We start from the raw sequence: 143,372 nt of genomic DNA, 5'->3' as shown, positions 1-143,372 counted from the left end.
TGGGTTAGTGACCCCGAAGGGCCGAAAGGATTCCCGAATGTTCATTTATGCCGCAATCCACTGTGTTAACTTTATGAATAAAATATGACTCATATGTGACTCAAAATATGATTCTGCATCCATACAATTTTCAAACCTCTAAAATTGAAACTCAAGCAATGTAACCAGTCTTGAGAAAGACTGGACCCAGGTCGAAACGTCGACGAAGAATAAATGAAGTGTTAAGCATCTTCGCTATATATATATATATATATATATATATATATATATATATATATATATATATATATATATATATATATATATATATATATATAAATTGTGCCCAGGTATATATATTGTAAGCACTGTGTGGCGCTTCATCTTCTACACGGCTGAATGTGCTGCTTCATCTTCATCCTGCTCCCTCTTGTAGATACCCATCGTCATCAGTGCACGTTAAAGAACCCCAGGTGGTCGAAATTTCCGGAGTCCTCCACTACGGCATCTCTCATAGCCTGAGTTACTTTGGGACGTTAAACCCCACAAACCAAACCAACCAAACCATCGTCATCGCGGAGTGTGTTTGGCTGCAGTGCGCGACCAAGGCTTCAGGTCTGCAATAAAGCCTGATCCCCCAAGTCCGACCTTCGCGTTGCCTTACACGTGGTGGAGGTGCGCCTTGATTTCCCCGCTGCTTCGTCACCTGCATCCACCTGGAGCTTCGTTCTGGCCGCCGTTTGACCCCAACCACCATTGTCAAGACTCAAGGGGGCCAATCCGCTATTTCGGCTTCTACCAACTCGACTCCAGCTCCCCTTGCCACTTGGAGTGTCAGTAGCCGTCAGCTCGACCCGCAGATGTTCGCCGGTCTCCGCCTCGACGACGCTGATGACTGGCTCGACAGCTACGACCGGGTCAGTGCTTTCAACCGGTGGGACGATTCTCTGAAACTAATTAATGTGTCCTTTTATTTGACGGATGTGGTCAAAACGTGGTTCCTAAATCATGAATCGACGATTCCGGACTGGGCTACCTTTAAACAAAAGTTACGCCAGATTTTCTGCGCTCCTACTGTTCGCACGGAGTCCGCCAAGAAGAAGCTAGAAGCCCGACTTCAGCGGTCCAATGAGACCTATACCTCTTATATAAAAGATGTTCTTGCACTTTGTCGGCGCATAAATGACACCATGCCTGAGGCCGAGCGGGTTCGGCACGTCCTTAAAGGTATTGGGCCACACGCCTATAACGCCCCGCCCTGGCCGTGCAGAACCCTACCACAATCGACGCCATCATATCGACTTGTCAACGCCTTGACGAACTACAGTCAATACGCCTGCAGCCTGATCCCACTTCATTTGGTTTCACTTCCGACGCTGACCTCCGTGCGCTTATTCGCGGATTAATTCGTGAAGAGCTCTCGGCTCAAGGTAATTTGTGCCGCCCTGCATCTGAGCCACATCCTTCAAGTGCCGGCCTGCGTAGCATTATCAAAGAAGAGCTGGCCTCAATGACCTATTCCCCCCAACATCGGTCGCTCCTACCATCTGTCAGGTGCCAACGTACGCCCAGGTCACGTCCTTGCCTCCTGCAGTAGGAGCGCCTACGCCACCGGCGCCTACCGCTGCTCATGTCGCTGCATTGGCACCACCTGCCGCGGCGCCGACATACTACCCCAATTGGCGCCCAGCCCGCCCTGTTTGTTATTACTGCGGGTACCGAGGCCATATTTCCCGCTTCTGTCGTCGCAGGCTCCAGAGTGAACGCCGCGGCTACGACTCATTTGAAGCAGACTACCCTCCTCACTTTTCCGGCTCTAACCACCGTTCATTCCCTGATTACCCCCGACGTTCATCACCCCCGCCAGAAAGCCCCGCTCCGTCTGCTGGTTACAGGCCTTCAAGACGCCGTTCTCCTTCGCCTTTTCGCCGCTCAACCTCGCCTCTCCGTCAAGCTTCACTAACGACCCCCCGCCAATCGGAAAACTGACCACTGCAGTTTTAGGAGGGAAAACTGCACTCTTCGGCCATCCCAAAAATCCTCCGGAACGTCCCTGGAATATTATTTTAGTGTGGGTTGAAGGTTTATCTGTTGAGGCTTTGGTTGACACGGGCGCCGCTGTTTCTGTGATACACACTGACTTGTGCTCCCGCTTGCGAAAAGTGAAAATGCCTTATGATGGACCTGAACTACGTGGAGCTAATGGTGCAATAATTTGGCCTTTTGCTAAGTATACTGTGCGAGTTTTTGTTGATGGTGTCCGCCACCATGTACAATTTGCCGTGATGTCACCGTGCGCTCACCCAATTATTTTAGGCTGGGATTTTCTGTCTGCCGCATCAGCCAGCATTTCGTGTCGCGACAGGGTCATTTACATGAACGAGAGCGATCCGTCTTCTGAACTTCCCGAGCCCCATCATCGCCTGCTTGCCGCTCCTCGCTGGTGGGCACTCCTACTCGCCGCTGCCTCTGACCGTCTCCTCTTGGGGTCCCTAGGTCCTTGCACGCGGCGAAGCTCTTCCACCTTGAACGGCCGGAAGACTTCGGTGAGCGCCGATAACGTTGCGACGGCTCGAGTAACGGGCTGGGCTTGCGGAGTTCTGCAGTTGCCGAATCGTACTGTCGGCTGCGCCAGTAAAAATCACATGAGGTTCTTCTTCTCCTTCTTCTTTAAATCTTCCGCACCTCTCCAAGCTAGGTGCTCCTCGATTCGGCGGGCGACGTGCAGTTCACACGCGAACACACTGAGACGAAGACCAACGAACTTGTAGTAACAAAACGAACATTAACTTTATATAACAAGAACACGAAGCACAGGGTACAGAAAACTTATTCACACGAGACAGAGAGGCGACACACTTTACAAAAGAGACTGAGTTAAACACTAACAGCAAAACGAGCGCATCGCTCTTTTTAACGACTTCTCAGTCGGGGCCTGCCTGCTACGCTACCTCCATCAACGACTAGCCTGACTAGCCTTAGCACAAGAGCCAGAACCGTCAGTAACTGCGCGGCGCGCTCATAAATAGCCAGCGCCGAGCCTTCTAGAAGCGGGGGAGGAACGGAAAAACAGCTTAGCGCTGCCAAAGTTATGCCTTCCCCCCTTGGCCTTCTGGAGAAGCCTCGAACATTCTCGAACGTGGTCAACACGGGCGGCCCTCCCGCGAGAAGCGAGGAGGAGGGCCGGGACCGTGCGGGGGGATGCACGCTTGACTCCGCGCATGGCGACGAGGGCGAGGAGGCGCAGCACGGTGGCCGAGATGACGCAATCGGTCGCGTCGATTTCTCGTAGCTTGGGGAAGCTTCCATCGCCGTTTTCTGCGGCGCGCGCGCCGAAACATTAAAAAAAGGGCCACCGCGGCCTTACACGCCCCACCACAAGAGGATTGCTGGGCTTTTTTGCCCAGCCAAACCGAATACACACTAAAGGCCGCGGTCCTTCGTCCGCTGACACACGGTCTACATGCACAGTTCCCTTTGCTCACAGTCTCAGGGTGGCACGAATGACATTCAAAGTTGGCCGCAGTTCCTGGCGCAGAAAGCTCACAAGCACAAAGTTCAAAAGCACTTCTCTCGCGCACAGACACTGCACAGCATGCAAAATGTTCACAGCAAGTCCCAGATCCTGGAGGTCCACACACATTATATGTGGTCGAGTCCGGCAAGTGTTCTTCGCGCGCTTCGCTTGTCACTCCGTGCTCGCGAGCGCACACACTTTCATGCACAGGCGAGCAGGACCGCTCACGCCCGCCGGCGCTACGCTGCTCAGGCACAAGTGGAGAATTTATTCCATCTCGACACTCGTTAGAGCTAGGGAGGGGCGCGGCATCATGCGGCTCGTGTAGATCTGCATCAATGCAGCATGCTAGACACTCGCCTTCAAATGGGAGACTCGTCGCTTTACTGAGCGTCCCGGGTTCACGAGTGCTAGTGGCGGCCAATTCCGCGACCGTTGCGGTGCTGACTTCGATGTTTGCGACGGCTGCTAAGACTTCTGCTGTGGTCAACGTATGATCGCGGATCTCGACGAACGCATCGCACGTGACCGCTGTCACTGAATCAACCGCGCCCTGTTCTTGGTAAGCGCTCGCGCCCGGTGTCGCTGCTTCACCCGCATTTGCTGCATTTAACGTGTCAGGATCGGTTTGTAAACACGCGACAGCTTTACGCTCTTCGAATAACTCGTGTACAGCGAGTTTCAGTCCGGTCTCCTGTTGCCGCGCGCCTTCCGGCGCACCTGGCTGACCGTTGACGCCTTCGCTAATTTGATCACACGCGAGCACTTCTATTGGGAAGACTTCAGCCGATGTTTTGGCGTTGTTTACTTCGCTGGGCGGCAACGCGCCATTAATGCCGACTGAATTGCTCTCTTCGGCGCAGGTCGTCTGCGGTAGTGTCTAACGCTGAAGCTGCAGCGTAACCTGACACACCCTCTGCAAGCTCTGCAAACGCTGTTCGGGGCCGCTCTTTCGAGGGGTTCTTTTTAGTTCCTTCTGCTTGAATACCTGTTTCGATTTGGCGTCCGAGGGGCATTTGTCTTATTTCTAATAACTGGACCTCTGCTGGTACTTTTCGAGCTTCAGTTATCGCTTTTTGAGTTTCCAGTTCGTACTTTCTCAATTCTGCCTCCATCTTAGCGATTTCCAACTTAGCTGCTATTTTTCTCCTTTCCACCTCGGCTTCCATCTCCATCTTTCTAATTTCTAATTCAGTCTCTGCTTTCGCCTCTGCCTCTCGACGCTTCGCTAGGTCCTTACTTTTCGTCATTGTTACGCAATTCTTCCGTCTCAGTGCAGCTACGGGGACTCTTACGGACACTGGTCCATCCGGAAAACAATGACTTTCTGGTGTTCATGTTTACTAACCGAAGTAACTACACGTCGACACCGCGCACCTCCCGCTCCTAATGCCTGAGCCACGCACACCAACGGGCGCAAAAAATCCCGCTCACCTGAGCAACGGTTGCGCCCTTCTCGCCGCGTCGCTCCTCGCTGTGGGGCACTTCCGATCGTCGCTGCCTCTGACCGTCACCGCTGGGGGTCCCTGGGTCCTTGCACGCGTCGACGAAGCTCCTACCCCGAACGACCGGGAGATCTTGGCACCTCAGCAACGGTTGCTCCTAGTTGCTCCCTCCTTGCCGCGCCGCTCCTCGCTGGTGGGCACTCCTACTCGCCGCTGCTTCTGACCGTCTCCTCTTGGGGTCCCTAGGTCCTTGCACGCAGCGAAGCTCTTCCACCTTGAACGGCCGGCAGACTTCGGTGAGCGCCGATAACGTTGCGACGGCTCGAGTAACGGGCTGGGCTTGCGGAGTGCTGCAGTTGCCGAATCGTACTGTCGGCTGCGCCAGTAAAAATCACATGAGGTTCTTCCTCTCCTTCTTCTTTAAATCTTCCGCACCTCTCCAAGCTAGGTGCTCCTCGATTCGGCGGGCGACGTGCAGTTCACACGCGAACACACTGAGACGAAGACCAACGAACTTGTAGTAACAAAACGAACATTAACTTTATATAACAAGAACACGAAGCACAGGGTACAGAAAACTTATTCACACGAGACAGAGAGGCGACACACTTTAGAAAAGAGACTGAGCTAAACACTACAGCAAAACGAGCGCATCGCTCTTTTTAACGACTTCTTAGTCGGGGCCTGCCTGCTACGCTATCTCCATCAACGACTAGCCTTAGCACAAGAGCCAGAACCGTCAGTAACTGCGCGGCGCGCCTTCTAGAAGCGGGGGAGGAACGGAAAAACAGCTTAGCGCTGCCAAAGCTATGCCTTCCCCCCTTGACCTTCTGGAGAAGCCTCGATCATTCTCGAACGTGGTCAACACGGGCGGCCCTCCCGCGAGAAGCGAGGAGGAGGGCCGGGACCGTGCGGGGGGATGCACGCTTGACTCCGCGCATGGCGACGAGGGCGAGGAGGCGCAGCACGGTGGTCGAGATGACGCAATCGGTCGCGTCGATTTCTTGTAGCTTGGGGAAGCTTCCATCGCCGTTTTCTGCGGCGCGCGCGCCGAAACATTAAAAAAAGGGCCACCGCGGCCTTACATCAGTGTTGCCCCCTGGATGCGAACAACTTGTCGCGCTTACTTCTACTGACATTGATAACGGAGATGTGCTAATCGTGCCTTCTGATCGCCATCTGACCCGTAAAATCGCGCTACCACCAAGTCTTGTTCGGTTTGAGCATGGCACAGCACTTGTCGCTGCTTCGAACAATTCCCCAGAGCCCATTGTGCTGACTAAAGGGACATGTTTTCCTTGTGCCCTGGACATTCACCCGGTGTCCCTCACCACCCTTACCGCCCCCTCTTCCTCACCAGCAGCTTCTTCCAATGCTTCTCTCTGTGTTCTCTTTGGCACCATCAATCCTGACCTTCCTACGACTCACCGCCAAGCTTTGCAGGAATTACTTCGAAAACACCAAGCCTCCTTTGATGTCACTTCTCCGACCTTGGGCCGAACGTCTTCTGCACAGCACCGCATTATTACAGAAGGTACTTCTATTGTTAGCCGCTGCCCTTGACGTAGAACGTAAAATCATAGAAGATAATGTGAATGATATGCTCCGGCGAGACATTATTCGGCCCTCAGCTAGCCCCTGGTCATCTCCGGTCGTCTTGGTCAAAAAAAAAGGATGGGTCCGTGCGTTTTGCGTTGATTACCGCGCACTTAACAAAGTCACTCGAAAAGATGTTTACCCGATGCCACGAATTGACGATTCCCTCGACTGTCTTCAGGGCGCCGAATATTTCTCCACTTTGGATTTGCGTTCCGGTTACTGGCAGATACCGATGCACGAAGCCGACAAAGAAAAAACCGCATTCGCTACTCCCGATGGGCTTTACAAATTCAATGTCATGCCTTTTGGACTTTGTAATGCCCCCGCTACGTTTGAGCGCATCATTGACACTGTTCTTAGAGGACTTAAGTGGAAAACATGCTTGTGCTACCTGGACGACATAGTTATTTTCTCTGCGACGTTTTCTGATCATTTATGCCGCCTTGATCAAGTATTAACGTGCCTGGCATCCGCCGGTCTCCAGCTGAACGCAAAAAAGTGTAATTTCGCCAAGAAAGAAATCAAGATCCTGGGCCACCTCGTCAGCCGCGATGGCATTCGACCCGACCCTGACAAGCTTGCTGCAGTTTTGAACTTTGCAAGCCCTCAGCGGACTAAGGAACTACGCAGTTTCCTTGGCCTGTCTTCGTACTTTCGCCGTTTCATTCGCAATTTCGCTACCATTGCTGCACCGCTCCACCGCCTCCTTACCGACCGTACTACTTTCAATTGGTCCGAAGAATGCGAAAAAGCTTTCCAAACCCTAAAGAATGCCCTCACTTCGGACCCTGCATGTTCTCGCTCACTTCGACGACACTGCTGCCACCATTCTCCACACCGATGCCAGCAGCCTCGGTACCGGCGCCGTACTTCTGCAACGTGATACTTCTCGGGAAAAGGTAATTGCGTTTGCCAGTCGAACTCTAACACCAGCGGAACGCAACTACACCATCACTGAGCAAGAGTGCCTCGCCGTCGTTTGGGCAGTTCAGAAATTCCTCTACGGCCGCCATTTCATGATCGTTACCGATCACCACGCTCTGTGCTGGTTATCAACCCTCAAAAATTTGACTGGACGCCTGGGCCGTTGGATTCTGCGTTTGTAGGAATACCACTTCGATGTCATATTCAAATCGGGTCGCAAACATCGAGATGCCGATGCTCTTTCCCGCTGCCCGCTCCCAGAATCACCACCTATAGTGCTTCTTCGCGCCTTCCTGTGTGCACCCTCGACGTCCCAATGTCGTCCAGAGCTCCAAACACCACCTGTGCTACTCCTGCCGCTGCTCCAGATCGCTACGCCATTATTTCACACCAGCGAGCAGATCCCTACTGTCTTTCCCTAATCAACCTTCTCACCGGTGCTTCTCACCCTCCTACCGCTAGGATGCGCAGGCAACTCCAAAAGTTCAAACTTGACAACGGCGTGCTCTCCCATTATATTTATTGCTCTGAAGGCACCCGCTGGGTCCCCGTTATTCCGAGAGCGCTTCGCACCCGTATCCTGGCGGCTTTCCACGATGATGCCACAGCCGGTCACTTAGGCTTTCATAAAACTTACCACCGCGTGAAAACACGTTTCTTCTGACCAGGCCTCGCCTCAAGTGTGGCAAAATACGTCGCATCTTATCTGTCATGTCAGCGCCGCAAACGGCCCACTTCTCCTGCTGGCCTACTACAGCCGCTACCTTGCCCTGCTACTCCTTTTGCCATTGTTGGCATACTTATACGGGCCACTCCCATTGTCCGCACGAGGTAATCGCTGGATCGTCACCGCCGTCGACCCCCTAACACGCTATGCTGAGACCGCTGCCCTGCCTAATGGCTCAGCACATGAGGTCACGACCTTCTTTTTGGAATCGCTCGTACTGCGCCATGGGGCCCCACAAGTGCTTCTCAGCGATCGTGGTCGGACATTTCTGTCGACGATTGTAGCCGAAGTTATTGAGGCCTCAACCACACATCACAAAGTGACCTCCAGCTATCACCCGCAGAGCAATGGGTTGACTAAGCGGTTCCACTACACGCTTTCTGACATGTTGTCTATGTACGTCGACCAAGACCACCGAAACTGGGACGTAATACTTCCTTTTGTTACGTTCGCCTACAATACGGCTGTACAGCGGACCACAAGTTACACCCCTTTTTCCTCGTTTACGGCCGTTCTCCCGCTACCCTTCTTGACGCCTCTTTTCTTTCTACAAATGCCAGTTCCTCATCCTCGATTCCTGACCAGTTCCTTTCCCGAGTGGCTAAATCTCGCCGGCTTGCTCGCGTCAACACGGAAGCTAGCCAGGAAGACCGCAAGTGCCGCTATGATGCAACCCATCGCCAAGTTTCGTTCCGTCCCGGCGACGAGGTGTTACTTTGGACCCCATTATGCACTCCTGGCCTTTGTGACAAGTTACAGCACCGTTACATTGGTCCTTACACAGTTCTTGCAAAAACCTCCTCGGTCAACTATCGCGTCTCCCTTGTTTACCCTCCTCCGAACTGTCGTTACCGTGCCACTGAAGTTGTCCACGTTTCACGCATGAAACCTTTTATTCGGCGCAATCCTGCGGACTAATTGCGGCCAGGCTGGCCGCTTCAACTGCGCGGGCGAAATAGTGCAAGCACTGTGTGGCGCTTCATCTTCCGCACGGCTGAACGTGCACCTTCATCTTCATCCTGCTCCCTCCTGCTTCATCCTGCTATATATATATATATATATATATATATATATATATATATATATATATGTATTGTGAAGAGGAAGAAGTGCACAAGGAACATGCCAGTCAATGGCATCGTGATCGCTGCGCGTGCTGGATCTGACTGATCGCTGCCGCTGTGTTCGCCGCTGATCTGCTCAGTCCTGCTGATCAAGTCCTGTTGATCTGCTGAATAAACCCCCCATTCTTACATTTGGTGGAGCTGCCGGTCAAGATCTATCCTCTCGCCCTGGAACTCCGCAGCCGTACATTACCACCTCCTGCGATGCCTGAGGACGTCAACCACCAAGCCGTACAAGTTGGCTCGGCCATCATCTGTCCCGGCTCCCTCCGCCAGCGAGACCCCGCCATCTTCAGCGGCACTGACGACCACGATGTCGAGGACTGGCTCACATATCCTATGAACGAGTGAGCGTTTACAACAAATGGGACGTGGAAACGAAGTTAAGCAACGTCATTTTCTATCTCACCGGCGCAGCAAACCTATGGTTTCGAAACCATGAAGCGGACATTCCATCATGGTCAAAGCCAGCTTCTCTGAAATTTTCGGCCGACCAGCTGTGAGGAAACTCCGCGCTGAACAGCGCTTGCGTACGCGGTCTCAGCAAGTTGGCGAAAATTTCACGAGCTATATCGAGGACGTCGTCGACTTGTGCAAGTGCGTTAACCCACACATGTCAGAGGCCGAGAAGATCAAGCACATTCTGCAAGGCATCGATGACGATGCCTTTCAGATGCTGTCGGCTCGAGACGTCCGCACCGTCGCTGAAGTGGTCACACTGTGTCAAAGTTATGATGAACTGCGGAAACAAAGGGCCATAACTCGAGCGAACACCATGCACTCTGAGTCCCTTGCTGGCCTGACAGATGCAGGCGAACATTCTGCGCTCCTGCCACAAATTAAGAGCTTCATTCGGGAAGAAGTTGCTCGACAGCTCTCCCTAATATCCTGCCATCAAGAACCTTCCTCACACCTAGCTCCCAGTTTGCGCCACATTATTCAAGAACAGGTAGCTGAATCTCTTCCTCCAGCCCCTCAACCCATGCCTGTTACAGCGCCGTTAACATATGCGGCTGTTGCGGCCCGACCGCCCCCTACATATACTCCTGCGCCTGAGCGAGAACCTGCGCAGTTTATGCGACCGGCTCCAAGACCACGTAATCCCTGGCGCACGACGGATAACCGGCCAATTTGTTACACTTGCGGGCTTGCTGGACACATCATCATCATCATCATCAGCCTGATTATACCCACTGCAGGGCGAAGGCCTCTCCCATATTTCTCCACTTAACCCGGTTCTGTGCTAGCTGCATCCACTTGACCCCTGCGAACTTCTTAATCTCATCCGCCCACCTAACTTTCTGCCGCCCCCTGCTACGCTTTCCTTCCCTTGGAATCCAGTTTGTTACCCTCAGCGACCATCGGTTATCCTCTCTTCGCACTACATGTCCTGCCGATGTCCATTTCTTCTTCTTAATTTCCACTAGAATGTCGGTAACTTGAATTATTTCTCTGACCCACTCTGCACGCTTTCTATCTCTTAATGTTACCCCTACCATTTTTCGTTCCATAGCCCTCTGGGTTGTCCTCAACTTAAGTAGAACTCTCTTGGTTAGCCTCCACGTTTCAGCCCCATAGGTGAGTACAGGCAAGATGCAACTGTTGTATACTTTCCTCTTGAGCGATACCGGTAAGCTGCTAGTCATAATCTGCGAGTGCTTGCCAAATGCGCACCATCCCAATCTTATTCTTCTTGTTATTTCCTTTTCATGGTCCGGATCTGCGGTTACTACCTGTCCTAAGTAGACATATTCGCCTACTACTTCCAGTATTTCGCTACCTAATGTAAACTGCTGTTCCTTCCCGAGGCTGTTGAACATTACCTTAGTCTTCTGCATATTGATTTTCAAGCCTACCTGTCTACTTTTTCTGTCTAGGTCATCAATCATTATTTGCAGTTCATCCCCCTGGACACATTTCTCGTTATTGCCGCAACCGTCTCCCGGTGTCGGCACCACCTACTCACGGTTCTGCATACTGGTCTCCGACGCCTCAGTATTCCGCGCCTACTGAGTCTCCAGACCGCTCAGCCATGTCCGACCGCCGTTCACCGTCGCCGCGACGCCGCTCTCTCTCCGATGCGACGTCGACAGAACGCTTCACATGAGGAAAACTAGAGGCCGCCGTTCCTGAGGCGAGAACTGTGACCCAGTCGAACTTCCCAAGTCCTCATCTGTCGCCGACAAACCTAATTGAAGTTTTCGTCGAGGGCGTTGCTGTCATGGCTCTAATTGACACTGGTGCTGCGATTTCGGTAATGGACGCAAAACTATGTGGCACTTTGGCAAAGTGAAGACGCCAATTGCGGGAAATTTCGTTGCGAACGGCCAGCGCTCAGCATATCAAGCCTTTAGCAGCGTGCACCGCTCAAGTAGTTGTCCAGAATTCCCTTTATACGATTGAGTTCGTCGTGCTGCCAAGTTGCTCGCAAGCTGTAATTTTAGGCTGGGATTTCCAGTCGCGTCATGCTGCTATTATCGATTGTGCTCGAGCTGAAGTGGGGTTCTCGACTGTGCCCGATGCCTTACCAGGCGCTGATCAGTCAAATTCCGGTGCTAAAGCCCTCGTCGCCGAAGATATCGACCTTCCTCCCTGCTCTTCAGTGCTTGTTCGTGTGTTTTGTGCATCTATTAGCGATGACACCGCTCTCTTCACACCAGCCCATACTTTCCTGCGCCGCAAGTGCCTTCCATTACCCTACGCAGTGCTCGCTATTTCCGCTGGCCTTTCCATGTTATGGGTCTCTAACCCTTTTAACTCCCCTACTGCTTTGCGTCATGGCGAATGCCTCGGAAGTATCCAACTAATCGCATCTCTTCTGATCTCTGAGGAACCTGACGACGCGCCGCACTGTGCCGTGACTGCGCTCAGCCCCCCTTCACCTGCGCCCGCTCCCCCTTTACAGACTTGTTCCTCCGTTCCATCGATGCCGATCTTCCTCCAGAGCAGCGCACCCAGCTTTTGAACCTACTACATCACTTTCGCTCCTCCTTCGACTCTCATCAAAGTTCTTTGGGTCAAACTTCTACAGTCACTCATCGCATCGACACCGGCACCCACGATGGATGGATGGAATATAGGAGCGTCCCCTTTGAAACGGGGTGGTAGCAGTAGCTATCATGCTCATTTTTCTCCCTATATCTTAATTATTGATTTAGAATGGTTAACTAAACCATCATTCTATTTATTAAATTTTGCTCCTACATTACTAACATTATGTCACTTCTCTGCTTTTAAGCCACCAATCTTCCAGCCGTTTTTTGCTAGTTTCCACCGCCGGTTTATTCACCCGGCCACTGTTATCTCTAAACCCCCACGCACCACTACAACAGCGCCCCTATCGTGTGTCTGTAACCGAACGCCAGGCTATTGAAGAGCAAGTCGACATAATGATCCAGAATGGCGTGATTCAGCCCTCAAGCAGCCCTTGGGCGTCACCTGTTGTCCTTGTAAAAAAGTAAGATGGTTCTATTCGCTTCTGTGTCGATTATCGCCGCCTTAATAAGATTACGCGAAAGGACGTCTATCCTCTCCCACGCATCGACGACGCTCTCGATTGTTTGCAAGGCGCCGAACTCTTTTCTTCCCTAGATTTACGTTCCGGGTACTGGCAAGTTCCCTTGGAAGTGGCTGATCGCCCCAAAAATGCCTTTGTAACTCCAGACGGCTTGTACGAATTCAGTTATGCCGTTTGGCCTTTGTAATGCTCCGGCAACATTAGAGCGGATGATGGACACCATTTTGCGTAGCCTAAAGTGGAGACATGCCTCTGCTACCTCGATGACATTGTCGTCTTTTCTCGTGACTTTGATACACACCTTTACCGTCTGAAGCACGTTTTGACCTGCCTATCTGATGCCGGACTGCAGCTGAATTTGAAAAATGTCGTTTTGCCGCCCGCCAGCTCACCATTCTCGGCCACGTTGTTTGCAAAGAAGGTGTATCTGCAGACCCTGCCAGACTTCGTGCCGTAACAGCCTTTCCCAAACCGACTTCTATCAAAGATCTACGTAGCTTCCTCGGGCTGTGCTCTTACTTTCGCCGCTTTATTAGGAATTTTGCTTCCATTGCTGCTCCCTTGACAGAACTTCTGCCCGGCAGTTCCGACCTTTCGTCGTGGTCACCAGCGTGCGACGATGCCTTCAATGCTTTACGACAAATCCTCACGGCACCGCCTGTCCTACGTCACTTCGACCCCACAGCGCCTATTGAGGTCCACACAGACGCCAGTGGATTGGTCTCGGCGCTGTGCTCGCTCAGCGCAAAGCAGGTTATACTGAATACGTGGTCGCCTATGCTAGCCGTACACTCACGAAGGCTGAATCCAATTATTCTGCAACTGAAAAAGAATGCTTAGCGATTATTTGGGCTCTTACTAAATTCCGCCCTTACCTCTATGGTCGCCCTTTTGACGTAGTGACGGACCACCATGCGCTTTGCTGGCTTTCCTCACTGAAAGACCCGTCCGGCAGACTGGCAAGATGGGCTCTTCACCTTCACGAATATGATGTCCGCGTTGTTTACCGCTCTGGCCGCAAACATCACGATGCCGATGCACTTTCCCGCTGCCCCCTTACAGCTGAGGTCGCGAGCCTTTCCCCTTCCAACGATTCCCCGCCATCGCTTCACATCAATGACATGCCGTCAGCGCAGCGGCAAGATCCTTGGATAAACTCTATCCTCGATTTTATCTCCAATCCTACAGCTGCTTCTCCACCGCGTGCTCTCCGCCGCCATGCTTCCCACTTCGCCATTGGTGATAACCTCTTCTACCGCCGCAACTACTGTGCAGGTGGCCGCAAGTGTTTGCTAGTTATTCCCCGGCAGCTACGTTCGCAAATTTGTGACTTTCCACGCTGACCCACAATCCGGTCACGCGGGCGAATTCAAGACATACACTCGTCTTCGGCTGCGTTACTTCTGGCGGGGTATGTACACCTTTGTACTCAAGTACGTTCGCTCATGCCTCACCTGTCAACGTCGCAAGCCATCTCCTCAACGTTCTGCTGGATAGTTGCTGCCGTTACCCAGCCCACCACGTCCTTTCGACCGCGTCGGCATTGATTTGTACGGGCCGCTTCCCTACACTGCGGCCGGCAACCGCTGGGCTATCGTAGCCGTTGATCATCTGACGATGTATGCAGAAACCGCCGCACTTCCATCTGCCACAGCGTCAGAAGTAGCTTCCTTCATTTTGCAGCGATTTGTTATTCGCCATGACGCACCTCGAGAGCTGCTCAGCGACAGAGGACGCGTTTTCTTGAGTGACGTTGTGAAAGCCTTGCTCACCAAGTGCAACATTATCCATAGAACCACCTCCGCCTATCATCCCCAGACTAATGGCCTCACTGAGCGTTTCAATCGTACCCTTGGCGACATGCTCTCTATGTACGTCTCCTCCAACCACTCAAACTGGGACCTCGTCCCTCCGCATGTCACGTACGCATACAATACCGCAACGCAGTCTACTACTGGCTTCTCTCCTTTTTTTCTCCTCTACGGCCGTCACCCCTCTGCTACAATCGACACCATACTCTCGTATCAGCCAGACATATCAGAGTATACACCTGCGTCTCAAGCAGCCCAGCATGCGGAAGACTGTCGACAAATCGCCCGCGCATTCACGGCTAACACCCAGTACCGCCATAAATTCAACCATGACAGCCAACACTCGACACCGCACTTCTCGTCTGGCGCTCTTGTGTGGCTATGGATACCTTCCAATGCCCCTGGACTGTCTTCAAAATTTCTTGCTAAATACCATGGCCCATACCGTGTTCTGGAGCGCACCTCTCCGGTTAATTATGTGGTGGAACCTGTTACGCCGTCCCATGATCTACGCCGACGCGGACGCGAGATTGTTCACGTCCAGCGCCTCAAACCCTATTATGACCCTGCCGTCTTGCTCACGCCGTAAGTCGCCAGGATGTCTCCAATTCGTCCCGCGGGTAATTGTGAAGAGGAAGAAGTGCACAAGGAACATGCCAGTCAGTGGCATCGTGATCGCTGCGCGTGCTGGATCTGACTGTGTTCGCTGCCGCTTATTTCGCCGCTGATCTGCCCAGTCCTGCTGATCAAGTCCTGTTGATCTGCTGATAAACCCCCTCTTCTTGCAATATATATATGTAAATTGTGCCCAGTGCATACAACATGAAATATGCCCTGAGGCTTGCCAGAGTCCGCCAATTTTTTGTTTACCTCACGGACAAGCTTTTGATGCTCGTTGACGCCCCTGTATCATTATGTAACCATCGCTGCACAGGACGCAGTGCAAGACACCGGCGAACTCTGCCCATCGCAAAGTGGCGGCGAAAATCATAGCGCCTCAACGGCATCTGCGAGTCTGATAAGCGCATCACGAGGAAGCAAGCAACGAAGCATGCTTAATGGCGATCAAAGGACAGGCGTGCGCAAGCGTGCTTCAGACGCAGTTTCTGTCAGCCTCATCATTGTGAGCAACTGCGGCAGATGGCGCATCAATACAGTTTTCCGCCGCGTGCGCCTGGTTCAAGCATTCATCATTAATAGAATTGTGTATTCGATACCGTATCTGCACCTCAAAATGAGAGACTATAGGGGAGAAAACCTGGGCCAGGGGGCGCTGCGCCGCTCTGTGCGTCAGCGCCCTCCATGGAGATCCTGTCAAACCCTACGCGCAGTGCGGCCGCGTCGTCTGCTCCCCGCCGCATAGAAAAGCATGCTGTCGTCTGCTCCGCGCTGCTCTCCAGCACGTGTTTGCGCGCGCGCGCTCGGTTGTTTCTCTCCTTCTCCGGCCGCATTCTGGCCGCCGTCGCGCTCCAACAAAGGTGGCAAGAAAAAAAAAACTGGAATGAAAAAGTGACGGAGCGCTTTTTCGCAAAACTCGTGAAAGTGTTTTTCTCTCTTCTCTCTTTCGTGTTGAAACGATGGTTGTCGGTTTTTTTTTAGGTATCTCGTACCGCTCGTATTTCGCACCTCTGTTTGTAACTGGCGGTGCCGCAGCAGCCATCGCAGAACCAAGTCGGCCTCAAGAAACAAATGTATGCCATTAATGCCATCACTCGGCGCTTATAAAGGGAAAACACATACGTTAATCGTCCTATCCTCATACGCGATCCTGCTTCGGGAGCTCAAAACTGCGCATTCGCTAGAGGAGATAACTGAACTAGGGATTGCACAGCGTAGCTGTGGAATTAAGAAGACAAAGGTTTACTTGGAGAGATGTCCCCGCCTGCATGAAAAGTCGTCAGGCATTTCCTCGCTCTTCGTCTCACGGAGAGAGAAAACTGCCGAAAGAATGGCATGCCTCGGCTTCTCATCAGTGATCCAGGTCGTTAAGAAACCTCTCATCGTTAAAGGTAGATAAGTCATTGATTTCGGATGGCAGCGCCACAGCAGCGAACTCCCCCTGACCGCTGTCAGCAGGAACCAAAGAGTAAGGCGGCATGCTTTGTGCCTTTGTAGGGAACGCGTCCTAAACGCGCCGAAAACAGGCACCACGGCGCCGGCAGCATCGCCTAAAACGTCTGTTCCCAAAGAGTTGAATAAGCCCCTTTTCAAGTGAGCAGTCACAAATGGAAAGGAAGCTCCCCAACCAGCGCCCGGAGCACTCGTCGCTGTGTACACGCGTATCAATTCTCAACGAGAAGGCTGGACCCTTCATTCTCTGAACAACATGGAAAATACATCAAGAGATGCCGCCTCAAGTCCTTCAAAATACCTGTTGCTTGCCTCTGCCTTCGAATACCGAATTCGCGTTCATGTTTATTTTGTCTGAGCCTGCCAACAAGCGCTCTTTGAAAACAATGTCCGCGGCGATCAATTAATCATAATTTCTCACTTTCGAAAGCACCGATAAAAGGCGTGCCTCCAGCCAGCCTCTATGTCAGCCGGGGCACAGAAAAAAGCAAAAATAAGAAACACCACTGGCAAAGAGCGCCGGCTTTGCGCGCACAGACGCACGACCATCCCCCCTCGTCCTCACTCTCCTTCTCCCGCTCCGCTTGCACGTGCGGCTGCCTGTAGCACGCGCTCCCGAGCGAGCGGGGTGCGCAGACTCCACAGACAGCCGCGCGCAGCGCGGGCGCGGATGCGCGTAGGTTTTGTAGTTCCTCTCCGCTCCGCTGGAAACCGAGCGCTGGCGTCGCGGAGCAAACTCAAGCTTTGGTTCCCTATAAGTAAATCGACTTCATTATACGAAACGCAGTTAAAAAGGCGCTGGGCCTGCCACAAAGCACTTCCACAGAACGTCTTTTGCAATTAGGGGTACACAATACAGCCGAAGAACTCCTTGCCGCCCAACGCGCCACCCAGATAAATCGACTAGCAGCAACCCGCACGGGCCAGACCGTTCTTATGGACCTTAACCTGACTAGCCCGCAAGGTCTCGTACAAAAACAGGCTATACCGCCCGGGTGGTCAGACTCGTTCATAGCCAATCCCCTACCCCGCAATATGCATCCTCTGTTCCACCAAGGGCGCCGGAAGGCGCGGGCCAAATACATCCAGGAAAACTACGGGACGGACACTGAATCCTACTACGTAGACGCAGCAAAGTCAGAAGCGGGGTACACGGTAGCGGTTGTGATTCACCAACAACAACTAGTTGATGCCCTCACCATCTGCGATGACAATATAGAAATGGCGGAGGAGGTGGCCATTGCTTTAGCCGCCACGCATACCACCTGCGCTTATATAATAACAGACTCTATGGCTGTCTACCGCAACTACATCAAAGGGCGAATGTGTCCCCAGGCTGCCAGAATATTGAAAAATTAAGGACACCCCGAACAAGACAAATGCCTCGTCTGGACACCGGGACATCAAGGCGTGCAAGGGAACGAGTGCGCCCATGCCACTGCCCGAGCTCTCCTCCCCCGGGACTCGACCCCTCCATCATCCACACCGCCCTATCCCGGCCCTCTGGCGACGTATGCGGAGAGGTTACAGCACTGCAGACTCTCTCGCAGAAAATATCCACCCCAGCCAAGGGGCTCTCCAAAGCGGAGGAAGTTAGAAGGCGACGCATGCAGACAGGTACATATAACACACCAGCCCGTTTAAACACAATACACCCCAGGTTCTGCGACCCCAAATGCAAATATTGCGGGGAAAAGGCAGGCCTGCACCACATGGTGTGGACCTGCCCGCACAATCCTCCAGATGATCCGAATGCAGTGCCAACAATTGAGGGGTGGGAGGCTGCCCTATCCAGCACTGGACTAGAGGCCCAACGGGCCCTCGTGACACGTGCGCGGGTAGCAGCGGCAGCCGCTGGAGTCCCGCACTAGGACAACACCTACACATCCCCCTCCCTTAAATATACTTAATAAAGTTTTTCACGCTCTACCACGCGCTGATGATACCGCAAAATTTTGTTGCCGACAGGATATTGCTACGCTCATTGCCAAGTTTGGATTAAACACATTGTGCATTTCTCCAAATGTAAAGCCCGTTTTTCATGGCTCTTCGGCACGCCGCCTTTTCAGGACCTCATTCCGACGTGCCTTCGCGTTCCGACGCGCTAATGTAGCAGGGTGTTCACCCTTCGCGCAGTTTACCTAGGCAGGAGCCCGAGAGCTCCATTTATACACTTATAGCCCCTCTAACGCCCTCTACTTCTATGTCACTCTGACGTCACCTCACGTGGCCTTGACGTTGAGTGGTACCGGCCACTTGGCCTACGAGACTATGCCTCAAAGGCAAGTGTTGACCACCAGGTCACATGGCCCTAACCTTGGCAGTGGTCATGGGCCACTTGGTGGCCTACGTGATGCCCCAATCACATGGCGACCACCAGGCTTAGCACAGATGTTTGACCTCTAAAGCTCCCTCAAGGTGAAAATGGTGCTCACATAACCTTGACAGTGGTCACGGGTTACTTGGTGGCCTACGCGACATTATGCCCTAAAGTCACATGGCGACCGCCAGGTCATGTGACCTTGACCTTAAAGCAGTCACGGGCCATTTGGCCTACGTGACTATGCCCCAGTCACATGGCGACCACCAGGCTTTAAACTAAAGTTTGACCTCTAAACCTCCCTCAATGTGAAAACCGCGCTCACGTAACCTTAACAGTGGTCACGGGCCACTGGTGGCCTACTTGACTATACCCGTCACATGGCGACCACCAGGTCACGTGACCTTCACCATGAAAGTGGCCACGAGCCGCTTAATTGGCCATGCCCCAGTCACACGGCGACCACCAGGCATGTCACAGAAATTTGACCTCTAAATAGACTTAGTTCAGCGCTGCTGCTTACCGCGGCCGTCTACCGCTACCGTGCACCGTCAGCACAGCACGCGCCGACTGATCCCCGCGTGCGGCATCCGCCGAAATTTGACAGGAATGTGACGCCATCTGTTGCCATCGGGGTGATCTGCGCATGCGTACTGATGCTCGCGCAGTAGCGCTAAACTAAGTCTCTGTTATCCCTCAAGGTGAAAGCCGTGCATACCCGACGGCTCGACCTGGCGTAGTGAAGGGAATGATTGGCCATTGTTTGGGCGCTTCAGAAATTTTGACCATGCTTATACGGGCGCCCATTTGATGTCACGGATCACCACGCTTTGTGCTGTCCGTCTTCATTGAAAGACCCCACAGGCCGTCTGGCTCGCTGGCAGCTTCGACTACAAGAATAGGATATCCGAGGCATCCATCGCACAGGCCATAAGCACTCCGACGCAGGCGCTTTATTCCGCTCGCCAGTACACCCGACATTCTGCTACCACGTGCCTCAATCTCTGCCTTGTCTGTCGACAATATGCCTTCAAAACCGCAAAGAGCAGTGGCTGGCATTACTCATCGATCTGCTCACGACCTCGTCACTCTCGTACCACTCGTTTTTAAGCACAGCATTCTGTTCGTGACCATCTACATCCTCTACCGATGCAACTGTATGCCAGATTTCCGTAGTTTCTCATCGTACCTTGCCACGAACGTAGTGCTAATCTGCATATTTAACGATTCCCAATGTGGCCATGCGGGTGTATTCAATACTTATGAACGGTTGCAACAATGCTTTTAGTTGTCGGGATGTATAATTTCGTCAGAAGGTATATGCGCTCGTGTGCAGATTGCCAGCGTCCAAGCCTCCTCCCTCACAACCGCCTCCTCCAATACAGCCTCTCCCGTGCCCAACTGATCATTTGATCGAGTTGGCATCGATCTGTACGGACCTCTGCTGTAGACACCCGCAGGGAATCGTTGGATCGTCGTGCCGTCGATCACATCTCTAAGCGCAAACAGCAGCCCTCCAGGCCACCACCAAAACCAATATCGCGTCCTTTGCTCTTCCTTACTTCATTCTGCGGCACGGAGCCCCCCCGTGGTCTTCTAAATGATCAAGGAAATTCCTTATCTGAGGTTGCTGAAGAACCTCTACACCTGCCCTACACGAGATAAGTCTTCCACCGGACAGCCAGCACTTACCACCCTCAACCCAACGGCCTCACAGAGCGCTTTTGAACACTAGACATGCCGCCCAAGTATATCGCCTCTGATTGGGACAAGATTATCCGATTTGTAACATTCCTACAACACCGCTGTTCAAGCAACTATCAGTTTCTCACCATTTTTTCTGTTGTATGGCCGTGAACCCTCGCCTTCACTCAAGACCATCCTTCCCTACTGTCCTGACATCTGAGAGTATACCTCGCCTCAAGAAGCTGCCAAGCACAGTGAAGAATGCCGTCAGCTGGCTCGTTCGCTTAGGAAGAACAAGCCCAGAAGACAGCCCACAGCAGCACTCTGCCCACGCATTCCTTCCCGGTGTCCACGCATGGCTCTATATCCATTCAACACCACCAGGCCTGTCGAGCAACCTCACTAGCCTTGTATACATGAGCCCGACGCAAGCGGGTCGGGTAGGGGGGAGCCGGTTGTCGAGCTTAGCCAGCCCGACCCGTCCGGGTTTACATGAGCTCTGTCGGGCAAAGATCGCTGCTACACCGTGCGTCGAGCAAATGAACCAGGCGCAGGCAGGAGAGGAGGAAGAGAAATGCTCAGACGAACAGCTCACGGTCCCGTCCCCGACCTGCAAGGAGACAGGAGGCGCCTGCCCGACGCGTCAGCGTATACATGCCCCTCGCCCATCGGGTAGGGTCGAGCCAACCCACCCCTGCAGTCGGGCTGGCGGGACACCACCCGACGGTCCTTTAGCTCGACCCCCTAGCGTATACATGAACCCGATAGCCGGTTTTTAGCCCGACAGGCCTCCCCGACCCGACTTTGTCGGTCTCATGTAAACCCCCTGACTGACAAGTACCACAGACCTTTTCTTGGGATATAACAGACTTCCGGAAATTACCTTGCTGAACCGCTAGCCGCCTCCTCCAACCTTCGCCGCCGTGGACATGAGACCATCCACGTCGACTGTTTCAAGCCCTATTATGACGCCGCTATAATTTTGTCTGCTCGAGTCACCAGGGTAGCTCCCCTGTTCTGTGCGGGCCAGATTGTAGTGAAAAACTTATGCAAAGCAGTGACTGAGAGAGATATAGATGGAGTGCTTTGCAGATCAGCAGGCTACAAGCTAGTTCACCACCACTCCAGTCCCGACGGCTACCAGTGGCTGAACTCCCACCTAACAGTACCATTATTTTGCATGTTATCCATCTAAAAGATATTGGTCAATGATTAGATTCTGTTTACCTCCGGCTTTATGTACTTCAGTCAGTACATTATGATACGATTGTGAGAATATGCATTTCACGATAGATCTATACTCTTCAGCATTCTGTATAAAATTGCCATTTATACCATCAATTCCGCTAGAAGACATTAGTTTTAAATCGATAATCAGTATGATGCCTTCCAAGTCAAACATGGTGATATCCATCATGCAATTATCGCACAGTTGGAAATCAGGAGGTTTGATAACAGCTGATGAAGAGGGAAACGACCTAACAAAAGTATCATTTAGTACAGTATGTAGCAGAGTTGGTCAGGAGCAGGTTCACTGGTGGGTGAACAGTTCAGGTGTCCACGGAGGTGTGCGACAGTTAATGTACCTTTCCTTTCCTATAAACCCATTTACATCTAAACTGACGACGGCAATTTATTTTTCAGACATAATAGTTTCTCATTGTAGTTACTATTTTGATAACTGCACACACTGTCCCCTGCTACCCCTCTGAAAAGCAAGGTTGAGCATGGCAGTGAATAAAAACAAAAATGTGAAAAGGCCTTCATTTCTGTTTGTCTTAGCACTGTAAGACACGCATTTATGGACATTATTAAACATGCAATTGTGCACGTCCACATATGGAAAGCCGTACTTATCAGTGGTCAGTGAATGAATGATGATCATTGCTTACGTCAATGCTGGCTATGTAGTTTTTCAAAATGAAATTCAAGAACTGAATTCTATTTATTGGAATCTCGTATCACATACAGATGAAGAATCAGGTAAAACCGCCACAGATGACGGGCTACAGCTGCACGAAAATGCCATTTGATGACACTGCAGCCCTCTCAACTCAACAGACCTTATGCAAAAGTGCTTGCATCTACTGGAGGAAAATCGAAATGAGTAGACAGCGCCATGTTGGAGGATTGCGGTCGTGGGCTGTCTGGTACAGAACATATGACCGGATTTTTAGGTTTGTGAACCTATTATTTTAGTGTTTAAGAGAGAAATAATGACCAACAAGTGATCCGTGGACTTTTCTGTGTTTACCCCGTTTACGAGCAGCTTACGGAGAGGTACTGTGGCAGCAAAGAAATTCACAACGGTGTCGCATGTCCAAGACGAGCAACTTAGCTTGCCGGAGACGTACTGATGTAGACATATATCAGTTTGCTGGACCCTTCCTGCGTACACGCATTGACGGGATGCATGCTCAATCTTAGCCAAAACAGACGCTTTTTTATGGAAGTGAAAAACTAAAGTGCCCATGTGTCAATTTCTGTACATGTTAGAGATCACCAGGTGTTCAAAATTAATCCATAGCCCTCTACTACTATGTGCTTCATAGCCCTGGTGTAGCTTGGACGCGGTAAATACTGACGATTTGCACTGCCGCGTGCATTTCGATGTCACGATAGCAGGCAATCAGCAGAGTGGCGGCCTAACCATACTGCCGATGCTGCACTGTGGGTGCACACAGTAGCTTGGTCAATTCTGCTTGGAAGATTCGATCTTCGCAAAATATGTGGGAAGACCGGACAGCCAACCCTGAGCAGTGAAAGGTGGATTTACGTGGCTTACTGCCTGCGCCGGGCTAGTTGGTCTGCTCCGGATCCGTTCGCCTGTGACACTTCGCCAACAAAAGAATGTGTAAAACTTGCATAAAAGAATAAAAAGCAGGTACATGAAAATGAAGCGCCAGGCGCAGATCTAGTGCTGCGTGTGAAACTACTAGCCGACTAATGCAGTGCGCCGCAAATGCTGGCATACCGCGGAGTGCTCCTTAGCAAATTACAAGATAAGGAAACAGCTCACTTCTGGCCTTTTTTTATGATTTAACGTCTGCGATTCATTTATTACCCTCAAAAAGCTCAAAATTTGTTAGCGGCTTACTGCTGACCTTGTATCATAATCGCAGCAAGAAAAAACTGCCGCGGCACTTGTCTCCTTACGAGCTGCTAATGCTTATCATGAAGTTCTATAGTTTCATTTCCACTGCGCGTGTTTTTAACTGAGTTAGATAAAAGTTAGCACTGTTAGCGCGTGGTTTAATCAGTTTGAAATGGTTTTTACATGGTTTAGTCTTCAATTTTGGATTCTACTCATCCTTGCCTTTTGAACGACATACAGCTCCATGTTTCAGCCTACATTTAATCAAATTAACTAATTACCTGTTACTAACGAAGAACAACAATCAGTGTTGTGCAGTCATACTCAATATAAGCTACCCAGCGATATATGGCTTGATGTTGTAAGGTGAAGCTCCATTTATGCATAATTAACTAATTAACATCTATTAGAATATACAATTTGTTCAGTACAACTGTACTCGACATAAGCTATCCAATGATATTAAACTTAATGATATAGCACAAATTCCAACTTAATCGCAATTCCATAATTAACTGCAGTTAAGACCTAAATTAGTAAAGTGCATTTCTACACGGCATGAGCTAACCGAACATATAAAACGTGTTTCTATTATAGTGAACATAAGCTGCACAGCCACTGCAGACACGTTCTGTACACACATTCCATACATGGCACTGATGAGCCATTGGTGCGCATTATTAAAATACTACGAAGCTGGCACCATCACTGTGTTTCACCAACTGTCCACAGCTCCTTTTTGTGTACATTAAAGTTCATAGCAATATTTGGGTACCTTAGACGACGATAAATGCCAACATTCACGTCGCTAATCCTCCAACATGGCGGAAACACGCACGGTCAGCGCAAGGGGGCGCCAGTTTTTGCATGAGGTCTATAACACAAGCAATACGTTTTAAACATAGGTACATGCATGACCTTCAAAACAGATGCACACAGCTTAACATGTGATTGGACTGTACATAGTGAACAATTATAACTTGATTCTTTGACACACTTCTAGGAAAAGATGCAAACTGTTGAAATATATGGCTTCAGTAATACACAAACATTTATGCTGAAATATCACATCCTTAAATCTCATAAAGCATGATCTGTTTGTAGACCCACAACAAAAACTGAAAGTATGCACACATTTTGAGAACATTCACTAAGCTATGCAGGCAAGTTAAAGGCAGCGACAGCTCACAAAAACAAGTTATTTTGCAAAAACCAACATAAGTGGCTAGGTAATCAATTACTGGCACGCCTTTGCATTAAGCACACGAACAGCTATCAGGTTTGAGCAGTAAACCTACAAAAACCACAGGAGGCCAAGCACATCTAAACTGCAACACATTATAGGCACAATGTAAACCAGTTCTCTTACGACTGAAAAATTCCGAAGATAGGTTCCAATGCAATATTGTTCCCAGCAATTGCTGGGAACAGATAACAATGTTTCATTTTTTATGTCAGACAGTAATATGGGGTTTGCCATGCCGAAGCTGTGTGTGGACTATGAGGCTTAATCCCGACCATAATGATTATTTCAGTTCGTTAATACTGACCGCCATTGGCTTCTGTGGCTGAGATCGGGTCCTGTGACCTTGAGCCTGTAAACAAACACCATGTCCACAGAGTCACCAGCTGGGCTGCTTGCCGAATGTATCCTGAAAGTTTGGCAGTTATACACAACAGAAAACGAGACTACTTTTTAGGAGGCACATATAGTCATTTGCATTAGGCGAGAAGGATGTCAGGAAGCCTCCTTTCTGGGCTGTACAAGCCAGCTCTGTGGACGATTTCACCACGTTAGTGAAGCATGCACACCCTAATGCACTGCAACTAAATACATCAGTGCAGGGTTCCCAAAGACTCGAGATGTAGTCTAAGTAATGTACAGCAAGATGTGGCCAATCAAGGCAATCTTTGAGTGAAGGCCCCCCATTGGTCATTTCTACAATATAAAATACTGTCATCAGCCTTTCAATTTCATCAAAATGGTGTCATAAAAAACTTTTTTTTGGGGCATAAGTTTGAAAATTGTCTGGTAGCACCTCCCTGGAATGCACCTGAACAAAGAATTGCCCTAGCTGGTTTATTCGTAGTGGCAGCCATTATAGTTCAATGAATACCCTTGAAATGTGAGAGAGACATTGCTATTTCAGGTAGCATGACCAGTAGGATTGGGGCTAGATGCTACAGGTACCAACAAGCCAGTATCAAGAGATTATGATGGACATGGAAAGATCTTGCCCCCCGTCCCAAGGATTTAGTACCCCCAATACGTGCAAGACAGAAGTGTTCAGTTTATTTTTACTGTGCAAATTAATAGAACAGAATGAAGTGCCATTTTGCAGAAGGACAGTGCCATTATTTGTGTCTCGCAATATTATCAGGTCTTCACTAACCTTTATGCTTGCAGTTGTTTTTGATCGTGATGCTTTATTATAGTTTACACACTCTAACTTGCCCTTGATTGAAACCTTCCTTCATGACGCTAGTGATGTGCTTATACCTTTTGTCATTGGCACAATGGTATTTTGATTTCTTTCGATGAAGCGAAAACCACAACCCACTAAAACAGTCTTCGGTGAGGTGTAACCCACTATAGGTGTGAAAACTGAAATGGATGCTACTTCTACAAAACAAGTGTAATTATTTGTCATTATAGTGTGGTGGCTGAGATTTACAATAGCTTCTAGCACTGAAGCACTGACTGAAACATTCTTGCTAAAATTTTCTAATGAATTTCTAATAAAACTATTAGGGGATAAAAAAAACTAAGTAGACACTTTGCGTTAGCTTTTGGTGTGCATAGGAAAAGGTGGGTAGTTAAACTGCATTGGCCCTTTTACGCACAGGGTTTGAAAGCACAACAGATACCTAAGGTAATAAAAAACCACTACACATCAATGTGATTGGTCCAAACAAATTTAAGAGCAATGTTCACAAAATATACAGATAAAAATATAATAAAGAGAATAAAGTTAAATACAAGCTCAGAGCAAATACAGTATGATCAGAAAACAGTGAGCCGAACTCAGTGAAATCAACACAGATGAGTGAGCAGCTCGAACAACGCTTTTCAAATCACAAACCATAAAAACTTCAGACGGCGACATCAAATTAAATTGCCATTTCACACTTCTTTTTTTACTCACTTCACACGCTCTGCCAATTTAACTGATTTTTGGTGAATTCTCCGTCAATGCATTCAATCTAATAGCTCCATAGCAGCCTACCTAGGAAGCAGCATCCCTAGCCCTATCTGCTGCGGTGAGAAGACAGTGTAACAAACAAGATCAAAAAAGATGACAGAAGACCTGATTCTTGCTTTTTTAGCATCCTTCTTTATTACACTACATTTTCCTCTATGAAAGAAGCAACGAGCCCAAACTCAGTATCCCAAAAACTAGACCTCTCCTTACTCTGCAAGAGTATCACATCCTGCAAGTAGCACCAAAGGTGGTAACGCACATCCATCCTGCTGACACACATTTTCTCATGGCCAACTTAAGTTCAGGGAAGCCAGTCACATTCCAGCAATCAGGATCACAAGTACTGGCCCATAATTGAACATGGTGCCTAAATTATACTGAACACCTGCATTTCCACAAGTATGTTTAAGATTTGTCTCAAGATTTGGAATCCGCATGTTTGTAGTTGCACACAGAATCAGGCCTTGACCTTGCCTGTGGATGGGGACCCTACACAAGGCATTCTCCCATGTCTGTCCGCCGCCCGCTTCCGCCGCATGTTGGCGAGCATTTGTGCCAGGTACTTGTTGGCTGTCTTCATCCTCTGTTGCGTAAATGGGTCTTCACCGACGTAGCGTCGAAACAATGCTGTATGAGGAACCCAAATAATACATCGGAACCCATATTCAAACAATGCAGCCAATGGGTTTGAGGATATGAGACATTTGAAAAAAAATTCAGACACCAAATTTTTTTTTGCAAGTTTCCTGTTGTGGATAGGGGCCGAATGAGAGAAAGATGGCTGCACAATATGAAAGAGTATGAACGGTTTTCCGCAGCTTTTGCATGCTAATGCAACAATTTAACTTTCGATTAATTTGGACAAAGACAAGTGCACTTGTCAAAACGTTGGCTCAGCTTCCGAACTGAGGCTCCCCCTCAACCCCTGTTCAGTGCGCTTCTGGGGAATGGTCCCATCAGATCAGAAATTCATGCCTGCATTGACTTTAAAAATAAAGAATCATCAATATCCACATCTCTTTTCCCCAATATAGAAGTGGCAAGCAAGAGCTTAACCAGCCCTAAGGCAGGCATTAAGATAGGCACTGGGAGAAAACCACAAGTGATTAGACTTTCAGGACAACCAATGCACAGCAAAATCTCATTAATTCAAGCCCTGTTAAATCAGATAATTTCAGCTAGCAGTGTGGCCTCGGTCAACACCCATGTCAGATCTATGGCAACGGATACACATATGTTAATTTGGATGGGCGGTCGCGTCAAGACAACGTACAAAACCACAAAATGCACAAGCAGAACTCAACCTCAACTGCGCAGAATAGCAGTGTCCGTATATTTCATGCGCGCTGTGGAGGTATAACATCAAACGAAAAGTTCCCCATGTCAGAAATACAACTCAGTCGTATAGTTTGTTTTGCTTAACTTCACGCCCCCAATCGTCTGCGATCGAGCACGTGCATCAGCTAGTCGCGCCGATTCTGATGCTGTTTGGCACATCCCGAATTATTTTTGTTTTCAAATGGCATCACACTGTTCTAATGCCTAGGCATATAGTCCAGTATGAATTCACATGGCACTCCCATTAAGCTGAAACTACGCAGTTTTCCTGCATTCACCGTGGTGCTTCATAAATTTTGTGGTGAAGCATCCCCAAACTAAAAAGGGGTTATTTCATGAAGAGGCAGAGAGAGCGAGAGAGTAAACTTTAATTGTTTAACAGAATAGCGTGGGTGGTTTCCTCAGTCCAGGATACCATTTGCCTGGGCTGTCTCCCGGGTCCTGGCGAGAAGGCTGAGCTGCTCAAAGAGACCCATGTGGGCCAGCTCTGCCTCTCACTCCGGTTGGCTGAGTGCTCGAGTTTTAGATTTCTCTAATTGCTTTTTGCAGTTCCATATCATGTGAAGGATGTCCGAGACTTTACCGCATGCAGTGCATGTGTTATTTTTGAATTTTTCGGGCCAGATTTTGTGGTACTTTGCTAGGTTTGAGAATGTCCTAGCCTGTATGTTCCTCCAGGTTACTGCCTCCTGTCTGCTGAGGTCTTTGTGTGGTTCTGCGTATCGTTTTCTTTCTAATTTGAAGTATTGTATTAGTTCCCTGTATGTGTAAGGGGTTGAAGGCTCTGTGGCAGCTGGCACAGGTGCCCGGAAAGTATGCCCTCGGGCTATCCTGTCGGCAGCCTCGTTGCTGTCGATTCCCTCATGTGCCGGTATCCACAGGATTGTGTGCTTCATGTTGCCCGTCTTTTTTTTCTGCTCCATTATTCGGTGTGCCTGTTTGCATACGTGTCCCAGGAGGAAGGCACGACAGGCCTTTTCGGAATCGCTGAGTATTATGTGTTTTCTACCTTGGCATCACTGCTACTGTGTCACACCATGGGAAGGTTAGTGAAGGCCTTTACGATTTTGAGCACTCTTTCGGCATTCCCGAACGTGTGCATAAAAGTAAAGCCCTCAAAGTAACTGGGAAAAACCATCGTTCTCCCTTGGGTGTCATCATCAGACACAATTACCGTCTTGCAAACGGTTTTCCGCAGTTTTTGATTGCCCATTCGACAATTCAACATTTGGCTAATTCAAAAGTTTTTCCTGGTCCCTTGAGAGTCGAATTAATGACAGTGGACTATCCTGGAGTTTGACAACATCCAGCATTCTTTAAACACTACACAATGAAGCATCAATATAAGTACCCTAATAGGGAAGTCTAGTGTTTTTCTGAATCTCCTGCTCCTCACTGAAACTTTAATGTCTCAGCTTTAATGTCTCAGAACAGCCTGGGATATGAGGTACATCGTTTTTGTCTTAATAAAAATGTGGTTACCACGGCCCAGATAGAACAGACCCCCTGGACAGGTATTCTGGTGCTCTTCAAAGTGTAGGTTCGTGAAAGCGTCGTGACTTCTGGAGCTTACAGTGGAGAGGGGTCGAACTCTACTTGTGAAGGGACCTGGCAGTCGTAGACTTGGCAAGCTTCAAGAACTTGTCAGATACGTCTGCTGAAAACAGAGTCTGGTTTGGCAACCCTTCACCATGAGGAGGTCACTGAGAGCCTAGTTGGAAAGCGAAGACTGGAATTCGGTTATCGTCCTCTTAACCGTGCTAAAGATCCGCTCATACTCAGCGTTGCTGTGCAGAAGGGCAAGTAGTTGCAGCATCACCTAGCCCGCCAAAATGCTCTCTTGGATCACCTCTGCCATCCTAGCAAACTTCATTGTTCCATCAATACTAGAATTTTTTCAAAAACAATTGCCTGCAGCTCTGCAAATTTTACTTCTCGGGCATCCAAGGCCTCTTCTCTAGACTCTTTCTTCTCCTGAGACAGAAGTTGCTGGAAGGACTCAATGAAGCCAAGGCTCTTGAAGGATGCGGTGGTAAAATAACTTCAAATTGGTGACTTCTGCTTTCTTCACGGCTTCATTTTCCAGTGGAAATTTGTCCCTTATAGAGTAGCATACCGCAACAAAGTACTGCCGAACAGCAGAAAAGAACTGCTCCTTGTCGCAGGTAGGCAGCCTCCCCACAACAGATGATGTGCGGCTACCAAGAATCAGATCTTCATTGGCTTTTTGGTTCATCTGGGTAGGCAACATACTATGCCTTCATGGCAGAGAAATTGACAAACCTAGCCATAAGGTCCCCTAGGAGCTGCACAAAGAGGGACTGGAGTAGATGAACTTGAATTGTCTGGGATTGAATTTGACAGTTGTCTTTTTCAAAAACAGGGGTCACGCTCTTCAAAAGGCCATGCTCCAAGTTGACGTCAGAGGTCAGGAAGTAAGGTGGGCGTTCTTCACGGGTCAAGCTAGCCTGTCTGATACCCTCGGATGAAAACTTCACTCTGTTTGTCGGGGTTACATCCATCTCGCCTCTAGGCTCCTTCCGTTTTTGGCAATTTTGCTCAACTTCAACCTGATCTTCTCCCAAAGCTGTAGCTCTCTTCAGGATCTGACACGACCCTAGAAAGGGTGGACGGTGGTAATTTTTTGGCTTTGTCTCAAAGTTCACCAAGGGCTGCCACTGCTCTAGCAATCTTGTCAGGCACTTCCTCAGCGATAGCCACCGCGTCTGCACAAGCTTCAAAATGTTCTACACCTCTGCGTTGTGGATTTCTTGAGATTTGATAACCCGTCTTTTCACTGGCGCCCTTCTCAGTGAAGTATATGTCCACGAGCACCTCATCTAATTTAGCAGGTAAGCAGGCAGCTCCTTTCTAGACCGCAAAATATATAAAATGACGCGGACAGCCAACGACAAGCACAAGAGCTCATTTTAACACAGCTGCCACGCCTTTCTTTCTCCCAATCATAATGTTCACGTTGTTGGCACACAATGCAATGCAGTTCTCCATGGGTACATTGCGCGACTAGAACATGTCTAGAACGAGTTTCCCAATTTCCTGCCCAGTGGCACCTCCATGAAGTTCTTGCAAACAATGCAATCGGCTTTCGACTTGCCGCGATTCCTCGACGTAGTAAGTTGCCACAATGGGATACATTTGCGAAGCGCTACCATTTTTTACTGTCGACAGTGATTGCAAAAGAGTGGCGTTTCAGACTCCAGCATTGAGGTTTCGGCGTCCACAGCCATTTTCCTGATGATGGCAGTTGCTTTGGTACATCCGAATCCGTAGCGCTTTGCACCGTCACATTTTGGGAACATTTTCTGAAATAACGGTCCTGCGCGCTCACTCACGCTTAGCGGCAGGTTGTGTTCCACAAGAAATCCCGTGAAGAGGCACTCTGCACAGATCATACTGTCTTCGCTGTTGCTTTGGAAGAAAATGCCGATGGCGCCCTGCACATTTGCAGTACACACATAGCTCTTATGCTTTTGCGAAGCGATGCGTAACTTTATGTCGTTCTTACCACCGTGCGAAATGCTCACATTACAGGTACACCTGGTAAAGAATCTATACTTGTCGCCTTTCCACGACTGTCAAAGCATAGAAACCCAGTCGTGTGCGATTTCAGAAAGCACTATCGATCATTTCAAATCGGGGAAACACAAGGAGTAGTCGGCGTGCCGCACTTCACTCGACGACCTGAGAAAACCAACTGAAGCCTAGCGCGGCTAGCGCAGAAACGATCATATAACTGGATTCCCATGGAAGTGATGCTGCAGCAGTTTGCTAACACTGACAGCAAGATCGAGCTCTGCGCTGAACTCACCGACGACGAAACTGTTCACCAGATGCTTGAAAGTAATGAATCGGGCTCCGACAGTGAGGAGCCATAGGCTGTGCTGTGAATTAGCCCGAGCTTTGACGGTGCTTTTGGCTGTGTACAGCGAAAACGTCACCCTTATCGACGTGCAAGCTGACTTGTACGGCAACATAGCGCCCCGCAGAGGCATATTGACCACATTTTCAAGCCACTCGCTAAATAAAGTGACTTCTTTTGTGTGAATTCGTGTTTTCGGACTGCCCGATTTTCCGGACGCTAACTCGGCCCCTTGAGAGGCCGAAAAATCCATCGGCGACTGTAGTTTACCCTAAGGTTTCAGCTTTAGCATCTGTTACGCGGTGATCTGAAGCTCTCCACTAAGGCACCTCTTTCTTTTTGATATCACTTCCACCTTCCTCCTTTTTCTTACCACTCGGTTAAGCTGTCCGCGGAGAATTGTGGCAGATACTACGCCTTTTCTTTCCTGTACACCAATTTGAAACACCACTGATGCCTGCTCCACTGTCTGCTTCGTGTGGTGCGGCATTCGATGAAGCGGCAAATGAAGGGTTAACTTCTTATATGCATGAATCGCCTGGTGACATCATCCCCAGTCGTGACGACACCAGGCGATTCACAATATCCGAATCTAAGCGGCCGTGTGGCACCTTTCATTTGGCGCTTCCGCGAACGCCACACTGCACAGCATATAGAAGCAGACGCAGTAGAGCAGGCATCAGTGTCGTTTCAAATTGGTCTACAGGAAAGAAAAGACATAGTATCTGTCCCAATTTTTCAGACACCCTAACCGTGACGTCACTTCTGGTTATTAGACACTACCGGATGTGACGTCATGTCACGTACGGTCATGACGTCACCATGTGATGACATCATACCCATACATTGTCATGACTCATGACTATTTAGTGATGACTAACTAGTACTAGTTAGTTACTAGTTTGTAATTAGTACTGATTAGGTACCAGTTAGCCATTAGATACCACTGGTTAGTGACTGGTTAGCCATTATTCATTAGTACTACACCACTAATGACCAACTGCTTACCGGGGCATGTACACAGCTGCTTCGCTCGACGCGACCCCACATGCGCACATCTGGTGCAGCGATGGTGCCATGGCTCAGCGCATAGCAATGCTGACCTCACGAAGTGGCTGGCTTAGTGTAGCTCTCGTTACTAAAAGCAAGGCTGCAGTGGCAACTTTTCAGGAGACTTGAGGTTGCGTCTGTACAATCAGGAGATGTAATCAAAATTCGGAAGACTCCTGAACAATTCACGAGAGATTTGGCAGGTAGGTTCGTCATCAGCAAACCATGCGAACATCCTCCAGAGTTTTACATTGAAATCTCCTTAGCTAACATTACATTACAGGAAGGGCTGCCAAAATGCCTTGCAAGAGCACCCGCAATGCTCATCTTCCATTTTTAGCATGCACCTTCTTGGCACTTGGGGAAAAGAGACAGTAAATGACTTGTTAAAGCTATTTTTCTATCCCTAGCTCTCTGTAACTCCTCCCAGACGAAGACAAGTCCACTTGTTGATACGTTGGCTCGGCTTACGACCTAAGGCTTCTCTGCTCCACCCTTGTTTGGTACTCTTTTATACTCCTCAACTTAGCACCGTGAACGTTGCTGTTCTCGTCACCACAAACCTCAGCAAGCACCAAAACGCCGCAGTGAGCGCTCCCAAAATCGAGATGCTTAGGTCACATACATCATGATCAAGCTTTTGTTTCTTCTTTTTTGCCTTTTTACAGAATCCGCATACCTTCAGTTATGCAGTGTCAAGCATGGATCTTGCCTGTGCACTCGCACTGTCTGTACGCCAGCCCCATCAATGATGGGCGCCGCCGCAACTCGGACAGCCTGTTGGCCAGGAGCCGGCGGACTTTCTTCATCCTATTTGCCGCAAACGGATCCTCGCCAATGTAGACTCGAAACATAGCTGTATGAGGGGACAAAACACTGCATCAGAACCTTACTTCCAATTATTGCAGCCAATCGGTTTAGTGATGCAAGACATTGTTGTTTCAAAACATTCTGGACACCAAATTTCAAAAAAGGACCAAGCGCTAACGAAGCCTAGTCCACTTTCTTGTTGATGTCTTGCTGGCGCTTCATCCTTTTTTGAAATTTTGCACCAACTAGCTCAGCAAAATGTTCTTGGAAATCAAATGTTTGGTTGCATGTTTCCTTCTTTAGAATGTCACACGTGACACTAATGCAGATGGAGCATAACAAGGAATTCATCTATGTAAAATAAGTAATTTATAAACAAATTTCTTCCCCCATGCCATTCAGTTCTGAAAGCCAAATGGTAGCTGTGGCTCCAAAGACCTGAATGATAACAAATAAATGAGCAGTGAACCTTTCATAATTTTATTACGCCTCACATGACCCCAAGCCTACACCGATAAAAAGCAATGTAGTCCCACCATGCAGCACATCCTACACACCCAATCTCTCTGAGATGACAAAGCCTTTGCTACATCCAGCAACATTATACTGGCATGGACCCGGATGCCCAATATGTCAACTACAGTTAAGAAGATTAGACTCTAGACCACCCTAACTCAATAGCAGAACTCATGAATGCTGAAGCACAGCATGTAGAGCCAACACTGCATTTAAAGCAGACTCCTGTGCAAACTCGATGACGCCTCCGTTTCAGTATTCGCTGATCCCTACAACCGGCAACGGTCAAGTGGTAGGCACTCTGCCCTCTAAAGACAGGCAGGCAGAGATCTTTCGCATCTCATAACCAGGAAAACAACCTTACCTCGACAACCTATGCACAGTCTCGCTGACATCATGTCTCAGCAAAGCTTGAAAAATGTGATACTCAATCGCCTACACACTTGAGGGGCAGTCTACAGACTTCTTTAACAATTTTTTTTCTAGAGTTATATGAAAGCTCCATAACCGCATTAGCTAACACCCTGCTGTGTTGCTGAGAAACACAGCTGAAAAATTTAAAAATTAATTTTTCCATACAGGGGTTGCGTTTTCGCAAGCATTATACAGTGTCTGAAAGCAGTGACATTGTCGAGAGGAAATATCGTTAGTACAGCAACTCCCCGCAATCCTTTCAACACATATTTCTGCCACGTCACCCAGGTCCCATGCAGAGCATGGCAAATAACTAAGATGCATAGATTTTGTTCAAACTCTGAGAGTATATACTAGGTAGTTTTAACTAGAACAAACTGAATAAATAACCCAATGATATCAGGTACTAACAATCATTTTTGCCTGTAGCAACAAGCACAGAGGTGTCTTTGCCTGAGTGATTTTCTTTCTTTTAGGTTTTTTGATTTTGGTTGTTTGATTACCAAGAGAGAAAAGTAGGCTGCCTGAAGGTAATAAAGATAAGTGTGTGTATGGCTTCTGCGGCATAATCATACATAGTATATTTACTTCAAGCACTCCAGGTGGCTACCATGATAGCTGCAATGAAAGAACAGGGCATAGTGCCACCACATTCAAACATTTCAGATTTAAAATGTAAGTTCGTGCCTAAAGCATGAGTTCTATTCTCTTTACTGCCCCAGAGGTGGTGAGTTCTACCCAAATATGCCAATATTTTTACATTCACCTCCCAAAGTAGAATGTCTCGTTATTTGAAAGATGGAGGGGCGTTCTCTGTCACGTTTGACTTCGGCTCACAACTCTCTGATAAAATACTGCTACATTGAAGGAAAGCGCTGTGGTAACCCTGCTTCTACTTTTGTCTACTGCACTTCCTTCAATGCGAAGAGGCTGATTAACCACTTGTGAGCTATTCTGGCACCTAACCTCAAGGCCAGCGACGCCCTCGTAAGGGCAAACCGGGCCAATCAAACATTTCGGACGGCTCACCTAACACTACATTCGAACCTTGCTCCAAGAATGCATGGCAAAGACAGCAATGGGCATGCTCTGCACCCTTACACTTTTCATGCCGAAACGAGCATCCATCTTCTTGCACTCTATTGCCAAGCGTAAGCTGTCGAGAAGTCACCAAGCTTAAAGTGATATCAGGAGTAAAATACACGATGCTCATAACTGTCATCTGAAGGTATCATGCAAGGTCTAGTACAATCTGCAAACAGATACTGTCCAGTAGTGCGTGCGCGGAGGGGACATAATTTTTGGCTGTACATAAGATGCACTGTTACGCGAGCTGAGTGACAAAAAAAGTTCAGGAAAAAAAGGGAAGAAAATACAGTCGAACCTCAATATAACTAAGTCCTAATTGCAGCCAAGAATTTCGTTATGCCGAGGTTCCCATGTTTTAGCTCTGTCCAAATAAAGCAACAGGTTCGTACGTGGGAACTTGCAAATTACGAATTCAGGAAATGAACAAGAAACTCTTATCAGTAATTGTGCTAACAAGAGCACTGGACGTTTTTGTATATGAGAACGAGTGATAGCGAAAACAGGAACGCAGCGCCTATTACTCAAAGCCGCCGCCAGATGCTGCCACTGATATCATCATCATCCAACGTTTGCAAACAGGGACTAGAGTCTCTAGATCAGCTGATCTACCTTAATAATATCTTCGTATCTTCTCCCTCATGTAATACCCTTTAAATGGGGCCTTTGAGGTATCAATAATTAAATAAATCGCCCAAGCCAGCATGGCTACCTTGGATGCAGCAATCTTTTGCTTTGGCATCACGCACGCATACCGTATTACTCACTTAATGAACCCATCTCTCACTTTTGCCGCTAAAACTTGAAAAAAAAAAGACACATTGTGGTTTAACTCTGGTTAACCGCCCTATCAGTGTAAGGTGCTACATTATTGGGGACACTCATCCTATAAGAGTATGACACGAGAGCATAAGCTACCAGCCTACACACAAATGAGAAGGGTTCAATGCTGCTGAACCGAATGTGGAGTGAAAGCATTAACTGCTGGTGATCGACTGTTTTCTTCTTAGCGGCTATTCAAGGTCAAACGTGGCCCTTCCCGGGACGACGCGACAGGCCGAAACCTGGCGCAGTATTGCTATCGCAATAAAAAAACGGTTGCTAGCGCGTCCCTCCATTTCACGCGGTCGCCAAGATGCTACACAGCGAGAACATCACATCATGTCTCTTGACAGCTCTAGAGGTCTGGTGGGGTGAAGTGGGGGGAGCCAACTTGGCAGACTGCCAGTGGCTTTGACAGGAGAGCCGGCGGGGCTAGCTTGGCTCGTTCAATCGTGCAAGCCTGGTTTTCAGTACACTCACTTAGTCATGCAGCGATTGGGGTTATAGCAGTTCTGATAGGAGTAAATGCCTTTTGAAGCGAACAATGCTAAGTTTAAGCCATCATCATTATTGCGGCTAATCGCGTGCTTTCTTTGATGACTGAAAGATTGAAAGATAGACAACTTAAGCAAAAAAAAAAAAGAAAAACTTTTCCTTGCATATTGAACCCTCCTTTGTAAGCACACGACAGATGGCTCGGCAGTATTCCCCTATCATTATCCTTTTATTTTGCTCGCAGATTCCAGACTGCTGGCAAGACTGGCGTGTAAAAGGGACAAATACAAAATGTGGCCAGTCTTGGCTAGAGTTTCAGTTCTCATAAGATTGTCAACATGGCTGCTGGTAAATGTATGCATGCAATGTATGAGGACTTCATAGAGTTGAAAGTGAGGCACACAACTACTTCACTATGCCGCAAAAAAAAAATTTATTGCATTTTGAATTCCTTTACGCTAATGTTCGTTATATTGAGGTTAGACTGTATTCAGTTCATGGTGATGACCGCTTTTAAACTGCAATTATACACGTGATTTTGCTCCTGCAGTCCTGCAGACTTATTCCGCATAGTGACTTTGAGGAAACTCCACGATACTTTTGTCGATAAAATGTCTGACTCTAATAAACGATCAACAAGCCACTAGTGATAATAATTCTGACATGAAGATTCATCTTGAAATCGGAGAAAAGGAGGTGGCGTACCAAACATTGTTGCATCACAGTAATTATATCTGATGAGCACCCGTACGATGACTGTCTTAATTTGAAATACAGAAGTGAGAACGTTTTTTTCCCTATTCCATCAAGTGCAGCTCATGTGGTCAAGCATAGCGGTGACGTATGCAGTGCAGTGAAACTGCGGTGAATTCAAAAATTTCTGGTGTATTTGGTCACATTCAACAGTTTTGGAAAATTCCAACTATCAGTTTTTCAAACCTAATAACAGACATATATTATTCATATTTCATAATTTTGCACATGCCAGCCCGGTTATAGCGAAGCCACTTATAGAAAAATAAGGGCTGTAACGAAAGGATTTCAATTTCCTCCTCCCATGTTTGCATTTTCAATACAATTAGGGTACGGTTTTTTAACGAAGTAAATAAGACCGTCTCACTAGATATAGCAAATTGATTTTGTAAAAGATGAAAAAATCTATCAATCAGAACATTTTTACAACTTTCAGACAAATTTCTGGGTGAAAATACAAGCAAAATCCAGCTGACGGCCGCATGAGTGCAGTCATCTGCACTCCAGCGAAACGATAGGCTGCTTCACTGCGTAGCTTGGCTCGCTGCCCCTGTTGATCCCTGCTTTTTCAGCTATGTTGAGTTCCGCGAGCTGGTGACCACTGCAGCGGCTGACCTCCACGGATGTCAGTCGGATCGAGTTCGGAGCAAAACTTGGCTTCATATTTGGATGAAGTGGAGGCAGCAATCCTGAAGTCGGCGCTCAGGAAACCTTTATAGGAACACTGGACCACTTCTTCCAGTGTTGATAAAACAATTCGCCCATATGTCGACGATTGATTTTTCGGACTCGCTAGGGACGGCAAAAATGCCCGAAAAATCAAATTTTATAAATTAAATCGCTTTATGTAAAATTAATTCGGAATGTCACATAGTGGAAGTAGGGGGTAAGCAGTTTTATGTCTCTTCTGATGATTGACTGACTCGCCATGCAGTGTTTACACAGACGGCAGGTGGCAACTGGCATTCGGTGGCTGTACTACAGTCAACATGTAGCGAGCGAACGCGCAGGCTTAGACGAAGTACAGACCTGAAAGTGAACCTGTCACTGTGAGTTCCCTGAACCACAGCATTTTCAGGATACTTTATCGCATAGTCCTCACAGTACATGCGGTCAAACATCCTTAAAACATGGTAGGGCTGACTGTGAAGCGCCACTGCTACTGCATCGCACCGAGATAAGGGCCACGAAGGCACTTATAATTTTGGAGCATTTCTTTCCGGTGCTCATATTCGCTAGTCCTATACAGCATATTGTGGTTCAGTGATTAAGCCCAAATAATTAAGCAGGCCCTACAAATCACGGGTCAGAATTTTTGGTCGGCGACAATTTGTTTTTCTATTTTTTTTCAGAGCCGAGATATAGTGAAATATAGTTAGTTAGTTATATGGAGTTTTACGGCGCATAAGCAACTGTGGCTATCATGCGCCAACCGCAAGGTTAGACGATCAAGTGGCTACAGTAATGATGCTCAGATTTGGTTTAAAACATTGGCTTCCTTTAAAAATCCGTAAACAAGTGAAAAATCAACAAGTGCTTCTTGGCCTAAAAGCAATGCGGGATGAAATGGGATGTGTTCTTTGTAAAATACAGTAAAATATTTTTTCCTGTGCTCCTCGAGTTGTGAGCATGAGATTAAATATGATTTACTGTTAGCTCATGTCCACACATTTCACATACAGGTTTGCCTTTTTTCGTTAGTAGGAAGTTATGTGTTATGTGTGTATGGCCTATGCGCAGCAACATAAAATTACCTCAATGAAACGTTTCTGATGTTCACATGATTGCCATTCTCCTAATATGGGCTTTATGGAGTGAAGCTTGTTCTCTGCTTCGCTTTCCCAATCAGCCTGCCATTTAGCTCGTAATTTCGTACGTACTAACTTCATTCCGTCTCTGTGTGGCATGTTGATTTGCTTTATTTGTAAATTTTTCGCACTTGCTGAACATATATCTGCTCGTTCATTACCCTTTATCCCAACATGACTGGGTACCCAGCAGAATTTGATAGTATGTTTTCTTCTTGTGATATTTACTATGTTGTGTATAATGTTTCCTATCAGTGGTTGAACAGCATTTTTGGAGTTTATTGCACTGATGACGCTTAATGAATCTGTGTAGATGATGCTGTTTTTGATGTTCTTATCCAATATTTTCTCCACAGCAACACAGACAGCGTAGCATTCGGCTGTAAAAACTGATGCACACTGGGGTAGTCGTGTTATTTTCTCTGTGTTATTTTGTACTATTGCACTGCCAACATAGTCTTTAGTTTTTGAGCCGTCTGTAAAAAATGCAATGCAATTTTTATATTTTTCTTTTAATGCAAGGTATTCTTGTGATATATGCTCATGTGGTGTGCGTGTTTTTTGAAACTGCGTTAGTGTGAGGTCGAAAACTGCTGGGAGGGTTTACCATGGTGGGAGTGGTTTATTTCTTAGGGCAATACTTGGCAATTCACTAATGTCTAAATCTTGGCACATTTGTTCGAAGCGCATGAGAAGTGGCTTAATCAACCGGGGCTTGTTGTTGAAGACTGCCCTAGAGGGACATTCCGTGACTACTGAATGACATAGATGTTTTGGTTGAGAACGAAGTTTCAGGATGTATGCACATGTTAGGGCGCATCGTCTGTCCTTTATTGCAGGTTCGTCTGTTTCTACATAGAGGCTGGTTATTGGGGATGTTCTGTACGCGCCAACTGCTAACCGTAATCCAAGATTGTGTATCGGGTCTAGTCATTTTAAATAGGATGTCCTAGCTGTACCATATACTATACAACCGTAATCTAACTTAGAGCGCACCATGGAGCGGTAGATTTGCAGAAGGCATGCTCGGTCGGACCCCCACCGTTTTCGCGACAGCACCTTTAGGACGTTAAGTGATTGGGCTGCTTTCTTTTTCAGATTGTTTATATGGGGAAGAAATGAAAGTTTCTTGTCGAATGTGATACCCAAAAATTTATGTTCATGTTTCACTGGTAGTATGGTTTGGTTGAGGTATAACGTAGGATAATTCTGTAAGCCTCGTCTCAATGAAAACACAACGGCCACTGTCTTTTGAGGAGAGAACTTAAATCCATTGCTGTCTGCCCAGGTAGCTAGTTTATTTAGTGTCAGTTGTAGTTGTCTCTCACAGGTGGATATGTTGGAGGAAGTGCATGCTACTTGCAGGTCGTCTACGTAGACTGAGTACATTATGGACCTTGGAATTATTGCAGATAGAGTTCATTTTCATTATAAAGAGAGATGTGCTTAGAATACACCCCTGCGGCACGCCGTTTTCTTGTGCAAAAGTCGTGGAGAATACTGTGCCTAAACGGACTTGAAATGTACGGTTCGTCAGGAAGTCATTCAGGCAGCTCAGCATCCTGCCCCGGATACCTAGATCTGCTAGGTCGCGGAGGATACCGAACCTCCACGTGGTGTCGTAGGCCTTCTCCAGGTCGAAGAAGACCCTGACACAGTGCTGCCTGTGGCTGAACGCCTCCCGGATTGTGTTCTCGAGGCGGACAAGGTGATCGGTTGTTGGCGATGCCTTTTTGAAGCCGCATTGATGTATATCGAGAAGATGCTGGGATTCAAGAAAAAAGGTTAGTCTGATGTTTACGATGCTTTCAAAAGATTTCGCAATGCAGCTGGTTAGGGCTATTGGTCTGTAACTGCTAGGACATGTGGGGGGTTTGCCTGATTTCAAAAAGGGTACTATTATGGCTTTTTTCCAAGCTTCTGGTATCTTGCCAGTCGTCCATATTTTATTAAAAAAATTCAGCAATGCTTCTACAGCGGCTTGTGAGAGATGGGCGAGCATTTGATAGTGTACATTGTCAAGTCCCGGTGCTGTTTTTTTGCCAGGAGATAAGACTCTGTTTAATTCATGTATTGTTATAAGTGCATTGTAGTCGTCATTTACACCTGTCCGAAGGGGAAGCTTTTGCTTTTCTGCTGTTGTTTTATGCTTTTGAAATGTGCGAGTGTAGTTAGATGAGCTTGACACATTGGCAAAGTGTTCGGCTAAAATGTTCGCTTGTTCTTCTAATGTTGTTTGTGTTCCGGGTGGTGTCAGCATAGGATATGTATAAGAGGTGAAATCTCCTGTAAATTTTCGGACCTGTTCCCACATTTTTTTGGAGGGCAACGAGCTGTTTATCGAGGACACATATTTTTGCCACGAAGTTTTCTCTGCGTTTCTCCGGACATACCACGCTCTGGCTTTGGCTTTCTTGTAGTTAATCAGGTTCTCATGTGTCGGATATCTGCGGAGGATGCCCCATGCTTTGTTTTGTTCTTTTTTGGCTAATTTGCATGCCTCCGTCCACCATACTTTGTGTTTTTTTCTTGCGTGTTGTGACGTTTGTGGAATGGATAATAGTGCTGTTGAAATTATGCACGCGATAAACCTTTCATTTATTTCTTCTACGCTCAAATCTTCAGAATATACTTTTTCTAGCGCAGCGTTCGTTCTAAAAACCGACCAATCGGCGAGGTGGAGTTTCCAGCGCCGTGGCCTCGATGGGATGATGGGTGTGGATGATGATAACTTTAAAACTGCTGGTAAGTGATCGCTTCCCAGAGGGTCATTTAAAACATCCCAATTAAAATCATTAAAAAGTGATGGAGATGTGAAGGCTAAATCAATGCAGCTCATTTTTCCAGAGCTGGGGCAACAATACGTCGGCTTCCCGGTGTTTAAAAGGCATATATTATTTGAAAGTATAAAGTCTTCTAAGATCTGCCCTCTGGTATCAGTATGGTCACTCCCCCAAAGTGGGAGTGCCCATTTAAATCCCCAACAATCAAGAATGGTTCTGTCAACTGCTCAGTCAAGTCTTCTAATTCACGTAGTGTAATTGAGAGTTGTGGTGGTATGTAGAGGGAACATATTGTTATCGTTTTGTGGCTTATGATGGTTACGGCCACTGCTTCAAGGTTTGTTTTGAGTGGTATTTGTCTGGCAGGGACATCAGGTTGTATTATTATGGCGACACCTCCTGACAGCCTACCAGCATGCGTTCGATCTTTTCGGAAAGTTTTGAACTTTTTAAAGATATTTGTGTGCTGAGGCCCAAGGTTTGTTTCTTGAAGACACACAGCTGTGGGTGTCATGGTTGTGAGGATATCTGTAATGTCTGTGTAATTTCTCAATAAACCTCTACAATTCCACTGTACTATGTAAGTCATTATGATATGTTGGGGATTAAGAAAAGTTACTTTACTTCAGGAGGGGTTATACGTGGTTTTCCCTTTTTTTCAAGTGAGTGCCTCCTCCCCTGCAGCCCAGAAGTGCTGGGGGAGAAGTCCATCGCCTCACCCGAGGCGCTGGAGGTCCGTGGTGAAGGCACGGACGACCGATTCTTAGGTCTCCCCCTGGGTAGGGGAAACCTTGCGGGCTCCCGACTCCGTGGTCGGCAAGCCCTCTTTTGAAACTGGCAGAGCAGCCTTTGCTGCTTCTGCCTGGGGCGAGCAGGATGGCCCTGCCTCAGGTTCCGAAGACACCTTGGCAGACGCCTGATTGCGGTGTAGTGCCTCGCCCTTGGACGCTACAACCGCATAGTCTGGCTTTCCAGTAAAGAAAAAGATTAGTTTGTGCAAGTCGTTTTCTGGCCTCTGTAAATGAAATGTTCTCTTTTGATAGTGATGATCTCTTTTTCTTTCTTCCAACTTGGGCATGATCTAGAATAGGCAGGATAATCCCCCTCGCAGTTCACGCAGTGTGGCGATGAGGCATCACAGTTTTCAGACTGGTGTTCTTTCGAAGCACATTTTGCGCATGTTTTGCGACTGCAACAACTTTGTGATCCATGGCCGTATCGTTGGCAGTTAAAACATCTTCGGGGGTTCGGTATATAATGTCGGACTTCAACTTTCAGATATCCTACTTCGATCTTTTCTGGCAGTACGCTTGAGCTGAATGTGAGAATGAGATGTCTAGTAGGTATCTCTTTATCATCTCTTCGGATTGTTATCCTGTGCACATTTACAACATTTTGTTCTGCAAGACCTTCTAGCATTTCTTGCTCGCTTATGTGGAGGAAGTCATTATCGGAGATTACACCACGCACGGTGTTCAAGGATCTATGGGCGGTGATGGTCACATTGACATCCCCAATGCAGTGGAGGTTTGGAAGCTTTGCATACTGTGTTTCGTCGTTTAATTCAAGCAGTAGGTCTCCGTTTGCTATTTTTGCGACTTTGTATTTCGGACCAAGGACAGCTGAGAAACATTTTGACACTAGAAATGGGGACAAAGTTCGGGCCGGCTTTCCTTCAACTTCGGAGTGCACGACGTGATATTTGGGGAAGCTTCTCTTAGGTTTTTGCAGGAATTCTGCAATTTCTTCGGTGCGCCTTTTTTTGTTTAGGCGATCAGTTTTTACAGTAGAAGAAGCCATATAATATGTGTGTTGTTCGGCCAAGGTGCCAGCCGCCCACCATGGAGCCCAACAAGGGGGCAGGACAGGAACTTGCAACCAAGTCCAGTCCATGCCAGCTGTACACCCCAGCTATAACCAAATATGGCGGTACTCAGGGTGGTACGCCACACAAGGTTAACCCTAGCCGCCTGGAAAAAGAAAAACCAAGAAGAGAGGAGAGGACAGGACAGTTGTAGGAAAGGAGATAGGAAAGTGAAAAGATGGAGGGGAGGACAGGAAAAGACGACTGCCGATTTCCCCCGGGTGGGTCAGCCCGGAGGTGCCGTCTACGTGAAGCTGGGGCCAAAGTGGTGTGTTGCCTCCGCCAAGGGGCCTTAAAGGTCCGAACACTCGGCATCGGCTCAACCACCAGGATCCCCTTTTCCCCGGACACATATAGTGGCAAAGTCATTTTCGATTCCTGCCGACTTCGTTATAACCAAGCTAGATTGTATTTCAACATAAGCAAAAACTAACTAAACCAGTGGTGTGCACACACTAGAAACTTATGGCCCAGTGATGTTATTGTTTGATAAATTTTGCCCCACATTTTTATTACTTCAGATATTCAAACCACTGGAGCATTCAGAAAAAATAAATTCGTCATCCAAACTTATGGTGAAACATCACATTACTTCAAAAAGACAGTAGCTTATACTTGTCCTAATACCCAAAACTGAATGTGAACATTTGGAGAAACCCGCACGAGATAATGATAAGCCCACAGCCACATGCTCGCAAGGATCTAGACTGTGTGCGCTACTCTAGTTCTATGGTGACTGCTTTGGACGTTTTTCCCACTTCACTTCTGTTCTTTACTTTAGAACAAGAGGTTCCAAACTTTTTTGCTTCAAGGAACCCCAACAATTTCATGTGTGTCAAGAAACCATCCCCTACCCCCAACCAAATCACAATTAGGCAGAGTTGTTTGTGAATATACCCTTTTTACCTTTTCCACAAATTAGTTCATTTTTGAGAGCACTCCGCATTTCTTTTCGTGCGGTCAGCAAAGTTTTTTATTAAACTCTCTTCCCTTGCTTGTGCTTAGAATACTAACATCAACAAGACAGAAAAATATTCATACGACAAAAAGTTTCACCCAAACTCGTGAGCTTGACCGGCTGAGCATGCATAGAATCACATGACAGCTTGCTCAGCTTTCAGTGGCTATCTTTGTGCGCATGCAAAAAATTTAATGAACAGAAAAATATTAAAGGTTCGTTGAGTGGGCCCTTATTCCAGGATCCCATTGGCTTTTGCTGTCGCTCTTGCCTGGTTCACCAGCCAAAGCTGGCGTTATAGTTTTTAGCTGATATGAGAAAGCATTTCTTGACTCGGTACCGGCATAGACAGAGCGTGTGGACAAAGCATATAAAACAAACTGTCAATCACCAATTAAATAAATAATAATAGGTTCATTAAGACTATATGTATATAGTAAGAAAAATTAACTAAGTGAAACATTTAAACAATTAGTTAATTCATTGAACAAGTTAAGCTGTAAAGAGGAGCTGTGGATGCAGAGTGTCTGCCAGAACTGCTATCAGAGTGTGTCCACACAAATAACCAGGTAATTTGACCAAACTAGGCATCCAGCCTAATTTGAGTAAGGCCGAGTGGTGACCTCCAAATTTGGTGGTCAATCATAAAATTTGGCCCCTTGAGCCCCCAAAATTTGACCTCATCAGATTTTGATCAAAATTGATGCCTAACCTATTTCAAGTATGGCCAATTCAGAGATGACCTCCAAATTGAGATGGGCCATCCCCAAAATTTGACCTCATCGTAATTGACCAAAACTGATGCCTAACCTATTTCAAATATGGCCAATTCAGAGGTGGCCTCCAAAGTGAGACTGGTCACCTCTAAAATTTGACCTCATCACAAACTGACCAAAACCGATGTCTAACCTAATTCGAGTATGGCCAATTCAGAGCTGACCTTCAAATTGAGGCAGACCATCCCCAAAATAAGGCGCTCTACATCTTCAAAATGCGACCTCCTCAGAATTTGACCAATGGAAATGGCAACTAAGCAAATAAATGCAAATTGCCTAAGGAAATAGGCACAGAATTCGCAATGCACATCATCATCATTATCAGCCTGACTATACCCACTGCAGGGCGAAGGCCTCTCCCATATTTCTCCAATTAACCCGGTTCTGTGCTAGCTGCATCCACTTGACCCTTGCGAACTTCTTAACCTCATCCGCCCACCTAATTTGCAACCTAACTTGCCCACCACAATGCACATAATTAGACTTAAGTACACCCCTGCAATCCCCCCTCCCCTCAGCAGGTAATATGGCATTGGAGTAACCACGAGTACTTGTTTCACGCAGCATTCATTCATTTGACATGCTGTCAGAAGAGCACGACAGTGTTACCAAACGCCTGACAGGACCAAAATAAAATGACAAATACCAAGGCAGAGACATGCAATGTGCGAGCATCGAGACGTGAGTGCTAGGGAGTGACCTGCTCCAGCAGCTACTGTGAACAGACAGACAATGCGCATTTCAGGTGCCCTGCACGCCCGAAAGTCAAAAGTTTCGAGCAACTATCGAGCTGCATTTGACAGCAACGAAACGACGCAAGAAAACGAATGAGCACAAAGTGGCACTGCTGCTGTATATCGCTGGATCGGCAATGGTGGCAAAACATTCATTTCCTGACCCCAGCAATCCCGCAGTGGTACAGTGGTAAGACACCCGACTACTGTGCCGGAGTTGCCCGGTTTGATCCCGACCGACGGCGGCTGCATTTTGATGGGGGCAAAACGAAGAGGCATCCGCGTGCTGTGTGATGTCAGTGCACGCTAAGGATCCTCAGGTGGTCAAAATTACTCCCTGCTTTTTGTTTTTTTGAAAATTTGAAGTGGGGGGTCAACTTAAAACGGTAACCAAAGCATGGCATCGCCAATAAGAGCGAGACAAACGATGTATCAAAAACGTTATGGCAAGTTTGTTTGCTCTGTGGCTGTTGCCACAGTCCTGCTGCTGTTCGCATCCAATAACGAGCTCTCTAATGCATCAACTTCCGCGGAACCACGCCGTGTCAGCCCAGCAGGTGCGAGCGACGTCGACGCCATGATGTAAACAAGGAGCGCCGATCACCTGATTCCACAGACCATCTGGAGGAGCGCGCATAGCAGAAAAATAAAACCAAAAGCAAAACTGAAAGAAGGGTTCCTCCATTTCCCACTGGATGACAGCACTTGTCAAAGAGCACTTCAAAAGTGGAAAAATTCTAATCATGAAACCATCGATAGTCCTCTATCGATGGGAATAGGCGCAGACAGGAAACTGTTAACATGTCTTAGCATGATGCCGTCCAATCGCTTAGCTGCAATCAAGCATGTGCATCAGGCAGTTCCGGAACGTTTAAGACACTGCTTGTTACTGTTCTTTTGATTTTTGGATGGCACCACACTGTTCTAACTGCACGCTGGCTTCATGCACTGCATGCTTCGCTGCGATGCTGCTGAGCACTCGAGAAAGAATCGTCAGCGACGACAACGAAGGTTTGAAAACAACCACGACAAATACTGCGGACCAAGCGGCACTGTCGAGGCTACCTGTCGATGCCAGCAGTTCAAGGGCGACCCTCCTTTCCTCTTCAGTACGGTGAAAGAAGGAAATGACGAGCGGACACAGCGGGTGGCCATTTTGCAGCCAACCTTCCACGAATCTGATGTTGCCCGAATGCTGAGCTGGCCAGCTCAAGATCTGACACTGCCAAGAAGCCGGAGAGCGAGGAACCCTGCTGAGCGGGACAGTGTGAAGGAAGGAAAGCGCAACTGGCCTAATGAGGGCCCTTCGGGGAGGAGGAGGAAGAAGAGCATGTGCAGAAAAAGAGGCGCAATGCCACGCATAAGAGATGCAATGTGGCCGAATGGGCATTCTTGGACAGTTTCTTGACACAGCGCCAGGATGACAACGAAGAATGCGAACGGCAACGACAGATGCAACTCTGAGACGATGGCAACGCACCTGGGGCATCGGAGCTTCACCACCCTCGCATCTCAGTTCCACAGTCATTCGTAATAGTTAAACTATATATGTAAATTTTGTGGAAGCCGTTTTTCAGGTGTTCTTGCCTCTCTGTTCCAAGTGGATCCGCATACATGCTGCGGTCGTCACAACTGCGAGAGAGTAGCGGATCCCTCTACGATTCTGGAGCACCTCTTAAACATTCCCAACATCTACAGAAAGAGCAAAGCCATTGATGACACCGGAAAAAATCGTCATTCTCACTTCGGTTTCGCTGGCTAGGCACTCATTAGATGAAATTACTGCGATGCAAATCGTTTGACAGTCGTTTGAGGTTCATTCAATAACTCAAACATTTTTTTCTGGCCCTTGAAGTCTAGTTATTAAGTTTACTATATCTAAGGGCTTTAGAATATGTATTTGGCAGTGTTTGAATACTGAAAACTAACTCCTTGCTGTACAGTAACTTCCAGATATTTGGACAACTCTGAACGCCAACTTTCAGATCAAACAAGAATCGAATAACAAACATTCGATTAAGATTGGAAATTTCAACAATTCCAAAGGAAACATGCAAGCAAAAATTTGATGTCTCAATCCTTTCAAAAACAGCCACACAGCCAAGCTATAGCCATACCTTTGAGGGTAGAGAGCTTCTTGGGCGTCAGCGGTGGCCTAGGTTTTATGGCCCCGCAACCCCGATACCTGTTACAAACGGTGCCAGTGACAGTTCGTGTAACGAGTTCCTCCCGTTTCCAAAAGAGGTCAGCAGCCTGGTAGCAGAAGATAGAGTCTGTAGGAGCAGCAAACAACTTGTCCCACTCGGACTTCTCAAACCAGAAACCATTTCCTGCATAAACCTGAAAAACACACCAGTGCAAACATGTATCATCAAAGGACTATCAACAGCCACTTTTAGCTGCGTGCTTCCAATTTTCAAATGATGTACATTAAAATACATGCATTACTGTATGACATCTACCCACTGCTACTAAATTATAATTTATTCATAACTGTATTTTTTTATGCTGTTTCCCTTCATCAAATAGACAATGGGCGTGCAATGTACAGACGCACAGAAACTAATCAAGAATGGCGGAAAACATGGCCAGGACTGTCGCCAGCACAGCGAAGCGATACCGTATTTACTCGCATAATGCTCACACTTTTTTTCGCGGAGCATTGATGCTAAGTTGGGGGGTGCAACAATTATGCGGAGAAAATTTTCTAGCAAATGTTTTAGAGCGGTAAAAGCAAATTTAAATAGGTGCGAATCGGGATTCTTAGGTCAGCTATTGTAAATACAACCAAAACATTACTTTCAAGCAGAACTTACCCTTGTTACAAAAGTACAGGGTCGCCAAAAGTACTTTATTTACCGCACGAAGCCTCAACATCACTCTCCGTGTTCCATGGCATAATACTCACAGCAGACCATATAATCCTACTCTGGATCAGAGACTTGTTCAGAGTCCGTGCCGACACTGCAATCGCTGCCTCCAGTAACGTACTATGCAGAACTCATTGTCGCCGAAGTGCCTGCTAGCAGCGCGGTTGCTATACAGTGCGGTTGCTGTAGCTCGTACTCGAAAGCTTTCAGCCTAAAAGCAGCCATATAACTTGCGCATCGCCGCATCGCGATGCAGCACCAAGAGCATGGTAGACGGTGGAACAAAGCAAGCAACACGGACGGAACGAAGGAACAATAACAAGCCACAGAGACATTTCGCAAAATGGCGACGACTGCGAGCATCATGGAGGTAAAAAAAAGCGACGAGCATAACCGATGATGATGATCTACCCGAGCACGCTATCGCCGCCTGCTAGCATGTGCACACAACGAGGCCAGCTAGGTTCAGTACCGCTTCAAAGATGGCGCTTGTTACTACTAGCAGACGACTCTCGCAGTGGTAATATTGGTGGTGCGATGATTTGCGAGGAAAAAAAATTCCAATTTTTGATGCCCAATGTTGGGGGTGCGAGCATTGCGTGAGTGCGAGCATTATGCGAGTAAATATGGTAGTCATGAGGTGCGAGATAATGATCTCTGCATGATTACAGTGGCTGCCGACAGCTGGTGCACATAGTTTTGATTGCTTTTCCGACTGTGCCCAATCGCCGCATAAACTGCGCCTGCTGCGCAGGCATTTCTCTCCATGTTGCTCGCGGATATGGGATCACACCCCCCGGGCCACACACTGAAGCTTTCACCACAGGAAACCGAAATTGTGTGCTAAGCTTCCACAGCTCACACGTCTTAAACGAGCTTCTCACGAATGCTACAGATGTAAGAACATAAATGTTCTGGCGAGTGCCACGTCCTTCAATGGTAATTCCACTTCCATAGGAAGTCGCACATTGTACCATAATCAAGGAAGGAAAAAAAAGAAGCAGTGAGGTGAAAGCGAGCCAGAGCAAAGGGTATGGTTTGGTAACCAAAAAAAGCTGTGACCATGATAATATGTCCCATACTTTCCGCGATGGGAGCAAGCTGCACCAGCTTAAACTGAGACTTCCAAGTTCCTGCCGTAAGAAAACTGCACCGTGTTGCCACGGCATGTAAAGCAGTCAAAGTGAGCTGTGCACCAGCTATCGTCAGCCGCCGTAAATGTACCGAGAGCATTATCTCATACCCGATTAATATCGCTTTGTGGCGCTGGTGACAGTCCAGGCCAAGCTTTTTCATCGTTCGCGTCAAGTCTGTGGGTGAGTGCACAGTGGAACTGTGATTATGAAACTTCCAGGACTAATGTGATGTTGTATGGTAGGAAACCTCGCAGGACTGATGCATTATCTTTACAAATGCACCTACTACTCTGGTCGCCGAAACTGAATGTAATTCTTGCCCGAGAACGTAGCATCGAAACTGCAGCAAAATCCCAGGAGGTTGAAAAAATGCCAGAGCTGCCCTTTAACGCGCGCAAATTGCGTGCTTTCCTTTAAGGCTTCAAAAAAGGTGTGTGCAAATTATGCTCATTTCAAAGCACGTCCTAAAATCTTTATGAGGGCGAAAGCATGCGATATATACCATGCATTGCTGTGCGAATCCCTCTCCCCCATTTCTTCACTGCCTCTGCTGTTTTTATGTTCTAATTTTCAACAGGATGACATGACAGTGTAAGCGCAGCTCAAGTCATGCAGAGATACAAGGCAAAGCTAGCAGTCAATGACAAATAAAGTCTAAAGGCTATCAAAGCAAGCCCTCTCTTGAGGCCTATGTGACAACCTGAACTCTGTTCTTTATTGTTTCACATCGACATACGAATGAAACAATGTATATTTTGATGGTAGTTCTAATTTTACAGTCGAACCCGGATATATCGAACTCGAAGGGGATCACGAAATAGTTCGATATATCGATAATTCGATACGCAGAAATTGGCTTGTGACGGCACTTACGATGCGAAAAAACGATACCGCATTTGTCGTGTAATCAACCCACTCGCATAGTATACCCACCTTTATCTTTCGCACCCGAGAATTCGAAAAAAAAAAAAAAAAAGCGTTAAGGCAAGCTCGCTCACATGCGCATCTCAGTGACGATGCGGCAGCGACAGAGTGAAAATTTTCAAACTTGGAACTGCGTCCCTCTCGCCGCTCGAGCCACCGCGGCAGCTCAAAACAAGGTTTCTGTGACGCCGCGGCAGAAATCAGAAATCACGAGCGTTTTCACTTGCATGTTGATGGCACGCATCACTGCGTCACTCCATTTCGGTCCTCTCATCCACAGCTCATTTCTCGGCAGCGTGCCAAGATGCTGCGCAGCGATAACGTCAGGGCGCGTTTATCTTTTGATAGCTCCTGCGGTGACGGGGAGCGAACTTGGCAGAGTGCCCGTGATGGCTTGATTGCACAAGCCTGGTTAGATTTATCACGCCACGCTTGGAGCGGGCATCATGGTCACAGCAGCTGACCGTGTGCTTTCGTTGATTCATACATGCAAGGATAAACGACTACCGCCAAAAAAAAAAAAAAAGCCCTGCCACTTCTGAACGGCTGCAGCCGCCATATCTTACGCTACGCCGCGCGTACAGCACACCAATAAAAATGAATGAATCTTGCAGAAAAACAAAAGAGAGAGAGAGAGAGCCACATCAGCCGCCACGTGCAGGGGGTTCGCAACACACGCTAAAGCATCCGACGTCTGTCTGAAAACGGGCTGAGCTGGCTTGGCACATGCGTAGCGGAAAGAGATAGCTCGGCAAAAGAATGGGCACACCCATGCACATGGCTTGCAAACGTTATGTGCTGGCGCGCGGGAAACGATAACTGCAGATGCGCGTGCCTTTGGGGAATGGGCGCGGCGCTGCCCAGAGCAGCCGTCGCCGAACTGTCCCCTCATTCCTTCCGCACGTGGCTTGAAAACGTCACGTGGCAAGCGGCCAAGGGTGATGCGATCGTCTTTGGGGAAGGCCCACTTTCCAGTGCGTGGTGCGGAGTTCGATATATCGAACGACCGCTGAAATTGAGTTCGATATATGATGCGGCTTTCCTATACTTTTGCATGGGATTTTCAAGGGGATATTCCGCGAGTTCGATATAACCAAAATTCGATATATCCGGGTTCGATATAGCCGGGTTCCACTGTATTTGCACTGGTTGCACGGTAAAAGAAGCCATGCTGACTGAAAGCATACGGCAGCTTTCGCGTGACCTGCTTGGCTCCTGGAGATGAATAAATCAACAGCACCCTATTTTAACTAAGTTATTATTGTGTTTATTGTGTGCCAGTACCAGAATTCGACCTCTTAAGATCATCGGCAGCTTCTCCAAAAGCACCGTCAACAGTAGCTTTGATGTGATCCCCAATGGCATGTGACACAGGGTGCGAAACACAAGGTGCGAACAGTGTGAGCTCTGACGCTCCAATCTGTTCTTGCAAAATACAGTCGAACCCGGATATATCGAATTTTGGTTATATCAAACTCGCGAATATCCCCTTGAAAATCCCATGTTATCGTTTCCCGCGCGCCAGCACGTGACGTTTGCAAGCCATCTGCGTGGATGAACCAGAGAGAACCGGTGGGAACGAGAGGGGAAAAACGTGATAGAGCGAAGCGCAAGAGTGTGCCCATTTTTTTGCCGAGCTATCTCTCTCCTTCCTCTCACCCGGCCTTTGTTCGCAGTAGCACCCGCTATGCATGCGCCAAGCCAGCTCAGCCCGTTTTCAGAAGAACGCCAGACACTTTCTTCAGCATGTGTTGCACACCCTCTGCACACGGCGACTGACGTGGCTATGATGCCTGCGGACGTTAAAAAGCAGCAGATCTCTCTTTCGTAAGATATGGCAGCTGCTCCATACCTTGCGAAACCTATACTGGATAAATATCCAGTACAAATTTTATATTTTTCGACAATTATGGTTTAAATCTATTTGTGAATGCAGCATGAATTCTGAAACAATCAAGGCAAATAATGTTTGATATTTCTTAATTTGTTCTTTTTCACTGATGAGGTAGGCATTCAATATTGGAAAGCATTTTTTTTCCCATATTAGTATTCAAAATTTCAATATTCGCACAGTAGTCAAAAGAATTTTATTGCGCAATTTTAGAAGGCGCTCGACAACTTCTCACATCAAACTTGGAGTCACCAGTAAATACATAACGATCAGGTAAAGGATCAATAAAAGTAATCCGAGTTATACTATGCAAATACTGACATTGCGCGTCCAAGTGCTTTCATTTGCAATAACATAGCTCAAGCTACGTAGGACAATCGGCATACAGTCAAACCCGGATATATCGAACCCGGATACAGTTGACTCCCGCCACAACGAAATTCACGGAGCGCGCTAATAATTTCGTTGTCGCGGAATTTCGTTTTCAAGAAATCCGAAAAAAAAAAAAAAAAGGGACAAAAAATGACTCTGGAAGCCACACCATTTTATTTCCAGAAACCTGTTAGCTTTTTCTGCTTTGGTTTCACCGCCAGCAGCGGCGTCACACGAGTTTCGCACTTTGCTACCAGAGCCATGGCAACATCATCATCGTGAGTGCCAAGAAATTGCCGGATCACGTCAAAGGCATCCATTACCTGACACTTGATAGCTGAGGCAGTTTTATCCTGGAAGGAGTCGTCATCATCGGATGGTTCTTATACTTCACGGACACTTTTTATAATGTCCTCATCGTTTAGTTCCTCGTGAACAGCCACCTCCGCATCAAAGCCAAGTAAGTCTTCCAGCTGTATGTCAGCAGAGATGCTCCCGGTCTCTTGAAGCAAACTCCATGTCGCATCAATCTCTGGGGTCGATGACGACGATATGCCGTCTTCTGGGGATGCGATGATGCTGGGCGCCACGCCAAGAAAAAAACAGCCGTGCTTGAAGCAGTTGCTGATAAGTGTGCTCGGTGTGACAATCCATGAAGCAGCCATCATTTGCAGTGGCATGAAGAGGTCCACTTTCGTTTCTCTTCCCGTCTGAGTGTCAAAGAGAAGCCGCTGGATAAGCCGCTCACGCTAGGCACACTTAACACTCCGTAAAATTCCCTGATAGAGCGGTTGAACTACAGAAGTGCAGTTGGGCGGGAAGTAGCGCACCTGCATACTTGTCAGCTTCACGTCATCAATGCGATGGGCCGAACAATTGTCTGCGAGGAAGCAAACCTTTCGGTTTTGTCCGCTCATATCACCGTCAAGTGCACTCACCCAGTCTGCAAAGACAGTACGAGTCATCCATGCACAAGCGTTCGCAACATACTTTACAGGAAGGCTTCGATTTCCCTTAAAGCATCGCGGTTTTGCACTCTTCCCCATTACTAATGGAGGGCGCTTATCCGACCCGTCCAAGTTAGTGCATAGCAACACAGTAATTCATTTTTTACTATGTTTTCCTCCATGGCAACGTTGCCCTTTAAAGTCGAGAGTCTTCGCTGGGAGCATCTCGTAGAAGAAGGCAGTCTCTTTGGCATTATATATATCGGATGAAGCGTACAGACTCATGACGTCAGGAAAGTTATATGCTGAGGCACCTTCCTTGTCCGCTGAAGCAGATTCGCTGCACAAAACCTTCCCGATGAGATTGTGCCTAGCTTTAGAACGATTTAGCCATCTGTACTGGCCTTAAAATCGTCTAGGCCTAGTAAGCAGGCATAGTTTAAGGCCTTCTGCTGCACCATATGCCCACTGAGCGGGATATTTTTTACTCGCATGTCTACAAACTACGTGTAGACAGCCTTGTCCAGCTCGTCATACGCCGGCTGCATCACTTTTTATGCTTGGCCGATGTTTCCAACACAAGTACCTTGCTTCCGTTGTCCTTTCTTTTCAAAATCGCGGACAGCGAACTCGGGGCGATGCCGAAGTCCGCTGCAATGAGTGCCTTCTTCCGTCCACTGTCCGCTTGGGTGATGATGGCTGCCGTATCTTCAAGCAAAAGAAACTTTCGTTTTTTTAGTTGGCAGCGATTTTCACACTGTAGCGACTGGCAGAAACGGCGAGGTCGTGGTTGATAATCCTCGTGAATGACACATGAGAAAATGACGATGCGATGCCGGCAACACGGTGTGAAAGCAGGGGAGGGAGAGCTGGCAACAGTGGATTTCGTTGGATTTGTCTTCAGCCGTCTTCAACCGACTGCGCCGAAGACGAGCTAAGCCGTACAGCCCCAAAATTTTTTAAATGGATGGCTCACAGAATGGTGATCGCTTACAAAAAATTTGTTGAAGTGAACGCGTTCTCAAAATAATTCGCTTTGGAGAGAATTTTTAAACATTACTTCCTATGGGGGCTTCACGGGGAATGGAAAATACTTCGTTGTGGCGAAAATTTCGTTGAAGTGGCGTTCTTTGTGCCGGGAGTCAACTGTAATTCGAATTTTGGTTATACTGTTCGATTCTCCTGCATTCGACCGTAGTGTGACATAACCTCCTTCATTTTATGTGTGCCGTTCCCCGTCACCACGGTGGAGATCTCCCCCACTCTTGCAGCAAAACTAGCCAGCGCGGCCGATGAAGGCGAGGTCGCTGGACAATGTGCGCTGCTACCTAGTATTCCCCCGTCTGTGAACATATTGAAGAAATTAGTTAATGTGCTTGTTGACGGTTTGTTTACAATGACGTTGAAAGAAACTGGCACTACTGTTTAGGTCATGAGTTTAGATTTTAATAACCTTTTGAAGAACAAAGTTATGTTTATTTCAGACAAAAATACTAATTTTTATGAAGTGAGTGGAGTTACTTTATCCAGTTGGGGTGTGCGTTTCTTTGGGGGGCACAGTATTTACTGCAGAGTTTGCAGTACTGCCCCGATCCACACACGACGCAATCTTGGAAATTGACTTCCTGCTTATGTATGGCACTACAAATGATTGTCGGGCGAGAGCGATAAGCGTAAGTGGTTCTCTGTCTCGTGAACTTTAGGAAGAGTCATCAAATTATGAAAACACTTTGTGAGTGTGTATGTGATTAAGTCATCGTACCACCACATTCTACAGTGTACGTCCAGGTGTCCTTAGAGTGCGTAAAAAAAAATGTCTTAGTGCCGTATGTTTGGTCAGCGTGAAAGAAGGCTGTACCTGGCTGTGAACTATAAATTGCTCACCGGAACCGGCTGTTTTTTCGGCGGGCTCGAAACTAGCCTCATGTAGCGCAGCTATCACAAATATGTGACTCCATTACTGCCTTCCCTGACAACCTCGCAACTCACTCGCCTGCTGACAAGAAACTTCTTCCGATGATCAGTGGATCTTTGAACATGTCACAACACCAGATCTTGAAGAACTTCTTGTCGCAGCACACCTCCATTTTCGACTTGGTGCAGTCTGACGGCTCGCAGCGTTTTGTACAGTCTCACGCAGGCCATAGAATTGACACAGGATCTGCCCATTCGATCCGCCAAAAGCTGTACCGCGTGTCGCCATCAGAGCGCAAGGGAACAAGTCTAAGACATGTTGAGTAGGGCCTAATACAGGAGTCCTGCAGTCCTTGAGCAGCTCTCGTGATACTGGTGAAAACAAAAAGAACATGGAGGCTCTGCATGGGCTATCGTCGCCTGAACTCCACCAGTAAAAAGGATGTGCATCCTCTCCTACGCATGGACGATGCCATAGATTGCCTTTTCTTAGTTTCCTAGAATTTACCAACAAGCTTGCTCACTCACCTACAAGTGAGTTTGTGTCCTGTAGAGTATTGAGTGAAAACTCCTTTTACAATTGCTGACTGCCTGCTAAAAATGGTGCCGCGTGATCAATGACACTTAGCGGGATGTTGTGTTAACTGAAAACACCATGAAATGGCATTCTGCACGAATCACACCGAGGTCGCTATTACTGCGAACAAAATTTGTCAGGCTTGGCTGGCCGTCCACGGTTCACACGTACTCTTGGTACTTTTTCGAAGCAATGTGGAGCTTACGTCGGACTTGCCACCATGTGAAATGTTAATATCACAGGCACACGAGGTGCAAAATCCGAACTTCTTTCCTTTCTTAGACAGCAAGAAGCATGGAAATTCTGACGTGTACGACTTCAAAAATACTTGGAAGTACTGTCGCGGCTTTGAGCCCGCCATTGCACTGCGAAGCCGCTACTGCTAAAACACCAGAGTCGCACTGCGTTGGATGCGGCCGCAGATCAAACAAAAACAGAGGCCAAAACCAAAGGCATCCAAACACGTAAACAAAGGCCGCACGGAGGCCTGACCAGCCTGATTACAGATACTATAGCCACTAGCCTGGCAGAGGCAGTATCGAGTTTTGCATATGGATTTGTGTCCCCCCCCCCCCCCTCCCCCCCCCCCCGTGTAGACGACAGAAGCCACTACGTTTGCAGCTGCTGATGATATCACAAATATGTGTTGCTCCCTTGTGGCTGTGAAAGGTACCATAACAGTGTTAATATATGTTCACACTTTGCTTTTCGAAAATAAAACATTTTCTGTAGAATTTCACGCAAGATTCGTAAAATCGTAAGACTAGTCAAAATTCGTACATTTTATGGAAAATTCAATTGGCAGGTATGTATCTGTACCATGTGATTACCTCATTATGTGATTACCAGGCAATGTCATACGTTGGCACACATTTATGAGTGCAATCATTTTCACTCGCACCCACATTTGTGAGTGTGAGTGAATGTGAGTAAATGGACGTGTGTGAGTGGACATGAGTGTGAGCGAGTCCATTGTGAGTGAATGTATGTGAGTGTAAATGAGCCACCTCTCACGGTGCTGATGTATGCCATCATGTCACACCACCAGGGCACTTCCCTTGCTTGCAGTTTCTTTCGGTCGCCCATTGTCGAGGCAATTCACTGCATTTTGCTACTTTTTGACTGCACTCTCACCATACTTGTGCTTAGCAGCCTACAGCAAGTGATGAATAAAATAGACAAACTGATGTGGGTGCAATACCTTTCCATTCGGCCCAACAGAGCCAACATGTGGCGAATCATCGTCTGTTCCTTCAGTGCTGGCATCGTCCATGGCCTCAGGTTGGTCAGTGTTTTCCTCCGCATCAGATAGGTCAGCGGTTTCCTCTGGTTCAAGCTGAGCTATGAAAGAGAACAGTTGGACTATTAGCACGATACATATTCCATTCAGGTATTGTGCCTGCATTTACGTGCGTAACCTGAACACTAATGTATGATTTTACACAAGCCACAATGTCCACAAATGGGGACACAATAATATATGCTGAAATCTGAAATATCTTCTGCAGCAGCATATAAGGCCAGAAATGAGGTCTGTGCAAGTACAACTTCATTTTATTCAGGGCCAATTCGAATACATTATTGGGTAACTAAAAGCTGAATTGCCCTAGCACAAAACTGAATATGAATGGGCTGCTTTTATTATCATGTGGCAATCGAACTTTTGTACAAAGGGAGTTATAAGCAGTAGCAGCCTTACAAATCAGAGAACTGTACTTGTCACGAGAGGCAACACGGACCTCGATTACGGCTAGGCGGTAATGGCAGCGCGCGTGGATAGTGCATTAACTCTAAGACCCCAACGTTATGCAGATACGATAGTCATCTTTTCCTACCAATGATAACGAATAAATTAGCACAACACCCCAGTAGACGAGAAGCCCTATATGGAGGTGCACAGAAGCCAAAATTCTGAGCCTGTGCTAGGCCCAAGCCGTGGCCCTATGTTGTCGACAGGAGGTGCGGCATGGTCTGACACTGAAAGAACCTGAGCCCGACTTGCTATAATGGCAATTGAAGTGTTGACACAGGAAGGAATGATCTCAGGATGATGATTTTATATAAGACATTTAAATGTGGAGCTTTCATGCTAAATACAACGAATTTGTGGAATACATAAAGGCGCAGCGCATATGCAAAATTATTCATACTAAGTTATTTTGGAGAAACAACATGCTTGGCGCACCTGCATTATGAATATGCTAGCGCTGAAATTTTCTTGCTGCTTGAAAGAGTGGTTGGGTTGCCTAAGGCTACGGACACACTAGCGGAAGAATGCGCGCGGCATGCCTCCAGCGAAAGGGTGCCCACAGAAGCGGCGTCTTGCCTCATATCGGACTGCACAAGTAGAGGCCAAGTCGACCAGCAGACCACATCTCAGTTTGTCTTTGTCCCTCGTTATCTAATGTGATGATAGCATTTTCTTCGCAGCACAGCGATCGGACAAATGCATTCGTGAGTGCTCAGACCCTGTACGAAAACAACTCGCATTGCGAGATTGAATGCTTTGCCGATGATCTCCATTCTCATTAGTTGATTTTCGCATAAAATGGGAATAATCGACCAGTTTTGAGAAACTGTTAAATAATGTTCTTTCAACTGGGGCTCAGTTTTTAGCATGGAGGCACACAAGGAGAATGCTGGCTTTATCGTGGCTGGGACGGAACGCTTGATCGCAGTTTCACCGTCACCGCCACCGCTGGAAGTTAACTTCGGCGAGGTGGCGACACTGACGCTCACATCACTGAGCCGGACATTTCTCATTGGCTTCTCCGATTCGTGCCACGCGGCAAGCTGCCGAAAATGGCTCTTTGACCCATTCAGTCCGCGGCAGGTTTTGCTGCAAGCTTCTTGCAGCCGGTGGCATGCCATTAGCGTTTTCCCCACCAGTGTCCATATCTTAATACTTTCTTAAAGGTCCACGGAAACGGCCCCCAAGAAGACACTGATAAACGCGTTCAATGTGTAGAACGAATTATTTTGAGCATTAAACCAAAGTATAACTCCTTAGAACAAAGCCAGTGATTTATTATTAATTTTTAAAAACAGCGTTTTTTGAAATTCGCGGGCACAGAGGATGTCGTTTGGCGGTGTCGCATGGAACTATTTCCCAGGACCGTGACGTCACGGGCATGTTGACTGGCAAGCAAGCCAGAAGCTGCCATTCGCTGCGGCCACTGCAGCCATGACGTCACGGACACACTTCCGGTAGCTGCGAAAGTCGTCTGCTCGTGCGCTGCTCGAACTCTGTGCGGGCTGTTACAGGTTACAGCTCGCCGCCCTTATCGGTTAGGTGGCCATTGCCCATTAAGTGCAAGCGAAGCGACGCAGGGATCGGCAGAACGAAGCTTCATTTACAAATATCTTATTTATATAACGTGGTTTCAGGAGTGTCGGAGTGTCGTCCGACGAGGCGTCAACAGCACGGTCAAGCACCGCACGATGGCAGCACTTCCTTGACCGCCGTGAACGCCGCCGCTGTGGCCCCTCCTCCCGCATACCGTTCGCGACCGACACGGCGGATCGTTAGCACCGATGTCCGAAATAAAGCGTGCTAAAATTTGTTGGCGTCTGGAATATTGAGCCGAATATCAAGTATGAAGCCCTCGTGAGGATCGCTGACCAGCAGCAAATTGCTGGTAAGAACGATAGCCGTGATACAAGCTAGTTTCTGCTCAAGCCAGCTGCCGCTGGTGCATTTCGGCTGATCCGATCTGCTCGTACTAGCTCTGCAATTAATGCGTCGGCAGAGTTAATCCTATAATTATTTTACTATGGCAGGATAGGAATCACTATAAGGCAGTTTCATAAGCAGACGATTTACGACAGTGTTGATCATGTTCCAAAGCGTCGACCGCCGCGGCTTCGAAGCGAAACAATAGGCCTAGCGACGACTAGGGACGGTCACGCACGGCGCCGGCGTTCGCCGCGCTCGCACGTTCCACCCCCGCGGTAATTGTGTAACGTACCTCAGCCTGCTCGCGGCATCCCGTGCTGCAGGCGTTGCAAACTCGTGTACTTTCATAGCTAAGACCGCGCATTTTTTGGCGTTCTGCTCAGCAACAAGCCGTTCAAACGATACTGTAGGCACGACAAGGCTTCAGTACCCAGTCGCTGCGCTGTCGGCCGTAATCGAAGACCTCGGGCGGCACCATATTCTATACATCGATCTTCAAACGTGATACAGTGGGCAAATGAATAACTTTGTGAAGCTGACCCGCTCGTACGTTTCGCGCACTCGGGCGCCGACGAGTAGCTTCCGTCAACAGACGCCGTCATAACCTCAGTTAACGACGCAAACCGAGGTCGTCAAGCTCGGTTTGCGGTAACCGCGGTTAGTGGTGCAACCATGGTTTGGTCCGCCGTGTAACATAGGATAACCACGGGTTCGCGGTTACACTAACCGTCGCTGCGCGAACTGGCGAACTCCTCGGGCGTGTGCAAGCGAGGACGGGTTGGAGCGAGTACGCCAGCGAGCGAGCGCGCGGCAACCGGAAGTTCGTCGAAGTGACATTTGTCTGGGCGGAGCTTCGAACTTGCTTGTATTCTTTGTTTTTTTATGGCTCCCTTCGGCGTACGAGTTGAGGGGGAAAATTGGAAGGGTCATTTTTAATCGCCGATATCTCTGGTGTTGCAGAAGCTAGATCGAAAATTTTTGCGGGAGAATGATGGGTGGTTCAATAACTATCAGTGTTATGGCGTTGTTTACCCTTCTTGGTGACCCCTTTCTGGGGACCTTTAAGAAGAGTGAATTCTTTTTTCTTCTCCAAAACTAAGCTAGTTCCACAAACCACCATAAAGACCCATGAGAGGAGACAGTGCAGTGCAAATCTTGAAACACGATGCCTAGACCTCACATCTGTGTTACTGAAGCAAAGGATGTGAAAGTCAATATAGTTCAATAGCCCATAAGCGGCCTTTCTGTTCAATGACTGACATCTAAGAGAGCTCCATTTTAAGAGAACGGGGAACACAGATGCTCGCACGCGGAGGGGACGCAGAAAAACGCTTATTACTGTGCATTCGAGAAGCCTAGAACACCAAAGCGCATTCGCGCTTTCACAGATATTGCCCATACTCAGGACTGGGGAGTGCAGCCCGGTATACCCAAGACAAATACTGTATTTTTCACGACTGTAACGCCAACAGTGAGGGGCTGGGGTGCTCAATATTTAAGTGCCTCATTATCTTACAGCACCTCTGGGGAGTGCCCGCTTTTATCTGCTAGTTTTACAAGCATGAGGACTTCCGGAGCCGAATGTAGACCAATTTCATCACGTAATGAGTTCTCATAAGATTGACGAGTAAAGAAAAAAATAAACGATTCGGACCTCAAAAGCAGCGTGGAGTCAAAGGCATAGGTGTACTGGGCAAAAACTGCATGACTGTTTAATCTCGGCATGCCGCACACAAAAATCTGAATATCCGAAAATGTTCGTCCTACTGTATAACAACTAGCATCCCAGGGAAATATATGCAAGTGGAATAAAACCTCCTTCAGACGAAGCAGTTCCAAAGAATACAAGACAGTGCGCTCCACAGTACGACAAAGAGACAGTGAAATGGCACAAAGAAAATGAGCAGCGACCTGTAAGAAGAACCCTACTGAAGCCTTTCCATACCATGCACACTAAAGGGTCTGTCACACTAGCACGACACGACGCCAACGCAGACCCGACGACGACACCGACAGTCGGCCAACTCGTCGGCCGACTATGTCTGCGACCGACCAAGCTGTCACACTAGGCCGACGACGACACCAACACGACCGAAAACCAAATGTCTTAACCAGTCTGCCGCCTGTTGGTGACCGAGACTTCCTGAGATCGGCCGACTCTACACCATGTCGACGGCGAATACCTTTCAGCCCTAATATACATAAAAAAGTAGAATCAACGCCTAATCCCTGACCAAAACGCAAGCGTGAGCCACCAAAGTATACTCAGGGCCGCCGAATGCGCGTGGAATATCAACGGCAGCGTTTTCTTTCGGGGCGAGTGAATTTGGGGCGCATATATTTGCGGCGCGCGTTGGGACCGTGAGCAATCTTTCAGCGTTTCCGAACAGCACAGAATAGTGCAAAATGAACACAGTGCGTAACAAAGAAATTATGAAAAGAAGCGATTATTTTCCTGAAGCCAGCCTAGAGCTGCCGATCCTCCTGCACACTTCAATCGTTGTGTTCACGTCATAACGCCTAGTCGCTGCGTCGCTACTTCACAAGCCTATTTCAACGCTACGTAACACATCACGCAAATAATGTTTTGTTCCATAACTCAATGTGTTTCAAGAATTGCGTGCACAAAAAGCGCAGAACTTGCGTTGAAACTTTACAACAGAACCAACAGCAGTCGTGGTCCCGCGGATGGCCCTGAGAAATCAGTCTTACGAAATCCGCCGAAAGTTTTACCTCTTACTGCGCAACACGGCATGATTCAAACAATCTACAGTTTACTCTCAGCAAGCTGGACAGTCAGTTAAGCGGTAAACGCTCCTACTGCCTTCATGACTTTCATACTACAAGGCAGCATATTGGCTAAAATCATATCTCAACCTCTGAAAGCAACAATTAGGCTTAACTTTTGTGGTGCAGTAGTTAGCGCTGCTGGCTATCAAACAGGAGGTCGTAAGTTCGACCCCAAAGGTAAAGTATTTTTTTCTTTTTTCAGCTTTTAATATACAGTCTCTTATTCGCCGTGGACAGCTTTTATTTTTCGAACGCTGACGTTCTGATCCCGCAACCAGAGCCATAAAATAGTGGGCACTATTCAGTCTCGGCCCATAATCCCGACTGTTAAGGCACATGTTTTGGTATGGTCGAATATATGAAATAGAATTAAAATTTGCAGTCCTTAACTTAATAGTTCCGAGAATAAACCAAGAAAAATAAGATAGGGAGTAGCTACTGAAAGGACAATTTCGCATGGTAGAAAAAAATAAAAGGATTAAGAAAAGGAACATATAATGACACGAGAAGAGAGTGAGAATGAGAGGGCCTAGTCGGTGGGGAGGTTTCCCACGTTGTCTGGCTAGTGTGACATAGGAGTTGGGCGACCGTCGGCCGACAGGCGTCTTACGAACGACGCGGCACTGACACCGACTGTCGGCCGACTGTTTTTGTCGGCGCAGTGTGACATAGACGCAGACATCAGGAAGATGCGCTGTTGGCAGACCGAATCGGCGCCATGTCGAGCTAGTGTGACAGGCCCTTAAGTGTCGGTCCCTCTTGACCCATAGATATTGCAAAATACTTCAAACCTACCAATCAACTTCTAACCTACTATGCGATCAGTTATGTAGTCTAACAAGTGAGATATCAAGTTTTGGGTACCATCAGCAACTTGCTCAGAAGTGGTGAACTCGAGAGCACAACTTTTCTTGGTGAGTATATGCGTTAGGAGTAGCGACGACAGGCCGCCAGTCGCTAGAAACGGCGACAGCAAGATTGTTTGCAACCACCTTTTCCTCCAGCGCTCAAGCACTTTGATCAGTGCACCCTCTGCGTAATCGACGAAGACTGCCTTCCAAGTCTGCCGCCATGGACCACACAGAGAGGAGCTAGCTGTCATCTGGCTTTGCGTGATGGCCTCATGCACTGGATCTTATGAAGAGCAGATGTGAGCAAGACATATCGATGACCACCTGACTACGGGGGCTTTACGTGCTGGCGTACCGAAGTTTGTGTGACCTCCGACCAAACTCACTCGACGGCACTCCTGTCATGGTTGGAACAAGTATCGACTTCGCTAAGGATGCATCCAGCAATATTTAGAGCAGCTGACAGAAAAACAAAAAATAAGAAGAAACTGCCCTTTACAGCGCAAATTCAAACTTTGTAGCCGTTAAACAGGATAAAGCCTTTCTTTCGGCACAAAACAAATGAAGAGATGTGAATACTGTCAAACCACAATATAACAAATCTCGCGGGACCCCAAAATATAGTTCGCGATTTTGAAATATCGTAATAAAAAACCTGTGGTTATAAGCCAGTGGTCAAACCTAGGTATTAAAACGACATACCTTGGCATTAGGCACGTGTGCAGACAAGCAAAATCTCAAATTAAAATGTCGCACTAACTTCGAAGCTGATTTATTTGAAGAAATCAGTTGTTTTTTTCTGCCACATGCAGCACACATGCCAGCACACTACACCTTCCACTTTGCGCAACACCTCGTATGGTATGTGACTGCACCGAGCGATGAAAGCGATGATGATGGGGCAATGCTAGCTGTCTGCAGAGGCCGGTTTGCCTTTTCCCTGCGTCGATTTCTTGCAGTGAAAACTGCTATCTTCTTGGCACAATCGCTGGCTGCGATTATTCGTTCGATATCTCACAAATTTCGCAAAATAATAATCCCCGACAGAAAAAGAACTTTCCTACACGCGCAAATGACACGAACGGCTGACCAGCAAACAGCACTCAACACAGGGGAAAAAAAGGCACGTGGCTAGGCCTGCTGGCTACTGCGTATTAAGCCACAGCTTTGTGGTGACGCTAGGAGTTGGCACTAGATATGATGATGATGATAGCTGCAGTGCACGAACCGTACACACAGAAACGGCGGTTTCTGTTTCACACGAGAGTTGTGCGTTGCGGTACTGTTAATTTTAGCCAAATTCGTAATACATGTTTCTAGTTTACAGAAAAAACAATTAATTATGTACCTTATTCTGAAATATATGCTATATTGAAGTTCATAATTCTGAAATAGTTTTACATTGTATATATAAAAAATATTTTGGGGATTTTTGATAAATTTGTTAATTTGAAAAATTCATAAATGTGGTGCTTGTAATAACAAGATTTGACTGTATTGCCCCATATGAATGTGGTCCAAAGGGAATCTAGCAAAGGCAACATATTACCGGTGCTTAGTGTATTTCCTTTAGGATTCCGGCTTGCACGTGCCTATTTTTGTAAAGAAGCACTTAACAGAAAAAATAATGTGAGCCATAAAAGTGAGGAGATTTTTCAAACATTTTCAAACTTTGGGGCCCGAATAAGAATGGAAAAAGCTAAAGATTATACTTTTTTTTTTCACATCTAGTGCGGTTTGACAATTTTAATCACGGGATCTTATGTTGCTCGCAAGACTTACAAAACAATTGCCATGACTGCGATCAGCCTGTGCCTAAAAGCAAGCGCAGTAAAAAAAAACTAAATATTGATTCAAACACAAAAACAGAAAAAAAAAATAAAAAGAAAAGAAAAACAGCGACCAAAAGGCAAAAGCGCATACGCCGAAAGCAGATGATACTGCAAACAAAACACAAGCGAGCGCATCTTCAGCCCGCGATTTACATTTCTAGGGGCTGGCGATAATTCGGTGGTTCTGGCACAATATTTTTATTAAGCGGAGGTGGGCGATGACTCAGGATATTAGGTTATATATTTCGTTCACAGAACAGACATTACAGTATTTTGATGTTCCAGCATCCACAAATGTTAACTTTGGCAGTTTTGGGCTTCACTGCGATATAAGATTCGAAACCTAAAAACTAGCTGTTTCACATGTAAACGAAAACACTTGCAATTTCTGCCGCGGTGACGCAAAAACCCATTTCAAGCTGTTGCGGCGGCTCGAGCAGCGAGAGCGACGCAGTTCTAACACTGAAATTTTTTCGCTCTGTCGCTGCCTCTCCCGTTGAGTTCTCTCAATCGCTTGCATGTCAACCGGCCATAATTAAGGCTGCTGCGCCTTTCCCGGCGGCCTGCTGGCGCCCGAAATAAATTTCACATGCATCCCCAGCACAAAAACAGCAGTCATAACTGATGCACCTTATACACTATCTGACGACGGGAAAGTGATGGCAATTTCCACTGGTCAATCGGAGTTGGGCGTCAGAACCAACCTAACGTGCTACAGAGTGAGCTGGTTCCGGAAGTTGAAGTCTCATCCCAGCGCCACAATGTTCACGGTTGATAAATAGCGCGATGCGGCGTTCTGCAACTTGCTTTTGCGGTATTTTAACGCTGTTGACGTTTTTCGACAGACGCATTTCGACACATTCGCACAAAAAAGTGGTGAAGCCCCGTCTCCTCTGCTTATATCACTGAAATGGCCAAAAACAGCCACGAATCTAGCAGCCTCCTGAAGTGACCACATCAGCGACTAGAACTTCCGGCGAGATCAGAGCTCGGTCGGCGGATCGAGATAGCGCCCCGCATTGCTACAAATGCCCATCGGAATATGTGCAACCTATCTTGGTCGACCAGTGGAATTCGAAATCATCATCCCAGAGCAAGAAAACATGCTCAGGAGTGCCCAGTGGAAATCACCATGAGTTTATCGATGGGACAGCATAAAGAGAACCTTGCTGTACATCAATGACCCAACAAAATACTGAGAACGTCGAGAGCTGCATAAAAAGCTAGAGATACATCTATTAAAACCATGCAGCGCTTAAAACAGAGTTTTGGAATATAGCTCCAAATCCCAGGTACCACAATGGCCCTTTTCGTAGACAGTTCCCTTTGCGTTATGGGGATGCTTCACTGCAAGAATTGTTACCCATGCAGTGAAGCACCCTCAAACCACATCGGTTCAGCTTAGTAGAAGAGCAGAGAAAGCATGTGGATGCAAGAAAGAAAAATATCAGTAGGCATCAGAACGGTGTGATGACATCTCAAAAGTAAGACTAAAAGGCCTGTGACTCACACAGAAGTGTTTGAAACGTCGTGACTGGCCATATCACGGCCACAGAAGGTTGTCCCTGAGCAGCAGGAATATGCAACTATATATCAAAATGGTGCAGTTGGCACAGCTGTCGCACCCCTGCCATCTTCCAAGTGATTAAACAAAAATGACACCTTAAAATGTAATGCAGTTTGCTTACCGCAGCTGTCTGTTTCATTAAGACTGAAAACTTCCTTCTTAGACAGATGCACATGCATGCACACACACGCACAAAGATCTTACCATTTGCTCTTTGAGTAGGCGAACTTGCTGCCGGGTCTTCGGTCACTGCAACATCACTTGATGTGGCATCAATCAGTTTGCCCTCTGAAAAGAAGCAAGTAGTTTCCTATAAGACCTGAAATCAGCATTTGGCGTGGGTGATCTGGGCAACCACAAATCCCTAGCAGCGTATGATGAAATGACCTCTACAGCATTGCTCCACAGCACTCCTACAGGAAGCACATGGGAAAAGACGAGAACAGCATCCCTGCTTCACATACACTTAAACCAAGATCAACATGGGAATGAGGAAGATTGTCCTGCAGATGCATAGAGCCGAGCGGCAGAAAAAGCTCTCACGCGTGTCCGTACCTCAGCAAGGCAATGCTAAGTGGAGCCGGAAATGTAGTCATAGTCTGAATGACGCCACACCTCGCTGGTTACTCCAACAAATGTGCTCCAACAGCCGTGGCTGCTCCGACTTGCACTTTGTTTTGTAGCTTTATTAAGGTGAAAGCCTTAAATCACAGTGTTTTAAGGCTGCATTACAAGGTTACGAAAATAATTGAATCGCGTCCATATCAGGACTGGAACTACCCTTTGTCAGTGCCCCAGCTGAGCGTGTTTAACATTACTCTATACTGACTTCCTGAAAATGAGTACATATCTCTTTGCCTAGAATAAGGATGCTAGAGGATGCTGAGTTTAAGGACAGTGACACTGGGGAGGAGGGGAATGTCAAAAGCGACAGCACGCCTGCCCGTGGGCTCAGAGGTTCATTCCACATCACTATGGGTGCCGAAGCACCAGGCCCTAATAGCAGGTCGAGAAGGCCGAGAAAGTATGCCAAGGCAGAAAAGGCTAGAGCAGCTCGAAATGCCGCGCATCGTAATTGCCGCCAGAAAGTGGATGAGGAAGATGTGCGCTTTGGTGAACAGTGTCTACTGGGAGAGTTGCACGTCACACAGTGTGGATAAAACATGAAAAAAAGTTAAATGCAACGCCTAAATAGGCTTTCGCCTTCACATTCTTAGAAAGCTCTAAGCATTAACCAGGATTTTTTTGATGACCTGTTTCACGAACGAATTGTGCACTGCCTCCAAAAATGTTGAAAGGCAATACAGTAGCCGACCGATTTTTTGGACTAAATAATTCGGACTTGAAGCGATATTTCGGACTTTATTCAGGAACCGTCACGCAGCCCATAGGAGCGTGTACAGTTTCACGACCAATATTTCAGACCCTTTCAATTTTTCGGGACAAATTTCGTGCAAGCAATACTGTGAAGATTGTTTTTTTGGCCGAAGGCTCATTTTTTCGGCATCATTAAGACGCGAGCGAGCGTCATTTTCGCAAAAATCCCCTTTTGCACAGCTGTGAAGGCAAAGCGAAGCAGTGATTCGGGCGGACTAGGTAGGCTCTTTGTCCATCGTCGCCATTTGAGACAGTAGCAATAAGCGAATGCTCGACCTTTTTATCGGGACAGCCTACAAGAGCGCACAATCAGATTGAAAATGGAACATGAGCACCGTCCGCTGCCACCCGCAGAGAAATGGGGGGGGGGGGGGGGGGTGCATTCGCGATTCATGGGGGTTCTAATTCCGCTCACTTTTTTCCCACGAGTTCTATCTTGCAGCCTTGGGTATCACCGTTAACCATGGAAACTGAATGTTATTGCTTCACTCGGTGCATGCATTTGTTCGCGACATGATCGACTGCATCGCAGTACGGTTTGGTTTGGTTCGTGGGGTTTAACGTCCCAATGCGACTCAGGCTATGAGAGACGCCATAGTGGAGAACTCCGGAGATTTCGACCACCTGGGGTTCTTTAACGTGCACTGACATCGCACAGCACACGGGCACCTTGCTTTCCGCCTCCATCGAAAAGCGGCCGTCGAGGCAGGGATTCGATCCCGCGTCCTTCGGAACAGTAGTCGAGCGCCGTAACTACTGCGCCACCCCAGCGGGGGCGTCGCAGTATGTCGTGAAGTGGCATGAAGATGACGAAAGCATGACTGGCCAAGATATTCTAACTGCAGGGTTAAAACGGTTACAGCTTAGCAAGATTCGCTTCTGTGGGGTACCACTGAACACGTGGTGACCATATTGAGCGAGTCGTATGCTTCCTGGCGACGAGCACACCCAGCGCATTTGAACCAGCCAGCACGAGCACACTGGCTGCCGCGCCCGCCATATCGAATCATGCGAGCGCGTGTGCATAGGCGGCACGTGGAAGCCCAATAGCAGATCACGCTATGCTAGACTCTCGTTATTGCAAAACTGCTCATTCGCATATGTTTAAGGAAAGGCAGTGCATGTCCCTTGCTTGACATGGGATGCAAGCGAGGTACATGGCATATTTACTTTCGTATAACCCGCCTCTGCATATAACACGCACCCCGAACTTTGAACTCCGCTAAATAAAAGAAACGTCCTCACGTACAATCCGCACGTTTATCTTAAAAAAAGAAGAAAAAAGTTAGTACTGGAAAGATACAACTGCACACTCGGTGGGTTCATTCCTCAGAAGCGTAGAAAAATAGCGGCGGCACCGTGCTACCCTTTGCCGCCATGCCCTATCAAGCAGATTCATGCAATTACTCCCATTGTCTGCTGTCCCAAGACGAGGAAACCAAAGAAAGCAACAAATTAAAATAATATACAAGTGAAACAAGGCAGCATCGTCAGGTGACTTTGTTCTGAGGTTTACTGAACAGGCACGGAAGAAAGAGCGTCACACCAGCTGCCCTGACACCACGCGAGGTATCCAAAGAGCAATGATTTTGTCTATGTAATCAAAGGCTCAAGCAAACGTCATCGTCAAATTATAAACCGATCACATAAACAGACCAACAGTGTCCACTTCTCACAACCACAATGCACACCTCTCTTGCACGATTCAGTAATATGCAGCGCTCACGTGTATATTACTGAAATTTGTTGTAAGGATAGGGTAGGAAAGACATTGATTTCTCTAGAAAAGTCTTGTGCTAGTAGCAGACGAGAAAGAAGAGGTCCATCTTCCTTCTTCTCACAGGATTGGAGCCCCTATTCCAGGGCTCCACTGAGCTTCACTGCTCGCTGGGTGTGCTGGATCAGACCTAGGTGGCAACCAAAATCGCTGCTGGAGAGCCGGCTCTCCCACTGTTCCGCACTCGGGTCTTCACGAAATCTATCGTTATTATTACATTCCCACGTGATGTGGTATAACGAAGGTTTGCTACCACACCACCGCCAAACACAACAACAATTTTGGCTTCCTCGCCTTGTGACAGCAGACAACAGGAGTAACTGCACGAACCTTTGCTTGCTAGCGCACGGTGGCAAAGGGTTGTGCAGCGCTGCCACCATTTTTCATGCTCATAAGGAATGAGCCCACTCGGTAATCATTTCTTTTTACTCATCATTTGAGAAAATTTACTCAAATAACGGCCAAAATGTTACTGGTTACACAATTCTCAAACGTAGCCGCTCTCACTGCTACCACCCGAGGCTTCATCGCCATTTTCAAAGACGTAGTTGTCCTGGGAACCACCCAAGCTGTTACTGATGGCACATTTTCTGAAACTCTTACGCACCAAGTCGGCCAGTATCGCTTTTCACACACCCACGATTCACTGGCGGAGCAGAATATTGGATCTTCGCAAGCGTCCTGTCAGCGTGAGGGAGTAAAGGCCGTCGGCCATCCACTGGGGATATACCCGTCTCACGCGTGCCTTGAACAGCTTGTTCAGGCACACGTTGAGCGGCTGTAGCATGGACGTCATGCCGTCAGGTATCACAACGAGGCCGGTGCCTGTCTCAGCAAGGCTTCACCACATGCGGCCTCGGAAGAAATCCAGCACAAGCATCGACCGGCGTGCCAGCAAAGTCATCACCACCACCATCAGCCTGACTATACCCACTGCAGGGCGAAGGCCTCTCCCATATTTCTCCACTTAACCCGGTTCTGTGCTAGCTGCATCCACTTGACCCCTGCGAACTTCTTAATCTCATCTGCCCACCTAACTTTCTGCCGCCCCCTGCTATGCTTTCCTTCCCTTGGAATCCAGTTTGTTACCCTCAGCGACCATCGGTTATCCTCTCTTCGCACTACATGTCCTGCCCATGTCCATTTCTTCTTCTTAATTTCTACTAGAATGTCGGTAACTTGAGTTATTTCTCTGACCCACTGTGCATGCTTTCTATCTCTTAATGTTACCCCTACCATTTTTCGTTCCATAGCCCTCTGGGTTGTCCTCAACTTAAGTAGAACTCTCTTGGTTAGCCTCCATGTTTCAGCCCCATAGGTGAGTACAGGCGAGATGCAACTGTTGTATACTTTCCTCTTAAGCGATACCGGTAAGCTGCTAGTCATAATCTGCGAGTGCTTGCCAAATGCGCTCCATCCCAATCGTATTCTTCTTGTTATTTCCTTTTTGTGGTCCGGATATGCGGTTACTACCTGTCCTAAGTAGACATATTCGCCTACTACTTCCAGTATTTCGCTACCTAATGTAAACTGCTGTTCCTTCCCGAGGCTGTTGAACATTACCTTAGTCTTCTGCATATTGATTTTCAAGCCTACCTTTCTACTTTTCCTGTCTAGGTCATCAATCATTATTTGCAGTTCATCTCCCGAGTTGCTTAGCAAGGTAATGTCATCAGCAAATCGCAGATTACTGAGGTATTCTTCATCAATCATTATTTGCAGTTCATCCCCAGAGTTGCTTAGCAAGGCAATGTCATCAGCAAATCGCAGATTACTGAGGTATTCTCCATCTACCCTTATCCCTAACTGCTCCCATTCCAAGTCTCTGAATACTTCCTCTAAACAAGCTGTGAATAGTACTGGGGAGATTGTGTCTCCTTGCCTAACACCTTTCTTTATGGGAATTTTGTTACTTTCTTTATGCAGAACTATGGTTACTGTGCAGCCACTATATATATGTTCCAGAACTTTCACGTACGGCTCGTCTACCCCCTGATTTCGCAATGCCTGCATCACCGCCGAGGTTTCAACTGAGTCAAATGCTTTTTCGTAATCAATGAATGCTATGTATAAGGGCTGGTTATATTCCGAGCATTTTTCTATCACCTGATTGATGGTATGGATATGATCGATAGTAGAGTACCGTTTCCGAAATCCTGCTTGATCCTTTGCTTGATTGCAGTCTAAGGTTGTCCTGATTCTATTAGCGATTACCTTAGTAAATACCTTATACATAACAGACAGTAAGCTGATTGGTCTGTAATTTTTAAGGTCCTTAGAGTCCCCTTTCTTGTGAATGAGGATAATGTTTGCATTCTTCCATGGTTCCGGTGCCGTCGATGACACAAGGCACTGCGTATACAGGGTGGCCAGCTTTTCTAGCACGATATCCCCCCCGTCCTTCAGCAAATCTGTAGTTATCTGATCCTCTCCAGCTGATTTCCCCCTTTTCATAGTTTCTAGTGCTTTCTTGACCTCGTCCTTCGTCACTGGTGGAACGTCTGACTGTTTTTCCTTACCGCCAATCTCATTACGGTCCTGACTACTTTGGCTACTGTAGAGATCTGTATAGAACTCCTCGGCTACTTTGACTATTTTTTCCATATTAGTGATGACGTTGCCCGGCTTGTCCCTTATCGCATACATCTGGTTTTTGCCTATGCCCAATTTCTTCTTTACCGCTTTAAGGCTTCCCCCGTTCTTTATAGCATGCTCAATTTTCTCCTTGTTATACTTCCTTATATCGGCCACCTTGCGCTTATTGATTAGCTTTGATACCTCGGCCAATTGGATCTGGTCTGTTGGATTGGAAGCTTTCATACTCTGGCGTTTCTTAATAAAATCTTTCGTCTCCTTAGACAGTTTGCCGGTATCCTCTCTAACTATCCTACCGCCTACTTTTACCGCACACTCAGTAATGATATCTCTGAAATTATTGTTCCTTGCCTCTAGGGTAATGTCGCCATCCTCAGTTAGAGCTGAAAACCTATTCTGTAGCGATATCCTGAACTCTTCTGCCCTCCCCCTCACCGCTAATTCGTTGATGGGTTTCTTTCTTACTAATCTGTTGCGTTCCTTCTTCAGATTTAGGCTAATTCGGGACCTCACCATCCTGTGGTCACTGCATCGCACTTTCCCGATTACCTCTACGTCTTGCATAATGGCGGGGGTTGAACACATTATGAAGTCGATTTCATTTTTAGTCTCTCCGTTAGGGCTTTTCCATGCCCATTTCCGGTTCTTCCGTTTGCTGAAGAAGGTATTCATGATTCGTAAGTTATTGCGCTCTACAAACTCAACTAGTAACTCCCCCCTGCTATTCCTAAAACCAATGCCATAGTCACCTACTGCCTTGTCTCCTGCCTGTTTTTTCCCTACCTTGGCATTGAAATCGCCCATTAGTACAGTATACTGCGTCTTTACTTTTCGCATTGCCGATTCTACATCTTCATAGAAGCTTTCAACTGCCTGGTCATCATAACTACATGTAGGTGCATAGGCCTGTACAACCTTCAGTTTATACCGCTTATTAAGCCTAATTACGATGCCTGCAACACTCTCATTTATACTATAGAATTCATCTATATTACCCGCTATATACTTATTGACAAGGAAACCTACTCCTAGTTGTCGCCTCTCTGGTAAGCCTTGATAACACACTACATGCCCATCCTTCAGTACAGTATATGCCTCATTCGGCCTCCTAACCTCACTAAGCCCTATGACATCCCATTTCATGCCCTCTAGTTCCTCTAACAGCACTGCTAAGCTAGCTTCACTAGCTAGGGTTCTAGCATTAAACTTGCCAGGGTCAGTTTCCAATGACGGCCTGTCCAGCGGAGCCAGGCTTTCTTAGCACCCCTGCTGCGTCACAGGTTTGACCGCCGCCGTGGTCAGTTGTTCCGCAGCCGCTGGTGACTGAGGGCTGGGGTTTTATGGAGCTTATCATAGGAGGTTGCGGCCAATTCCTGCACCAGGGTGGCCAACTCCTGTTCTGGTGAGGGAGTGCGTTGCCGGAGGTGTTCACCGGCATCAGGTCGCACCCAGAACCTGTTATGCAATTCCATCAACACGCGGACTTTTTTTTTTTTTTCCATCCGGTGGAGAATTGCGCGGCACCGGGATTTGAACCCCGGTCCTCTTGCATGCGAGGCAGATGTTCTGCCGCTACGCCACTGCTGCCAGCAAAGTCTTCATTCCCAAATTGCTCGAATCTAGTCACCGACTAGGCCACTGTTCATCCAGAAATTTTCTTCCACATGCACGATTCCTAGGGGCAGTGTTGTGGTAGGTAGAGTTTTGTGCTTGAATATTACATACGGGCATAGTTTCGTCCTGTCAGCCAAAGCACATAACATCACTTTGTAGTGCAGCTTGGCATTTCCGCCGGCCAGCACGCTGACCGATTTGGAACCATTTTTTTTCTATAGTTATGTCCATCTGTATCTCAAAGTATAGTGGGGTCTGATCGACGTATCCTACCTGAGACAGCAAACAGCTGTGCTCCTTCCGAAGTCCTATGACATATCGTTGAAAGCTCAACAATTTTTCCTCGTTAGCGTCAGGAAGCAGCTGGAACATCGTGTCATAAAGCGTTGAAGCCATCCACTGTCTCTCACGAAACTCATGTGAACTGTTAAGACACGCCCGAGTGAATTATCTTAGGCGTGCAGTGGAACGCAATCCGAAAACTGTCTATGTGGATGCCGCTCTATATGAGCATATATCGAACGCAGCAGCAGCCGTGGTGGTGGGCTCTTACACAGAAGTTTCGAGCATGTCCATCCCGCACTGTACTATCACAGAAGAGGAAGTGGCAGCGATTGGCTACAAACTCACTGCTCAAACATCAGATCACTTGGGTTCCGGGGCACTCCGGATTGGAAGATAATGAGGTCGTGGATAGGCTAGCTCGAGGTCACACAAACCGAGCAGCCACCAATCCCGATCTCACAACTATCATTCCTGTCCCCGCGGCTTACGGCGCGCGACTTAAGTACCTACGAGAACAACGTAGGATTGATCTCCCTCCACACAAGGGACTAAATGCACAGGAAACGCAGGAATGGAGACAGCTCCAAACCAACACTTACACCAACCTACATCAATACAGCATAATTTTCCCTGAACACTACACAAACATATGCCCTTGGTGCAACGACCAGCCCACCGCCTACCACGTCACATGGGGTGCACAGGCCCCAAACCTGCACACATAACCATGCACCATTTGGAGGCGCAGTGGGAGGCCACTCTGCTATGCTCTGATCTAGAGACCCAGCATAGGCTGGTAACTCAGGCAAGAGCGACAGCCCAGGCCACTGGGGTCTTGAAATGAAGACTCTACTCACTGCCCCCCCCCCCCCCTTTTTCTTTGTTTTTGAAATAAAGTTTTTTCTCTCTCTCTCTCTCTATTTGAGCCATCCAGCCACGACTCCTCTGTTCCTCAATGAACTTGGCAAGCTGTGTCTTGAGGCGGAGGTACAAACCAAACCAGTCTTCGGACCACGAAACGCTCGCCAGCCCTGGTTCGTTGTTTCATGACACTCTTCTTCCTCCAGTTGCGAATGCCCGACTCGTCGACGTCATGTTGTTTTGCTCAGCTCTGTTGCAGATTTTTTCAGCAGTGGCTCTAATCTTTAGCTTCTCTTTCGCTGTGAGAGACTGCTGCCGAGTCGTACTCATGGCATCAAATAAGCAGACCAACAGTGCAAACTGGGTTGCCTGGGTGTTGAAACAGCACCTGATAAGAGGCTCAACAAGCACTGGCTGAACAAAGTGTGACCAATGGCGTGGGGAATATACAGGCTGCTATGGATGTGGATTTGGTCATGCCTTTTGTTGGCTCCTTATCGGCTTGACAAGCGCCAATGACGATGGGGATGGCAAGCGATCACCAAGGGTCTGCGAAACCCACGGCCACAAAAGAAAGATCGCGCACTAATCTATGGTGTGGCTAGACAAAGTTTTGCAGGAATAAAAGCATGGAAGTGCAAAGCAAACTTTAGTTTGTTAACATTCGAACACCTCAGACCTTGGTCGCTGTTACCGTGTCGTGCTCTTGGGAACCAGATGCGGGTACCTCAAAGACAACGGGGGTAAACAGATATACACTGACCGAAGCCCTGCAACTAGACCCAGCCACAGAAGTCGTGCAGGCGCCCGCTCTCCGTTCCGTTTATGGAGCACCCAGTGAAAGAAGTGAGAGAGATTGAGAGTCCATGGTGTTTGTTGATGACGGCATGGGTGAAACTGGAGCTCTGGCTGCACTGCTGGAAGGGCTGTAATAGAAATCGGCTTTGGATTCCAACGAGTGAGTGATGCGCTGTTCGGAAGAGTGGAATCTCTTCTTGCGACATGCATACCAGCGCAGACGCATCGCCGCCCCCCTCTCATCCTTCGCTGGCCATGGCACGCTGGCTAATCGAGTGCACATTTTTAGGGACCAGTTTAGCCTTGACTCAGTCTCAATTAGTAGGCCAATCCATGTGAGATCCCCCCCCCCCCCCCCTACCTTTCGGTTTCAAAGAGTTCCTGCACAGTTTACAAGAATGGCTCAGCTGTTCTTGCAGGATCCACTTTCATCTTGTAATAAAGCAATATTTACTTTCAATCTGTTTAGCAAAAAATAAATTCGAAGACTATAGATTAGAAGAAAAAACAGATTAGAAGTTAAAAGCCAGCCGGGGCTGATTGCAAAAGTTCATAAAGCGCTTTGGTTTCAGCCTCCAACGTCGCACGCCTATCTGTCAAAAGCTGCCGGGTGACTTTGAAGAGAAGCTGATTTCATTTCAGCGATTCATTATAAAGTGGAGGATGGAGAACAGCTACACCCAAAGGCAAATGGTAAACGCTGATCAAATGCCCATATGGTTTGACATGCCAGTGGCATACACCGTCAACGAAGAAGGTGCGAAAGAGGTAAAAATGCGCTCGGCCAGATATGAGAAGCAGCGCCTGACGGTGATGCTGTGCTGCATGGCGGATGGCCACAAGCTGCCCGCCTATGTAATTTTCAAACGAAAGGTGCTTCCAGCTCGGGAAGTGTCTCCTAGGAATGTGATCGTCCGGGATAATGAAAATGAATGAATAACAAACGAAATGGTTGAGGAGTGGATAAGAATAGTTTGGGAGCGGCATGCAGGGGCCCTCTTGGCCAAGCATTCACTCCTCCTCCTGATCTTGTACCGTAGCCACTTATCTGACGGCGTAAAAGCTGCGCTTGCCAAGGCTGGTACTGACGTCGCTATCAGACATGGCGGCAAAATAAGCCAGTTACAGTCTCTAGATGTATGCCTTAATAAGCTTTTAAAGGATTGGCTGCGCAAATACTACGTGGACTGGCTTGTTGAAGAGTGCGCGCTTACATCAACAGATCGTATAAAGTGCGAATCGTTGGGAGTCGTGGCCAGTTGGATTTCTGCAGCCTGGGATATCCCAGAAAACATGGTGGTGCGCGCATTCCGCAAGTGCTGCATTTCCTATGCACTTGATAGCACCGAAGACTGCACTCTACGAGAAGCCCAGAGATAAGGCGATGCCGACGACTGAGCAGGATAATGTAAGTAAATGTTGCTTGCGTGCGGTACTTCTTCGCAGTTGTTTTTTCGATCGACCTACAGTCGAAGTAAATTTCTTTCTTCTGTGGACTTTAACAATCATGGCCAGCCTAGACTCGAGTAAATATGGTACTTTTATTATCAACTTTTGGTCACTACTGATAAAGTGACATAAACAGACTATTAGCAGTTTGTAAAAATGCCGAGTTCACTCTCCATGCTCATCCAAATCAATGCAAAAAAAGCTTTCGATTCCAGTACATACAAATGTTTAGGGAATACTTATTGCTGATGGTTATTAAAATGCAAACCCAAAACATCAACAACTGTTTCAAAACCCTAGCTTTTTCCGCGAACTCCTGGCACAGCGCAATGACATTCGAAGGGTGGTCATGCAGTATTGTCACTGGGAAGTCCAGCAACATTCCACAGATCAATGATGTCACTGCCGTGTCCATGCATCAGTGTCATGTCTGCTTATTGCCACTATGTTTCAAACATTCCACCTGATTTAGTGCAACACAGACGCTTTTCCAGCCTATTTTCGTTGCACACTTCCACATGCAATAAGAGACAAGGCAGGCAATGTCGTTACCAATATGGATAAGATAGTTAATGTAGGCAAGGAGTTCTACATTTGTGTATAGAGTAGGCAGAGTAGTAAGCATGATAATGAAAAAAGCAGTTGTGCTGGAGTATCCAGCCGGTAACAAAGACCACAGTATGAAAAGCCTTGCAAGCAATGAAAAGGGGGAAAAGCAACCGGGGAATGGGGAATCAGGTAACTGCCAACCTGGTAAAGGACGGTTCAGATACAGTGCTACAAAAACAAGCCACTCTGTACACGGAATGCGTTCTGACATAGAGGGCAGCGTAATCTTGGTGAATAAGTATTACCTTTATCTATAGCAAACGAGGCGTGAAGATATCCTTATCCCCATTCAGAGACATATGAGGTTGGACCTTGTGAAGAGCTCAAGTTCATTCGCTTGCACCCCGAGTTCACCAAGTTTCATACATTTATGAATTGCTGCTCCCAATAGACACTTCTTTCAAAATGCAGACAGTACCAACTTCTGCGAGCACTGCGAGCATGCATCACATTTTTATGTGATGCATGCCGAATAGAGATAAGTGAATGTAAAGACCCATCCAGAAAAACGGAGAAGGATATCAGTTCGTGACCTTCTGGAGAATATTTGACCATGGACACGCTCCCAGTCTGATAGTGTGGTTTGTGAGCGAGCAGCAAATAAACCATTGCCACACAGGGTTGTAGCCATTTTCGAAGTGATAACGTAAAAATGATAATGAAAAAAAATGTGGCACAGTTTGGTCAATGCAAGCGCACGATCATTTGCAGGAAAACAATGCATAGAAGTGGCTCTTCCGCCATGCAAGAGCTTCACAAAAGCAATTAGCTCATTGTATAAATAAAAGCTAAAACACTCTGGTGTCATAAGCCAGAGAACTGAACACTACAAGCTAGGCTATCCATATAAGCATACACAACACACACAAACACACACACAAAAAAAGTGGACTTCAGTAAAAAGTACTTTACCATTTGGGCTTTGAGTAGCCGAGGTCAGTGCTGGGGCCGCAGTCACCGCAACGTCACTTGACATGGCATAAATCAGTTTTCCCTCTGAAATCGAGCACATAGTTTCCTGTCAACGTTGGTGAGGGTGATCTGGGCAAGCGCAGAACCCTAGCGGCAAAAGATGAAATGGTCTGTGTGGTGTTGCTCTCCAGCACTGACATAAGGAACACATGGAAAGCAACGAGAACAGTGTAGAAAGCGGCGAATCTTTGCGTGCTCCTAAACCCAGAACAGCATGTAAGTGGCAAGGAATGTTCTGCAAAGAATTGAGCGGCAGAAAAAGCTGTCATGCGCATTTGTTGCTCAGCAAAGCAACACAATAAGAAAGCAGAGGCGAAAATGTAGTGGACTACAGGAAGCTGGAGTCTCCACGATGCTGCACCTTGGTGGTTGCTCAAACTAATATGCTCTGCACTTGCTGAGAGTCAGGAGCTAGGGGAACCCAAGAATTACTCCAAAAAAATGAGGGACTTTCGTCGGACACGACTGAACGACTAAACTGAAACTTAGCGACTAAAGTAGCGAAAGGCGAAAGCCCGAGTGCCGTTTTCTGCTACACGACTGACACTAGTTAGAAATTAATTAATTAGTCAGGCATTATTGAAGTATTCATTAGTCATTTAGTAGGTAATTATTTATTCATAAATAGTAAATTATTAATTACTTAATTAGCCATTGCTTAGTAAATAATCTGTTAATTAACCATTAATTGATCATTGACTGACATGCCCATATAAGGCACGCATTCGCGCATACTGTGGTGGAGCTCTGTGATTGGTCGAGACCTCTATGATGTCATCCTGCCTCGGCCAATCAGAGCCGCCGCAAAAGTGGGACACATTTTGTCCAAGACAGCATGAGCCATTAAAAGCTTTCACCTTAAAAACCCAAGGATTTTATAAAATGCCGTTTGAGAGCCCCTGCCAAAATTTTACAGCAAAAAATAATAACGGTCAAGAAAAGAGCTCTGACAGTTGTCCTAATGAGTTAAACATTTAGCCTGGGCCTGTGGCTAGTATGTTGCAAAGAAGCACAAGTATCACAGAAGCAATTTTTCTAAGTCCCTTTACGTGACAAGCAAGGCGATTGTTAAGACTCCACCGACCATAAAGACCTTTCATAGACATGACTTTGAGAGGGAACATTTCATATTTTCCTAGGAGGGCCAATGACAGAGCTGTGGTGAATGATAACAAGTTTTTGAAGATGACAACGGCAAAAAAAAAAATAAAAGCTTGACAGAAGGGTGAAGAGCTAGTTGGGATAACACAGAACTCCCACTACTAGTACTGTTGGGTCGCAAGAGACAATGCAAAATGTGCGTGCATCCAATTTCATGACGACAAATTAGCAGACAAAGACACTGTAACCACATAATTATTCTATTGTACGGCTCGAAAATCACCGAAGCATGCATCTGCAGAACCGGAGACTGGCTTCACTCGACAGTCTCAACGCAGCCGTTGTAAAGGCAGCATCCAGCATAGGTGCTTGTAACAATGCACCTCCCTCCCATATTGCGCGTCCTGTGACACAACCATTCTTGCTCTGCGCATGCAGCAATGTGACTATGCGCGATGTTAGCCTGTGCCATTTGCTGTACTTGCATACAGTGGCTTAAAATGCTGTCGCATAAGGTAGACTTTTACTCAAAAAAAAAAAAAAAAGACAGTCCGGAATTTGGTCAACCTATCTACAGCGTATAAAGCAGCTTTGAACAAAAGGTAGGTAGTACCCACCATTGCATAAGTGCTACAGTATTATCTTGGAGAAAGTACAGTGAACCAAAACTGTATAAATAAGGCACTCTTTACCAATTATTCCGCTCAGACGAATACTAAGAAGATTCCAAGAAACGAACATTCGGAATGAATCAAAAGTTATGACCAGGCATGTGTCGCTGGTTTTTCCCCTATCTATTTTATTTTTATTTATTTTATTTGAAATACCCTAAAGGCCCAATAGGGCATTACATAGGGGGGGATGTGGAAGCAAATCAGGGTAGAACAAAAACAGATTAACACATGATGTTAGGGTGGTATGTGAGGGAAGTATATAACTAGTCATAGTAATCTTTATACAAAACTAGGAAAAAATAGTCTATAGGAAATCTATAGCATTGGAAACTGCAAAGTGCTACGACATGTACTCACCAGCTCGAAAAATGTTAGACCTGAGCATTTCCTGGAGATTGTTGTTCTGTGACTGCAGCTCCTTATAGTCCTGCATCAAAGCTTCGTGCTTCTCTCTGAGGGCCATGTGGACATTCCTGGGCACAACGTTGTTGCTGGTTTGCACTCCGGTCGGTGAACCTTGACCCTGGTTGTCGTTCTGTCTCACTCCGCACAGCTGTTGCTTCTCGGATGTGTGAATGGACGCGAATGCCAGCTCATAGTCGCGAAGGGCCTCTTCAATCATCTGCTGCCTCTGTACTGACCGAACGTGGTCTTCATCTTGTTGCAATGGCGAGTCACGAGCCTGCGGTCCAAGGAAATGCAGACATGTTCACCTGGACTGATATTTGTGGCTTGGTATGACTAGTCTCGTAGCCTTAAGTCCAAAAGCGACTTAAGGCTACGAGAGACGCCATAGTGCAGGGCTCTGGAAATTTCGACCACCTGAGGTTCACAAGAAAACCAAGGATGAGCGCTACTAGGGAAGCGCTTGGCCTTGTTTTTGTCGACTTGTCCTTGTGTCTACGTGCAAACTTTTCCGGTATGATTTTTTTTTCTTGCCTCATTCGAAAGCTCCGTTTCCAAATCAACAAATACCAGGATGTGAAGCCGAGAAAGACGGCTGGATATGTTAATTTTCCATATGGTAGTCTCCTTTTCTCAATGGCAGACGCCGTTTGCAAACACTGACGTCGTGGAAGTGACAGACAGCTGGTACAGCAATTCTGTGCTACTCTATGAACACAACTGCCCAGCTGGCCCTTCGGTCATGTGCAGAATGTAAAAGGTAAAAAAAAAAAAATAAAAAAAACTGTGATTATACTAAGATAGCTTTAAAAAGAATAAAATAAATAATTAACTTAAATAAACCCGATGATATGCACCGCAAATACCAACAACCTTTTTTGCCTGTGGCAGTGCCACCGATAGCAATGACGCTACAAGTGCAGCAGCGTCTTTAGTGGCATGATTTCCTGTTTTGAACTCATTTTAAAAGTGAACCAAGCAAGACAATAACAGAAGCCACCGTAATTTATAGAAAGAGAAAAAGTACGCTTCCTTAGATTGATATGAGCACAAATAACCGTTTGTATGACGTGGTGGCATAGTCCCAAAACTTAGTAAGTATGATATTCACTTCAGAGATTCCAAGCAGATACAGTTGAACTCGGATATATCGAATTTTGGTCATATCGAACTCACGGAATATCCCCCTGAATATCCCATGTAAAAATATAGGAAAGCCGCGTCATATATCGAACGCAGTTTCACCGGTCGTTCGATACATCGAACTCTGCACCACGCACTGGAAAATGTGTCTTCCCCAAAAACGATCGCATCACCCTCATCCATTTTCCACGTGAAGTTTTCAAGCCACGCGTGGAAGGAATGAAAGGGGACAGTTCGGCGACGGCTGGTCTAGAGCAGCGCTGCGGTTATCATTTCCCGCGCACCAGCATGTGACATTTACAAGCCATGTGCGTGAATGAACCAGAGAACCGGTGGCAACGAGAGGGGAAAAACGCGATAGAGCGAAGCGCAAGAGTGTGCCTATTCTTTTGCCGAGCTATCGCTCTCCTTCCTCACTCCCGGCCTTCGTTCGCAGCAGCACGCGCTACACATGCGCCAAGCCAACTCAGCCAGTTTTCAAAAAGAACGTCAGACGCTTTCTCCAGCGTGTGTTATGAACCCTCTACGCGCGGCGGCTGACGTGGCTATGGCGCCTGCGGATGTTAAGAAGCGGCAGATCTCTGTCATTTTTTTTTTGAGAGTCGTCCATTCTTATCAATGGTGCTGTACGCAGCGCGTAGCGTAAGATATGGCGTCCGCGGACGTTAAGAAGCGGCAGATTTTTTTTTTTTTTTTTTTTTTTGCGGGAGTCGTTTATCCTTGCATGTATGAATCAACAAAAGCAAGCGGTCAGCTACGATCATGACACCGACTTTTAGCACTTTTCGCTTCAAACAGCATTTGTAGCTATCACGCTTTCCAATGATTTTGTGGCAGTGGACTACGCCGCCCCAAGCGCGGCGTGTTAAATCGAACCAGGCTTGTGCAATCAAGCCATCACGGGCACTCTGCCAAGTTCACTCCCCACCACCGCAAGAGTCACCAAAAGATAAACACGCAGTGATGTTATCGCTGCGCAGCATCTTCGTAAGCTGCCAAGAAATGAGCTGTGGATGAGACGACCGAAACGGAGTGGCACATGCCATCGACATGCAAGCGGAAACGCTCGCGATTTCTGCCGGGGCAACACAGAAACCTTATTATGCGTTGCCGCGGTGGCCGAAAGGGACGCAGTGCCAAGTTGGAAATTTTTCGTCCTGTCGCTGCCACTCGTCGCTGAGATCAATCAATCGCTTGCATATGAGCGAGCTGGCCTTAACGGGTTTTTTTTCCCAAATTTTTGGGTGCAAAAGTGAAGGGTGCATTCACTATGAGAGTGGATTGATTATGCGACAAATACGGTATCGTTTTCTCGCATCATAAGTGCCATCACAATCCGATTTCTTTATATCGAACTATTTCACGATCCCCTTCGAGTTCAATACATCCGGGTTCGACTGTACCATTTGTAGCAACACAAGTACACAGTATGATGCCACCATCCACTAAAACCTGACTTTGTTGATCATTTTAAAATATAGATTACAGGTTAAACCGCGAGTACTTCGCTCAATACTAAGCCCACATGTACTCAATACAATACAATCCAACTTGCAAAGAATGCGGCGAGATAGCCCGATATGATCACATTTTGTAGGGCTAGAGAAGGGCATCTGTGATGACAACTACCAAGATATGCCAACATATTTGCACTTGCCCCAGCATTAGACTTTCCCTTTAACACTGCTGCGTCATGCCATTAAAAGAAGAGCTTAGAAAAGTGCAAGAACTGATCACGGTGGGATATGCCTGCATACGTAACAAATCGGATCGTGCCTTTCTCTCCCCATTCGAGCTGTGGTCGACAAAATGTAGCAGAAAGAAGTGGTGGGTTTCGTGCCAGCGCTTCCTTTACAACCATCAAGAACTGTGAAAGGGTTTGAAAGAATTGAGTGGTCAGTTGAAGAATGACCATGTCAAACAATATGCAGTAGACTTTAAGAGCACATATACCAAAACATACTCCTATCAAATTCTTTACCTCCACCTTCCAGAAAACTATAACACCTCGAGAACTGCATACAAATATCTCGTTACCAGGTATCATAATCAGCCAACTTTCTTTTATCAAATACCTTTAGGTTCTAGAAGATGAAACTTTAAGCTCAGTAAAGTTAATTAAAATATAGTTAATTAGAATATAGTGTTGTTTACTTGCCAGACGGCAAGTTAACAACACTGAAAAAAATTTAGCAAATGCTGAAGCGATTTCGCCCATGACATTATGCTGAGAAGTACAGGTTTGGTTTATGGATTAGCTCGGCTTTTGCTGTTTAGCAATAATTCACAAGACATGGTTATTCAATGTCTTATCACGATTCATTGTGATCTCACAGACTTTAAATTAACCAAGACAGTCTTGTGATCAGTGTAGTAGTTAAGAGATGGCACACTTAGAGGCAGCAGAGTCTGTGTTTGCAAGAACGAAGCCTAAACACAAACTATATATTACATGACATTGCATGGCTGATAGTCGGGGTTGTCCCCCTGGTGTGTAGGAGTGGTTTCACCACCCACCTCTCTGACCATCCACCCACTACTGCCCAGCTCTCAAAGCTTCAGGTCTGCTATATTCGGGCAAAACTTTCTGCGACTAATGTCACCAGTCACACCATTTGAGACACTGCAGCGAGCGTCACTGACACTTTAGTTCTATTTTGAGATGGTGTCACGCTGTTATAATGCCTACTAATATTTTTCTCTTTCACATCCTAGTGCTTCCTTCCCTCTTCAAGTGTACACAAAGTTCAATGAAACTATAATGCTGCACCGGACAGGTTACCGACCATACAGCGAAGCGTTCTCCAAACGCAACAGGAATGCAAGTTCATCAGTTCCAAACAAAACTGCTCCTTCTTTTGTTGGCTGATGCATGAATGCTTCTTTGTATCTTTGTTAGTCTCTCGAGACAACCAAGCCTCTGCCAGTGTTGGTACTCATGGGTATGCCTGCCACAATCACAGCTAAGGCTTGGCTTTCGGAAGTATGCGGCAAGATGTTAGCCACGACTACAGACTGTTGGTCATAGGCTAAAACTATGTCAGGCTTAATTTGAGTTATCTGCGTGAGGCCATGTGAATGTGACATCACAAAACAGCTTAGCCAATCAGAGCGATGGCACACGCAATTCCAATATGCAGCTTAGGTGATCCTCAGTACACTGAAGAAAAAAAGAAAAGTACTGGAAAGCACCCCCTTCATTTTAGAGGTTCTCTTAATTTTCTACAAAATATCAAGCAGCAGCTAAAGTTACCCTCCTAAATACAGGAGAGTACACATATAATCAATGAGATGCCACCATGACAAAGATTGCATGCTACAGAGATCACCATGCTTTACACACAGTTACGTCCTTTCACTGGCAAGGACCGTCAAATGAGTGATGGCTGGCTGGTGGGGCTGTCAGTGCCGTAATATGGAGGGCCATTTTTCGTGTTTTTTTTTTGCTCACAACACCAACGCCGAAGCAAACATCGGATTTTTGATGAAGGGGCCTTTAATCGTATCGCATGAAAACAGTGCAGACACACAAACAAGGAGAGAAGCACTAACTGGATGCTGCTCCTTTACTCGGTCATGATCTCATGCCGTGTTTTATCCATGTTACACCAACTTAGCCAAACATTCCTTATGACTGCCTCACCATTTCCTCATGCCTTGCAGATCCCTTCTCTTCATGGACAACTGGTCTCCTAGGTCGCTGTGCCAAGAACACGGCCATTTCTTCCAATGTATCTGCATTAAATGAGAAAAATGCTGTTAGTATGAGAAACACAATAGATGCCGGTTTCCTCTCGAGTAGACTACAGCCATGACATTTACGCTTTCAGGTGCCCTTGTTTATTTTCTTCGTAAACAGACATTCTTCAGCCTAAATAGTCAATTCCACATTCAAGAACTATCATTTCTGAAATACTACTAGTGGTTACTCATTTACAGGCAAGAGAAAAATTTTCGTGCAATGCATCATAATGAAAAAAGCAATACAAAAATGCAGAACTTGCCACATATATGCCTGAAATCTCATTCTCGCCAGTCAGCTAAAGAATACTTCTGCAACGAGGGATTAAAAAAAGATATACTGATTCAGACAATCTCTGCCACGTAAAGGAACAAAAAGGTGCGGCTTTTTGTCAAAGACCAGGCACTGCAAATTTTATACCATTGTTTCATTAGCTATGCAAAGCTGTTTTAGATAATCAGATATGAAAACTATGAATCTTGTATGGAAGGCATAGATGCTCTTGTGTGTATAATATGCTCCCCTGAAGTCTGCTATGTAAGCTGCAGTCTATTCACAGGCCTTAATATGCCCAGTTGAATCAGCAGATCTGAAGTCACAAATTAAGGGTTCCTGAAGTCTGCTATGTCAACTTCAATCTATTTACAGGCCATAATTGAGTCCAATAGAACAGGCAAATCTAAAGACACAAATGAAGAATTAGGAAATAAAGAAGACACAAACCATGCAGACTTTTATCCCACTGCTGTTTAATAATCAGTGCATGGCATGCATCTAAACATATGAAATCACACGAAATCATCTTTCACGCTAGTTCAGTGGATATGGCACCTGGCAGACAAACCTAAGGATGCAGGATCAAATCGTGGCCATGGCAGACTCATTTCGACGAAAGCAGAAACCAAGGCACTCATGTCAGTGCACGTTAAAAAACTCAAGTTAAAATTTGCGGAGTCCTCCTCTACAGCATCTCTCATAGGCTGAGTGGCTTTGGGACGTTAAACCCTTTCAACTAAACCAAACTATACATCATAAAAGTGAAGTAATGCTTTCAAAACTGGCAGTAGTCCACTAGCAAAGATAGTAAAGAAGATGTGTGGCCAGAACAAAAATATCTGTTCAAACCTCAATTGCCTTGACCTCCCATAGTCTGAAGGAAGCAAAAATTAGGAGGACGCTTATGTTCTTTTTTGTCATTTTCATTTTAAGAATACACGAAATAGCGCCTTAGCACTGCCTTTTTATTCCGCGAATTTTCGGCACTGAGGCTGGATTTGCAAAGTGTTAAATACCATCAGTTTGGTTTTGCGGGAAAGGAAAGAGCTATGCCTGTCTCACTTATCGCTGGGCACCTACACTTATAACGAGCGGCATGCAACTGGAGGTACAGTCCTTGTCAAAAATACACGGCCCAAGAGGCTCGCTTCTAAGCCCTGTAAATGGGACTCCCGGATACGTGATTTGTTATATACGTGATTTCGACCGCTGGAGGTGCACTAAAAAGCGATACCCTTGGGCCGTATATTTTTAACAAAAATTTACATGTGCCGTTGGTTCGAATCCATACCGCAAACTAGTCCCAATACCCCACCCTGAACACTACACAACGGACGGTTGCGCCTCAATTTTTATATGAAATCCTATGCGTCCTTTTTTCTAAAGGTTTTCTAAATACTTAGGTACGGCGACGCTTTTCGAGTGAACGAGATCCATACGAACTCGTGCAAAAGAGGACTAGCAAAACAGGCGCTGCGCGCGCGGCACCTATGAGCCGCTCGCCATGAGTCCGTTCCAAAGGGGATATGCATTACTGCATGCGTCGCGTACATGCGACGCCGAGCATCCAAGCAAACAAAGAGTAAATATCTTTGTTGTAGTGCAAAGCTCAGGTTACTGCAAATGCATATGCATGTGCAATGACAGCTGCGACATTCCACAACAAACATGGAGCAGTCAACAAAGTGTTGCACAAGCAGATCTACGTTGTCAACTACCATCACAGTAACGCAGCACGCATTCGAGTGCTTCCACTTTCGCACTTTCGTTCGGAGTATAACCAGCAGCTTACCTGTCATGTGGATGATCTTGGCCTTGAGGTATTGACAGACCGCGCTGTCTCCATTGCAGGAGTGGACACGGTAAGTCTCGGACGGATCGAAGTCATCTGGGTCTATAGGTTCAAACGTTTTTGGCCACTCCACTGAATGTACCTGCGTGTGTTCGACCACCGTCGTCCGCAGGCTAGCTTCATACTCAACGTACGCGAACATGTCGAAAGGCTAGTCTCCGCGAAAACAAAGCTGCGCGCCCATGCGCTCTGTCAGCACGTGATCAACAAGCCTGATGGATGAGACGGTACAATAAAAAGAACGCTCTTTCGACGTCGCCTTGGTGGCTTAATCACAATAACGTGTTATAGAAAACAGCAATGCGTAAATTACTATATTGCACGAATAATTATTGGTTGCTTGGGTACAACTGCAAATAAATTTATCATTAAAATTATTTTACACTTATTTTGGTTTTTGTTTCAACAGCCGAGCTATGGAGCTAGAAGGGGGCAGTGCAGATCAGTGTGACGTAAAGTCCCTTGATAATTTGAAAGTAGCGACACTCTCCTCCGCGCCGCGCTTTCCTCCTCGATTCTCCTCGCGCGGCGGCGGCGAGCGCTGCGCACGACACGCTTTTTCCCCCTGACGCCCGCCGGCCGGCCGCAGCAGTGAGTGAAGCGCAAGCTTTTGGGCCAGGTCTGCGCTCCAGGAGTGCACAAAATTTTTGAAAAATTGCGAGAAAAGCATTGAGAATGCCGATAGTAAAGTTCATGAATTGATTGGTTTCTTCTTAGAACTGTTTGAATGGGGAATACTGATAAACAAAGCTTTCAGGCGAGTTCTGTGCTACAGACGCTTTTTAAGTCTCATGATAAGGTTTTACTTTGTGCACTTAATCTAGTACTGCCGCTGACTTTGTGTTTTTTTTTTTTTTAGAGCGTGAAATCTGTCACCGCGGTAAAACTTCAGAAAACGATCCAGGCTGGTGCTTTGAACTTCAAGATTAGAGAAGGTTAAAGCAGGACTTAGTCTATTTCGCTACTGTCAAGCTATCTCTCTAAGCATAGTATATGTCACGTGATCAACCATGAGATTGGATTATTGGTTAATTGTACATGTATTTCAATCAATTACTGGGCCAAATTAATTGATATTTAGTAAATTGCAATTAAAATCTAAATTTTAGCTGCAACACAGAACCGTATACCGTTGGAAAGCTTAGGCCAAGCGTAATGGCACTGTGCTAGTTAGCGATCCGCGATAATCTGCGTTCATTAGTTAATTTTGTATAAAATCAAATTTTGAGCTGTTCCTTGCTGCTTCGAGGCAAGGAACAGGTTTGCCACGGCAGTCTTGATATGATGCTGATGGAGGAATTAAATAATTTTATGAGTACGTGGCCCCTCACTGACTTCGCGTGTGGTTAAAAGACAGCAGGGTACACTGGGAGAAGTGGTGGGCCCTATTGCCGATACACTGAAGTTCTGGGGCAAGCATGCTGTGGTCTCATGCGCTGTGTAAAAGAGCTTGATTTCATTGAACGCAACAATCAAATAAAAAATTACAAGGTGCACATAGGTCTTCAACGTGCGGAAATGAGAAAGCATATAACTGCCAATTCATTAACTATCGCTATCCTATCTATCACTATATCTACTAATGCCAGAGACCTATCGTAACTGTCACTATCCGCAACGAACACTATCACCTCACTATCCGGGCCTAGTAATATAATTTACTATTATTATCCGTAACAGTCACCATCATTACTTATCACTATTCATAACCATCACTATTTAATCTGATGCCGTCCCATGACCCATTGATATACTTCAATTTTCATTGACTTACGTTGTCAGTCATATCTCTATTATCTTATAATATCTGACGAGACAACTATACATTGACTTTTAATTCTTATACTTTCTTGTTTTCTCATAAATGGAGGTGGGAAAAGAGCAAGCCACAGAAATAACTGACTAATATCAGCGCGAGGTTCATGTCTCTGTCGAGGAGGCTTCCTTTACTTCAGGACAGGTCGGTGAGAGAAAATTGATGGAACTGCGTTTGGTCTGTTCTTTTTTTCGAGTTCGTGTAATATTGGCGGCTCAAACTGGTCTTCAGTGAAATGTAGCTAGAACATAGAGCGATGAGATAATTACTCAGGCTAGGTGAAAAAAAAAAAAAAATCTTGCATACAATTGAAATGAGTAATATGTTACAGTGTTAAGAATTGTTGCTCGCAAAATGTTCCCCTATTTTTACATAATAACTATAATCATTGATTGTTTAAGTTTCGTAAATACAGAAAATTGATGCAATGATTCCGGCTGATTTGACATCGATGGGATAACTTTTCTCGCAATAAATGAATACGCGGAATCGCGCTTTTAGAGCTCCAGCTTTCAAAGCGAAGGTAACCTGCCAACGCCTAGTAGTCATGGTCAAAGTGAAGCGTGTGTGATCATATGAACACCTCCTGCACATTGGCCGTATCCCTGATAAAACGAACGCATATTTTTTAACCCACGCGTGCGTCGAAGCATGGCAAGACACATTCAAGAATTGAAAAAAAAAAAAAAATGCCATACGACCTAACTAGTGCAGATTACCCGCAATACCTCGGGTTTACTTGCCAAAGAGTTTTTCAGGGCCAGCATTCATTGCTCCCGGGTAACCGACGCACACTACAAGTAAAAGCTGGAAAGGCTAGCTCCTCTACAAGCCCGAATTTTGATTTTTAGTGAAGGAGGCCAGGGATCCTAGCATAATCGCGACAAATTCAATCGAGAGACTGTAATTTTCCAGTTATTTCTGACAGCAAAAAGCAGATTATAGCGCCCTGTTTCTGACTGTACAGAAGTCGAAGCGTGTTAAATGATGGAGCCTTGGAGCCTCGCAGAATATTCAGCATGCTGCAGAGGACAATCTTATTTTTATACAATGAACATGCTGCCGCCGCAAAAATATTGAGCAGCAAGCAGGAATAAAAAACGCAGCGTCAGGTGACGCGTTATTACGGGGAGTGAGAAAGGCACTCGACGTCGCAAACAACTCTGTTGTTTCTAGGAATAAACGTCTTTCGACTAATCTTGTGAATCCATTGACTCGTGCGCAAGCCGTCACGCTTGCCTTGAGATATCATGAATACCGCATAACCATCTTCAAGTCGCTTGCTGCAGTTGTACGCGCAACAGCACGGCATAGAGCTTGCACGCTGCAATAAAAGCACAGCGCGCAATATTCGCTCGCCGAGACTAGGGGAAAAATGGCGCGAAGGAAAAAGAAAACACAAGGAAAACGCCGGACGCGCGTCGGTTTCCAATGGCAACGGCAGGGAGACCAATCGTCGCTCAGGAAATCGGGCGGAGAGCCGGCCTTCAGCGAAGGGGCGCGCAAGGGGCGAGGGGGAGGCGAGGAGGTAGCGCGGCGGCGGCAAAGTTCAATCGTTGGCGTAACTTTCAAAGTATCAAGGGGCTTTAGTGTGACGAGGAGAGTTCCTTACACTATTCTATGGTGTTCTATGGTGTGCCTTAAGGCTCCTCTAGATGCCTCGATGCATGGAAGAAGTAAAAAACTTTCTTCCTCCTTTTTTCTTCCTACATGCCTCGATGCACGCCCGCTCTGCGGAGAGCGGGAATGAATGAATGAAAACTTTATTTCCACCGGAAAGGAGCCCTTCATCTCCCGCCCCCGGCACGCAGGCCGGGGAGCGGGTCAGGAGGGCCCCGCAGTCTGAGGTCAGGTGAGGTTACAAGCACTCTTCACGGCCTCAGCCGCCAGGCGAGTCGCGTGCCGCTGAACGGTGGGATCTCCGCTCCGCAGCCAAACCTCCCAGGCTTCTCTACTATCAATGTTAATGCCGGCGCCTGGGGAATCGGCGCATTGCCATATTATATGATCTAGCGTGCCTTTTTGTCCGCAATTTTTACATTTAGAATCTTCTTCCTCCCCGGTCTGTGTTTAGAAAACCCAGACAGGGCAGATGTAGTTATCGGCTTGTAATAGCCTCCAGATGCGTGCTTCATTGTTAGTAAGAGACCGATCTGGGGGAGGGTATACTCTTCGATCTAATTTGTAAGAATCTGTGATCTCGTACGTGATAGCGCAATCTTTAATTCCGAATGCAATTGCATTCAGGCTGTTCTACCGCTGCCGGTGGTAGAAATCTCGGGCCAGCAGGTGCGCAGCTTCATTGCCAGGGACAGATTCGTGTGCTGGTATCCATATGATGGATATGGTTCTAGTAATGGGATTTGTGAGAAGAATCTTTTTGGCCTCCTCTGAGATCCGTCCTTTTGCAAAATTCCAGACAGCCGTTTTGCTGTCGCTGATTATATATGTTTTCGCTTGTGTACCAGTGCATGCGAGCGCTATTGCGACCTCTTCAGCTATACTGCAATGTCACGGGTGCGTGTTGAGGCCGCAATTTTAGGTGCACCTTCTCCATTTACTACTGCCGAGACAGCTGCTCCGTGTCGTCCGCATGATGCGTCTACACAAGCAACTTCATCGACTGTTTTGCGTTTCATTCTTTTAGCGATGGCTTTGGCTCTGTGTTCTCTGCGTTCTTTGTTGTAGTCTGGGTGCATGTTTCGAGGTAAGGATGGTACCAGTATGTGTTCCCTTATGTTGGGTGGGATAGATGTTTTCGTCTGTGGGCCTCTGTCTGATTGGAGTCCGACCCAGTCTAGGATGGCTCTGCCTGTCTCCGTCTGACTTAGCCCTTCCAGTTGAGATATTCTGACAGCTTCAGTGAGCTCTTGCCATATATTATGAATCCCTATTTTCTCCAGCTTCTCTGTTGATGTGGAGACAGGGAGTCCTAGTGCTCGTTTGACGCATTTTCGAATTATGACGTCGATTTTTTCACGTTCTGTCTTTTTGAGATGGAGAAAAGGTGTGGCATAACATGTGCGACTGATGATGTAGGCCTGTGTAATTTTGAGTACACTACGTTCCTTGAGACCGTGTCCTCTAAGCGCTACTCTTCCGATATGCCCGTAACTTGGGCTGCGTAGTTCTCCAATTTTTTGATGGTGTTTGTGTTCTGCCCTCTTGCTTGGAGGATCATTCCTAGGATTCTAATTTCCTACTTGTGGAACCGGGTAGTTTTCAACATTTATCTTTATATCTGCTTTATTCTTCCTATATTTGGGGTTGTAGATGAATAGTTCTGACTTTTGCGGCGAGCAGGATAGACCGCGTTCCGCAGCGTACTCAACCACCTTATTTGCGGCAGCCTGGAGTTTGTTCTCTATTTCTGCGTCGCTACCTTTATTTATCCAGAGATTTATTTCATCTGCGTACATGCTAAATTTTAAGTCCGGTATTTGCTTTAGTTGTGCTGGTAGCCCCCTCATAGCAATGTTAAATAGAAAGGGAGACAAGACAGAGCCTTGTGGCGTTCCCTTGCTACCCAAGGTGATTGTGGGTGATTTGGCGCTTTGAAAGCTCATGGTGACTTCTCTGTTAGTGAGAAAATCTTTGATATAGTTATGGATTCTGATTCCAACCCCAACTTCTTGGAGACCTTCGAGCACTGCCTTATGCTTGACATTGTCGAAGGCTTTGGTTAGGTCAAGTCCGAGAATAGTCTTTGTATCTGAAGACTCATGTGTTATGATATCGTATCTAAGTCTGAGCATCACGTCCTGTGTGCTTAGTCCCGGCCTGAAGCCCACCATTTCGTGTGGCCAGAGGTTCTCTTGCTCCATGTATGTGGTAAGTCTCGTCTGAATAACGCGTTCCATTAGCTTTCCCACGCACGAGGTCAGTGATATGAGTCAGGTTTTCTAGGTTTGGCGGCTTCCCCGGTTTGGGTATGAGGACTATACTGACATTTTCCCATGCCTGCGGTAGTTGTCCAGTCTCCCATACCTTATTCATGTATCCTGTCAGGGCTGTGATTGACTCGTCGTCTAGATTTCTGATAGTAGTGTTCGTGATACCGTCAGGTCCTGGGGCTGATCTTGTCTTTAATCCAATAATCTCAGCTCGGACTTCAGCCCTGGTGATGGGGCTGTCTAAGTCTAGGTTAGGTTTCCCCTCATATGCTGGTAACGTTTCGGTTTCCGTTTGTCCGATGTAGATTTCGATTAATTCACTCATCAATTGTTCGTCCGAGCCTTCGAAGGCATGCTTAACTTTAGTTTGATTTACGTTGGCTTGTGCTTTAGATTTTTCCGGATCGAGCATGTGTCGTAGAATGTTCCATGTTTTGGAGAGGTTCATGCCTTGTTCCATTTCATCACATCTGCTACACCAGTTTTGTTCATTTAGTTTGATGGCGTATGTCTCCATCTCTTTATTATGTCGGGCTAGTGCTCTCCTAATATTTTCATATTTGTGTTTTTAGGCTTTTCTCTAGGTCCTGTCTCTTGGTCCACATGTTTAGGAGTTTGCTATCGATACTCGGCGGTGCATCTTCGTCTTCTAGAGTGACTGTTGCTTCCTCCACATGTTTCTTTAGCGTTTGTGACCACTTATCGATATCGTCGATTTTCTCAATTCCCTCGGTCTCTCGTATTTGCCTAAATCTTTCCCATTCTGTGATTTTGGGTTGTTTGGGTTTTCTAATTTTGATTCCTTTTCCTAATGTGAGTGCAATAATGAAGTGGTCACTATACCTATAGTTTTGCTCGGTGTTTTTCCAGTCCGCTGTACTTACATTCTTGCTTAAGGTCAGGTGTCCCTGCTGACGCTATTACCCGTGCGTGTGGGTGCATTTGGATCAGTGTGCAGGGTGAGTCCTAGTGTTTGCATGTCTTCCCATAATTGTCTGCCCTTATAGGATCCTGCCGATTGTACCCCCATTCCTGATGGGCTGCATTAAATCATCACTCGAAGAAAAGACCGAAAGAGTATCTTTCTCTTGAACATATACAGCACTCCGAAGCAAATTAAATCCTAAATGGTTCACAGGAAGGGAAAGGCGCAGTATCTGTCGGAAAGTTAGGTTTCAAGTCCTATTCCGAAAAGCCCTAAAGATCGCAGGAAATAACCTGCTTATCATAGCGGAGATCGGGAGCTCATCGAGGCACCCTAGTGTGACAGACGGGAGCCGGCGAGGCGCACAGGGGAGCGATGAAACCTATAGATGGCGCTACATGCAACTGGTGTGTAGCCGTCGCGGTCGTTTGGAGGAGCGGCACAGGGCACCAGGCACGCGTGTCGCGTGAATTTTGCGTCGCGTTTGAATTTTTATTTGATGCGCGATGCCAACGTGACGAAATGTATGCAGATCGGAGATGAAAAGATGCATTGTTTTCTCCATGAGTGCGCGAAAATGAAGCTTGGCGACGCAATTTAGGAAAAGCAGGCTTTAATAGAACGCATATCAGAATACTAACTCTGCACGCGTTTAGTTTTCACTAAAAACATGATAGCAAAGTGAACATGGACAACGAACACGGACAATTCGGAACTCTGAACTGGGAAGTATGGAGTTCGGCTGCAGCAGCGGCAAATATAATGAGTGGCGACAGAAAAAAAAAAAAAAAAAAAAAGACGCACTAGCAAATTAGTTCTCAGCGTGCTCCGCAAGTAGACAAACGTAAAACAGACAGAACGACGAACAGAGCGCTGTCTATTCATCGGTCTGCATGCGCCAGCAACATGCCGTTTATGACTACGTTACTTGGAAATTGTAGCTCAAATTAAATAATAGGTGCACTTGTGGATGTTAATTCTGGCGCATCTCATATCATGCACTAAATATTATCCATCACTGCTTTTGCTGGACAAGTCCACAAGGCAAAGGAATCATTTGCACAAAATTTCCACAACAGCATAAATGACGTTTATTTTATTAATACAATATATACAAAGGCAGACAGCTTCCACCGTGCAGCAGACCGAGCGAACAACGAATTAATGGCTCTGCTTCGAATTCACTCTGTTTAACTTCAAATGTTTCTGGCGCTAATTTTGAAGAGCCTTGCCCTTTATTCAAAGAGTAAAAAAAAAAAATGAATCCATAGTTAGCACCAACTGGATATATTTTGCAGTAACCTCTTTACGATGAAGATCGCGCATCCCACTTAGTGGAGTTTGTTAGACTGCTGAGAAACTGCGCAAAATCATGCGCACTGAAAGCATAAAACGTTTTCTTTTCTTAACAAAAAATGTGAATGCGTCCTCTACTGCTTTAATAACGCCAGCCAGCATATATAGTTCTGTGGTGCAGCCAGGAACAAAGTTTGCGGGACGGAGATTTGTGGGAAAAATTAATTTCTTCGTTGCCTCGCCTGATATTTTTTTCTTCCCCTCTAAATGGGGCGTACATGTCCCCTCGTGATTCCACACATATCGTTCTCCATAATTGCCCGACCACATACAAAAAAAAGGAAAGAAAAAACGAGCCAGCGCATCTCTCAAACTTTTGTTTACCTGGCTGTAAAATAAACCTACCCTATCAAATTGTTGCATGCACAGGGATCTTAATTGCATTCAGTAGCTGCTCGGGGGACTTTGATGCCAGAATCACAATTGTGGCAAAAAAAAAATGTGCTGGTATAACGTCTGTGTCACACATCCTGCCATGTGAGATAATCTGGCTATCACTTGTTTCAGCCACATTATTGTGGCCTGAACTGAGGCATAACTGAATAAGAGAGCCAGCATCACAATGCTCCCAGCATGTCCTCAAATACAAACATGTCCAGCGTATATTAAAATATTATTTTCAGCTGTTGATCAACATGCAGCATAACAGGCGTAACAATTAAGTTGGGCTTGAATATTTTTCTGTTTCTGTGGACGGGGAAAGGTTATAGAAACTATGGCAGATGATAGTTACAAGAAACTGCGCAGGTTTTGGGTGAAGATTTGTCCCGAGTATTTTCTGGTTGGTTGGTTTGTGGCGTTTAACGTCCCAAAGCAACTCAGGCTATGAGAGACGCCGTAGTGGAGGACTCCGAAAATTTCGACCACCTGGGGTTCTTTAACGTGCACTGGCATCGCACAGCACACGGGCGCCTTGCTTTTGGCCTCCATCGAAAAGCTGCCGCCGAGGCCGGGATTCGATCCCGCGTCCTTGGGAACAGTAGTCGAGCTCCGTCCCCGGCGGGTCCGAGTATTTTCTGTCGAAAAAGTTCCCCTGATCTTAGCATATGCCATGCGTTCGCAAACGAGACACAATTAGTCATCAGCTCCAATGTCAGCACGTTATTTCGCAACCCCAGTCCGCGTTAGGCTGCATCTTTAGGTGGTCTGAAAAGGGGGTTTCGGTGTTGCGCACTCTGTACCCGCTACTGCGCCCGGGTACAAAACATGTTCGCGCTTTTACGCCAGCGCACAGCGTTATCTACTACATAACACAGGATCAGCACAAAATCACCCACTTCGCACCTCAAAAGGATCACTGTAGTACATGTGCGACTCTCATCTTCGAATCAACGTTCTCGGTCTACGTGCAAACAAGCGCAGTCTACGCGTCCCAGACCTCACCCGCACCCGCGCTACTGCGCTCGATCGCGCGGCAGTGGTTGGTTCTCCATGTACAGGGTCGTCCACTTCTAGCTAGAACACGGTCACTGCTTTTAAAGCAACATTGTATCTGACGCAGGCAGATATCGATGCGAAGCGATGCAAGCACACAGAGACACGGATGTGCTGCTCCACATGGCCAGCCACTTTAGATTACTGCGTGGCCGGGTCGGATGCAATGACACCTTGAAAGCAGTGACCGTGTTATAGCTAGAAGTGGACGAGGCTGTACACTAGAGCGCTGCAGCGCCTCTTGCGGTGCCGGGAAATTTCATCGCGGATCGCGCCTCCCTCTCACAAGGCCCGGATACGCGACGCCAGTGCTCGTTTTCCAGCGAAGCGGAGAGGAACTACAAAACCTACGCGCATCCGCGCTCGAGCTGTGCCCGGCTGTCTGCGGAGTCTGCGCAGCCCGCTCGCTCGGGAGCACGTGCTACAGGCAGCCGCACGTGCACGCGGAGCGGGAGAAGGAGAGTGAGGACGAGGGGGGATGGTCGTGCGTCTGTGCGCGCAAAGCCGGCGCTCTTTGCCAGTGGTGTTTCTTATTTTTGCTTTTTTCTGTGCCCCGGCTGACATAGAGGCTGACTGGAGGCACGCTTTTTATCGGTGCTTTCGAAAGTGAGAAATTATGATTAATTTATCGCCGCGGACATTGTTTTCAAAGAGCGCTTGTTGATAGGCTCAGACAAAAAAAAAAACATGAACGCGAATTCGGTACTCGAAGGCAGAGGCAAGCGACAGGTATTTTGAAGGACTTGAAGCGGCACCTCTTGATGTCTCTTCCATGTTGTTCAGAGATTGAAGGGTCCAGCCTTCTCGTTGAGAATTGATACGCGTGTACACAGCGACGAGTACACCGGGCGCTGGTTGGGGAGCTTCCTTTCCATTTGTGACTGCTCACTTGAAAAGGGGCCTATTCAACTCTTTGGGGACAGACGTTTTAGGCGATGCTGCCGGCGCCGTGGTGCCTGTTTTCGGCGCGTTTAGGACGCGTTCCCTACAAAGGCACAAAGCATGCCGCCTTACCCTTTGGTTCCTGCTGACAGCGGTCAGGGGGAGTTCGCTACTGTGGCGCTGCCATCCGAAATCAATGACTTATCTACCTTTAACGATGAGAGGTTTCTTAACGACCTGGATCAAGAGGCCGAGGCATGCCATTTTTTCGGCAGTTTCCTCTCTCCGCGAGACGAAGAGCGAGGAAATGCCTGACGACTTTTCATGCAGGGGGGGACATGTCTCCAAGTAAACCTTTGTCTTATTAATTCCACAGCTACGCTGTGTAATCCCTAGTTCAGTTATCTCCTCTAGCGAATGCGCAGTCTTGAGCTCCCGAAGCAGGATCGCGTATGAGGATAAAACGATTGACGTATGTGTTTTCCCTTTATAAGCGCCGAGTGATGGCATTAATGACATATATATCTGTTTCTTGAGGCCGACTTGGTTCCGCGATGGCTGCTGCGGCACCGCCAGTTACAAACAGAGGTGCGAGATACGAGCGATACGAGATACCTAAAAAAACAGACAACCATCGTTTCAACACGAAAGGGAGAAAAACACTTTCACGAGTTTTGCGAAAAAGTGCGCCGTCACTTTTTCATTCCAGTTTTTTTTTTCTTGCCCCCTTTGTTGGAGCGCGACGGCGGCCAGAATGCAGCCGGAGGAGAAGAGAAACAACCGAGAGCGCGCGCGCAAACACGTGCTGAAAAGCAGCGCGGAGCAGACGACAGCATGCTTTTCTATGCGGCGTAGAGCAGACGACGCGGCCGCACTGCGCGGAGGTTTTGACGGGGTCTCCGTGGAGGGCGCTGACGCACAGAGTGGCGCAGCGCCCCCTGGTCCAGGTTTTCTCCCCTTTAACCCCCATAGCAGAGCTTTGTGTGGCGCGACCAGCCGCCGCGTAGGTAGGGAATACTTCTAGGGACTCTAGCGTGGGGGGCCGTTGTGCGCAACGTTACTAGACTACCTCGGGTGATCCACGGACCACGGCCGGTATCGAGCGGGGTCTCAAGGGAGAGCGCGCTTCTCTCCCTCGAGTCCAGCCGTGGGTGGTGGTGAAAAACATTTAATTAGAAAATGAGAGTGTGCAGGCCCAAATAGGACCATTTACATGTGTGGAGCCCTTATTCCGGGACCCCGCTGGACAAATAAGCCACCGCCCTTGCCCGTTTCGCCAGAGCCCGTTGGGACCCTGTAGCGATGAGCAGCTGAGCAGGGCCGCCTCCCATGCCTCTCGGGTGGGGAAAGGAGTAGGGAAAAGGGCAGGGTTCTTTTGAGAAGCCCACACCATATGGTAGACATTGGAAGTCTCCCCACAGCGTGGGTACCGCCCATCTATCTTGGAATCGAAATGTTTAGCTATAGCAGGACACAACAAAACGTTGGTCTGCAGGCGCCTTAGGGTTCGTTCGTCCTCCCTACTCAACCCCTTTGCAGGAGCCGGGTAAAGCTGACGTTGTTCGCAATAGTCAATTAGAATTTCGCGAAACCGCAGGAGCGGTCTATGCTCGAAGCCGGAGGAATCTGTGGGAGGAGCCCGGTAAGTAAGCGCTCGGGCAGCCGCGTCAGCGGCTTCGTTACCTCGCAGACCCTGGTGGCCCGGAGTCCAAATGATGCGTTTAGGAGAGGGATCCGGTTCCCCCAGAGCCTGTCTAAGCAGGTGGTAGGCTAATGGTGACACCTCGCCGGCCACATAATGCTCACAGGCTCGTCGTGAGTTTGTATTTGTTCTTGATTTCGGGTCCGCGGCGGCCAACGCAATGGTGACCTCCTCTGCCTGAACAGAATTTAGAGCTCGATCCTGGTGCACTACAAGTCCTGGTGAACTACAGCTGCCGTATAGAATCCGGAGGGGAACGGCCCTGCCACGTCCATGTAGTAGACCCCTGTGCCTGTCCTGTGTTGAAGTTCGAGTGCCCGAGCCCGTGCTGCTCGTCTACCTTCATGTGTTTGCTTATGAATGTTTCGAGGGAGTGGCTGAACCCAGAGCTTGTGACGCCACAACTCCGGGATCCGAAATGTCTCCTTTGGTGTGCATTCGTGTTGTATGTGTAAGCGGTCTAGCAGGCGGAGCCCGGCTGCCGTCTGCGTGAGTCGAGTGTATTGGTTCACAAGATGGGCCTCCCGTAGTTCCTAGTAGGAGTTATGCACCTCCAGTGCTGACAGCCTCACGTTAGAGGTGGCAACCGGAAGATCCAATGCTCGCTTTCCTAATTATAGCACCAATGCGTTCTTGGTGTTGTTTCGTGGTGCGTAGGTACGGCACGGAGTATAGGATCCTGCTGGTCACGAAGGCATGGTCGAGCCGAAGCGCGTCCTTGCCACGTAACCCACTGCGCTTGTTTGAAACGCGGTGGGTCATACATCCGACCTGTTCACCTACTCGCTTGAGTTTGACGAGGGTAGACTCCGGTCTTAGGTTATTGTGAATAAATAAGCCCAAGATCCGGAGCTCTCAACCTCTCTGATGGGACCTCCCGTCAGCGACATGTGTAGACTCGTGTTATCTTTTGGGCATGATCGGATATGTAAAAGTGCAGATTTCGCGGGAGCACATTGGAGTCCACAGCCATACGGCGTAACCATCGACTATTGTGGCGGCCCGCTGGAGGCGGTCCTCCATGTCTCCACGGCTCCCCTCACTTGTCCAAATTACGTCGTCCGCGTATAACGCGTGGATGCCTTCCATCCGGGCCAATAGGTATGGCAGCTGCATCATTGCTATATTGAAGAGGAGTGGTGACAAGACCGCCCCTTGGGGTGTGCCCCGTGTTCCCATGGTGTAAGGTCCGTGCTACTCGTCCTCGATCCTGAGGAGGGCCTGACGCTTCGAGAGAAAATCTCGAATGTAGGCGAAGGCATTGTGCCCACAGTTAGTTGAACTCAAGTTAGACAAAATATTGAATTGTTTGACGTTATCAAACGCCCCTTCAAATCGAGTGCGAGGATGGCCTTGTCATTTTGGCGCATGACAGTGGGTCTGATTATGCCTCGGTGTAATTTGAGTAGGACATCCTGTGCCGACATGTGAAGGCGAAACCCGAACATATGGTGTGGACAAAGAGTCCCTTGGACTCCATGTATGGACAGAGGCGATCCCTTACCATAGTCTCCATGAGTTTGCACACACAAGATGTGAGTGATATGGGCCTCCGGTTGTCTGTATTCACCGCCTTCCCTGGTATCGGAATGAAAGTGACCAGGAGGTCTTCCAGTTTGAGGGAAGTGGACGCCCGTCCCATATCTGATTTATGTACTCCAATAGATGTAGGTATGCCTAGTTCGGAAGATTCGATAACAGTTTGACTGTTATGCGATCTCGACCCGGAGCAGTACCTCGTCTGCTTTTAGCTAGCGCTGCCTTCAAATCATGCAGCTTGAAGGAGGCGTCGATTTGGAGGTTAGGCTTTCCCGCGTACTCGTACTAGGGCCCAAATGGGTCTTCCATACTGTTGTGGGTGCCACTGACGACAGCGCCCCAAGCGGCAAGCTAACCAGGCGGACCGCCGGGAGACCCCGGCATGGGCGACCGCGCCAAGGAGAGCGAAAACGGGCGCCATTACCTGATGCATAAATAACCAGTTTTGCTTCTTATACCGGCTACGACTACCACATGGCGGCAGCGGCGGAATAACCAACGCAGCGTGACACCCAGAAGGACAGCGAGCCCAACGTAAGCGGCCGCAGCATCATGCCAGACACTCGCGGCGCGAACGAAGAGCGCGCGAGCGGCACTTCGAGAATGACGTTCAACCCGCTCGCCGTGGAACTGCCGACAAAGCTCGATTTCCGCAAGCCCGAAGATTGGAGACGATGGCACTGCAGATGGGAACGCTATCGACTCATCTCCGGTCTGACAGGACAGGACGAGACGACGCAAATCAACACATTACTCTACGCCATGGGCGAAGAAGCGGAGGACGTGCTCGCTGCTTTGAAACTGACAGACGAACAGATGGTATCATACTCCGCCGTGGTGAAAGCTTTTGAAAAGCATTTCCTACCTCGAAAGAATGTCATCTATGAGAGAGCGCGATTTAACTCTCGGAAACAAGGACAGCATGAAAACGTCGACGTATTTGCGACTGAACTGTTCCAGATGGCCGAAAGATGCGATTACGGAGCTCTCAAAGACGAACTCATTCGGGACAGGATCGTGGTCGGCTTGCGAGACGTAAAAGTCAGCGAAAGCCTGCAGCTTGACGCAGAACTCACTCTCGAAGAAGCAATCACAGCTGCCCACAATTCAGTGAGTGTGAAACTTCAACACAAAGAAATTCGCTCCATCGAACAGCCACTTTTGGACATGGGAGAAATTCGCGGCCAGACAAACGTAAAAATTCGCCGGAACGAAGCGAAGGTGCCTTTCAAGTCGCCCTCTCAATGTACACACAAGACGGGAGACGAACGCTGCAAGTGGTGTGGTGGTGTGCGTGACCACACGAAGACACAGTGTCCCGCGAAAGACAAGACGTGCAACCAGTGTGGGAAAAAAGGCCACTATGCCCGTGTCTGCCTGTCTAAGCCGAAGGACGAGCCCTCGAGTATCCGACAACGACCAAAAGATCTCGGAGAACTCTATCTAGACGAAATCAAAGTGGGAGTGAAACGCCGTGGAGGATTACTGCTACCGTGAACAACTTGCCTTTTACCTTCAAGGTCGACACCGGCACGGATGTGACTGCAATCGCACACGACCAGTACGACAGAACCGTTATGGGACCATCAAGTCAACGCAACAGCTGTTGATAGGCTCTGGCCAGACAGCGATAGCCACTGTTGGCTACATCGATGCAACAGTCACCTTGCGCAACACTGAAGTCCATGAAGCAGTCTTCATCATCAAAGGATTAAAAGAACCGCTTCTCAGTCGACCAGCTATAGAATCACTTGGGATTCTACAGCGCCCTCTTGAGCTAGCCGAAACCCTCGCACAATCAACTGATGTCCCCAACGTCTTGGCGTCATACCCAAAGCTAACGTCTAGGCTTGGAATCATGAAGACTGAGTACCGCATCAAAGTCAAAAAGGATGCTGAGCCATACGCAGTCAGTTATCCTAGGCGCGTACCTCTTCCACTGCTTCCACTTGTGAAAAAAGGACTAGAAAGGATGGAAGACTTGAGAGTCATCCAGAAGATCGAGCGAGCAACCGAGTGGTGTTTTTCAATGGTTGTCGCGCGAAAAAAGAACAATGAGCTGTGTATCTGCGTGTACTAGGGTCAACTCAGCCAAAAAATAATACGCGAACGTGTGCTCATGCCTACGGTGGACGAGCGTCTTGCTAAATTAGCATGTGCAACAGTTTTCAGCCACCTAGATGCACGAGCAGGGTACTGGCAGGTGCCACTGTCCAAGGACTCTCGCAAATACACAACCTTCATCTCACCAGTTGGCAGGTTCCAGTTCCTGAAGCTTCCCTTCGGAACCTCCAACGCGCCAGAGTTCTACCAATGAGAAATGCTCCGTGTGCTCAAAGGACTACATGGTGTGAGTTGTCTACAAGATGCCATCATTGTCTCAGGGAAGACAAATGAGGAACACGACGCCAACCTACTGCTTGTGGTAGACGTAGCCGGTATAACAAGCAAAACTGTTTATTTATACATCAGATAATGGCGCCCTTTTTCGCTCTGCTTGGCGCGGTTACAGTGCCTAGAATATGTATTCTAGGCACTATAGCGCGGTCGCCCATGCCGGGGTTTTCCGGCGGTCCGCTTGGTTAGCTTGCCGCTTGGGCCGCTGTCGTCAGTGGCGCCCACAACTCTGCTGGTGCTGAGGAAGCTGGAAGATGCAGGTGTTACCCTAAACATCGACAAGTGCTCCTTTCTACAAACAGAAGTAACATTCTTAATACACGTCGTAAACTCAACAGGAGTCAGCGCCGACCCGGAAAAGGTCAGGGCCATAGTCCAGCTCGACCCACCATGTGATGTGTCAGAAGTCAGGTCTTTGTTGGGCTCTGCAAACCACCTAGCGAAATTTCTTCCAGAGCTAGCAGACTTTACGAAGCCTCTCAGAGATTTGCTCCACTAAGACTCTGACTGGCACTGGGGCCCAGCTCAGCAGCAGAGGTTTGACAAACTTAAGCCAGCTTTAAGCAGGACGCCGATTCTCACTCACTACGATGCTCAGTCGCCTCAGACAGTGTCTGTGGCTGGTTCCTCATACGGTCTTGGGGCTGTACTTCTACAGCAGTCGCACGTAAAGCTCCTACCTGTGGCATATGAATCACGCTCCCTTACTGATACAGAACAAAGATATCCCCAAATCGATAAGGAGGCACTGGCAATCACATGGGCTTTCAAACATTTCTGCAGATACCTGCTGGGATCAACTTTTCGCGTGGAAACGGACCGCAAGCCGTTAATACCGCTGCTGACGACTAAACGACTTGACGAGCTGAGTCCTCACCTTCAACCTTTCAGGATGTGCCTTTTGGAGTACGACTACACCATGTCCCACACTCCCGACAAAAAGCTGTACACAGCTGACCTTCTGTCCGGGAAACCATCTGGGAAACCAGCAGACAAAGAAAGAACTCTCGGGAGTGCAGTGCGCGAGTTTGAAAAATTAGCGCTTGAACAGCTCCCTGCTTCAAACCAAATGCTGGACAAAATCAGGGCAAGCATCCAGTCAGACGAAACACTTTCCAGGGTGGTATCTTCTGCACTACATCATGGCCAACTGTGCATGGGCTGTCACCTGACCTGAAAAGGTACGTCGAGGTGGCTAGTGAGATTTCGCTCGTTGATTCTGCTATTCAAAGGCGGCAGAATAACATCCCGCCAGACATCAGAGTAGAGGTCCTGGAAAAACTCCATGCAGGCCACTTGAGCACACCGAGGTGCCGAGCGAGGGAAAGAGAATGCATATGGTGGCCAGGCATAGGCAAACACATTGAAGACTACGTGGAAAAGTGTCCAACTTGCAGAGAGCACAGAAACCCAGAAACAGTATCCCTGCTTCAAACCACATTGCCAGCACACTCTTGGGACACAGTTGGCATGGATCTCTTCACGCTGGAGGGGAAAGAGTATGTTGTTGCAGTAGTAGACTACTACTCTCGATTTTTCGAACTAGAACAGCTGCCGAGGACAGCTACAAAAACACAGCCCTAGTCTTGGAGCCAACGTTTGCACGGTACGGTGTTTCACTGACAATACGCACAGACAACGGGCCGCAGCTCACTTCCACAGAGTTCGAAGAACTAGTGCATCACTAGGGAGCCTCACACAAAACCTCAAGCCCTTACTACCCGCAGAGCAATGGTATGGCTGAGAGGGCTATGCAGACAGCAAAGCAGCTTTTGAGGAAGTCTCCCAACATACACGAAGCGCTGCTTGCCTACAGGGCCACACCCAGAGTGGAAGGGTTTTCACCAGGAGAACTCTTAATGGGTCGTCGTCTGCACACTAGAGTACCGACCACTTCGAAGCTGCTAGCCCCGAAGTGGGACGACAGCGAATTCAGACAAAATAATGAAGCCTACAAAGCTCGTGCAAAACGATCATACGACACCCGGCACAAGGTACGGAACCGAGAGCGCTTACCACCAGGCACAGCGGTGCGCATCCTCGCTGGAGCTGCATCACACGGCGTGGTAACACAGCCAACATCAGAACCAAGGTCCTACGTTGTACAAACCGACAGAGGACAAGCAAGACGCACAGCAAGACACCAGCTACCATTGCAGGACACGAGGACCACAAGAAGTGGACGTGTTTGTAAGCGACCAGAACGCCTGGACCTGAGAGATCAAACCTTTAAAAAAAGGGGGGTGTTGTGGGCGCCACTGACGAGAGCGCCCCAAGCGGCAAGCTAACCAGGCGGACCGCCGCGAGTCCCCGGCATGGGCGACCGTGCCAAGGAGAGCGAAAACGGGCGCCATTAAATGATGTATAAATAAACAGTTTTGCTCGTTATACCGGCTACGTCTACCACACGTACGACAGAGGTACCTGTCGCACAGGGTGTCCGCTAGTTGAGCCGTTGTACCATCGTACCCGTGCAAAGCCTGCCAGCTAGACCTGTCTCTGCGTCTCGGTTCTCGTCTGAGCGGGGTCAATGAGGCTGCGAAAAAGGCGTCAAGTCTCTCTCGAGCTCATGCGACGCGCTGCTGAGTTACAGAATTCGATCCAATTTGGTTCTGTGAGCTGGGCGGCATACACCGCGGCCTGCTCAGTCAGCTTGGCAATGCGAGCTTAGCGTTTGTGATCTAGTTTCTGTTTCTTCCACCTTTTCGGTAGACTCCGGCGTGCCTCCCACAAGTGCAGGAGGTGGTTGTCCACAGCGGGGATTTCTTCTGTAGTCTGAATGGTGGTGGCATGCTTTCATTGTATTTTGTCGAACTGCTTTGCCCACTCCGCATAACCGCCAATCAAAAGCACGGGAGGGATTCCTTGCATTCGGAGGTGGCGCCAATTGGTCAATTTGGCCTCCCCCCACTTTTTCCGATGTGCCTTCGCAAGAAGGCTGATCCTTAGAAGGTAGTGATCACTGTCAAGAGAGTCCCCCAGGTTCTCCCAGGTGGTATCTGTAGTGTTCTTGATTAGAGATAGGTCAGGACACGTATCCCGCGTCACCGAGTTGCCCACGCATGTGGGGCAGCCAGGGTCCGTTAAAAGTGTTAGACGAAGCGTGGAGATGATCTCCGCTAGCTTACGGCCTTTGGCCTTTTCGTAGTGGTAACCCCAGTGAAGGCTGGGGGCGTTGAAGTTTCCAAAAATTACTTTCGGAGTGACCGAAACGGCGGTATATGCCTTATTAACCAGGATGCACGTTGTGGGGCCCCCCTGAAACGAGTTGTACCCAGTGAATTTAACGTCTGCTCCGGGCTCCTGCAAGGCAAGAAACGGTGGTGTAGTACCGAGGGACTGCAGGTAGAGCTGGAGATGCGACCTCTTCTTCCAGCTCTTCAACCCCCTGCAGTTCCATTGTATAATCTCAAATTGTTCGCACTGATTGTTTTTGGCTTTACGCAGGGGACAGTTAGCCATACTGAACGTTATTCTTTATTTTTTTTGGGGGGGGGGGCACATCCTTCCCCATTGTTGATGGTTCGTCAGGCAGAGGCACCAACAACTCCGGCGATTGTACGGCCGGGTTGACCTCCTGCGAGCCCGCGGTGATATGCTGAGGTGTCACCTTCCGCTTACGAGTGTCGGGTCGCGAAGATCTCGAGCGGGAAAGACTAGACCTGATTTGGCTTTCAATAGCCAGCGTAACGGATTTGCTCACCTGGTTAGCAATAGTAGGGAGAATCTGGCTTAGGTCGGAATGAGCTCCAGAATGGAACTCTTAACTGCCTCCATGATGTTACCTGGTAGCGCCTTCATCTTACGCTCTAGAGCGCTCTGGCGGCCCTCGAGGACCGTGAGTCCCTCGGTCACGATTCTACAAGAGGACTCGGAGACGCTAGCTAGCCCGGACGCTACCAAATGTGCATCCTCACGATCATCCGGCTCAGATTGATCCATAGACGAGAGCCCCGCCGGAGGGGACTTTGATTGCCTGGTCAGCTTAGTTTACAGTTCCTGAATTTTGCGCGCCAAAATTTCGGTTTGGCGCCTGAGATCAGCATTTTGTTGCTTTAGGGCGGTTTCAGTGGCGGTAGGGGAGTGAGAGGCGGCCCTAGCCCAAGCACTCACCTTGGGTTTAACAGGTGCCAAGGGCGGGAAATCCCCGGCTGAGAAGCCAGGCCCAGGCGGCGGCTGCTCCGGGGCCTTGGACTTCACATGATTTGCACCACCGAAAGCCTCCTTCAACTTCTGGCGTTTCTTGTTCTTGGAGGGGGCGGATCCTGGGGTGGCTTGCCCTTTGGCTTGACGGGAGGTGGGGTCCCTGACTTGATCGGCTTGCGGTACTTTCCGGAACATCCGGAAGATGCCGTAAGATGTGCTCCCCGCAGAGCAGGCACTTTGGGAAGCATTCGTGTTGAGCTAGGCCCTCAGGTGTGATAGCCACCTGAGACCCACAAGGCACATCATCCGGTTTGTGGGCGCGGATAAATATCTGCCCGGTGTCCTACCGTGCCGCAGCGGTAGCAAGCAGGAACAGTCTTCTTATAGAGGCGCACTGCGACACTCTCTAGATGATATTCGATTTGTCGCGGCACCATCTTATCGGCGAAAGTGACGACCGCGAACGGCGAGTCCCCGAGTTTTCGGACATATAGAATTTTTCCTCTTCTCCACGTCAGGGCCGCACGAAGAGAAGAGTTGTTTTTGTTCTGCGCGACCGTGATGACACCTCTGCAGCAGCATTGAGGTGGCCGCGGAATGCGAGCTGAGTGCTGCGCTCGTCAGCGCGACATCTCCGAGTAAGCGCTCGGCGGCTGGAAGTGTGTTAAGGGCACACACTAACACATTTTGGTCGTACACCGGCCACACAGTGAATCCCACGTCACCAAGGTCTCTCAGTAGGCCGTCGACAGCGGCTCCGGCTTGTCCAGGGGCGAATGTAGCCTTCAAGTTCAACGTTGCGGCTGGCTTGAGCACAACAATAATTTCTTCTCGCCCAATGCGCGGCGTCTGCAGCGGCAGCCATTTGGGCTGGGAGGCTCCGCCTGTCACGGAAGACCCGGCGGCCGCCTGTTGCCGGGCGGCGACGCCGGTGTCTTTTGGAGCTGATGACTTCTTGTTGCGCCAAATTCTCACCATGTCATCGAGGTATTCCTCTTCAGACGGGGTAGAGTCCTCGGGTTGAACGGTGTCCATGTTCACCACTTGCAGGGTCGACGGATCATACCCGCAGACCGAGTTGGAGGCCGTCAATTCCGGGGAATCCGCGGCAGCCATGGGAGCTGCGGCGCTTGATCGTCTGGGGCGGAGAAGCGGCCGGGACCGCGGGGCTCACCGTGCAGGCGCACGGCTTCCCGGGGGGCCCGATTTGGGTGCCGCGCGGGCCAATGTTCGCGTGCTGGCGGAGCTCGGAGCGCGAGAAAATCACGTCGGACCACTCCGGCGGCGTGCGCCGAACTCCTAATGAACTAGGTAGGGCGTTGGCGGTGGCACTGCAGCCACCCCCACTTGAATGCGTCTTCGTGGTCAGACTGTAACACTACAGACAGACTGCTGTTTGCTGGCGTGCACGGATGTGCCTATGTGTATTGCCCGCGTGATATCCAATTTAGCGAAGCGTTGTTGCTTAGTGGCATGATTTATGTAAATGCTGTGTAATCAAGCGCGCCCTCTAAAAAATCCAAAACATTGTGCAGCGGTAAGTGAAATCCCTTGAAATTTATACAGGAAGCCCCCTCGCGCGCGTACGTACTGAAGCGATCTTGTGTAATTTGCTGGACGCTTTGACACGCAATTAGAGCTTAAATACTGGCTCCATGATTTAAGCACTGGTGGAGAAGGATATAAATGGAGAGAGAGAAAGCGCGGCAGGAGGCGTTTTACGTATAATGTTTTACAATAAGGAAGAAATAATTTCTAAACGTGTTTATTATTTTTTTTGCTTAGTTTATTAGGTTTCGTTTTGTGCAAAAGGAAGAAATAATTTTTAAAGGTAATTTTTGCTCTGTTTATGGCACAAACCTGAAACATTGGGTGATCAGTGCACGCGCGCGCTGCCACTGTGCTCGCCGATTTTACAGTGTTAATACAGTGTTTACAGATTTTACAGTGTTATCTTTACAGTGTTCTAAGGGTGCGGCATCTCCCGCGCGAGATGGCCGCACCCTTAACGCCGACCGATATACAACGCCGCACCGCTCACTACAACACCCGACCAAGTCAAAAAAGCCACCGGCGCCGATCGCCCCCAGCTTATCTAGTCCCGAGTAAGGGTCATGTGCACACACCTGTGCACATGACCGGCTGGCGTGACATGCGCAGAAGGTCGCCGCCGGCGCCGTTCCGCCGGGCGCGCTCGCTCGAGGTTACGCGGCCCACAAGCTTTAAATTTGTTTACCTGTGAAGGCCATCGGGTGGAGACTGCATTGCGTTTCCGATTGTTACTGCGTGTCCTCAGATTGTTGTGTGAGGGCACGGGTTCCCCTTTTCTTTCAGCCTATGCATGCGTAGCTCTGCCAACGTTTTAAGGTGAAAGCTCATCGCTGTGAGCAGGAGCTGTCAACAGAGGCTGTCGACAGAGGGTGTCACACTTTTCAGAGCGCACCATATATGTGGGCATTGGTAAACAGTAACTAATTGAAAAATAGTTAACGAGTTAATTGGTTGGGTAGTAATGAGTAACATGGTAGTTAGTAGTTCGCTAGTTTACTTATTAACATAATAGTAGTAATTAACGAATACATATTTACCTAAGTTATGAAACTAATGACTAATTAGTCACTAACCAGTACTAACTGATTATAATCGTGTTTCTGAATATTTGTTTTTTGCAATTGCCTGCGCCGTCATTATTTCCGGCCTTCAGTGAGTGTATGTTATCTTTAGGTAGCGTTAACAGACACCTTTCAGTAACAATCGGTATGACAACGGTTACACTATGCAATTACCTTCACAGTAATCATTTCCTACCTTCAGTGTGTGTATGTTACCTTTTAGGTTGCGTTCAGAGAGACCTTTCAGCAAGAATATCCGTTTAACTCGCTCAGAGCGTCGGCTGCTCCAGTGCGCCTACGGGAGATGGATGGATGGATGGACGGACGGACGGACGGACGGACGGACGGACGGACGGACGGATGGATGGATGGATGGATGGATGGATGGATGGATGGATGGATGGATGGATGGATGGATGGATGGATGGACGGACGGACGGACGGATGGATGGATGGATGGATGGATGGATGGATGGATGGATGGATGGATGGATGGATGGATGGATGGATGGATGGATGGATGGATGGATGACAACGTTTATTGTCCATCTTAAATAGAGGCCCCTTACTCCCCACCTCCGGCCGGCACGCAGGCCTAGGGGATGGGGGATGGAGCCTCCGCGACTAAAGGCTAAAAAAGAGATTTTATCTCTTCGCGGCCTCGGCCCCCAGGCGGACGCGTCTTGTTGCTGCCGAGCGGGGTCGTCGCTCCGCATCAAGGCTTCCCAGCTCTCTCTGCTACTGGTATTTTCCTCAACTCCAGGGGAGTCGACGCATTCCCATATAATGTGGTCGAGAGTACCCCTCTCCCCACATGCTTTACAAAGATCATTTTCCTGATCCCCTGGTAGTACGTGAAAAGCCAATACTCGGTTAACGAAATTTCCAGCTTGCAGTCGCCTCCATGCGGTCGCCTCTCTATTACTTAGTGTCTTATCCGGTGGTGGCAGCAGTTTTATGGTTCGGTAGTACGCGTCACGAGTGACGGTGGAGACACCTTGGTCAGGGATAGTAAGCGCTCACCCTTTGGCGCGCAGTAGGCCGTGCGTCTTGATGAATTATTTGCATTGTTTAAGTGAAACCCTTTCTAGGCTCATGGAACGAAATCCCGTGCGCGATATTTATGCATAAGGTGTGATCATATAATAATAATAATAGTTGGTTCACAGGAAGGGAAAGGCGCAGTATCGTCACACTTGTTTCTGTGGACACCTGAACCGCGCCGTAAGGGAAGAGAGGAAGGTGGGAGTAAAAGTGGAAAGAGAGAAAGAGGAGCCGTAGGGGAGGGCTACGGAGTAATTTCGACCACCTGGGGTTCTTTAATTTTGCGCTGACATCGCACAGCACACGGACGCCTCTTCGTTTCGCCTCCATCGAAACGCAGCCGCCGAGGTCGGGTTCGAACCCGGGCACTCCGGACAGTAGTCGGGCGTCTTACCTACTGCACCACCCCGGCGGAGCTGATCATATTTCGCGATATGTGTTTTTGTCTAGCGTTGATGCCATCTTAAATGCCACTTGAACGCGCGCCAAGGAACTCACGCGACGAGGGCGATGGTGTACCTTCCAAACTTACTCTTGCCCGAGAAAGCAGAGAACGGAGGTGGAGAAGGGGGGCAGTTCCTGGCCCTACGGGGCTCGGGCGGTAGATCAACGCCGCTTGCGGCGGGGGGGGGGGGGGGTGGAGGCGCCGCGGTAGCTCGAGGGAGCGGACGTGCTTCGCATGAGCTCCGCAAATTTCGACCAGCCAGGCCCGATCATCTCAACGGATCTCCAAAAACGGACCACTTGGACAGCAAATTCGAAGAGGTGGGCCCATTTTTGGGTTTTCTACCGGACGGGGGGGGGGGTGGAGGCGCTGCGGTAGCTCGAGGGAGCGGACGTGCTTCGCATGAGCTCCGCAAATTTCGACCAGCCAGGCCCGATCATCTCAACGGATCTCCAAAAACGGACCACTTGGACAGCAAATTCGAAGAGGTGGGCCCATTTTTGGGTTTTCTTCCGGACTTTGCGTTTGCCGAGCGGCGGGGTGCGAGCTAAGCCTCGTTAGCCCTAGCGCGACAACGGGCGTTCGAGGACTCCGGCCTCGTCACGAGCGACGACGGCGATGGAGACGGCCCTCTACCTCGACAACAGACCCAACACTGAGAGGGCATCAGAAGCATCACCAAAAGATTTCATGGAAACCCAGGAGATAGAAGAAGATTGCCACGTCAGCACTCGGCCAGCGGCTGAGGCGGGAAACGCGGCGATTTTCGCGCCAAACGAGGTCGCCATGTTGGGCTCGCAGGGCTCGCAGAGCGAAATCGAGCAGGAAGACGACCAAAATTGGGAATTAGCCAGATCGAAACGCAAGAGGAAACCCCGCAAGGAACGGAAAAACCCCGGAGATCTCCCGCCACCCGCCCAAGCGGAATTAGGCGCGAAAACGCCGGGGGGCGCCTCGACGGCAGCTGGAACGCCAGCTGCGCTGAAGCAAGACAAGAGGGAAGCGGCGCGCCGGCCAGGCCCAAGATTGCCGCCGCTCCCGAAAGACGACTTCAAGGTGATCCTGAGACCGAGGGGCCTCGTGATATGATCGCTACAAACCCATCAAGTCGCTTGAGCCGTTGTCGCAGCGACCGGTGCAAAGTGCAAGAGCGAAGACATAATTATAAGACTACGAAACGGTTCGAACATCATCATAGTCAGCACAGACGATGAAGGTACGGCCCAGAACGTAAGACGTATTACCCATCTTACGTTTGACAACAGAGCGTATGAAGTCAACGCCTACGTAGCAGCCCCAGAAGGCACTCAGAGGGGCGTGATCCACGGTATAGAACCGGGGACATCATCTGCCGAACTCAAAGCCAACCTGAGGGTGCGGACGCAGGGAGTCGAGATCCACAGCGCCCGGATGCTTGGAAAGTCAAGCTCAGCCGTCATCACGTTTGACGGACCCACCACACCAAGACAAGTACTATACTACGGAGGAGAGATGTGGTGCTACCCATACCGCCCGACGCGGCAGATTTGCTATATCTGCTGTCAACAAGGACACAAATCGGACGTCTGCCCCAACCCGGGAAGCAAGGCCTACAGACTCTGCGGAACGCAGAATCCAATGGAAGGACACTCGTGCACAACCAAGTGTCTGGTCTGCGGAGGCGATCACGCAGCCGGCACGAGGGAGTGCAAGCACCGGCTCAAGACGGCCGAAGAGCTGCGAGGAGGACCCACACGAGGCGGGCCCACACAGCGACAAAGCCGGAGGCGAAACCGAAAAGGAGGACGTGGACCAAGGTGGTTCAGCTCGGAGCGGACCGGGAGCCAGGCCCGGGATGAGGCGAGCCCGTCCAGAAGCCGGTCCTACCCACCCTTGGTAAAGCAAAGCGGAGACCCGGGACAACAAAAGCAACAACAGAAGAAAGGTGGAGTGAAGGTGAGCTGGGGAGCAGGCCCTCCCAAATCACTTTTTCCGCACTCGGGACAACAAAATCAAACAAACAATGAAAAGAAACTCGCTGAGGAGAATAGGGCACTTAAAAAGGAGCTCGAACTCTGCCGCGAGGAAACGCGGAAACTTAAAAAAAGAATATATGACCTCATAAAGGAAATGCAGCTCCAGAGACAGGGTTCGCCCCCGCGAATAATGAACCCGGCCCCGCAAGCGCCGGAACAGCCCTTGGAGCAGCACACACAACAACCACAAATCTTAGAGAGCAAATTGGAAAATTTTATGAGTATGATGCAAAACCAACTGATGCAATTGCAGCAGAAAGTAGCGATACAAGATCAAAATTTCCGAACATACGTTAAAAGCCAAAACACACAAAAGCCACAAACGACGACAGAGACAGGCTTTTTAATGAAAGAAGATTTGGGCAGAAAACCAAAGTGGAAAAAGCAGTGACGCAACATGGAAGGACAGAACCAATTAGATATATGGGAGTGGAACTGCGGGGGATACCGGCGCAAGCAGGGACTCCTCCAGCAGTTCATCAATACCATACACACACCTCCAGACATCATCATGCTACAGGAGACTAACACCACACCCACCCTGAAGGGATACACATGTCAGGAAAACGGACGCGTCGCTACCCTCATCAGCAATAAGCTGGTCACCATAGCACACAAAGAGATTGAGGGCACACAGATAGAACATATAATAACAGAAATTATACCCAAAAAGAAGCACAAGGCAAAGAGCACCTTCGTAGTCAACCTTTACAGCCCCCCAAAACAAAAGGGTGGCGATTTCAGCAAGCTTTTTTCGGAAGCAAATAAACTAGCCAAGACGAACACCTTAGTAATCGCGGGTGACTTCAACGCAAGAAGCGCGAGCTGGGGATACCAAAAAACAGAGAGAAAGGGGAAACAGATATGCGTGGCGGCGGAAAGCATAAACTGTGACCTCCTAACGGACGAAAATCAACCGACTAGGCGAGGTAACAGTGTGAGTCCAGATACCTGCCTTGACCTCACCTACATTAAAGGAACAAAGCAGGCCGATTGGGAAAATCTGCTGGAAGACCTAGGCAGTGACCACTACATACTAAGAACGACAATTGAAGCAGCCAACGTAAAGAGGAAGATCGGAACGGCCCACCTTACCAACTGGGACGCCTTCCGCAAGCACTGCGAACAACTAAAAGGGGAAATCACTTCCGTGGAGGAGTGGGGCCAACAACTGAAACAAATACAAGAACTCTATACGAAAGAAATAGAACAGAGCAAGTACCGGAGGTGGACAAGCGGCTGCTCGGGCTATGGGAGGCAAGACGCGGGCTCACCAAACGCTGGAAAAAGCAAAAGCTAAATAAAAAACTCAAAATGACGATCGCGGAAATCACGATAAAGGCAGAGGAGTACGCAACAAAACTGGCCAGGCAGAGACGGCAGCAGTTCAGCAGCTCACTGAACGGCACGCTCAGCACGGCCAACACGTGGCGCATACTAAAGGCCCTCATGGACCCAACCAAGACAAAAACAGAAAGTGGCAAGGCAATTCAGAAATTAGTCCACCAGCACGACGGAACAGACGAACTGCTAGAAGCAGTCCGCATCAAATGCTACGGAAAGGACAACCCCCAGGGCTACGACGGGGAGTACCAAGGGGCGGACAATCCTGCAATGGACAGGCCGATCACGAGAGAGGAAGTCCAGGCGGCGATAAGAGCGACAACACGAAACGCAGCAGCCGACGCAGACAAGATCAAGAACGCCTTGATTCGCAACCTCAGCGACGAGGCAATCGACCAGCTCACGGTATACCTCAACATGCTGTGGGCAGAGGGGATGGTCCCGAAGGAGTGGAAGCACGCTGTCGTGGTTATGATACCCAATCCCGGCAAGAAGCTTCAGATAGAGAGCCTGAGACCCATTTCCCTCACGTCGTGCCTTGGAAAATTGTACGAGAGAATCGTCACCAGGCGAATCCAACAATATCTAGAGGCCGAGGAGCAGTACCCGCACAGCATGTTCGGCTTCCGGGCGAACTTGTCAACGCAAGACGTCCTACTGCAGATCAAGGAAGAAATCATAGACAAGGCACCCAGAACTGGCGAAAACATTATCATGGCCCTGGACATCAAAGGGGCCTTCGACAATGTTAGCCACGAAGCCATCATGGAAGGCCTAAACAGCGCCACTTGCGGAAGGAGGACCCACGACTACGTAACATCCTTCCTATCAGAACGCACAGCGACAGTGGGGTTGGGAGACCTGCGAAGCGACACCTTCACCACCCCACGAAAGGGCACGCCGCAAGGATCCGTAATCTCACCAGTGCTCTTCAACATTGCGATGATCGGACTGGCTAGAAAACTCAGCAAGATCGATGGCATCCAGCACGCAATGTACGCCGACGACATTACGGTCTGGCCGAATCGAGGCTCGCTAGGACAAAAGTAAGAGAGACTGCAGGAAGCAGTAACATGTGTAGAAGAGTACGTGAGAGAAAGGGGCCTAGCCTGTGCCACGGAGAAGTCGGAACTTTTTAGGGTAGGGTCCAACCCCACCAAGGTGGACCTGACAGTAAGGTTAGAAGGCCAAAATATTCCGGAAAGGGACATGATACGCATCCTAGGCATGTGGATCCAAGGAAGCAGAAGATGTACACACACAATCAGTCTACTCAAGACGTCAACAGAACAAGTAAGCCGCATGATAAAGAGGGTATCGCAGAACAGAAGCGGGATGAAGGAAAGCGACACGGTCAAGCTCGTCAAAAGCCTGATAGTCAGCAGAGTCACGTACTCGTTGCCATACCACCGCATGACCACGAAAGACAAAGAACAGACGGAGGCGCTGCTAAGAATAGCGTACAAGACGGCACTCCACCTACCAAAAACACATCAAATGAAAAGCTGCTACAAATGGGCCTAAACAACACATTCGAAGAACTAACGGACGCCCAGCTAAGTGCGCAAATAGGCTCCAACAGACAGTCACCGGCCGCAAGCTCCTAGAGAGATTAGGACACGACGTAGAAGGGATCGTAGATAGAACAGCCACCATTCCAGACGAGGTCCGTCAAACACTGGATGTCAGCCCCCTGCCGAGAAACATGGATCCCAACCTCCACGCCGCTAGAAGGCAGGCCAGGGCAGACTATGTGCAGCGGAACCTAGCCACAATGGAAAATACGGTATACGCAAACGCGGCCCTATACCCATGGGACCGCAGGACCAGAAAGTTCAGAGTCGCGGCAGCAGTGGTAGACCACATGGGGGAACCAATCAGCAGTGCCACGTTAAGAAACTGTACGATAACGGAGGGGGAGGAGGCTGCCGTAGCTCTAGCGGCCGCCGAAGGTTACCGTAGGAACAAGTCTCTCATAATCCTAACAGACTCCAAAGCAGCATGCAGGAACTACACACGGGGCAAAATAAGCAAGGAAGCGCTGAGCATCCTCCTCGAAGCAAGGCTTCCAAATAAGACCTTAAGACACAGGATTTTCTGGATACCGGCACACATCGGGATAGAGGGTAACTCGAGGGTAGACAGCCTAGTTCGCGAGATACGAACCGAGCAGGGCAGTCAGAAGCCCTGGAAGACCCCATAACGGTGGAACCAACGTATACAGAAATACTAAACTGCCACAGAGGGCGGAGATTCAAATACCCACCACCCCACACATCATTAACACAGCACGAGGCGGTCTGCTGGCGGAGACTGCAAGCAGGGACATTCCACAATCTATACATACTACACAAGATGTTCCCTACACAATACAGGAACACATGTCCGTGGTGCGGGGCAACCCCCACACTATACCACATCACATGGGAATGGGAACGAAACAGAGCCTTCCACAAACTAAATAACCCGAGTGCGGAACAATGGGAGGGTCTGCTGACCAGCAGCGAGCTCACGGCCCAAAGGGCACTGGTGCGGCACGCCTGCAAGACTAAGCGGTGCCCTGGAATAGGGGCGCCGACATTGTGAAGAGGCCGAAGATATGAAGACATCGGCCCGCCGCTAAAACCAGAAACTTTTTAGAGCAATAAATGTTTTCTCTCTCTCTCTCTTGCGGCGGGGGCGCCAGCCACCGAATTTGCATCTGTTGTGGGCCGTCATTGCACCTGCCGCCATAGGTGGTGGACAACGGCTGTTGCGGAGCACGCCCTTCTCTCCCTCTTCTTTCTTCTCTGCTTTCTCTTCTGTCCGCACGAGGCAGCGAAGGTGTCTCAGCTCAGCTAGAGCGGGGAGTGTGTGGCAGATACTGCGCCTTACCTTTCTGTAAACCGATAATAATTATGTGTCGTACTGCAACGAGGCAAACGAATAGAGGCAAATGATAGGAGAGGAACGGTGGGCTTTCGCCATTCTCCTTTTAAGGGACATGAGAGGTGGTGAATGGTGGCAGTTCCTGGCCCTACAGGGCAGGGACGGTAGGTCAACGCCGCTTGCGGCGGGGGCTAGCCAGCCACCGAATTTTTTCTGTTGTAGGCCATCATTGCACCCGCCACTGCTTCGGTGGTGGACGACGGCTGTTGTTGCGGCGCGCGTCTTTCTCTCCCTTTTCTTTTTCCTTTCTTCTCTATTTTCTCTTTTGTTTGCACGAGGCAGCGGAGGTGCCCCGCTGGAGTTGTGTTGTGGTAAGACGTCCGACTACTGTGCCGGAGTAGCCGGGTTCGAACCCGACCTTGGCGGCTGCGTTTCGATGGAGGCGAAATGAAGAGGCGTCCGAGTGCTGTGCGATGTCAACGCACGTTATAGATCCCCAGGTGGTTAAAATTACTCCGTAGCCCTCCACTAGGGCTCCTCTTTCTCTCTTTCCCCTTTCTTTGTAGATTAGCCAAATAGTATTGTGCGATGTCAGAGCACGTTAAAGATCCCCAGGTGGTCGAAATTACTCCGTAGCCCTCCACTACGGCTCCTCTTTCCACTTTCACTCCCATCTTCCTTCCTTCCCTTACGGCGCGGTTGCGGTGTCCACAGAAATCAAGTGAGACAATTACCGCGCCTTTCCCTTCCTTAAATAAATCAGTATGTCAGAATCAGCCTGTTTACAATTCACACAAGATTCAAACACCGTGATTAAAACCTTTCTGAAATGGCCGTCGGCCCACATTCATTGCCATCTGTCTGATGTCCAGGGCTGACGTCAGCATAATTTCCTGCTCAATTTTATTTTTCGTTCCGGATGCTTCAGCTAGAATACCCGAGCCTGATGCTGAAGTGCAAACTTTTCTTGCCATTTTGAGCGTGTTTTCCTTTTCGCTTCTTTGTTGTTGCGACGGGTGCGTGCCGCTACAACCCAACGTGACATTTAGAAGTTCATTATAATACTTTTACATAGCAGTTTTTAAAACGGTGCTTTAAAAAGCCAGCCCAACAGGTCCCTGCCATTGACCCTCCCGCCATAGTGGACCGGAGCTTAGCAGGGGGGCGCTGCAGGCGCCAGTGGAAAGCGCCCTTTTCGGCGGTGTACCGATAACTGGCCGGGCAGGTCGGTTCCCTTTTAAATTAAACAGCTGCGCGAGTGGCTTATAAAAGGGGTCAGTTCTGCACGTGTTGGGTTGCTGCAGATCTGTTTGTGCAGCCACGTGCTTCCTCCTTGATCCTCGAACGCTTACGCATGCGCATTCTTCAGAGAATTATAAACAATTTTCAGCGCAAACGTGAACAAAAACAAAAAAAAAACCAGTGGATCATGTCCCCTTCGGGAGGCAAATTGACGAAAACGCCATTGACGAAAACGCCAGCCGAAGCAGCGACTGTATCGCAGCTTCGGCTGTTGAAACCAAAACCGCTCATAGGCGAAAGCCACGTGGTGATCCAACTACGATAATATAGGAGGTTATGCACGTACCTTAATTTTATAGGGCGGAACTGTAGACAGGTGTCGCGGCGTCAGCGGACGTTTTCTGTCAGCGGCGGCGGCATCAGTGACGTGGAAACCGGAACCAGAAACTTTAAAAGATGGTTCACTACATCTTTAAACAGCAGCTGCATCACTTTTCAAGAATTCCGCGATATTCAAGGATTCGAGTCAATATAGGCTCTGGGCAATGCACGCAAAGTGTTTTTGCGCTAGCGTTCAAACTGATGGCGTAATCTACGATTAAAACTTGAACTTCTCCTCATAGCACTAAAGTTATGTGGTGACGCTCGTTTATGACGTCACGCACGGTAATATTTTTTATAGTTGTTGCCTTCGTCCACATCCTGCTGTGCCTTTTCTGATGGTGTTAATTTACATTTATAGGGCTTTGCTTTCAGGAGTTTTGTTTTCAATTTTTCAAACCAAATGTGTTTATGCAGGAAACGTACTGGCACCCTCAATGACGTCATCATGCGACCCCCACCCGTCGCAGTGCAGCGCAGAGAAGCCGGACAGCCGCCGGGGTTTTAATCGCCAATTGCGCCATTGTTTCAACAGCTAGCGTCAAGATATTTCGCATGCTTAAACTGCAAGTTATAATCATTCGACCGCTGGAAACTCACAGAAATCTAAAACCCATCTTCCCTTTAAGCAGGTAGTGAACCATTTGTTAAGTGTAACATTTCTAACGTTTGTAAATGTTAGAATTTTGGGCTTCTTTAATGACACTTCAGGTTATTGGGGTTATATAGGGCTGAAAGTGGAAGCGAAATGCAGAACTTCCAACTTTTAGTAGTTACGTCATCCTTTCAAGTGTCGATCAATCAGTATAAAATAAGCCAAACATTTTAGACCGGACAATAAGTTATATTTTATTGCGCACTATGCCTAAAATTTAAAACATCCTCGCAACCAGTGCAGTTACATTTTTATTGAACACAATTAGGTGGGTTGGATTCTTGGCCACACTCACTGCCTTTCAATAGAAACGAAAAGCAAAGCGGTTGCTTATGTTTGAGAGCAAATTAGGCTATGGGCGAAGTCATTTGGAAAGCTTCCGGACCATTTTGATCACCAGGATTTATGCATCAATTCAAATGCGGCTACCATGGCTATGATCAAACCAGGATACCCTGTCTCAGTAGTTAAGCAACTTGACCACTGACACACTCAGTTCAGTTCAGTTGTTCAGTCGTGTCCGAATCTTCGTGACCCTATGGACCATGTCACGCCACGCTTTCCAGTCTCTCACTATCTTCCTAACATCACATCTCTTCATCTGCAGCGCCTCGAGGATGCCATCTAACCATCGCGTTCGCTGCCTATCCCTTCTCCGGCGACCCTCAACCTTTCCAACATCAAATCTTTCTCCAGCGACTCCTCTCTTCTCATCAGATGACCAAAGTAGCTGAGCTTTAACTTTAGAATTTGACCCTCCAATGAGCAGTCACGGTTTATGGTCGACAATATCGACTGATTTGATCTTCTGGCAGTCCAAGGAACTCTCAAGAGTCTCCGCCAGCACCACAATTCAAACGCGCCAATTCTTCGGCGGTCAGCCTTCTTCACAGTCCAACTCTCCATACATCCATACTTCACTACTGGAAAGACCATAGCAGGAGTTATACGGATCTTGGTAGGCAGACTAATGTCTCTGCTCTTTACTAGGCGGTCAAGGCTAACCATGGCTCTCTTTCCCAGAAGCAGGCGTCTCCTAATTTCATGGCTGCAGTCTCCTTCCGGGGTAATCTTGGAGCCCAAGAAGAGAAAATCTCTCACAGCTTCCACTTCTTGTCCCTTGACGCTCCAGAACGTTATAGGGCAATATGCCATAATCTTTGTCTTTTTAATGTTCAGTTTAAGCCCAAACTTCTCACTCTCTTCATGTACGCGCATCAGAAGTCTCTTGAGTTCCACTTCACTTTCTGCCATTAAAGTGGTATCATCCGCATATCTAAGGTTGTTGATACGTTTTCCAGCAATCTTCACTCCAGCTGAAGACTCGTCCAGACCGGCCTTCCTCATGATGCATTCTGCATATAGGTTAAATAGGCAGAGCGACAGTATGCAGCCTTGCCTCACTCCTTTCTCAATCGGAAACCAATCAGTGAGACCATGCCCAGTTCTGACTGTGGCCTCTTGCCCTTCATACAGATTCCTGAGGAGACAGATGAGGTGAATTGGAACTCCCATCTCTTGGAGAGCTTGCCACAATTTGCTGTCATCTATGCAGTCAAATGGTTTCGCATAATCAATAAAGCAGAAGTTGATGGGTTTCTGGAACTCTCTTGCTTTTTCCATGATCCAACGAAGGTTAGCAATTTGGTCTTTAGTTCCTCTGCCCTTTCGAAACCTAGCTTCCACGTCTGGAATCTTCCGATCCAAATACTGCTGCAGCCTACCTTGGATGATTTATTATTATTATTATTATTAATTGGTTCACAGGAAGGGAAAGGCGCAGTAACTGTCACACTTGCTCTGTGGACACCCGAACCGCGCCGTAAGGGAAGGGAGGAGGGTGGGAGGATTTTCAACATCACCTTGCTAGCATGCGAAATAAGTGCGATCGTGCGGTAGTTGCAACAATCTTTGGCACTGCCTTTCTTTGGAATGGGGATGTAAACTGACCTCCTCCGATCTTGTGGCAGGGTTGTCCAAATCTTCTGACATAATGTATGCAGAATGTTAACAGCGTCATTGTTGAGGTCTTGAAGCAACTGAGCTGGAATGCCATCAATTCCGCTAGCTTTGTTCTTAGCAAGGCTGGCTAAGGCCCATTCAACTTCACTTTTCGGGATGCCCGGCTCGAGATCAGTAATCACAACCATCTTATGTTGGGTTGGCACATCCGGGTCCTTCTTGTACAGCTCTTCTCTTTATTCCTGCCACCTCTTCTTTATCTCTGAGGCTTCAGTGAGGTCCTTGCCTCGTTTGTCCTTTATCACGCCCAGCTTAGCACAGAAGCTTCCTTTGATATCTTTGATTGTCTTATACAGAGCTATTGTGTTCCTTAATAGGCTGTTGTCCTCAACTGCTTGGCACTGTATGTTCAGGAAGGCATTCTTATTTCTCCTTGATATCGTCTGAAAATCCACATTGAGAACCGTCTATCTTTTTCTTTCCCCCATACCTTTTGGCATCCTCCTTTCCTCAGCTATTCGCAAAGCCTCTTCAGATAACCAGTTTGCTTTCTTGCATTTCTTTTGCTTTGGAACTACTTTAGTAGCAACTTCTTGTGTTATATCACGAACATCAGTCCACATCCCTTCAGGCTCTCCGTCTTCTAGATCTAATTCTTGAAATCGATTCCTCCACAGCATATTCTGATGGAATTTGATCCAGATCATACCTGAAAGGCCTTCTAGTTATCGGCGTTTTCCTCAATCGAAGCTTAATTCTGGCAACAAGAACCTGATGATCGGTCCCACAATCGGCCCCTAGCCTTGTTTTTGATGTTTGTATAGCGTTTCTCCATCTCTGCCGGCTAAGAATATAATCGATCTGATTCCTGTACAGAGCGTCAGGTGAAGTCCATGTGTACAGGCGCCTCTTGTGCGGTTGAAAATGAGTATTCGCTATGGTCAGGTTGTTTTCGTGACAAACCTCCACTAGCCTCTGCCCAGCTTCATTTGGCTCTCCAAGACCGAACTTGCCTGTAATTCCAGATATTTCTTCACTTTCGCCCTAGCATTCCAGTCTCCAAAGAGAAAAACGACGTCTGATGATGGAGTGTGGTCTAAAAGGCATTGCAGGTCCGCATAAAATCTCTCAACGTCAGCTTCTTCAGCAGTAGTGGTTGGTGCATAGACTTGGATAACTGTTATGTTTAAAGGGTGACCTTGGATCCGTAGTGAAATCATTCGGTCGTTTTTGGGGTTGTACCCTAGCACTGCTTTGCCCATTCTTCTGTTTACTATGAGAGCGACCCCATTCCTTCTCTTGGATTCGTGCCCACAATAAAAGACATAATGGTCGCGGAGTTAAATTCTCCCATTCCGGTTCACTTGAGCTCGCTGATACCCAAGATATCAATGTTCAATCTGCCCATTGCTCGCTTGACGACATCCAGTTTACCTTGCGTCATAGATTTTACATTCCATGTTGCTATGTGATATATCTCCTTCCAACATCGGACTTTCCGGTCGCTTCCCGACACATCCACAACTGAGCGTCCTTTTGGCTTTAGCCCAGCCGCTTCATTCGTCCTGGGGCTACTAGGAATCGCCCTTTGTTCATCCCCAGTAACATGCCTTCCAACCTGGGGGGCTCATCTTCCGGCGCCATATCATTAATGCTATTGTGACTGGCCATGGAGGTTTCTTGGCAAGGAAATACTGAAGTGGGTTGCCATTACCTTCTCCAGTGAATCACATTTTGTCAGAACTCTCTGCCGTGACCTATCTATCTTGGGTGGCCCTACACAGCAGAGCTTACTTCATCGAGTTTCGCAAGCCCCTCAGCCATGACAAGGCAGTGATCCATGAAGGGGACTGAGCCCCTGCGGCGGGGCAAAAGTAAATAGGCCAATAAATTGTTACTTTATTCTCAGTGCACACCACAGCTTTATTTCATCCATCTGACGCCGTAAGGGTACTTCACTCGGCAAAGTGAATCGAAACTCTGCAAATCAGAACTCTGTAAATTGGCCCGCCGCTTTAAACCCAGTCCTGGCCCAGGCTTTTGGGCCATCCAGATCCCGTTCAATTCTCCAGGCACTGCTACGCTAGGTTTAAAGCTTGAAAACTTGCTGCGCACAAAAACATTGTCTAAGATGACTGTGCCATTTAAGGGCGACTCCGGCGGTTTTCCGACCGTGCTTGGCTGATTTATATTTCCGAATACTTAATCATTCCAGTACGCAATTTTATTTATCATAACACGCAAAAAATAAATTTAAATAAGCAAAAACGTGAATTAAAATTTCAACTCCCGCGCGGGGCCCGGAGATCCCTACTTTGCTTACGCCACAGGCATGCATCTGAGCTGCACGCACGTGCTGTCACCCTGTCGATGTGTGGGGATGTCACTCGCGCTGTCACGGCACTATGTGTAGAACATATTATTTGATGTCGGTGAGTCATCCTCGATTAGATTGGGCAGGGAAAGTCAGGACTCGTCATGCAGTTGCAATTGAACAAAAAAAAAAAAGACATAAGCTTGCAGTACTCGGCATGCACACCCGCAATGAGGGAAGAATGAGCGAGCGATATCGAATGCGTCTAAATTACACCTGTGTGAAGCATTTGCTGTATTATTTAAGCCATTTGTGAACTCACACACCCGACGGATGTGGATGGCATATATATATGAGGGCAACCGATTGTTATACTATACTGTTAGTCCATTTGTTCCCATGCGTGCCTCGATACCGACTCAAAAGCGCGCCACTTCGTGAGGGAAAAGATTGTCCCACACTCGCAATGCCCTTACTACACAGAAAATGTAATGCCTTTCTCATCGAATGACCTTTCTAACCAACCAAGTAAATGATGTGCCCGCGTAACTGCCTCTCTCTGAACCCAACTGCCTTACAGCAAAAGAAACGCGCAATTTAAACGACGGGCTAGCAGCGGATCGAGCAGTAGTACAAAATCTGTTGAGCTGGTCCCACCGGCAGCTGCTGGCTGCGAGCAGAGATATGCTTGTATCGCAGTTATCACTCCTACCAGAAACTTGCTGCAGGTCTGCGATCCTCCGTAAGGATTATTTTTTATATTCCTTTATCCAATCGCGTATTACATAAGATTTCAAGAGATTTTGGCATGCTTTAATGACAGTGACGTGAAGAATCCGCCGTGTCGGCACAGACTGTGGCAGGCAGGTGGTTTAGGTTGCGTCGCGGGCGGTATCATAGTCGGCACAACATCCGATTTCGACCATCGCTTGATGCTCGAGAGGTAAAATTTTTCTGTCACAGGCATCGTGTGTATTAGTATCAGTACCGTGCGACATGTTTATTTATTTATTTATTTATTTATTTTCGATACCCTCAAGCGCCGAGGCATTACAGAGGGGAGTGGGCAAGCAAACAACGCAAGAAAAAAAATTATTTTTTGTTAAAGGCGGCACAACAACGTAGTTAAAATGTAGCAACACACAGTATTCGAAAAAGTACAGAAACAACAACTGTAACAAATGCAACGCAAGAAACTGAACAAACATAGCAGAAAAAAAAAGTAATAAAAAACGAAGAAAATAACAAAGCAACAAAGAAACTAACTATTCGCATCAGATAAAAGCATTGTCATCAGAGACTGACGATAAGCAGTATAATCCTGTATACAAGCCACGGCAGCGGGAAGGTGGTTCCACTCTTTCGATGTGCGAGGAATGAAAGAGTGCAAAAAAGTGTCAGTACGGCAAAAAATAGATCCAGTCTTATGTTGATGGTCGACACGAGAAGAGCGATAGGGGGGTGTAGTGATAAAACGAGAGTGCAGTAACTGGTGATGATAAATTTTATGAAAAAAGCATAGGCGTAAAAATTTTCTACGTTGTGCGAGAGACGGTAAGAAAAGGTTAGATTTCATAGCTGTGACACTCGCGGTCCGGTTAAAATTAGAAAGTATAAAACGAACTGCATTATTCTGAACAAGTTCCAGTGAAGTACAAAGCGAGACATGATGAGGGTCCCAAAGGGGGGCGGCATATTCTAATTTAGGAAGAACAAGTGTTTTATAAAGAAGTAATTTTAAGGAGACAGGTGCTTTGATGAAGTTACGACGTAAATACCCTAGCATGCGGTTAGCGCTGCTAATAATTAGTTCGATATGCGGTTTCCAGGATAATGACGAACTGATGATAACACCCAAGTACCGGTATGACGTTACAGGTGCAATCTGAATATTATCCAAAGCGTAAGCGGAGGTAGTAGTATTTTGTCTGGAAACTCTCATTAAAGCACACTTGCGAGGGTTTAGTTGCATTTGCCATTTTTTACACCAAAGAGAAATGTTATCGAGATCAGTCTGAAGGTAGTGTTTGTCGTCTTCGGTGCAAATTTCACGATATAAAACACAGTCATCTGCGTATAAGTGTATGTTAGAAGAAACGCAATTAGGCAAGTCATTGATGTATATCAAAAAAAGAAGTGGGCCTAGTACAGAACCTTGGGGGACACCTGATGTTACTTCAGTTAAGGGGGAATCGTAGTCATTAAGCGTTACATATTGTGAACGATTAGCAAGAAAACATTCAAGCCAGGCTAAAACATTATGATCTAGGTTTAGAGCAGAAAGCTTAAGCATGAGTAGTTTGTGGTTCACCTTATCAAATGCCTTTGAAAAATCTAGAAATATGCAGTCGGCCTGTGAATTTTTATCGATAATTACATGCAGGGAATGTGAGAAGAGAAGGAGTTGCGTTTCACAAGAATAAGTTCGCCGGAAACCATGCTGGGCCGAAGTAAAAAATGAGTTTGATTCCAGGAAGTTGAATATGTTAGAATAGAGAATATGTTCCATTAGTTTGCAGGGAATGCTTGTTAGTGAAATGGATCTGTAGTTCAAAGGTGAATATTTGTTACCTGATTTGTGTAAGGGAACCACCTTCCCTATTTTCCAGTCCGAGGGCAGCTTTTCATTCTGCAATGACTGCTGAAAAATTTTTTGCTAAATAAAGGGATGAGTATATCTTAGTTTGTTTCAAGAACTTTGAATTAATGGCGTCGACACCACACGATGAAGAAATTTTTAATGAATCTATTATTTTCCCAATACCACCAGGATCAATTATAATAGGAAACATACAGCAAAAGTTATTGCGCGGCACAGTGCATGTCGTATTCATATTAGACGGGATAAAACTGAGTGAAAATACTTTGTTAAGCACAACGGGGCATTCTGCTGGGTGGAGAGGCTCACCAGAGTCGTCCTGAAGTGAAATCGCATTATTTTTAGAAGGGTTGACAACATTCCAGAATTTCTTTGGGTTACTTGATAGCATGTTTGGCAAAGTGGTATTAAAAAAGTAAATTTTTGTGTCATGTACAGCTTTCGTGTAATCGGCTTCTGCTGCAAAATAGGCTTCCCAGCGGTCACTTCGGTTACTTGCTTTTGCGGAACGAAAAAGGCGTTTCTTTTTATTCAAGAGACGTTTAAGTGTTTGGTTAAACCATGGAGTATTAGTATTAGATGAGATGCGTCGAACAGGCACATGTTCCTCGGTGAGTTCCTGCACTTTTATCTTGAATAATTCCCAGTTATCCTGTACGCTACGTAGTTCGAAGCCTTCCAGATATGTGTCTAAATACCTGCCTAGTTTTTGTTGATAACATTGAAGTTTGCTTTACTAAAGTCACGAATGACTTTCTGGCGCGAAACGGCCCGTGGAGATGAAACTGTTATCTCGAAGTGCAGCATGGAATGATCACTTATACCTGGAAGACATATAATGGGAGATACAAGTTCCGGATGGGTCGTTAGGATAAAATCTAGCGTGTTAGCCGAATCTGCTGTTTGTCTGGTTGGTGAAGTGACAAGTTGAGTTAAGTGAAAGCACGCACATAGATCTAAAAATTGCTGGCAAATTGATGAAGCTGGTTTTACAACAGGAATAGGGCCAGACCATGTAATATTAGGGAGATTAAAGTCACCTACTAGGAAACCGGATGCGATGGGAAAAGACAAACAATGTTATTCAGGGCGTCATGCAAACTGTCAAAGAACGCAGCTGCAGAATTTGGGGGGCGGTAGCAAACACCCAACACGATTCTCGTATGACCCAGCGTGACGCAGACCCATACCATTTCCAAATTGGAAACATGCGATATCAGGAAAGAGTGGATGTTTTGTGATATCGCAATCAGCGTTCCACCACCGTATCTGCCTTCTCTATCGGAACGGTAAATATCGTATGTTTTGGGATCATAAAAAATTTCGCTGCTTTCAATTTTTGCGTTCAACCAGGTCTCCGTTAGAATGATTAGGTCTGCGTTAGTGGCACCTATAAGAGCATTAAGTCGATCGCGTTTGTTCACTACACTTCTTATGTTAGTAAAAAGCACCTGAACGTGGTTCTCGCTAACAATTAACTTTGATTGTTAGGATGAAGATTGCTGACAGGGCGCGCCAGACGTCGTCGCATGGTTGGCATGCGATCGAGTATTCGAAGCCGGTCCACTGCTTATGTTAGCTTTTCTTTTGTCTGGGCGGGGCGAAATTCTTTGCTTTAATTCCTGCACACTGTCATTTGAGCTGTCATAAAAATAAATCTTTTTATTCACGTGCAGTTTATCATAGCGGAGGTGAAAAATGGGCGATTCTGGTAACGATTTAGCAAATTCGATCAACTTCTTCCGCGTATGCCTTGTTGCTGGTGAGAAGTCTTCAACGACCGATATATCCTGTTCCTTTAACTTTGATTTTTGCAGAAGGACACTCTCTTTCACCTTAACATGGGAAAACCTGACTATTAAAGGTCTCTGAGCATATATACGTTCTTAGATTGGGATCATGCAGTTGGAGCGCCGGATCGCAAGATTCAATATGTCGCGAACCTCCTGGCCCCTGGGAAATGGGTGGTAATTGACTGCGCTGTTTTTCTTTGAATAATTCGTGTATCTAACATCACAACACGCCCAAGTAGCACCGTTCATTGAAAGAATATTATAAAATTGTTATGCAAGTTGCCTGAAAATTGCCTAACATTCTGTCACATATTTTTAACATTAGTAGAGCATTCAAAAGAAACATTATACTAATATTGGCATTTGAATGTTGTAAGAATTGGTATATAATGTTTCATGCTGCATTGGAAACATTATCTTCACGGTGCAAACAAATCTATTACAGTATTTTGTCTTCTAAACGTTAAAATAATATTTGGATCATAACTATAAAGCAACATAGCATATGTATATTTCATAAGTCCCAGCAATTTTGTCCTTTTCTTTCAGTAACCAGGGTTTTTCAATAACACTTCTTTGCAACTACAGCTTTGAAATGATTCCCGCTGTAGAATGCAAGCATAGCCTTAGAAAGTTTTGATTATTATATCTATTCGCCTCTATGGCTCGTTGCCCACCCGTCGGTGATGGATATAAAAGCTTGACTACAATATTTGTTCAGAGGTGATGTGGTAGGAATAGTACTGTGTTGTGGCCTTTGCAAAGCGTGGAAGCTGTAAACCATCGCGAGCGGTGGGCCTACATGCTCGTGCAAGGTTGCTCTGCATTTTCACGAATGTTACATTTACGTTGTACACATGTTAGATTTATATTGTTTACCCAACAAACAAACAAACCATTATACCAACCTTAATATTGTTACGCCGCGTAGCGGCGCACTGAAAAGCAGCAGAAGAAGAAGAAGCGGAGGAAGCGAGGCGCGCGCAGACTAATACGGGTTTTTTGAGCCGTGTGCGTCCGTCCTTCATACGAAGTTCATCTGTATTATAACCATTTCACCCGTTACATTTGGTGCTAGGCGCTGGGTAAAAAACGTTCGAGATCCGCCAGTACCTCGTCGCAGCCGTCGTGTAGCAGGTTTGTCACCTTTATCTTCTCAACAGTACCTTTCAATGGCTACCACCCGCACGACGCAGACTCATGAACAGCGATTTGATGAGACGACGGCCTTTCCCCACCAGCGCGAGAGCCGCGTACGTCCCACGGTGAGCCCGAAGATGACGTTGAATAATGGCTCCCACATTACGAAAGATGCAGCAAGTACAACCGCTGGAACTCGATCGCATGTCTGTACAATGTTGTTTTCTTCCTCGCTGGCACGGCTCGGACTTGGTTTGATAACCACGAAGAAATCCTAACGACCTGGGAGCGATTCGTTGAAGAAATTACGAAGTCCTTTGGGGATACCATTGCGTAGAAGGAACGCGCTGTGCATCAGCTTGCCTAGAGAGCCCAGCTGCCCGGTGAGACGTGCACACGTTACATCGAGGAAATATTGAAACTTTGTCGCATTGTAAACCGGCAGATGTCAGAAGACAGGGTAGGGCACCGTCTAAAGGGGATTGCTGAGGATGTGTACAACTTCCTTATTTCGCGGGACACCCTTGCCACAGTAGCAGATGTCATCAAGCAGTGCCGGGCATTTGAGGCAGTAAATGCACTTCGGATAGGGCCCAAATTTGGCCTTCTTTCTAATGTGATAACTGTTGCCGGTATCGACATTCTGGAGGCTGAATACATCGCTTCTATGGTTAGGAGGATAGGAGGATATATGCGAGGAGCTGGATATTCAGCGGCAACGTATAAATTTCGATGTGCCTTACCACCCGACATCGATGTCCGTATCATCATGGGAACAACGCACGACATGGGCTGCACAAAATAACAGCGAACCATCTTACAACAACGGCGTGGAGCGGACCCTGCAACCAACATCGCACCCTTATTTCCAGCAGCGTCCAGTCCATCCGGATGAAGTGCTTCGTGGTGCTCCTCGTCGCGCTTCTGTCGCCCCATCTCGGCCTCCAAGGGATCCTGAAGTGAACTACCAGAGCCGCCAGCCACCCGTATCTTACGGCTGTGGGGACAGCGGACATATCTTCCGCTTTTGCCCGCGTCGTCAAATAACGTGACCCGCTGTCCAACGAGCACCGCGCTCCACGAATGGTGCCCAGTGGGAGCAGCAGCCACCCGTTACCTTCTATCGGCCCTCTTCGCCTCAACGCCACGCACGGAATGACTCCCCTGTGTCCTATCGCAGCATCACTCCCCCACCGCAGTGACCACCCCGTTCGCCATCCCCACGTCGCCGCTTTGTTTCTCTATCGCTGGTAAACTAGGTGGAGTATCAAGTGTATAAACAAATGTGTATGCACAGGCTACTTTGCTTGCAAGGCCACTCAGACTAGCGGCAAAATTTAGAACAAATTGTATGCTTATATAAAAAAAGCCATCGTACTTTTTTATGTATATCCTCGCAACATATACGTGCGAGAAAAGCTTCTGGTGCTACCTCATCGTGTTCATCTACTTCACACATCGTTAAAAATCCTAGTTCACTGGCCAGCTTCTTGGTAACTAAATAGGTTAAACAACATGACGGGAACAGGAAAAGAGGACGACACAACTAGCGCGGTTGTCCCGTCTTCTTCTCCTTTGTTCCCGTCACGTTGTTTGCGCTGTCAACCTATAATTGAACATCAACAAATCCAATCTGCTGCCCCTTGCAGGAAATTCAACGGCAGCTGGTAGGGCATTATGCTTCAGCATCTGGACTTTTTAACCTCAGCGCCGCTTCCATTCCAGAGGAAGCGAGTGCATTTCCACTCCTCGCTGCTGCCTTTGCCTGAAGCGAGCGCAACAAATAAAATTAGAGGGTCTCTTAGATGTCTCTTAAGCGGAGGAAGGCGAAAGCCTACCCTTCTCCTTTCGTTTGTCTCTCATCGTTTGCCACAGTTGCAGTCATATCAAGTCGTCGTTTGATATATTGGTCGATGATGAGTCTACCTGCGCAGTAATTGTAGTCCTTACCACTCATAACTAAGCAGGTTACTCATTTAGAATCAATAGTGGTCATTACAAGGCGTCGTTTGACATATTGGTCATTTCGTAGTCATTAGCAGTAATGGTGAGTCATGCCTAGCTTTATAGTCGTTAACACACACCGCTAAGCATTTTTACTCATTTCTAATCAATTGCGGTCATTACATGTCGTAGTTTGACATACTGGCCATTATAAATCATTTAATCATTATTAATCATTATTAGTGATAGCATTAGTCATTACCTCCATCAATGTCTATTTATAACTTTTATTGATTACCTATCACCATCATTTTCATTCTTAATCTCCCTCCTTGCATGTCCGCTTTTTGCGACTGACACACCAGCGCACAGATGCGACACACAGGTTACAGGCACAGCTTCTGCTCACAGATTTTCACTCCACGAGCCTAGAACGGCTTTCGCCTTAAAAAAAAAAACAAACGCGTCCCGTCTCAACGTTAGCGTGCTTGCACACGCGCACACAAAAAAGTTTGCGTTGACCACGCATACGCGAGGCGAACGCTTCCAGAAAGGAAGCAAACCGCACGCTCAGAGACGGCGACCCCGGCGGCGACGTGTCCCCGAACAGTGGCGCCCTCAGCAGAAATAGCGAGCGCAACTGTAAACTACCCAATAACGCGCTTGCCCATTGACGGCGGAGCGACGCAGCAGGCCGCACCCAGTGCGCTTCCATCGAGCGGCCATGCTACGGTATGTCGTGCTATTTACGTGTGGTGCCGCCCACTTCCGACCCCGCTCCAGGAGCATCGTGCACGTCAGGATAAGCTGCCCTACACCGAACAAGCCGCGCCCAGTAGGGCTGCTGCATTATCGCCGTCATCTCTTCGACGCTCCAGCACAACTGTGATGTCATCAAGCACAGTATTGCCCCTTGAAGATGTCTTGTCTAGCAGCACGAGTCGCGAGTCAAAAAGCGCTATCATTAAAATCGCTTCGCAAGAAAAACTACGCTCCTCAACAGTGCTCTTTGGCGTATGTTATCTTCACGTTGAGAACAACTTGTGACACAAATTTCATTGATATCCGTGAGCACCGAAATATGACCGGAGTTTCCATTTAAGGGAAAGAGAGGTGGTCCATGTGGCAGTCACTGGCAAGGCTTTCCGAGGGCCCCCTTCATGCCTTGACCGAAAGAACATTTTCATATAAAGATTCCCATGTTAAGCTTCCCGCCTAGTAAACAAGTATGTGAAGCGGTTTTTTTTTAAATTTCATTTATATTTATGAGCCCCTATAACCTGCCCCACTTTTTATTGGTGCAAACCTACTGAGAACATTATTATGGGATCCCATGATTGTTTGGAAGAGGCCCTGAATGGCACCTGCTATAATTTCGATACTTTTCGAAAATGCTTGCTTTTGTTGCAATGTCTAGTTTATTCCCTCGCCTCTGGTATCTGTAACAGCGCCTTTTGAACTACAATGCATACCATAACGCTACACAGCAGTCAATAAGCCGAGTAAAGATTCCTCTCGGGCCTTTACTAGACTCAAGCATTTGCACCACACTTACTGCATATAGGTTATGTGCATTGTTTTTCAAATGATCTCATGCCATAGTGCGTTCGGTTGAGCTTTACAGTTGGGATCTTGAGAGTGCTCACTTGTGAAGCTGCCGAAAGCTACTCAGGGATGGAGGCTAACTCACCATACTTTCTTAAATTTGGGGTGTTTGTGTCTCACAGAAACAGTCAAGAGTGTGAGTTGCAGAGGTGGGCATTTCAGGGGTGGCCTACCTCATGAGGTTTTGCTTTTATAAGGTCAACCTCAACCTCAAAACGACCTCAACCTCACGGAGTGAGGTGAGTTCGGCCGCTGCTGAATTTTTTTTGAATGAGGTTGGCAAATATGACGTCAACCTCATGCCTGAGTTCGAGGTTGAGTGAGGTAGGCTGGCGAGGTCGAAATTATTATTGTTTCCCACAGCGATAAAAGAGCCGGCAAAGCACCTTTCGTAATGCTTGTCGTGTGCACTTTTTTGGTTACCAACACGCACGTACCGAATGGTTTGTTTGTGTGCATCTTGCGTTCGACAAGAAAAAAAAGGGAAAGGGAGGATCGGAAAGTGCAGCGCGACAAACTAGTCGGGCCAGACGACGGCTGCAAAAGCCATCGAAAGAAGGTGAAAAAAGATCCCGCCGCCATTTCGGAGTGTTTGGAAAGTGAAAAAAATCTGCGCAAACTAAGGGTTCCCAGACCTACGTGGTGTGTCGGTTTCTCGAGAAAAAAAGGAGGGAAGAAACTAGATTAGGAGAAAAGAAGGAAGCGCAAAATCCAGCAACCAAGGGATTGCTCGGGGAGGATGACACGAGAGAGGTTTCAGAGGGGCATATGAAAAGAATGCCTCAATGGCAAGTCGCCCCACGAAGACCCTGTATTTTAGTAAATAAAACCTGTTTTCTGCTATTAGTATATGAAACGATTTATTCTTAAGGAAATCGATGAGATCCATGAATAGATCATAGTTATATCGGTGCAATCGACCGTTTATCATTATTATTATTTTGCTCTCAGTCGGTAGATATTAAACCCTTACATAAAAAGATGATTTTAATGTGCCCTTCTCGGAGAATCAATCAAGGACAGACAGATGACTTGTAGTTAACTGCATATGGAAAAAGAGCATCCGGAAAGATGGCACATGTGTCTGTCCATCATGTGTCTCGTCTTCCCTAGCGCCGTTTTACTCAATTCTTCAACATGCATCCACCAGCCCGTATTCGCCCTCTTCTACAGCATCTATCCCTGCGTAGAAAGGTGGGAACCATTTGAGGCGAACTGTAAGCAGTTCTGAAACCCCGCTGTTTTAAATGTAGTCGTCCCTTTTTCATACTCTATGTGGGAGAGCGCCTTTTTCATTTACGTTGGTTTCTGTGAGGACCTTTCCCCCGTTTTACAGCTTGCAGCCAAAGTGGCGGGCGCGCCTTTTGCTCATAAGCTGGCTGTGTGCTCGTTCGGCTGCGCCTCTGGTGTCCGATCTCAATTGAAAGGACGAGGCGGGGAACAGGGAGCCCCTCGGCATTTCTTGTCTGTCTTTTCGGGTTCCTCCTGCCAGTTTATGAGGTTGAGATATCTTTCAGTGTGTTTCTGTCAATGTGGCTCCTGCTCACACTGCCACGTGGCAATGTGGGTGAGAGAGCGGGATACATGCGCGGTGCTCGAGCGTGTGAATCGGCGAGTAAAGGTCAGCGTCTCCGGTTCGCTTTAGGATTTTAGTCCTCGTGCACCACCCCCATTTTCTCCCTTTTCGTGTCGTCATTTACCAATGCCCCCTCTTGTGTTTATGCACTCGCTTACTCGCAACCACTGCGATGTGGCCGCTTTTCTGTGGTACAGCCAATCGTCACAACCCCCCCCCCCCCCCAACCTGTTAAGTTTACGGGCTTCTTCCAGAACCATGAACGGAGTGGTCACCGCGGGTCCACTGTAGCGGGGGTGAGTCCGGATCAGCGTTCAAGGTCAAATACCACCTTGACGCGGGTTTATATGACGGTCGCGCCGCGGCCGCTCTTCCGAAGCATCCGAAACAATGGAAACGGGTGACACCGCCGGTTCGGTCCTTTCCGAATGTCGGAGAATGGCCCCAGAGTAGCGCTTCTGTCGTGCCGCGAAGTAGGAAAACACAGAAATTGGAGAACACAGCGTAAGCGCAGTTCTTGTGGGATTGGTGCTAACTGCTCTGTCTGTTTTTCGCTTTAAGTGGAGAGGGCGCGCATAATCATAAATCCCCGAAACGCGGTGAAATATGGGCCGTGGAGAATATGTGACAGAGGCAGCAGTTGACGTGTCTTCTCGGAAAGGCGCTTGGCCACCCTTCTTTTTGACACCGCCGCTCGCGCACGACCGACCAAGGGCAGCGATAGGAATGTCTGGGCCTGAGGTTTGTATGTGTGTGTTCGAAGTGCAACCGCCGGCGTGTTTGTCTGTGTGACTGCTTGGAACCTCTGGCGTGAGCTGAGAGAACATTTTGGAGAGATCGTAGATCGAAGATATGCATTGTTGCGTGCGCAGTCACTAGCTGCTTTGCGCATGTTTTGTGTTTGTTCTACTGTATAATATGCGTATGGGAGAGACATATGTGACACAGCGATTGCCCAGTCCATTTCAAAACATAGCATGCTATTGGCCACAGAGTCGCCTGTCGCTGATTGGTCAACAGACTAGACTGGAAATTTTGGTAAAGGGATGGAAGCGAGTGTTGCGACTGTCGAGTTCGGACGGGTAGACTAGGAGGGAGGCTAGTCTGAAGGAGGTCTCCAGAGACTCAGGCCTAAACTGTAGCAGAAGGCCACGTCCTGATTCTGCAAGCCTCTCACCCACCCATTCGCAGTTTAGATGTTGGGATATCGTACCGGACGAAATTTTTGTAAAATATGTTGTAAATAAAGTGTACGGTCCGCAAGGAACGGACTCATCTCCGCACCGCAATGTATCACTGAACCACGGACCCAGCGGTGGTCACCAACGCCACTCTGTACGAGACAAGCAGAAGAAAAGAGAAGAAGAGCAAGGAAAAATAACTCCCTCCATAAAAAAGAAAAAAGAAACACAAGAAACAACTCACAGATTCTTCCTCTCGGAAATTTTTCTTCTTTTACTTATCTGGTTTTAAGTCGTGCGTCCCCCTCCGACTGGCGTATTCTTGTTTGTCTAAAGTAATATAAAACAGGCCCTTTTTAATTCTGTTAATGCTGCGGCGCTGCGCGGATTTCTGTCGCTTGTCGACCATGCAGGTAGCTAATGGTTTCGCAGGGGGGACATGCCAGTCAGTGTTCAAAAAACACGAAACAACTCTTGTTAGATGGGATAAATGTTTATGGTTCTCTCGTCGCGACTAGAAGCTAGTGTAAGTCACATGTTCTCATGGACAACACACGTTCCTGGAACATACGCTTGGAAGTTGCCCCCAAACGGCATCCGTGATCCGCCCGAAATCGGCAAAAAAAGCAGTGTCTAAACAACAAGTTATGTTCTCCGCCATTTGGCGAGGATGGTTTTTCCTCCCGCGTTCGGAATCTGAGAGGAGAAGAGGGCGCATCTTTTTGAAGCGAAGACACGCAGCCATGACCGTGGTCAGCGACATGCTGTAATTTATGACGAAATTTCCCGCCTTTTCCAGCTAATGTCCGCCCTTCTTCGAGATCTGTCGCATTGTTGCGTTCGCGCTTAGGGTGGATGACATAATTACAGCAGAGTATCGTAATATTACGCTGTTAGGTATAGTCATAGCGGATGTAGCTAAATATCTTAATATGCCGATGATGATGTTTGCGCGCGCAGTCATCGAATTGAGAAAGGCACCGAAGATTATTTCAGTTAAATTAGCCACGCGAAAGGAAAGAAAACCATTATAACTTGGAATGCATTCACTGGACAAGAAGCTGTGTGGACAAGGGAACCAGCAGTTGAGCTTCTCTCAGCATTTCAAAGTAATGTCCGAATTATCTCTTATTCAATGTATTTTATTTACTTATTTAATGAAGGATAAAAGGACTGTTTTGGACTTTAATATCATCATTCTGTATTACAAGTGAAAGAGGGGGAAATATTTTCAATAAGTTTTTTTTTTTTTTTTTTTTTTTGTACGCAAGCTTGCCATAAGGCATATTATATAAACTCATGTAGATGGTTTTACGTGAGGAACCGGAGCAGGCTCCCGCTCTAAGCGTTGTCGGTGAGCCATTTAGAAAAGTCCTCTTCCCTTGTTGTGGTTAGTCCCACTTCGCGAAGAACCTGTGTCCTTGATGCCCTTGTCCCTGCACAAGTCCATAGCAGGTGGCGAACATCCACCTCTGCAGCTGGTGTGGAACACTTCGGGCATGTCGTTGGTCCGATGTCTGCTTGCGATTCCCATCGGCATTTTACCGACGGGGTAAGGGCCGCCCCAGCTCTTATCCTTCTAAGGGAAACCTTCTCCAATCTCGTTAAGTTACGAGGGAGTGGGAATGTACACGGGGGAATGAGGGCACGTGCACTTTTCCTTAAAGAGGATGCTAAGATGGGAACAGCGGAGCGGCGAGCATCGAAAGGGAGCCTGGTGGGGGGCGCATTAGTGTTTGGAACTTCGTGTGTGAGGTGGTCAACTTTTCTCTGCTCAGCGTTCTCAACATTTTCTTTTGTCCAATGTATATCGATGCTTATTTTTTTTTTTTATTGAGTGCGTGAATTTCCTGGGTAACACATAGCGTCTTCGTCACTTTCTTCAGTTGTTTTATGGCGGCTAAGGAGTCTGTATAGATGTGGGCTTCAGTTATCGAATCTATTTTATTTATGGCCTCCATAGCATCGCGGATTGCATAGAGTCCCTTCACCAGCAGGTCCGGGTATTCTGAAACATATTCTTTAGGTACCTTTAGTTCGGTGTGTGTCGGACTAGTAGCTGCTGTTCTACCGCCATTTTCTATAGTTGATGCGTCCGTATATACAATGCAGGTACCTGGAAGTGCATCAACCAGAGGTCGAGATGTCAGCTTTTCTTTGCGACGAAGCCGAGTGGTCTTGTTTGTCGTAATAGTCGTGAATTACCACGGAGGGGGGTCAGCCATAGGTGGTGTTCGAACTGCCAGCTCGTTGTACAAGGATGCTATGGGCATAACGTACTTTCGCTTCATATCCCTTGTTGCCTCTCGTTGTTCAAATAATTCCGTCAACGTATTTACCTGTGCAAACTCTTGGAGAATAGGGATAGGGGTAAGTTTTGGTAAGGCCGTGATGGTCCGCATTGCGTTTCTATTTATTATTTCCAATTTCGCCCATTGCCGCCTCGTGAGTCTTTGGAATTGTGTCTGGTATAGTATCCTCGGCTTTAACACCGATTGTACAAGACGTCTTGCCATGTCCGCTCGAGCTCCTCCTCCCCTAGGCGAAATGCGTTTTATCAAGTTTAAGGAAGTCGCAGCTACTGTTTTCACCTTATGAAACCATTGTGTTCCTTTGCCGGATTTGTGAATTTCTAGGCCAAGAACTCTCATCTCGTCGACCTCTTCCAATGCCTGATTTCCAATCTTTAGGGTGACTCTTTGCGTTTCCAATTGTTATCTTCCATTCTATTGGCAACGCAAAGTTGTCAATCAGTTGTCATGGCATTTTCTCTACGCAGCACACCTACTTTTCAGGATTATGGAAAGCAGCGTAAAATCTACAGTGCAAGCACGCTTTACCTTTTCGTAAAGAAGCGTCTATGCATATGGTAATATTTTATTCCGTCCGCGTCATGTGATAACGTACTCGTGAAATGTCGATTTAATAAAAAGGTATGGTATTACAGCTTCCATATATCTCCATATGTAATTGGTAGGTCTGTTTTGTTTTGCTTGTGATTTTGTCGTCCGATTCGATTTCAACTCGCGGGAAAAAGTTTTCGCAAAGACATTCTTACTTGCTTGTCGTGGGGAAAACGTTGTGGGCCAGTCACAAATCAGCGCGGAAAATCAGCGCGGAGTTTAACCGCAGACTAAAATACCTTCTGGAGTTTGCATCCAGCAGCTCCAAGGACATACAAGCATTAAAGCGAGAATTAAGCCGTACGAAACGTCATTATAACAAAACATACATTATAACAATAAAATTCGAAAAGTTATAACTGACCAATTATACTGCCGTTGTTCAATAAGCCAGCGTCATAGGTTTATTTTCATTATTTACTTTGTCAGTAGGCCTCATTTTATTCAATGTTATTAAAAATTGATGTCATCATCTTAGCGCGCCCCGCAAAAACTTTTCATCATAACGTTTTATAATTATCGTTCTGAAGTGAAAAACCTTTTATTCCTTTTTTTTTTTTTGTGGTCGAGCAACTGACCTCAAACTCACGCATTGAGTTTGAGGTGAGGTTGAGTGAGGTCGGTGGTGGCCTGTCAAAAATTGGGGTGAGTTCACCTGGGAAAACCCCAACCTCAATGCTCCTGACCTCGCTCAAGTTCTTTTATTCGCCATTAAAACAAGACCCATACATCTGCGCACTCTCGCCAGGCAGATGACATCGCGTAGGTGAGACGGTGCACATGCGCACACTACTAACTTTGTGAACTCATTTTTTTCTCGAAAAGCACCTGACTGGAGCAGCCTTTCCCCCCATGTTCGTACCCCTAAATGCTCATCAACAATTGCGAGTGCTGCAGAGACCTGCACATTGTAAACCCAGCCTTTATGCAGCACCCACAAGTGGGGTCTTTTAGCAAAATAAAGCGATGTGATATGATCTGTAGCAAGGTTGAAAGTTGGGCGAGTTGAATCTTCCTCATATTGAAGGTAGCGCAAAAAACGAGGACCAAGGAGTATCAAGCGCCAGGCTGTGTCCGTGTACTCCTTGATCCTCGTTTTTGCGCTACCTTCAATATGAATATGATTTGTACTTATGCTCTGTCTTTATGGGTATGTGTGATGATGGTGATCGTGTGTGCGAGTGCGCGGGTTGCTCGTGGAGGAGGAGGAGAAAATATTTATTGACAATGAAATGATTTTGGAAGGAAGGTACGTTGGTTGTTTAGCTGAGTGGCAGACTCTATTTCGGGACGCCATTGGCCGCCGCCGCTGCCCGAGCTCTCTGGACCAGGGCACGCTGGGCCTCCAGGTCCGAGCTGGACAGGGTGCCTCCCAATCTTCCAGGGTTGGCTGTTATATAACTTTTATTTTTGGATTTTGCTGGCAGTCCCGCACCATGTGGTATAGGTCAGCATACTGCCCGCAGAATTTGCACCTGCCCGTGAATGTCGGGTCCACGCATTTTCGTATGGTGGGATTTAGAAAACACCCGGTTTGGAGCCATGTAAGGTGGCACTCCTCAGATCTGTCGAGACCTTTGGCAGGTCCCGGGAGTGCCTTCCTGCCGAGGCGTAAATAATTTGTAATGTCAGCATAAGCTATGAGCGGGATTGGTATGATTGCCTCGGTAGAACCGGGC

General features: G+C 47.6%; 2 protein-coding genes and 1 pseudogene across 3 annotated transcripts; 1 reads left to right on the top strand and 2 right to left on the bottom strand.

Moving 5' to 3' along the window:
* Positions 1 to 22,651: 22,651 nt before the first annotated feature.
* On the bottom strand, positions 22,652 to 90,196 carry LOC146177114 (uncharacterized). 2 transcript variants are annotated; one of them, XM_084583102.1, is made up of 9 exons: positions 89,921 to 90,196; positions 87,754 to 87,845; positions 82,920 to 83,244; positions 80,728 to 80,811; positions 68,655 to 68,738; positions 58,936 to 59,075; positions 49,221 to 49,443; positions 33,964 to 34,140; positions 27,505 to 27,643 (listed from the first exon to the last, which is right to left on the bottom strand). In XM_084583102.1, the coding sequence occupies exons 1-8, from the start codon at positions 90,120 to 90,122 to the stop codon at positions 33,980 to 33,982; spliced, it is 1,311 nt and encodes a 436-aa protein (XP_084439228.1). In that variant the 5' UTR covers positions 90,123 to 90,196; the 3' UTR covers positions 27,505 to 27,643; positions 33,964 to 33,979. The 2 variants fall into 2 exon arrangements, with proteins under 2 accessions (XP_084439227.1, XP_084439228.1); XM_084583101.1 differs by lacking the exon at positions 33,964 to 34,140 and having other exon boundaries at positions 22,652 to 27,643.
* Positions 90,197 to 101,512: 11,316 nt separating this feature from the next.
* Positions 101,513 to 103,167, bottom strand: LOC146177113 (uncharacterized; annotated as a pseudogene).
* Positions 103,168 to 114,789: 11,622 nt separating this feature from the next.
* LOC146177112 (uncharacterized) lies at positions 114,790 to 122,529 on the top strand. The gene is given in 3 exon segments (XM_084581469.1): positions 114,790 to 116,046; positions 117,528 to 117,775; positions 122,439 to 122,529. Coding segments are annotated over 3 exon segments (1,596 nt in total).
* The last annotated feature ends 20,843 nt before the right edge of the window (positions 122,530 to 143,372 follow it).

This window comes from Amblyomma maculatum, chromosome 10 (genome assembly GCF_055883805.1).
Source record: "Amblyomma maculatum isolate TAMU_Amacu chromosome 10, ASM5588380v1, whole genome shotgun sequence".
Taxonomy (NCBI): Eukaryota; Metazoa; Arthropoda; class Arachnida; order Ixodida; family Ixodidae; genus Amblyomma; species Amblyomma maculatum.
This window is presented reverse-complemented; position numbering and strand designations above follow the sequence as displayed.

Coding starts and splice junctions, on each gene's coding strand:
- LOC146177114 (XM_084583101.1), bottom strand. CDS start 90,122: ATGTTCGCGTACGTTGAGTATGAAGCTAGCCTGCGGACGACGGTGGTC. Junction 80,812..82,919: donor GTCTAACATTTTTCGAGCTG/GTGAGTACATGT, acceptor GCTCGATTTCAG/AGGGAAAACTGATTTATGCC. Junction 49,444..58,935: donor CTGTTGGGCCGAATGGAAAG/GTATTGCACCCA, acceptor TGTGTTTTTCAG/GTTTATGCAGGAAATGGTTT.